This window comes from Hyperolius riggenbachi, chromosome 5 (assembly GCF_040937935.1).
Source record: "Hyperolius riggenbachi isolate aHypRig1 chromosome 5, aHypRig1.pri, whole genome shotgun sequence".
Classification (NCBI taxonomy): domain Eukaryota; kingdom Metazoa; phylum Chordata; class Amphibia; order Anura; family Hyperoliidae; genus Hyperolius; species Hyperolius riggenbachi.
Window position 1 is genome coordinate 369,730,898 of NC_090650.1, and position 120,868 is coordinate 369,851,765.

Here is a 120,868-nt window from a genome sequence, read left to right on the forward strand (position 1 = left end):
TTCTGTATACCCAGCACAGGAGAGGTGTATACTGACATACGGCCCATGAGAGGTGTATACTGACATACTGCCCATGAGAGGTGTATTCTGACACAGCAAAGAAGATGTGTATACTGACACACTGCACAGGGGATTTATATATACAGGAGAGCTGTATACTGACACACTGCACATGAGAGCTGTATACTGACACACTGCACATGAGAGGTGTATACTGACACGCAGCACAGGAGTATACTGACAGCACAAAAGAGGTGTATACTGACACGCTACACATGAAAGGTGTATACTGATACACAGCAAAGAAGAGGTGTATACTGACACCACACAGTGTGGAGTATACTGACAACACAGGAGAGGTGTATACTGACACAGGAATGATGAGGTGTATACTGACACAGCGCAAGTGAGGTGTAAACTGACACACCGCACAGGAGTATAGTGACACAGCACAAGAGAGGTGTATACTGACACAGCGCAAGTGAGGTGTAAACTGACACACCGCACAGGAGTATAGTGACACAGCACAAGAGAGGTGTATACTGACACACTGCACAGGGAAAGTATGTACACAACACAGGAAAAGTATATACTGACATGCTGTCGAGGGGTTGTGTATGCACAGAAGAAGTGTATAGTGACACAGCACAGGGGATCTGTATACACAGCACAGGTGTATGCTGGCACATTGCACAGGGAAAGTATGTACACAACACAGGAGAGGTATATACTGACACACTGTACATAGAAAGTATGTAAACCACACAGGAGAGGTATATACTGACACATTGTATAGAGGTTGTGTATGCACAGAAGAAGTGTATACTGACACACAGCACAGGGGATCTGTATACACAGCACAGAAGAGGTGTATGCTGACACATTGCACAGGGGATCTGACAGCACAGTAGAAGTGTATACTGACACACTGCACACAGGGGATCTGTATACTGACACACTGAACGAGATTTGTGCAGCACAGCGGAATATGTTGACGCTTTTTAAATCAATAATAATATGCATAGCACAGGAGAGGTGTGCATTGACACATTGCACATGGGATGTATATACACTGCACAGGAGATATGTATACTGAAACACTGCATAAGTAATGTGTAAACTTACATAATTCTAGAGGGATCTGCATAGGGGTTGTGTGTCCAGGCAGGCAGCACAGTGGATGTCTATTCCAATGGTGGCCATACATGGTACAATTTTTTCATCCAATCTTACCAATTCTATGTAGTATAAGAGAACTGCCTAAATTATCCTTTCAGTATATTCACTTAATTTACCCTTAAGCTGGCCATACACTAGGCCGATTACCCGCCGATCGACAGCAGATTCGATCACCGGGATCGAATCTGCTGTCACATCGTTCACGCTAAATGCTAAATTTCGATCTATTTCGGGACAGAATAGATCGATCCCGTCGATCGCTCCATGCGGGAAATTACTGTCGATCGCCCGCAGGTAGGGAGCGCATCGCTAGCGGCGTACGATCGACGCAGGTATACATTACCTGAAGCTGGCTCCCGGCATCTTCTCCGCATCACCTCCCGGCTCCCGACTGGCATCTTCTCCGCATCACCTCCCGGCTCCCGGCTGGCATCTTCTCCTCATCGCCTTCCGCATCACAGCATCTGTCGGCATCCGTGTATAAATTCCTGTGTCACTGCAGTGACAGCGGAAGTACAAATACAGGGCGCTCTATTTGAACTTCCCCTGTTACTGGAGTGACAGAAAGTTATACGCGGATGCCGGATGTCGTGATGCGGAAGGTGATGCAGAGAAGATGCCAGCCGGGAGGATGTGCATACTGACACACTGCACGGGATGTGAATACTGACACACTGCATAGGGAATATGTAAACTGACACTACATATGAGATATGTATAGTGACATACTGGACAGGAAATGTATATACTGTCACTACACAGAGCATGTGTACACACTGCACATGGGATATGTAAACTGACACTACATAGATGTGTATAGTGACACACTACACAGAGGATGTGCATACTGACACACTGCATGGGATTTGAATACTGACACACTGCATAGGGAATATGTAAACTGACACTACATAGGAGATGTGTATAGCGACACACTGCAAAGTGGATGGGTCTACTGACACATTACAACACAAAGGATGGCAAGTGCTGGGTGTACTGACACACTACCAGCAGTTTCTTGAACGAAACAAAACATACAGGGAGCCAGACCTGGTATATTATCCCGGGGGACAGATATACACTTATTGTTAATAGGTAATACACGTTTCAGTTTGTCTGCTGGTAAAATCGCCTTATAGACTTCACAGGTATTTATCTGGATACCAACTCCCTACTAACTTGCGGTATTGTTGACTGGTCACTTGTTTTTGCATGACTTTCTACTTCTTGGTTTGTGCAGGTAAGCAGGACAGTCACCAATCACTTGTCTCTTAATAGAGTAATACTAGGTAGGAGGTGCCCTATATTGAGATAGACTAGCTTACCTTAATAAATCATAACAACATTGGTATTGGACATATACCTTTTGAGGGCTGGAACTCACTAGAGCGGTTTTTTGAGCATCAATCGCTAGTGATTTCCCTAAACGCTCTGCTAATGTCAATGGATGAGACAGATTCCACTAAAGCGATTGCAATTAGGCAAATCGCAATCACAGGACATGCAGTGTTTTGAAAGCATTTCCATTCTAATGTATTGTATAGGAGCAGGGAAGTTGCTTACAAAATTGCTTGCAAAGCGTTATCATAAATCGCTAGTCATTGCAGTAGCGCTTTGCACTTTGTACTGGGTCCCAGGCCTTATTGACAATCACGTTTGAATTGCACCAGAGAGTCATGCAACTCCATTAAAAGATTTCTGTTGTAAATGGTCTAAAAATAGGTCTTATTCAAGTTTATACATTTTTAGAAATTGAGATAACTGTACAGCTAATGTGGAGATCGGAACAAGAATTGCTATTTGTTATGTATTTTAATGAACATTGTATCACACTGTAAAATTTACTATGGAATGTAACAAGAGAGTGCTGTACAAAGTGACGCTTTGTATTTTTTTATGTGGTAGCTTTATACAAATTACCTGAAGAAGTTGGCAACATCCGGTAAAACGTGTTGCGTTAAAGGACAACTGAAGTGAGAGAGATATAGAGGCTGCCTAGCTGTCATGCTGATCCTTTGTCTCTAATACTTTTAGCCGTAGACCCTGAACAAGCATGCAGCAGATCAGGTGTTACTGACAATATTGACAGATCTGACAAGACTAGCTGCATGCGTGTTATTCAGATACTACTGCAGCCAAACAGGTCAGTAGGGCTGCCAGGCAACTGGTATTGTTTAACCTCCCTGGCGGTGCGCAGTTTCAGAGGCTGCGTCCACGGGAGCATTTTTTTTTCCATTTTTTAGCCTCCTTGCCGGTTATCCCGAGCTCAGCTCGGGGTAACCTGCACAGGAGGATTTCTCAGGCCCCGCTGGGCCAATTTGCATAATTTGTTTTTTGTTACAAGCAGCTAGCACTTTGCTAGCTGCTTGTAACTTCTGATTGCCGCCGCAATCCGCCGCGCCAAACCGCCTCCCCCCCTCCCAGACCCCTGCGCAGTCTGGCCAATCAGGGCCAGGCAGCGCTGAGGGGTGGATCGGGATTCCCTATGACGTCCCAACGTCGATGACGTCGGTGATGTCATCCCGCCCCGTCGCCATGGCGACCGGGGAAGCCCAGCAGGAAATCCCGTTTTGAACGGGATTTCCTGCTTACTCCGATCGGCGGAAGCGATCGGAGTGGCTGCAGAGCTGCCGCTGCTCAGCGGCTATCATGTAGCGAGCCCTAGGCTCGCTACATGATTTAAAAAAAATTTTTTTAAAAAAAGTGCTGCGCTGCCTCCTTGCCGGGGGAATTAGACCGGCAAGGAGGTTAATAAAATGTAATTTATTTGCTTAAGCCAGCACTTCGCTAGCTAACTATTCCCCCAAGCCCCGCCGGACCTAACTAAACCCCCCAATCGCCGCCGGAAATATTTACCCCTCCGCGATTCATGCGCAGTCCCGATCCTGATTGGGAGGCTGCGCCATTGTGGGATCCCTGGGAGGTACATATTACGGTGAAGATCGGTGGCGAGTGGAGGGACTTGGTTAGCTAGCCAAGTGCTAGTTTAAGGATATAGAGCACATTTTATTTAAAAAAAAATCCTCCCGGGCCATGTGATCCTCTGCAGCGGCTATCCCGAGCGTAGGTCGGGCTTACCGCCAGGGAGGGTAAAGTGACCCCGAACTGAAGCTCAGGATCAAAATTGCCTAAAGGGAGGGAAGCCTCAGGATCCTATTGAGGCTTCCCTCGCTACTCTGATGTCCCCCGTTGCTGATCGTGGCCCTCCTCCACATCGGGGCTGCTCTCCTCCTCTGTTACGAACATGGCCATGCAGTAGCTGCGCGAGTCTGCCTGCACATGCGCAATAGCACGGAGCTGCTCATGGCTCTGGCTTACTGCGCATACGCAAGCAAAAGCAGGCTTGTGCGGCCACGCTGCAGGAAGAGGAGCTGCACGGCCCCCATATGATTAGCGTTAATGTCTTGTCACTTATCTTCCAGGGGTCTCGCTCAGTGACGGGGGGCATCAGAAAATAGAGGGAAGCCTCAATAGGATCCTGAGGCTTCCCTCTCTTTAGGTAAGTATCTTTTTTTGTACTTGAGCTTCTGCTCGGGTAGCGGGTACTCTTTGAAAGGAAATAAATATGGCAGCCTCCATATCCCTCTCACTTCAGTTGTCAGTCCATTACTAGTGTTGTCATTATTAGCCCAGATAGAACTACTTTAGCTTACTTTATGCCCTCCTCTACATAGTATGCACAGGGATACAGTATGAATACTGACATTCTATAGCAACGTACAGTACATAAGCATGCACTGACATAACATAGCAGCCTGTGCAGGCAGATGTTACAATCTTCTGCCAGGCACAAATGTTTTACTAGATCTGTGTAGGCAGTCAGCCGCAGAGCTTGTTTTTGTCTTTATAAAAGCTCCTCGATTAGCTTTCTGCATCACAGACTGTCTGTACTAAAGACTGCAATCATCGCAGTCAGATTCAGCCTATGCCTTGCCCCTTGTAGTCTGAACAGTGTAATTGATGCAGCTAAGGCATTAGTAACAACTACACAAGCGCTGGGCAAACTACAGCCCGCAAGCCAGATCCGGCCCACATGCGCTGTCACAACGGCCCGCCGACAGGCGGCCGGATTCCCCTCCTTCCCCCCTCCCTCCCGGTAAAATTGTGCTCGGGTAGCGGGGAATTTGAAACTCACCATGCTAATGGAAGTCCCACGTTGCGTCTCCATAGCAACAGGACGTCACATGACATGACGTCAGGAAGCGACAGCGTATTACACTGTAATACTCTGGCACGTTCTGACATCACATCATGTGACGTCCTGTTGCCATGGAGACGCAATGTGGGACTTCTGTGAGCGAGGTGAGTTTTAAATTCCCCGCTGCAAATTACCCCGCTTTGCTGCCCCTCCCCTCCAGAGCTTCCCCATACCATGCACCATGCGAGGTGGTATAGCTCAGGGTGCGAAGCCCCACACGGTCAGGGCTCAGCATGCTGGCTATCCCAGCCTGCATGGGGGACAAGGGGTTAAAGAGGCTGTGGAGGGGGGACCCCACATCATTTTTTTTTCACATTTCCCACACACAGAACATTGAAAAAAAAAAAAAGTTTAAAAAATGGGTAAAGTTGCCAGGGGTATTGCGGCTATAAGGCTGTTGCCATATTGCGGCTGTATAATGATTGCTTGCCAAAGTGTTGCCACTTCCACAGGGTTTCCAGGTGGTCCCTACGCACTGCGTATGGACCCCCTGGAAACCCCATCATGAAATTCATTGCTCTTTCTTTTGTTATATGTAAATTTACACTACCCATTAGGTTTGCTACATTATCTGTCATTTAACGCAATTAAATGTATTCTTTTTTCCTATGGAACTTTAAAATCGATTTTCTCAAAAACCATAAGATCTTTTTGAAAATTAAAAAAAAAAAATGTCCTTGTACCCACCGTCCCCTTCTACATTCACTGCAAATTTGGTGTTTGTAGCACGTAAGGGGGCTTTGCTAATAACCGCTAAGGTCGGCAGCCGTTCCCCTGCCACATAAGTCTATGGAGCCCGCTGCGAATAGCAGATTCGCTCATTTTTGTGGAAATTCGCATTCGAAATTCGCCAACCTTTAATTTGATGTTCGGCCCACCTCTGGTCAGTGATTGATAAAAAGGAGACACAGAGAGCCCAATATAGTGTATTATGTACTGGAATTGGTGAATATGAAGAGGTAAGTATAGTGTTATACTCACAAGTCTGGGTTACCGTCCAGGCAACCACTTTATAAGCAGGTGGGGAGTATTAGATCTGCCCCCACTCAGGATGAAGAAGTCGCTCTTTGTAGATCGGGAAAAAAGGAACCAAGTCCCCTCCACCAGGGGTGGACACAATTATTGTACAGTTGTACAGAGGTGCCAGAAGTATAAAAGGAGGTAAAATATTATTAAGAAAGAACACTGGGGGGTTAGTGGTGGACTTACCTCCCCAAAGTAGACACAAAATGTTGTTGATTATTTCAACAATTAAATGGTTTATTTACATACTCCGGGTGGGAGCAACGCGTTTCGTGGGCATATCCCACTTCATCAGGCACTACATTGGAGTACAATCAACTCATGCGTTCTCAATGAAAGCTTAGCGCCTAGTCAGTGATTGGCCAATCATAATTGAAAGTGTGTTCAGGCTTAAAGCCTGGTGCACACATCAAATTTTTATTGGTTAATGACTGATTCTCCCCTTCATCGGATTCATCTTCAGTGTCACAATATCTTTGTCACAACAGCTTCATCCTCCAGATAACTTTGTTATTGGGCACCACAAAATAGACGCCTGTCGGTAACACATAGATTGTGTAAGACGACCAGTCCAAGCAAAGTATGATGATATGTTGGAGTACACGGCGGTTAGCTTCACCAAATCCATCTGCTTCACATAAAAAATAAACACAAGCAGTTAGCAGCAGATGTTAGGAGGCAGTAGTATGAAATAGCTATGACTATACCGTCCATACAAATGAACTCAACACTCTAACAGGATACACCACCTATGTGCTAGTCATGTATTACATCACAGTACGCCCTGCAGCGATGAATATCTCAGTCTCCTCTTACTGACTATTTTTTCAGTAAGCACTGAATGAGACATGCCAAATATTATTTCTCATCTCCCGAGAGCAAATCATATTAAATGACACAGAACACCTGCTCTATGCAGTCTGCGCTTACAGACCATACTCATGGTTGCTGGCCTTAAAGGGAAATTCCATATTCATTGACAAAATGCCAATAACATAGGTTGGTGCTGCACGAGTCTATCTGCAATTTAGCGTTATTAAAAATGAATTTTCCATTGCCATCTGCAGCCAGCAAAGAATTTCCAAAACTAGCTGTGAGCTGAAACGGCTCTCCTCCCAGTACTGTGTGTGCTCTGTTGGGAATACAGTAGACATGAGACTGTCCAGAAACTCCAGCCTTGCTGCACGAATAATTAGCTGCATGGGGTAGGGGCCATTGTTTCAGCTTTCATTCTTGAGGGCGAAGAAACAAAGAGCTAATTCACTTCTATGGTTTCAGGCTAGGAGGACACTAGTCAGTGCAGGAAACTATGCGTTTTCTGCATTGTGCGTTTTTTATTTTTTTCTGGAGCGTTTTTGTATGCGTTTGCATTTTTTTCAGTATTTTCCCTTTATCAATGGAGTAAGGCCCCATTCACATCTAAAATCACAAAGTTATTTTAACGCGATTAGTGCGACAAAATCACTGGGCACTTCCATGATTCAGAGTGATCGTGATCAGTGCTTTACTAAGCACTGTACTGCAATCGCTCCAGAATTGTGGCAAAAATGTTGCAGGTAACGCATTTTGCGATTGGCACTAATCGCAAAACGCCCCTGATCGGTGCCTATTGCGGCAGTGTGAACACTGCCGTAGGTTAGGATAGCACTAGCACTTTAAAAAACGCTAGCACTTTGTAGATTAGCGGGAATCGCCTGCTAATCGCCCTAGTGTGAATGGGCCCTAAAATACCATGAAGAAGGTATTCTCCTGCCTCTCAGCCATCTCATCCTGGATGTTAGCCAGGTTCCTAAAGTTAAACCTGGATAAAACAGATCTCCTAATCTTCCTGCCCTGTGTAGTCTCACACCCCACAGACATCTTTGTCGCTGTCAACAGTGCAATCATCCACTGAACCACACAAGCCCGCTGCCTGGGTGACACCCTGGACTCGGCCCTTTCCTTCACTCCACACTTCCAAACCATTGTTAGGGCCTGCAGCTTCTATTTACGCAACATCTCCAAGATCCAGCCCTTCCTGACCCCAGACACTGCCAAACTCCTTGTCCATGCCCTCATCATCTCCCGCCTGGACTACTGCAACACCCTCCTGTCAGGCCTCCCTCAGAACCGCATTTACCCCCTACAAGCCATCATGAACACAGCAGCTAGACTAATCTACTCTTCCCACTGCTCCGTCTCCATGGCTCCCCTATGCAAATCCCTTCACTGGCTTCCAAGTCGCTTCAGAATCAGCTTCAAGATCCTATGTTTGGCCTACAAATCTATACACAAGTCCTGCTCGACCTACATGTCTAACCTGGTCAGCAGCAGATATACTGTACACCTGGCTGCCCACTTCGCTCCTCCAACAACCTCCTCCTAACCACCCACGCATCTCGCACTCCCACCTCTTCAAGGAGGCTTACTCCACCTCAATGCTGAACTAAAGGTAGCCACACATCTAGCGATGATGGGCAGATTCGACCAAGAGACAAATATTTCTCTAATCAAATCTGATTAGAGAGAGATCTGTCAGCTGCCCATGCACCACAGGCCGATTCACAATCAATTTCAGCATGAAAATGATCAGAAATTGGCCTTGTGACACTGCATCTGACCACCCCGAGGCTGTCCGCCCCAATGTAAAATATCCGCCCTGATGCCCCAGTGCAAGCTATACATTACCTGTTTGCAGCCTCCACTTGCTCCGGGCTCCCTACGGTGTCCATACATGCACGCCCCACGTGGTTGCCTAGTAAGGGCACGTGTGTGACGTCACACACGTGCCCACGTTACTAGGCAACCACGTATGGACAGAGAGAAATGTCAGAACAAGCGGAGGGTGTGGACTGGTAATGTATAGCTTGAACTGGGCAACGAGGGGGAGGGAATTTTACATTAGGGGGACAGCGCCGGGGCTTTGTTGCATTCATTGCGCAAAAGGTGGATCAGCGCATCACCAGGCCGCCTCCGAATGGCCTACAATCAGAGGTGCGCTGAGCCCCCCAGAAACTCCAAACACACCTTGAACCCAAACAGAAGCTCTGCATATACACCAAAAGCAAGGCTGCTAAGTGGGAGCAGCTGACTAAAAATGAATTAAATTAGTACATAGCAAAGAAATGAACAGCGCTACTTAAAAACAGATAAGTGCCTACCTCATTTCTTTGCTATGTACTAATTTAATTCATTTTTGGTCAGCTGCTCCCACTTAGCAGCCTTGCTTTTAGTGTATATGCAGAGCTTCTGTTTGGGTTCAAGGTGAGTTTGTAGTTCCTGGGGGGGCTCAGCGCACCTCTGATTGTAGGCCATTCGGAGGCGGCCTGGTGATACGCTGATCCACCTTTTGCGCAATTTTCAATTTTCGATTTTACTTGGTAGCGCACCCAGGCTATGCATATGCATAGGTTAGGATTTAGTTAGTGTTAGGTCCCCTCCCATAGGGGGATGACTTCTCTGCAGTGGGAGGGACGAGTACTTAACAAGTTGCATGCAAGCTGTTACAGGAAACCAACATCCTCCAGTGGTAGACAGGTTATGTGTATGCTAGGTGTGTATTTTATCCCACAAGTGGGGCTTGCACTCTCTTGCAGGTAGGCACTTATCTGTTTTTAAGTAGCGCTGTTCATTTCTTTGCTTTGTTGCATTCATTGCTCGTCCCAATATCCCTCACCGTTACCGCTGCGCACTGATTGAGTAAGTTGACCCTACATCTTGCAGCATGTCTGATCGATTAATGTGACCAATTTTGACAATTTTGTCTTAAAGGGACACTTAAGCCAACTGAAATAAATGAGTTTTACTCACCTGGGCCTTCTGCCACCCCCCTGCAGCTGTCCGGTGCCCACGCAGACTCGCTCCGATGCTCCTGGCCCCGCCGCCAGCCACTTCCGGTTTCGGCGACAGGATGAGTGATTCTTCGCGTTCCTGGCCGTAATAGCGCCCTCTATGGTGCTATAGCAGCATAGAGGGCGCTATTATGGCCAGGAACGCGAAGAATCACTCGCGTTCCCGGCCTGTCGACTCCTGTCCGCGAAACCGATCGGAGCGAGTCTGCGTGGGCACCGGACAGCTGCAGGGGGCTGGTAGAAGCCCCAGGTGAGTAAAACTCATTTTTTTCAGTTGGCTGAAGTGACCCTTTAACCACCTATTTTTTTGTTATCACTTACAAGTACATGGTGATATTGTTCACTTCTCATTAAACTAAATGGAGTCTAGAGCCTTTAGCGCTGTGTTTGCTGGACTTTGAAACATTTTTTTTAGAACTTTATTCCGCATGTTTGCTGCCTGTTTACACGTTTCCGCACTTTTGTTTACGCAATATACCTGCAGGCGGAAAAATTTTTGTGAATGTGGAAAAAATGCAAAAATTACCGGTGACAGTCATTTTGTGGTAAAAATCCCTTTACCGCATGTGTAATTGTGAATAGAGCCCATAGTCTGAAGCATGGCAAAGTGCCAGTGTGAAAGTAGACTAATGTACAATTCAACTTTTCAACACCATTGGGTTGTGATCACATTTTCTAGGATATGCAAAGCAGCGTGAATAGTGTTAAAGTACTTAGTTCTCTGTAAAGGGAAATACCACTTTTATTGAGAAAGCAAAACAACAGATTCAGTTTAGTTTATATTGCGAGGATTATTGAGAAACCTTGTATGTACAGTGGTGTGAAAAACTATTTGCCCCCTTCCTGATTTCTTATTCTTTTGCATGTTTGTCACACTTAAATGTTTCTGCTCATCAAAAAACGTTAACTATTAGTCAAAGATACCATAATTGAACACAAAATGCAGTTTTAAATGATGGTTTTAATTATTTAGTGAGAAAAAATAACTCAAAACCTACATGGCCCTGTGTAAAAAAGAAATTGCCCCCTGAACCTAATAACTGGTTCGGCCACCCTTAGCAGCAATAACTGCATTTAAGCATTTGCGATAACTTGCAACGAGTCTTTTACAGCGCTCTGGAGGAGTTTTGGCCCACTCATCTTTGCAGAATTGTTGTAATTCAGCTTTATTTGAGGGTTTTCTAGCATGAACTGCCTTTTTAAGGTCATGCCACAACATCTCAATAGGATTCAGGTCAGGAATGACTAGGCCACTCCAAAGTCTTCATTTTGTTTTTCTTCAGCCATTCAGAGGTGGATTTGCTGGTGTGTTTTGGGTCATTGTCCTGCTGCAGCACCCAAGATCACTTCAGCTTGAGTTGACGAACAGATGGCCGGACATTCTCCTTCAGGATTTTTTGGTAGACAGTAGAATTCATGGTTCCACCTATCACAGCAAGCCTTCCAGGTCCTGAAGCAGCAAAACAACCCCAGACCATCACACTACCACCACCATATTTTACTGTAGGTATGATGTTCTTTTGCTGAAATGCTGTGTTACTTCTACGCCAGATGTAACGGGACACGCACCTTACAAAAAGTTCAACTTTTGTCTCGTCGATCCACAAGGTATTTTCCCAAAAGTCTTGCCAATCATTGAGATGTTTATTAGAAAAATTGAGACGAGCCTTAATGTTCTTTTTGCTTAAAAGTGGTTTGCGCCTTGGATATCTGCCATGCAGGCCATTTTTGCCCAGTCTCTTTCTTATGGTGGAGTCGTGAACACTGACCTTAATTGAGGCAAGTGAGGCCTGCAGTTCTTTAGATGTTGTCCTGGTGTCTTTTGTGGCCTCTCTGATGAGTTTTCTCTGCGCTCTTGGGGTAATTTTGGTCGGCCGGCCACTCCTGGGAAGGTTCATCACTGTTCCATGTTTTTGCCATTTGTGGATAATGGCTCTCACTGTGGTTTGCTGGAGTCCCAAAGCTTTAGAAATGGCTTTATAACCTTTACCAGACTGATAGACAATTACAGTACTTTTGTTCTCATTTGTTCCTGAATTTCTTTGGATCTTGGGATGATGTTTAGCCTTTGAGGTGCTTTTGGTCTACTTCTCTGTGTCAGATAGCTCCTATGTAAGTGATTTCTTGATTGAAACAGGTGTGGCAGTAATCAGGCCTGGGGGTGACTACAGAAATTGAACTCAGGTGTGATAAACCACAGTTAAGTTATTTTTTAACAAGGGGGGCAATCACTTTTTCACACATGGCCATGCAGATTTGGAGTTTTTTTTCTCACTAAATAATAAAAACCATCATTTAAAACTGCATTTTGTGTTCAATTATGTTATCTTTGACTAATAGTTAACGGTTTTTGATGAGCAGAAACATTTAAGTGTGACAAACATGCAAAAGAATAAGAAATCAGGAAGGGGGCAAATAGTTTTTCACACCACTGTATATGTTTCTTACACTGGATGAGATCCTGCAAGTCAGTGCTATTTTTAATAACAGTAAATTACTAAAATACTTGTGCTGCATCGACCTATATTTATGGCAATTCTAAAATGACAGTGAGGGCCTATTCATACTAAAAGCACTTTTCTGAGCGTTTTGTGATTGATTAACATTTTTTAAAATCGCTCCCAGCCATCAATGGCTCCCATTCACTTTCATTAAAATAGCTGTAAAAATCGCAAACAAATTGCCACGATTTTGCGATCGCATACAAATGGGCCCTAAGTTTTACTTTTTAAAGGTGCCCATACATGGTACCATTTTTCATTTTTTTTCGATTAGATAATTTAGTTAGATTATTCCGTTAGATCGAATATAAAGATTGGTACTTATCCGTTAGCCGGGCGCATCCGGCAGGTGGCGCTGTTGTAGCGAATTTGGATGCGCTGTTGTATCTAATTTGTATCTAATTCCATTCATAGTTACTGAACGTAGTACTGTGTGAATGGAAGCGCCGCAGGTGGCGCTAATTACATTGTTGATACGCACGATACAGTGTGTTAATGGCAAGGAATATACATTGTATTTGAAGTGGCCGGAATGAAAATGAAGGCGGCGGCAATGTAACACATGAAGCCGCCGCCGCCTTCGTCTGTTCTCCCCCTTTGCCCTCTCGCTTGTATACAATGCTGCCAGCCTGCGGGGACATGCGTGTCCCCCCAGAGTCGTTCGTCGCGGCAGGGAAGCCTGCTTGTTTCCTTGCGACGAACGACTGTGGGGGGACACGCGTGTCCCCCCCAGCTGGCAGTGTTGTATAGAAGCGAGAGGGCAAAGGGGGAGAACAGACGAAGGCGGCGGCGGCTTCATGTGTTACATTGCCGCCGCCTTCATTTTCATTCCGGCCACTTCAAATACAATGTATATTCCTTGCCATTAACACACTGTATCGTGCGTATCAACAATGTAATTAGCGCCACCTGCGGCGCTTCCATTCACACAGTACTACGTTCAGTAACTATGAATGGAATTAGATACAAATTAGATACAACAGCGCATCCAAATTCGCTACAACAGCGCCACCTGCCGGATGCGCCCGGCTAACGGATAAGTACCTAAAGATTTTCCCGGCATGTCCGATCGCAAAAAACGGGATAATCGTTCGAATTTCTTGATCGAAAAAAAAATATTTTCAACTTTCATTAGATTCGATCATTTAGATTGAATAAACGGGAAAACCGAACATTTTTATTGTGTCGTGTATGGTCACCATAAGAGTGACTGACTTGTACAGGCTTGTACATCAACACAGGACATGTAATGCCTAGTACACGCCATACAATTTTCTGTTATATTTTTCAGTTAGATTTTTGTGTTAAGGGGGCCATACACTAGGCGACCAACCAACCAATCGACCATCAAATTCGATTATTATAATCGAATTGGATGAAAATTGGTGCTGCCAAGTGCATGCCCAACCGACAAAGCGACCAATTTCGGGACAGAACTTGGCCGCACAGTCGATTGTGCATGTTGGAAAATTTCAGGCTGAGGTTGGTTGGTCGGGTGCCGCCACAATCTCCGGGTTCGTCGTACACGCCGGCGGCGCGCTGACGTCACGAAGGCGCATAGCGGCTGACGCCAGACGATATGCGCCGCTAGCGTGTATGCAGCTGTTACCCGGCGAGATGGACGGACACCGTGCATAAGCTGCTACAGGACAGGTAATGTATAAATGCACTACACTACATACATTTCTACATTTTCGGGGCAGCGGCGGGGCGGACAGCGGCGGCTCAGCCGATTCCCTGATGATTTCATGCTGAAAGCGGACGAGAGTCGGCCTGTAGTGTATGGGCAGATTCGATTACAGACAAATTTATCACTAATCAGATTCGATTAGAGATAAATTTGTCTCTTGGTCGAATCTGCCCATACTCGTTCTAATGTATGGGCAACTTTACTTTTTCAGTTAAGGGGCCCATACACTCAGCCGATTTTCTGGCCGACCGATCGATCCCGATCGATCGATCGATTGATCGTTTGCAAATCGGTTGGCCAATCGACCGATCGATGGCCGATTTCGATCGATTTCAATGGATTTCCGTCAACCAGGCAGGATGGAAAATTTAGGTCGATCTGATGTGATTGCTTATCAGTTTGCATTGGCCTTAATGGAAATCTGATGGCAAAAAAATGCCATCAGATCGAATTTCAATAGATTTCAAACTGAAATCTATTGGAATTCTATCCTGGTAAAAAATGTTCTAAAAACGCATCAGATAGATCATCAGATGCATTTCTTATCTATCTGCTGCCAATCTGACGAGTGTATGGGCACCTTTAGATTTGAACTTTTTACCACTCAAGCCCACTTTCCTCAGCCGCCCACTCACCCTCCATACATATTTTATTGGTCCCAGCAATCAATGCATTTAAAGTTATCCATTAAGAATACAATTTTAATGAACGAACCTTCTGATTGAATGGATTGGACAGTATTGATGGTGGTAATCGACTATAAACTATCAATTTTGGAAGGTTGATCATTCGGTAAAATTGCATTGTTGATAGGCACCTTAAAGGACCACTGTCGTGAAAATCGGAACATTTAAAATCTATATAAAGAAATACAAATAAGAAGTACATTTCTTCCAGAATAAATGAGCCATACATTACTTTTCTCCTATGTTGCTGTCACTTACAGTAGGTAGGAGAAATCTGACATTACCGACAGGTTTTTCATCTCTCCATAGGGGATTCTCAGCATGGCCTTTATTCTTTATAAAGACATTCCCTGAAAATGATTTATACAAAAATGCTGGCCAGCCTTCCTGCTCACTGTACTCTTTTTTGGCAGTTGGACAGAGCATCTGCAATTCACTAAGTGCTTTTTAAAATAAAGAAATCCCTGAGAATAAAGAAATTCCAGAGAATCCCCCATAAGGAGATGCGCTAGTCCAAAACCAGTTGGTAATGTCAGATTTCTACTTATGGCTCATTTTACTCTGGGAGAAATGCACTTCTTATTTGTATATGCTTACATATATTTTACATTTTAAGATTTTCGCAACAGTGGTCCCTTAAAGGTGGCCATACATCAGGCGACTTGGCGTCCGATTGACCATGCGTTTCGATTTCATAATCGAATCAGATGAAAATCGATGCCGCCAAGCCATACTCGACCGACAATGCGATCAATTTTGTTTCCGAAATTGGTCACATAGTCGATTGCGCATGCTGCGAGATGTTTGGCCGACTTGCTTGATCGGGTGCACGGCGGTAACGATGTGCAATTTTGCGACAATCGATGAATGCAACAAAACCCCTGGCACTGTCTATACGAATTAAAATTGTGCCCCGTGCATGTAATCCATTACCTTTCCGCTAGTCTCTGCAGGCTCTGGGTACATTCAAGTTTGCCATACACACGCGCTCCACGTGGTTTCCTAGTAATCGGCGCACATATGACGTCAGACGTCATACACGCGGTCACGTTACTAGGCAACCACACGGCGCGTGTATAATAAGCAAAGTGCGCCCGGAGGCAGCGGAAAGGTCATGTATACCTTGCACTGGGCAGGAGGAACATTTTTCATTAGGGGGAAAGCGTTGGGGCGGCGAGGCGGATGTATGCGGCTCACAAGGCCAATTCCTGAGAGATTTCATGCTTAAATTGATCGGGAATCGGACTATGGTGTATGGGCAGCTGACAGATCTCTCTCTTATCAGATTCGATTAGAGAGATTTGTCTCTTGGTCGAATCTGCCCATCTTCGCTAGATGTATGGCTACCTTAAGACCTTGGTGGTGCTATTTCTAAATGACATAGCACACACAATCTGCAAAGTTACCTGTTTCTCCCCTCCTGCCCTGCTGTAGTTCCAATCCAAGATTTTTTCTTCAGGGAGGTCACTCTCTCTGCACCTGCACCATGGGGTTTCTCTGACCTATCCGTCAGGCCCGGTATCAATGAATAACATCCCTAGCCATCACTGAGTCTAGTATGGTTTGATGTAACAAACTTTCCCCCCCTCCACCGCTCTGAGAGGTTGGAGATGGCTGGAGGGTGGAGTCAGACTAGAGGAGTGGCCGGTGGTATTAGTGAATAACAGCTCATGTCACAAACAGTAAGCTGCCCCCATTTGCTGCCCCTTTATCCCCCGAGGCCCAGGCACTTGCCTAACCACTGCGGTTGACATGTTTGGCAGCTTTACTGCATGAGTGTGCCAGCTCATTGCCCGCCCCTTGCTTTCTGGTGCCCTAGGCCATGGCCTTTGTGGCCTTGCCTGATATCCGGACATGACTGGGAAGCCTGTTTTCAACATTCTTTAGCCTGTTAAAGCAGATTATAAACAATACATTGTAGTAACTGATACAACTGGGGGACTTTTTTTTTCATCAAACCCCTCCTTTTACGCTTTGAAAATAAATAAGGCAGCGTTGACATTTTCTTTGCTGTAATAATTATAATTAGCCTGCGGTGCTGTGTTTATCTTTGTTGCTTAATGCATATATAAAGTCAGTAATATAATGTATTAATATTCTGGAGGCATCATGTAATACCTGTAACTACACGCTGTAGATGGTATCTTGACATCGGCTGTAATTACTACTCAGGAATGGCATCCCTTCATTAGTCACCTATAAAACTACTCAGCACCTACCTCTATGCATTTTACAGTCCTTTAGATTGTAAGCCTCTGGCAGGGCCCTCCTCCCTAATGTATCCAGCTTGATTATGCAATCTTACTCACAACCACCCCTCTTGTAGACTCGAACAGTCTCTATTTTGACCTATGACACTGTATTGTTATCAAATCATTTGCATGATCTTGTTTTGTTGTGAGTTTCTGTATGTTAACCCATTTATCTATTGTGCAGCGTTGCGTAATATGTTGGCGCTTTATAAATACAATAAATAATAATAATACAGTCTAACTGCACTGACAGACTACTACTATCTGGGTATACTTGTATGTTTTGCCTTTGTCCCTGAGGGAAAGTATAATGTCTATCAGTAAAGGGCTCATAGCCTGCAGATTTATGGAATCTGTTTGTAAATTGTGTTTCTTGAACAACAGATAATGCTGCGCTACAAGGTAATACTGGGAAACACGAGACAAGCTCTACATTGAGCAGACAAAATAATCCATCATCAATATCTGCCCCCCTTGTGGTGGCCATGATCTATTACTACATTGCATACGCATGGCAAAAACTGCCCCGTTCATATTACCAAATGCAGTGGCCGTGCGATCGCAAAACAACGTGTACGAACGCACGCCATCTGCGTTTGCATGCGTTGCGTGGCTGATACCCATTTACTGTAGTGAATGGGTCAGCAGCGCGTTTGGGGAAAAAATGCATGCAGCATGCGTTCACGGACCGCGCTAGTATGGAACGCATGCAGTATGAACATCAGACAGTGCTATGCGCTTCTGATGTCATGCGTGTCTGCCTACTGCACGCGTTTCCGAAATTCAGACGGCAATGTGAACAGGGCCTAAGCCTTAGGACAAGCCACACATTTCACAGTTCTCTTCACACGGACAACTTTTTGTTGAGTTTGTCTGAGGAGGCTTGTGGCGGGCAGCTTGTAGCAGGTAGTGACAGACGGCTAGCAGTAGGCAGGTAATTACAGACAGCTACTAGCAGGACTGCAGTGACAGTAGAAGCCATCATAATTAGACAACACGTCTCTCAGATCGCATAATCGGTGAGTGATCACTTGCTTATCTGAGCAGTTATTGACCCGTGTATGGCCAGCTTAGCACTAGCAATTCTAGTAAAAGCTCTCTCTGAGGCAGTTTTTTGTCCCCTAAGTACTGTATGTGGATAGTGACATACACTGGCACAGGTGCTTTTCTGTCACATCCTTTTATGTTTTCTTTAGAATGTTTTCTTTAGCATTCTTTATGCTACATGTAAACAGATGTATATTCTACTTCTGACTTGACCTGAAAGCTATATAACAACAAAATCATAATCTGTTTTAATTTATGTATCCTAATTTACTGACAACACTTCCTCTTTATTGAGGAATTGGTGCCATAATAACCCATATGCAAGTTCTGGGCAAACATGCCCAAAACCGTGCCAGTTACACCGAAAGCAAAATCTTCTACGTCATGGCTTATAATTCACAGAGGTAACAGTGGCAGTCGTCCGATTGGCTGGGGAGTGTAATTTTACCAACTGCTGCCAGAAGACAGATAATAACGCATGCAGCAGATGGCAGATAGCAGGGCTGAGTGGTAGCAGTCTTTCAAGAGCTGTTGTGTCACATATGATTGGTAAGTCTTTGTGTTTTGTGGGGGGGGGGGGGGGGGGGAAGGATCTTGAGCTCTTGCCAACTAAGGAAATTAGTTTTTAGATTGCATGCGACTCTCCATTCTCCTGCGAAGCCTTCAGACAGCTCACTTCTCTAGACATGGTTCCTGTAGTCCTCTCTGATTTACTGTCTGGAATAAAAGAGAAGTAAATAAGCAGTAGCATGTTCCTAATTATCTCCTAAATGAGGTCATATTAGGATGGACATGAATGGGTCACGTCATGAGATAGACTGGGATAGATAGGCAGATAGGAAGAATTGGAAGCTGAATACCGACTTGTTGGCCACCCGTGTTTGTAAATTAAAGGTTAGATTTGGGGGTGATCATTATTGGGCCATAAAATTGCATTTCTAGTCTTTGTTTAGCAATAATTGACTTGCCCAATGTTCTTGTCTAATAGGAAGCAGCTGGAGTATTAAAGAGACAGGTGAGATGGAAAATCCAATCATAGCCACATCTGCAGCTGTACTGTATGTAATTATCATGCAGCTATTTCTTATTCCCCATATATCCTGTAATATAGTCTGGAAAAGGTACAGAGCAGATTGTTTAGATTAGGCCGCTTGAGAGGCAGCCAGAGCTTGGCTGGGCAGAGCAAGCTGCCAGCAGGTTCTTAGCAATGTAGGAGATATCCCTTCCAACACCAGGCTGGCTTTATTAGACCGGCAATGTGCATAATTTGCTTCCTTATCCTAGTAACGTTTTTTTGTTTTTAAGCTTACAGGGTTTTTTTGTAGGAGTAAATATTAGCTTATTGTCTAAATAGAATTATTATAGAACAAAACTTTCCCAGTAAATGTGTTCTCCAGATGGTCATGTTTATAATAATCTCTCTGTAGAAACATTTACAAAAATAAATAAAATCAATTAAAAAGTGTAGCGATAGGAAGTCAGGAACCAAATGGATCAGATAATGGGCCTGATTCTAATCCCTTTTTATCCTAAGTTTTCTCCTAGGAGATAATTTTCATCTTCTTTTTAAAATAACTTTTCAGCACTCTGCAATTGAAAAAGTACCAAAAAGTAGGTGATAAAGTACTACTAAAATTATTCTGAGTATTTTCTTGCTTGCCGGTAGCTTAAAAGGCATTTTATTGATAGGATGTGAAACATCACCTTGGAGAATACGTGGGAGAAAAAGTGAATAGAATCAGGCCCAATATCTCTTTTGTTAAAACCTATGTAGGGTTAGAGGTTAGGTTTAGGCATGGATTAGGAAAGTTAAGGTAAGGGTGGGGCAGGGGAGTTGTTGTTCTACTCACTAGGGTTAGAATGCAATGGTTTCACCATCATCAGGGAAGACCTATAGGGGGGAGATGTTCAAGGAGAGAGATTAAGGTTAGGCACCAGAAGCATTAACCTTGGGGAGGGGGGGGGGGGGGGGTTAGGTAACAGGAAACATTAACTATAGAGGGGAAGGTTAGGGTTAGGCACCAAGAGCATTAACCTTGTGGGGGGGAGAGGGATGTAGGCACCTGGAAAGAGGTTAGCGTTAGGGTAGGAAAGTGAGAATTAGTATCAGTTAGTATCAGTTAGGGTTTGGTGATCCGTAAGGGACAAGCACTGAAGTCACAGACAAAACTGCGTTGCAAAATAGACATAGTAGAGTTCTCTATTACATAAGCTTCTCCCAGTGCCAAAATGAACACGCTTCAGAACATACATACTTTCCCTTACATCCTCAGCCGCTTAACAGGAAAAACTACTTTCTTATAAAACTGCCATAAGCATAGATCAGGGATTCTTCTTCTGTGCAAGGCTCATGTATTCTAATTACATAAAAACAAAGTAAACAGGCTGACAAATGCTAGCCCTGCAATAATGACACATCCAGCCTAACCAAAAACTGTTTTTTCTCATCAAATATGGAATTTCCCTTAAAGAGAGTCTGAAGCCATTATAAAATCTTTTTTTTTTACCTTCTATTTATTTTAAGCAAGCAGTATGAGTAGAGCTGAAACGCTACGTTCCTGCAGCAGAGCAAGGGCTTTATACCCCAAAACCATTTTCAAAGTTGTGGATTTTGCTGCCCGGGGAGGCAGAGCTTAGCGCTGTAGCTCTGCCTCTACTGAAGTCAATCTGCTGCGGATCTCCGCCTCTCCCCGCCCCTCTCAGTGAAAGAAGACTGAAATGGGCAGGGAAAGAAAGCGGCGATTGGCAGAGATGGACTCCAGTAGAGGCAGAACTACAGCACAATGCTCTGCCTCTTATAGGAAGCGATCCCCGATTTTTGCCCCGGGGATTTGGGGGGTAATTAAACCTCATTCTGCTGCGGGAATGCAGCGTTTCAGCTCTACTCATATTGCTTAAGATAAATAGCTTGTAAAAAGAAGAATTTGTTTCGGCTTCACACTCTCTTTAACATGGAGTGTGCATTGGAAGACGTGGTGGACTGGAGGATATAGAGATGACTTTAATGGTGGAACTAACACTTAAATATTTTGAAAAAAACAAAACCCAGACCAAATGGACCTACACAATGGAAACCAAAAATGTTTATTTATTTTTATTTATTAATATAGTGCAAGAAGGAAGAGTTTTATGTACAACATTGATACAAATTTGCTTTTTAATACTTAGGAGCCCAAAGTTGTTCTTTAGGGCCCATTCATACTGGGGCGATTAACGGGTGATTCCTGCTAATCCCCGAAGCTCTAGCGCAATACTAACTAATGGCAGTGATCTCAGTGCTACAATTGCCGCCGTTCGCGAGCGATTTGTGATTAGCAGCAATTGCAAAACGCAGTGCCTGCACCATTTTTCCATGATTCTAGAGCAATCGCGATATAGTGCTTAAAAAGCGCTTAACGTAATTGTTCAAAAATCGTGAGCGTCTACAATGATTTTACTGTGCTAATCATGGTAAAATCACCCTCGCAAAGCTTCAAGTGTGAATTAGCCCTTAAACAAAACATTATCACCACTATCAACGCTGCCCTAATTCTCTCTGCCGAGAACCACTTGATGCAGCCCCCCTGCTTTCGTGTCACCACTCCTCCCTTCAGATCATACAAGTCAAACTTGGCCCGTGGGCCAAATCTGGCCCTCAGAGCCATTAAATTTGTCTTTCAAGGGGTTTCCCCACATTGTAAGATGTTTGGCCCACTCTAGAACAACATGGAAGCTATACTGGAGGTGAAGCCCTAGAACACCAGGGAAGCCATACGGGAGAGATGGGGGAAAGTACTAAACACCAGGCAACTGTATAGGGGAGGGTGGGGGCCACTAGACACCAAGGATCTGTGTATGGGAGGGAGGACCACTAGACACCAGATAACTGTATAGGGGAGAGAGGAGGACCACTAGACACCAGGGAGCTATATAGGAGTTGGAGGGGAGTAATTGGACACCAGGGAACTTTATAGGGTGGCCAGTAGACATTAACCTCCTTGGCGGTAATCCCGAGCTGAGCTCGGGGTATGCCGCCGGAGGTCGCCGCTCAGGCCCTGCTGGGCCGATTTTGTTTCTGAAAAAAGCAGCACACGCAGCTGGCACTTTGCCAGCCGCGTGTGCTGCCCGATCGCCGCCGCTCCGCGGCGATCCGCCGCGTGCAGCGATCCGCCGCGTGCAGCGGCGAAAGAGGGTCCCTGCAGCTGCCCGAGCCCAGCGCAGCCGGAACAAACAGTTCCGGCCGGCGCTAGGGGCTGGATCGGGCGGCTCTGACGTCAGGACGTCGACTGACGTCCATGACGTCACTCCGCTCATCGCCATGGCGACGAGGAAAGCGAAACAAGATAGGCCGCTCATTGCGGCCTATCTTGTTACTTTCGATTGCCGGAGGCGATCGAAAGTACGCTTCCGGAGCGCCCTCTAGTGGGCTTTCATGCAGCCAACTTTCAGTTGGCTGCATGAAATATTTTTTTTTTAATTTAAAAAAAAACACATTGCAGCCTCCCTGGCAAAATAAATAAACCGCCAGGGAGGTTAAGGTTGGCCCGCGGCTTGGTCCCAGTGTTCAATGTCGGCCCACTTTGTATTTGAGTTTGACACCCCTGCTCTATATTGCAAGCCTCTGGTAATGCCCTCCCTCCTTGTGTATCATATTTGATTGTGCACTCTGCCCAGAGTAATGTGAACTTGTATTATTGGGACTACCACTCCAGTGTATGATCTGCCATTGAATTACTACCTGTATAGTGTTGTTGTATCTTATTGCTTACTACCTGTCTTGTGTGGTCGGTCACCGCTGTTATCATTGTCTGCAATCTTATAGATTGTACAGCATTGCATAATATGTTGGCGCTATATAAATCCAAGAAATAATAATAATGCCACCACTATCACCTTGCTGTATGCTTGAATTGTTTATTTTGTTCAGTGGCTTTGGGGGCTGATTGTTTTGACATAACGCTGTGAGGACGGGTATAGGACCACTCTGACTGCATACATAAAACAGGAAGGGAAACTGTGTGACAGATGGGAGCACCGAGTGACCTTCACACCCAGCCATTGCCACAGCAGTCTCCAGTCCCCCTGTTTATATCATTAGTAAGCAACCAAATCATTAGTAACCAACCAATCAATATCTTAACGGTGGCCTGCTTAGCTGCTAATGACTGAAACCCTGAATCCTTATCTCTGCTGAACTGTGGCTCTTGAGCTGGTCAGTCCCACTGTCCATTATGTTCTTCAGATATTGGACAATGCTAGACAACAGGTGGCAGTGAGCAGTGCCATTGTCCCCCCACCCCCACCAGACTGACAATGCAGGCTGCTGGTCTGTCCTCCACCTAGTTCAAGAACGTGCCAGCCATTATTACTATGTACACAGGCAGGATGGCGGTAAGGACAAAGCAGCTGTGCATCTCATGTTGTGCATGTCCACCAGCAGGCATACACTGCAAGATTTGGTATAAATGATCGTCATTAACACTTTGCCATCACGCCACACTTGATATCAGTTCCAGGCCACGTTTATTTTCCAAAGAACATCCCTTTCCAGTTTTCCAGTCTTTGTTTAGTTGGTGAAGGGGAGCCTTTGTATCTAAACCAATACTGAAGGCTCTGGACATTATAGAGCTTTTCTGTTCCTCTATCGGGTTCCTCAATACTGCTTTCTTCCCTGTTCAAATGCACCGTCTTCTGGAACCCTCGGAAGCTTTTGGAAGCACTTGTGTCCATGAGTGCTTCGAATAATTTCCCACAAGTCCAATCTGATTTCCGATCGTTTTTCTGATCGATTTGCATAGAAGGGATCATAAAAATCTGAAAAACGTATGGAAATCCGATCGGATCTGTCAGAAATGATCTATTACGTTAAGGAGAGATCTCTAAAGTTAACATTTCAATCCTTAAGGTAGCCATACACAGGTCGATTTGCCATCAGATTCGACCAACAGATAGATCCCTCTCTGATCGAATCTGATCAGAGAGGGATCGTATGGCTACCTTTACTGCAAACAGATTGTGAACCGATTTTAGCCTGAAGCCGTTCACAATCTGTTGTGGTGGTGGTGCTGCCGCCGCTCCCCCCGCCCGCATGCCCGCATACATTACCTGCTCCGCCGGCGCGACTCCAGTCCCCAGGTCTCCGCTGTCTTCTCTGCTCTGGTCTCCAGGTCCAGCATGCTTTACTTCTTCCTGCCCGGCAGGAAGTACAGTAGAGCGCCCTCTACTGTTTAAACTTCCTGCCGGGCAGGAGGAACTGAAGCATGCCAGAGACCTGCGCGGACACGGAGCAGCGGTGACCGGGGGTAGTCGCGCCGGCGGAGCAGGTAATGTATGCGGCTCTATTGCGTCGGTTGTCGGGCACTCGAACGCCGCTAGCGACGCGCTCCCTACCCACGGGTAATCGACGGTAATTTTCCACACGGAGCGATCGACGGGATCGGACGAAATGGATCGAAATTCGGCGTGTAGCGCGAACGATTGGCAGCAGATTCGATCCCAGTGATCGAATCTGCTGTCGAAACGGCGGCAAATCGGGCCAGTGTATGGCCAGCTTTAAAATAACTACAGAATTCTAAAGTACAAGACAGGCTAATGATAAGATAACTCTCTCACTGTGAAAACGTATCTCTACACCTTAATAAGGCAAGCTTCTTTGGTGAATTAACACTGAACATACCATCTACTACTACTACTGGCTACATCTATCCCTGGCTACCTATACTGCGGCCACCTATTACCGACTACAGCTATCCCTGGCTACCTATGCTATGGCCACCTACTACTGGCTACACCTATCCCTGGCTACCTATGCTACGGCCACCTACTACTGGCTATACCTATCTCTGGCTACCTACACTGCGGCCACCTGCTACTGGCTACACCTATCCCTGGCTACCTATACTGTGGCCACCTATTACTGGCTACACCTATCCCTGGCTACCTATGCTACGGCCACCTACTACTGGCTATACCTATCGATGGCTACCTACACTGCAGCCACCTGCTACACCTATCCCTGGCTATCTATACTGTGGCCACCTATTACTGGCTACAGCTATCCCTGGCTACCTATACTGCGGCCACCTACTACTGGCTAGTGGCTACACCTATCTCTGGCTACCTATACTGCAGCCACCTATTACTGGCTACAGCTATCCCTGGCTACCTATGCTGTTGCCACCTACTACTGGCTACAGCTATCCCTGGCTACCTATACTGCGGCCACCTATTACCGGCTACAGCTATCCCTGGCTACCTATGCTATGGCCACCTACTACTGGCTACACCTATCCCTGGCTACCTATGCTATGGCCACCTACTACTGGCTACACCTATCCCTGGCTACCTATGCTACGGCCACCTACTACTGGCTACATCTATCCCTGGCTACCTATACTGCGGCCACCTATTACCGGCTACAGCTATCCCTGGCTACCTATGCTATGGCCACCTACTACTGGCTACACCTATCCCTGGCTACCTATGCTACGGCCACCTACTACTGCTATACCTATCTCTGGCTACCTACACTGCGGCCACCTGCTACTGGCTACACCTATCCCTGGCTACCTATACTGTGGCCACCTATTACTGGCTACACCTATCCCTGGCTACCTATGCTACGGCCACCTACTACTGGCTATACCTATCGATGGCTACCTACACTGCAGCCACCTGCTACACCTATCCCTGGCTATCTATACTGTGGCCACCTATTACTGGCTACAGCTATCCCTGGCTACCTATACTGCGGCCACCTACTACTGGCTAGTGGCTACACCTATCTCTGGCTACCTATACTGCAGCCACCTATTACTGGCTACAGCTATCCCTGGCTACCTATGCTGTTGCCACCTACTACTGGCTACAGCTATCCCTGGCTACCTATGCTGCGGCCACCTACTACTGGCTACACCTTTCCCTGGCCTGTGAAAGGTGCAGGAAAAGAGAGGAGAGAGAAGGAGTCCCAGGGAGTTTGGGCGGGGATTTGCTCCATCCTCAGGTCATATTTACAGTGTGAAGTTATTAAAAACTTTCAAGGGGAACTCCGTGGGGACTCTGAAGGGACACACCACACTGACCCCTAGAGCAATGCTATCCAAAGCTTCACCCCTGCTACATTTCACAATGCCACTCATCAGGATGGCAAGGTGCAGTGCCGCTGGACTGCAGGGAGAAGAGATTGAGGGGTAGCATTTTCCCAGTGAAGGGAGCAGATGGTAATGTGTTTGTAGCACTGCCTCTCACTGGATACATGCTGCCAGAACACAGGTGTGGAAGCCAGAGGGAAGAGCATGAGGTGGGGGAGGTGCAGGTACAAAGGGGTGGACTTTGCTCAAGGAGAAGGTGTTGGTGTATTGCTGGGAATACACCATACTATTTTCTGTTATGCCGGGCATACACGGCATAGATTATGCGCCGGATCGAGCCGCTGGCTCGATGCCGGCGAATCCCCACTCGTGCGCGCGGATCGATCCCCGCTCGTCCCCGCGGGCGGCTGCTAATCAGCCGCTCGTTTCTCCCATTGTTCTCCCCGCCGGTATCGAGCGCAGTATCGATCCGGCGGGGTATCGGACAGATTGGATCTTATCAATCGAGCCATCAGGCTCGATTGATAAGCCTCCCTCCTGTCCGTGTATGTCCAGCATTAAGTCCCAGCTACACAATACGATTCTTTGTACAATTCTATCACGATTCTATTTACGATCCGATTAAATCCGACATGTCCGGTCAGGATTCGATTCAATTGAATTCGATTTGCCATTGCAAAACGAATTGAATCGAATCCCGATCGGACATGTCAGATTTAATCGGATCGTAAATAGAATCGTAATAAAATCGTACAAAGAATCGTATCGTGTAGATGGGCTTAAGATTTACCTGCCAGATAGATAAAGTTCAACATGTTGGAAATTTATCCATCTTACCATCTATCTGCCGAGCAATTAGGCATTGTTCTACTCAGCCCGTCGATCTGTCCGTGCGGAAGATTTTTCTCGGTCGCCGGCGCGTCGGGAGTGCGTCGATAGCGGCGTTCAAATGCCCGACGACCGACACAATACAGCGGAGATATATTACCTGTTCCGACCGGTGCAACTCCCCCGGTCTCCGCTGTCTTCTTCTCCGCTCCGGGCTCCAGGGCTGCAGCTTTACTGAGCTTCCTGTCCCGGCAGGAAGTTTAAACAGTAAAGCGCCCTCTACTGTTTAAACTTCCCCTGGACAGGAAGTTCAGTGAAGCCAGCCGGACCGGAGACCAGCGCGGAGAAGAAGACAGCGGAGAACGGGTGAGTCGCGCCGGCCAGATCAGGTAATGTATAGCTGGTGGGCAGGCGGCGGCGGCAGCTCCACAGATTGTGATCGGTTTCATGCTGAAATCGATTCACAATCTGTTTGCAGTAAAGGCAGCTATATGATCCCTCTCTGATCAGATTGGATCAGAGAGAAATCTATCTGTTGGTCGAATCTGATGGCAAATCGACCAGTGTATGACTACCTTAAGACAAGTCCACTGCTCAGTGTGATATCCTTGGTTTCTTATGCCTGGCACACACCATGCATTTTCCGGATAGATGGGTCGAACTGATTATTGCCGACAGGTCTGGACTGATTATTGATAGTTTTTATGATCGATTTTTCAATCACTTCTATACAAAATTGATCAGAAAAACGACCGGAAATCAGATCGGACTTGTCAGAAATAATCGATTCGACCCATCTATCTGACCCATCTTTTGCATGGTGTGTATCAGGCATTAAATAGTTAAATTTATATTATCCCATAAAAATAAGCATCACAGAAAATACTTAGACGCACTGAAGTCTCTTAAAAATCATCTTTTTATTACAAAACCCTGTGAAACATTACTGTCCTCACTAAAATGCTGCATCCCCGCGTCTGTAATCTAACGAAATCCCCCCTAACTCCCCCTCCTCCCCCCCACAAAGCTGCAGCTCTGCCTCCATTCGCAACTATCAGCGGCGGATCTCCGCCTCTCCCCCGCCCCTCTCAGTGAAGGAAGATGAGAGGGGCAGGGGAGAGGCGGCGATCCGGACTGATAGACGCGCTGAGAGGCAGAGCTGCGGCTCATAACTCTGCCTCTCACGGAAGCGCTGCCCTGATTGCCCTCCGGGGAGTTTGGTGGGATTTAGTAAGATTACAGCGGCAGGGATGCGGCGGGTCAGGTAGGGCAGGGATGTAACACAGGTTTTTGTAATAAAAAGAGGATTTTTAAGAGACTTCTGAGTCTCTTTAACTTGGTATATATAGATACATCCAGCATACAGGAACAATCTTCACTGGCTCTAATGCTGTGAGTAAAATGTGTTCAGAATTATATAAAGCAGAAATATAGCTTCAAACGTGTGTAAATAATCATGAGCTGCAGCTGTCTGTGTGTTCTGTCTCTCTCTCTCTCTCTGCCTCACAGTGTTAAGTAACCCCCCCCCCCCCCCCATGTCAACACAAAATTTTTACAAACAGCTGGTAAACAAGGCATTTTTTTCACAAAGGCTGAGAGACCCCTGAAAAGCTTTCTAGTGTTGGTGGCTAAAAGCTCTATAGGTATGTGGGGTTTAAAGAAGAACAGTTTCTTTGATAGTTGTTCTTTAACCACTTAAGTCTATGTAGACCAGGAGTCTCAAATTCAATTTAGCTGGGGGCAGCAGAGGCAAAGTTAGGATGTGTCACACGGCTATCCCCCTGGGGGACAAGAGAGCGATCGGCTTTCATAGGCAGAAGCCTATGACAGCCGATCGCCGTAATTGGCTGGCTGTGGGGAGGGAGGAAGGGAGGGTACATAATTAAAGAAACAGGATTTTTCTTGAATAAAAACAGGAACAATAATATTTATTAAAAAAAAAATAAACATGGGGGAGCGATCAGACCCCACCAACAGAGAGCTCTGTTGGTGGGGAGAAAATGGGGGGGGGGGGGGGAATCACTTCTGTGCTGTGTTGTGCGGCCCTGCAGCTTGCCCTTAAAGCTGCAGTGGCCAATTTTACCAAAAATTGCCTGGTCACTAGGGGGGTTTAGCCCTGCAGTCCTCAAGAGGTTAATAAAGAATTACATTATTTTACATTTAAAATTATCTGTTTCCCTCCCACACCAAAAATTACCCAAATACATTTTTTAATAAAAAAATAAATACAATTACAATAAAAAAACAACAACATAAATAGTTACCTAAGGGTCTGAACTTTTTAAATATGCATGTCAAGAGAGTATCTTATTATATTTTTTAAAATTATAAGCTTGTAAATAGTGATGGACGCAAATTGAAAAAAATGTACCTTTATTCCTAAATAAAATATTGGCGCCATAAATTGTGATAGGGACATAATTTAAACGGTGCAATAACCGGGACAAATGGGCAAATAAAATACATGAGTTTTAATTACGGTAGCATGTATTAATTTTAAACTATAATGGCCAAAGAATTTTTTCCATTTCTTTCGTAATCTTCCTGTTAAAATAGATTTAGAAAAAAATAATTCTTAGCAAAATGTACCACCCAAAGAAAGCCTAATTAGTGGCGGAAAAAACAAGATATAGATCAATTAATTGTGATAAGTAGCGATAAAGTTATTGGTGAATGAATGGGAGGTGAACGTTGCTCGGATGCATACGATTTTCAACGCTGTAGGCTAATGTCCAGCCACAGGTTAGATCTATCAAGAGTACCAGTGATTACTTGTAAATGGTAAAGCACTGTATGTAAAGGTCTAGTTTATTATTGCTTCTTCCCACATCCAAGCACAATTACGGTATGTACCTGCGTAACTTGTTTTATTTAAAGAGGAACTTTATCCAAGGATTGAACCTCTTTCCAATCAGTAGCTGATACCACCTTTCCCAGTGTGATATCATGACTATGGTTCTGAAAGTTTGCTGTCTGTGAACCTCGTTGCATTGTGGGAAATAACAACTTTTTCCAACTACTAAGCAAGCAGTATCTCCCTCTGTGAATAGAACTCTCTGTAACGAACATTCCATACAGATCAACTGGCAGAACTAAAACTGTCACCACCAGTGATACATTTCAGAATGTAAATCAGGGAGAGAAGATTTAAGGCGCGTACACATCGTACTTCGTACTCCTTCAAACGACGGGTCTGCGGTGCGGTCGTTCTGTCGACAGTTCCACTTGAGTACAAGCTGTCGGCAGACTGATAAGACTGTTTTTGACTGATCCGCATTGTTATTTTGTGTTTATATTTTTATCTGTTTATATTTTTACCCTGTGGGCAGAGCTGCACATATATTGCATTTAACTGATTTATCCCAGTAGTAAGGAAAAGGTTAAAGACATTTATGTGTTTGTTTAGTATACATGTTAAAGACAAAGAGACTGCTCCGCCCAGATGCACAGAAAAGCCATTGTTCAGTTTGGATGTGAGGGGTTTATGAATGGAGAAGAGGGGGGGGGGGGGGGGGTGATCGCATTGTTAGTTCTCATTACTGGTGTGCAGAGTTCAGGTAATAAGAAATGAGGCAGTGCTTCCACATGCATACATGATAAAAAAAAAGATGTGCCTGGAAAAAAAGGTAGCAAGGTATTGCCGCTAGTAAAATATCACTTTAATTAGCAATATTCTACTGATAGAGTCCGATAGTAAAATATCAGTAATATTCACTGACACTTTACTAAGGCTAAATCTAACCCTACTCTTAAACAGATCTCTCCCTCTACCGATACCTAACCCTAAGACCCCCTCTGGTAATGTCTAACCTTAAGACCCCCACCCCCCCTTACCTCCAGTGGTTCCTAAGCCTAAGAATCCTCCCGGTGGTGCCTAACCCTAAACACCTCCCCTCTGACACAGAGCTGCGATTTGCGGCATTGCATAGCGGGCACGTCCAAATTTCTGTTCTGTGCCGCAAATCATGTATTTTATAATAGGCGCCTGTGGCGGTCCCAATTTCTTCTATAAGGGCTCCTGTGCCTTTTTTTTCCGGATAGGCTTTCAGGTCCCAATTTCTTCTATAAGGGCTCCTGTGCCTTTTTTTTCCGGATAGGCTTTCACTTACCATGTGCAGCGCTGTATGCAAATTTCTCTCTCCAAAAGGATGGCATGGCTGAGGTTTTACCTTGAAATGTTAAGATTAATTTAAGACCCCTTTTCCATGGGAGGCTGAAGGTGGTGAATTCGCTGCCTGTCAGCTGCTCCCCTGCATCGGCTGGAGGCTTGGTAGTCTAGAAAAGTCCTCCTAATCACACACAGAACTGCGAGGGGTTGGCTCTGTCTGACCATGGTGATTATGTTGTCCTCATATAGAATATACAATATGGAATCACTTTAACTTCCTCAAACTAGATACAGGAACAGACAACTTCTGTTCAGTACTTTTTTCATTAAAACCATTATTTTCACAATGCTGTGACAGCAAGCTAGCCAATGCCATTTTTATACATGATTTATATGGGATCCTGTGTTAAGATGCCCATACACTCATCAGTTTTCTCATTCGATTACTTACAGATTGATTCATCTGCTGGGAATCTATTCCCCAAAATGTCAGATCCATCCACTTTGACTACAAATCGTTTGAAAGTATCGATTGAACAGGATGGAAAAAGTAAAACAATCGGGGACCGGGCAAGAACATTGGCAGGTCGATGGCCCATAGCTTTTCCCTGCATTTAACATGCAACTCTGCAGTTTGATCAATTTTCAATAGATTCCCTGCGGGAATCTATAGCAAATTGGTGTGCAGACTATGGTAGGGACGATCGATTACTTCTGAATAGATTCCTTTCAGAAAGAAATCGATCGTTTTGGAACTTCGGAAGGAAATCTAAGAGTGAATGGCCAACTTTATACTCAAATGTTTTCTTCTTATTTCTTCCCGATAGAGCCAGACTGGGCACATTGGGAACGTTTGTAATCTGGATGCGTAAAACGCTTGCAGTTAAATATCTTATAACTGATCATTCAGAGTAAAGAAGGCACTTCTTCCTCATCAAAAAAGTCAAAAATGCATTAACAGCCTACCAGCCACAAAATAACACACACAAAAGCAATTGCTAACTCCCAGCTCTAGCAATTTCCTACCTTTATTTGCTCAGCAGGCGCTTGTCAGCCAATCAAGTGTACAGTTATACACCCTTTGCCTGCCGTACCAAATCTAGCATGAATTGCACAAATTAGGCAGCATTCAGGTGGGAGGCTTCGGTTGGACATAATCTTAGATTATGTCACTAGCAGGGACACCCTGTGCAGGCACATCTCCCACAAGGGTCCCCCACTAATCACTCAGCTATCAACCGCATCCTTGAAGCTGCAAAAAAGAAATTTAAAACCACAAACACTGGTTCACACGACAGTCGGGGGCCCCAGACTCTGCCACCAACAGTGGCCCCTAAACCACCATGCGATACCTAGCGGAAAGTGCAGGTGGGTCCCAAAACTCTCACCTCCTCTAGGTATTGCATGATGGTTTAGGGGCCCCGGCCGGTGGCAGAGTCTGGGGCCGCCGACTGTCATGGGAACCAGTGTTTGTGGTTACAAAATAACATACGACAGCAGGTAATTCCATAGTATTTATTTGTCATATATGTACAAGCTTTTAATTTACTAAACATATTTTTGGTACAGCTTTCTCTTACTTCTTGAAGAAAAGATACAATTTTTTTATGCAGCAAATGTCATTGTAAATAATGATAGCATAATGCATATATATGTATATAATTATAGTAATTAGATCTCTTTTAAGGTCCCGTTCACATCTAAAACCGCAAAACGCCGGTTTTGCGGGAGCGATTTTCCCACGATTAACGTGGAAAAATCACTGGGCACTGCGGCGGTTTTGGAGCAATCGCGATTAGCGATGCTATGCATGCTAATTGCAAACGCTAATCGCAAACAGCCGGCAAACCGCTGCAGGTAATACGTTTGCGGTTAACGCTAACCGCAAACGCGGCAGTGAGAACACAGCCATGTGTTACATGTTGTAGCATTTTTTTTAAAACCAATAATGGTTTGCCTTGAGCGGGAATCGCGCGATTCCCACTCAAATGAGAACGGGCCCACAAACATTCATTTATTAGTAGCATTATAACATTATCACTTTAAATCTTCTTTATATAACGTTCCTGTGAGTTCCAGTATGCCGCGATACCTATAAGATCACAGTAATTTTTTCAACATTTTAATTCTCTGCACAAATTAAAACTACAACACGTTTTAAATACATTTATTGAACATAAACAGTCTGTGTTTACACACAGTTTATGATTGTCTAATTATCCAATACAGGAGCCATTGCTTTTATGAGGTGCAAGTTAGCCATAAGAGCACGCCATAATGCCTGGTACACACCATGCACTTCCCAGTCAGGTAGATGAATCGAATCAATTTTTTCCAACCTTTCCGATCTGATTTAGATTGAAAATCAGATCGGACCTGCTGGGAATAATGGATTCAACCTCCTGACTAGGGTCAGTACCTATTCAGTAAGGAGTTCAAAGCAAGACTCCCTAACTCTGCAGGGTGGCCTCTTGAGTGCGCCCTTAGTGGCTGCAGCTCTTGAGTGCTTTGAGTCCAACAGGAGAAAAGCGCTATACAAATGTTCAGATTATTATTATTATTATTAACCTGCCTGACAGGAAATTGCATGGTGTGTAGAGCACACTTCCTGCGAGCCTGCACCAAATTCCTTTCATGCTCCTGGCCTAACTGGAAGGGTCAGTTTCCACTACAACGAATCTGCATGCGTTTTCTGCATGCAGATTTGCATAACCAATACAAGTGGATGGGTCTGTTTCCACTTGTGCAGGATTCTGTGCGGTCTGCTGTGCAGAAAAATTTGCATCCTGCACGCGAATCGCCGCTAATGTAATTTAATAGGAAAACCGCAAGCGTATTAGTCTTCCAGTTTTCCCGGCGTTTCCGCGTGCAATTCCGCTGAAAACCCCATGTCAATGCTTGCCGGCATTGACATGGTTAAAATCACATAGCGCAAACCGCAAGCGATTCCGTGTGAAAATTCGCATGGAAATGCGAACGAATCCGCACTCGCATGAGGATTCGTTGACGCGCTTTCCATGATGGAATTGCAACGCACAAGTGGAAACGGGCCCGAAGACTTTTTGGAGAGATCTCTTATGAAGATTAAAGCCCCTCCCCCTAAGATTGAAATTTACATTTTTAATAGCAGGTATAGTGTATACATATATATTGGAGCCTGCAATGTAACCACTATCAATATTAAGACACTAAACAGAACATGGCACAAAAGATCATGGTAAAAATAACTGACTGTGCAAAGCAAATCATGTTTTGAATATCTAAAAAATGTCATGCTTGGATTTGTTCATGCTGTGCAATTAAGTAACAAAAAAATATTTCAAGTGGTTCAATTACTTACATGCAAATACAGTATGAAGCCATTCTGTTATAAAAAAAAAATATTTTGAGAGCTTAATCGCGTCAGAGGTTCATAGGAGACAAGAGCAGCGGAATTTGCATAAATGTCAGCCCCACCCACAAAATCACCACCTGCACTGTGTGTATTAGGGCCCGTTTCCACTGCAGCCGCACACATCTGCGAGACGCGTGGTGCCACTTCCGGTTCTGCGGTTATGCTGACAAATCCCATGAGTCGTGCCATGCATGGCTATGGGATGCGCGCGGATTCGGATGGAAATGCCGGCCGAATCACTAACGCAAACGATTCAGCCGGCGGTGCCATTGTTCTCTATGGCAGAGTTTCCCCGCGCGATTTGCCTGCGGGGAAACTCTGCGGATTCGGCCCATTTCCGCGCAAGTGGAAAAGGGCCCTTAATCAGGGACACTGTGACAGAATCCAATATCACCACAAGCGACATGAGAAAACATACTTGTATGCATGTGCTGGTCTCTAACAAACAATATGCAGCAAAGGATAGGTATTGCTCTAATGCCGTTACCAGTAATACAGATGTCAATGCATTCTTAAAGAAGTAGCATTAAAAATGAAGAGGTTTATAAACTGTCCAAATGAGGTCCTTCCCCAGCTCCTGTGTGTATCCTCCTCCGCTTTCTTCCCTTATTTCAAAAACATACAAACAGGTTAAGCGCTCCCCCCTCCCCCCCAAAAAAAAACCAGTGCCATGAAATTTGAGCGAAAAACGGCTCACCCTACTCCTGCAAAAATCCAGGCAGCGTTAATTATTCCTCCTCCAAGCCACCATGGACTCAGTGGGTAAGACGTAATTTGGCTGCCAGCTCTTGCTGGTGGCAGAATTACTCTGTTTTAAGTAGTTTGGGCTGTTTTTTTCTGGGTAATCCAGTTTCCTCTCACCCCCTCAGATACGTTAATTGGTCCCCCCAAATAATTGGCCTTCGACTACAACAGGGACATAAGACAATGACTGACTATGGTAGATATCAGATTGTGAGCTCCACTGAGGGACAGTTACTGACATGATTATATATATTACAGGACTTCACCAGAGCTGCCCCCATCCTGCAGAACTCTTTCCCACTGCCCATCAGGCTTGTCCCCTCCTTCAACACCTTTAAACAAGCCCTCAAAGCTCACCTCTTCAAGGAGGCCTACCCCACCTAACAGCTGCCCTAACTCTCTCTGCCTCTAGTCACAGCCTTCCTCCTTTCATGTCACCACCCCCTCCCTCTGGATTGTAAGCCTTTGGCGGGGCCCTCTCCCCTTGTGTATCATACTTGATCGTGCATTTTACCCAGAATGACTTGAACTTGTATTATTAGGACTCCTACTGCAGTGTGTGATCTGACTGTATCTTATTGCTTATTATCTGTATTGTGTTGTCGGTCACCCCTGTTATCATTGTCTGTAATCTTATGTATTGTACTGCACTGCATAATATGTTGGCGCTATATAAATCCAATTAATAATAATGTATTATGTAAAATCACTAAATACCATGTCAGCACTATACTAATACATAATAGTGTATGTGTAGTTAAAATGTTGTAAAATCATTCTCTGATCAATAATTCCGTTACTTGCATTTGTTTTAAAATAGACTGCTACTCCTTTATTACCACACAAAAATAAATCATTAAAGCTGGTCCTTGCATACTCTGAGTTTTCTGAAGTGCTAATAACATTTGCACACAGATGATAAGGAGCGGAGAGAACAGTTGACAACTAGAATTTGAGAAGTACAAGGATGTTTCCTCAGAAACCCCTCCCCCGCTCTCTGTCCCTTCACAGCATATTGTTCACTAACAGCTCACAGGTGACCATTGTAAGAAATGCACTGAGGTCATTAATTGAGGCTCATGTCGGCTGCCAGTCCCTGCAGGTTGTGCGTGAGGCTGGAGAGCTGCTGCCAGGCTTGCTTCTCGGAAGACTGGTCCAGATCTCTGCGGAGCTTCAGGCTATTGAAATCGAGGCACAAGCTGTCCACATGACCCCGCATGCGGCGGATCTCATCACTTCTCCCTGCAATCTAGGAAGAATAAAGACGGTTGTTGTCTGGTGTCCAGAATGACTCGCATGCTGTGCAGTGTGGTGAACACAGAAGGTATGGCAGCCATGCAGAATTGTACATAAGCTGCTTGGGATCTCAAGGCCCATAAAATGGGAGCGTTTCAATGCACAGATTTGGCATATGTCCCTGTCATGTACATAATACATTCTCCCCCACACTTATAGATGTTTCATCTGCTTCACTGAGGCGTGAAGTGCGTGGCAGCTCTAAGCTATATTTATGATTTCACACCCCCCTCCCTGTCATTTCTTAAAAAAAAAAAGCAGAATGCATTAACAAAATCCCAGGTAAAGTACAAATCTTGCCTGTTTAAACTGTGCAGTCCCTGAATGCAGCCAGATATCACATTAAGGCCTGGAACCCACTAGCAGAGATTTCTAAGCACATGTGATTTGAAAAGCTCTTGCTATTGCAATGCTATGGGGGATTTTTAAAAATTACATCCCTCAAGTGGGATCACACCCACAGCATTACATTAGCAAGACCTTTTAATCACAAGCGCTTACAAAAGGCTTTGAAAAGCGCGGCTAGTGGGTTCCAGGCCTTAGGCCTCTTTCAGATGGGCAGCTGAAGGCTGTGAATTCACCGCCTGTCAGATGCTCTCCTGCACCGACCGGTTGCTTGTTAGCGCTAGCTAGCTAGCGTTAGCAATGGGATTGGACAGGCAGTCCCCCCCATCGAGTCACATCTGAGTGCAGCTGCACTCAGATGCGACATGTCGTGTTTTTCTGCTGCAGATTAACACCATCGTCTATGAAGCACTGACACACAGTGGCGGTACAAACACAGCCATTCAGATGCTTATAATTGCACCTGAATGGTGTTTGTGTGTGGTAGACGGAGGTGGACTGCTGCCTAGGCCCTAGGGTATCCTTTAAGCACGTGTATAATGGTTCTTGGCCAAGGAGTGGCTGGTGGAGGATCTAGCTTGTGTATAGCAGCCCTACTATTCTAGATGCGTCGGTGGTCGATCACCTTGGCGGATTGACTTGGCCGAGCACTGACTGTTCTTTCCCTACCTGCTTCTAGGTGTGTACCTAGCTTTAGTGTCAGCAGATCTGAACTGAAATCACCACCCTTTCTTATCAGACTCTTGACAATTATCTTCAGCTCTGCTGCCCTTGCTAACCACATGCAAAATCCATGTATTGACATCTTTTGAAGTCTATGTCCCTAAAAGGACTGGGCACGAACATGAATTCAACAGTCTGGTCAAAAGAGTTATATGGACAAAGTAAATTTGGTTTGGTTCGGTTCGAGATCTGTGATCATAAACCTGTTAAAAAAAACAGTTCTAAGACCAAAACAGTAACAATGTTTCAAAGCAGGGGAAGGAAGGCGGATTACAAGAAGAAGCTCTTGTCCCTTCCCCCTCTGGTGCTTTATAAGGACATTAGTGTTGTAATCTGTGCAGGGTCCATCTGTTGCTGAGTGAGATGTGTTCTGGTGAGAATCCACTACTACAGCAGCAAATGCACACTGAGGAGCATTCTTATGTTTTCCTTATTATTATTTGTTAGAAATACAACAAACAAGTGTGCTGCAGTGTATGCCAATTTCAAACAAAGACCATCATACACTAATCTAATCATTATCCTTAAAGGGCAACTGTAGCTAGAGCTCTGTGGAGGCTGCCATAATTAGTTCCAGCAATACCAGTTCCCTGGCTATCCTGCTGATGCTCTAAGGCTGCTTTCTCACCAAGACATTGCGTTTAGGGGACGTTATAGGGCGCATAACATGCCCCTAACGCAATGCCTGGTGGTGGTGGAGGAGGACGCTACTAAGAGCCGCGTTAAAAGCAGCTCTTGGTGCGCCTGTTCTGTCGGATAAGCTGCGGAGACCACATGAGCGGAGCTCTCCGCATCACATGGTCCCGCCAGCCAATCAGTGGCCGCTCCAGGAAGTAAACACTGCAAGTGCAGTGAATAATAAGTAGCCATGTGCCTGGCTACGTAGCGGACTCTCCTCGCCTCCTCTCCGCCCATAAAATAAAAAAAAATCACCCATACTGAGCATGTGCAAACAGTCTAGAACAGTGTTTCTCAACATTTTATCAGTATGTACCCCTTTTAAAGCCCTGTACTTACCAAGTACCCCCTAGCATAGTAAACATTATCACAAGTACCCCTTGACAAATATATATTTAATTGTAGTACACTGTAATTGGTTCAAAACTATTTCCAAGCATTTACTATTGCTTTTAATTAGTTAAAACACTAATTTGGTGTTGTTTAAATAAGATTTATCATTTTCTGAAACTCTAAATTTGTTTTTCTTGGTTAAGTATATCAAGCCCGAGTACCCCCTGGAACCATCAGAAGTACCCCCTGGGGTACGCGTACCACACGTTGAGAACCTGGGGTCTAGAACACACAGTATGCTGCACTTCAAAAGAACGTGCAGCGTTACTGTGTAACGCAACGTGGGCACTGTGAACAGCCCATTGATTTTTTCATTGCTGTGCGGTGGGGTGCGTTACAGGCTGCACTAACGTGCGCCTGTAACGACTTACTGTGAAAGCAGCCTCATACTCTTAGCCATATACCCTGAACAAGCATGCAGCAGATCAGGTGTTTCTGTCATTATTATCAGATATGACAAGATTAGCTGCATACTTGTTTCTGTTGTTATTCAGAAACTACTACAGCTAAATAGTTTAGCAGGGCTGCCAGGCAACTGGTATTGCTTAAACGGAATAAAATATGGCAGCCTCCTATCCCTCTCACTTCAGTTGTCCTTTAACAAAATAAACAGATTAGGAATGGTTGGTGAGATGCTAATAATTGATGCAGCAGGATTTGATTTGGTCTATTTTTAAGCTGCATACATTTATATGGGAGGTATAGTGGATAGCACCCTTGCCCTTGCAGCACTGGTGTACCCAGTTCAGACCTGGGCCAAGACAGTATCTGAATGGAGTTTGTATGTTCTCTCTGTGTTTGAGTGTTTCATTTGGGCACACTGGTCTCCTCTCAAAACCATACTGCCAAGTTCATTGGTCTCATTCCAAATTGGCCTTAAGGTGGACATTAACGATACAATTCTGCAGCTAATTGTTAAAATTCGCTGCGGTAATCAATCGTAACTGATCGGTCACTTTACTGGCCGAATTCCCGCCAACCAATCAGATTGCAAATGATCAATCGGCTACGGATTGTATAGTGAATGGCCATGTTTAGGCTATGAAAAGCATGGACCTGTGAGCTCCTCTTAGGGACAGTCAAGGTTCATGCACACATACAAGGACTGATGCTTGGCAAGGATCAGGACCTGTCACTCGAGCAACATTTCAGGGCTGAGTTCTGTATGGACGCATTGCTAGTGTATAGGCTAGTGATGCATTCTGTTGTTGAGGAGGAGGGCTATTTGCACGGAGCAGGCAGGTTGTGTAGAAGAACTATATTGTTGGCCTACGCTTGGCTGAGAAGATCCGCAAGTCAGTTGCCCTATATTCAATAATCCTTTACTCAAATAGACCCTATGTAAATGTACGCTCACTATAACACTTCTGTACAACAGTTAGAATATTAGTGATATATATATATATATATATATATATATATATATATATTAACTTAACTTCAGATGGGGCTTATTTTTGGCGAAGGGCTTATATTTTAAGCATACTCAAAATTCCAGCTAGGGCTTACTTTCAGGATAGGGCTTATTTTCGGGAAAAGAAAGTAGGTCAGGCATGTTCAAAGTCTGACTCGTGGGCCAAATGCGGCCTGCCAAGCCTTTTCCAGTGGCCCTGAAGCTCTTTTCTATTGTTAATTAATCGCATGCGGCCCGCAAGCCAATGCCGTGGCGCTGCATGCAGGGGCTAACTTGTGCCGCCACTCTGCCTGTCTGTAGTTCCATAGTGATTACTATAGGACTACAACAAAATGACCGCCGGCAACTGCATTTGCAGACAGATTTTTCTCTGATGGCCATCTTTTTTTAATGGTCCTATCCTATAGCAGTTGCTATGGGACTTGGCTACAGGGGTCCCGATTGAGGAGGAGGAGTGGAGGGAAAAGGCAGAATGGAGATACTGGCATGGTGAGTGAAGGGAGCCCAGGGATCGTCCTCCAAGGGGCAAAACAATCACCTGCCTGGAGGGAGGACGCCAGAACAGGTAAAGTATTTAATAGTAACAACCCCAAATCCTTAAGACAGAGCCTATCGTGACTGAGGGTTAAAACCCATTAGCAGCCTTTTCTAAGCGCCAGTGATTTAAAAAAGCTCTCGGTAATGCAATGCTATGGGAGATTTTTATAAAATCACATCACTCAAGTGGGATCACACCCATAGCATTACATTAGCAAGAGTTTTCCAAATCACAAAGGGCGCTCCTAGTGGGTTCCAGGGCTGAGTCAGGTAAAAAAGGCGATGTGCGGCCGAGGACATTTGGGCACCACCACCGTAGGCCGTAATGTGAATTTCGATATAGCGGCTCTCAGTGAGTAATTTGGGCGCAGGCAAAAGACGGAGCCTAAATTGTGATAAAACAATTCGACCATCAGCAATAGGCTGAGACACCAAAGTGCGCCCCTCCATCCTTCCCACCCCAGCCGTCACACACTAATTGCTAATAGACTAAGAGGCTCCCCAGGGCCCCCAATCCCTAACCCCTTAATCTCTAGTTAACTGGCATGCAGTCACTGCCATGTACCTTCTTTTTTTATTTCTCCCTGCTTCAAACACAATAGGGGAATGATATCTGAGTGAGTTGTGCGCTCCCCTCCTACACTGCGCCCTAAGCCTCTCTAGCCTCTGCCCGGCCCTGGCTAAATTGCATCTTAACCTCGCTGTACGGCACCTTGGAGAGGGAATAGTAATTAAAGCCTCAGAAATTTGCCACAGCAGGAGGAGACGTGTTTCGGTTCCCATTTTACATGTGTGCTTCCTGGCAGGCTCTGTCATTTTTACCTTGTGGAAGATGCTAGTGCTCTATATACAAAATAATAGCATATAGTCCGGAATTGCTACAGCTTTTCTCCCACAGCAAATATCTTTTAATATTATGACTGCGCTTGTCATCTGCAGATGTCTTGAAGCCCAGGAAAATATCTGCCATTACCTCTTCTTCTTCTTCCCCATCTTTGAGCAGACAATCACAATGGTTTCAGCGAGCTAAAATGGTGGACACATCAGGAGTCAGAGAGGAACATGAAGACAGACGGGCCCTTAGGCAAGTTGTGGCCATTCCCCCCCCCCCCCCTTTCTTTGTTCAGTAGCTGCCCATGAATGGGACTGGGGGGGGGGGACAAGAAATTCAGGTTTACAGACCACACACTCTCTCTGATGTCTGGCTCACCCCTGAGGCTCTGCAGCCATACTTGTAACCCACATTTAACTCCTGATCTACAGGTTCCTTATCTGTTTATGCCAGAGAAACAACAGACGCCAGAACATTGTACAATCTCATGATACTCTTGTGGATCTGCCTGCGATGCTGAAGATAAACTGGAGGATTCCGGATGTGCCAAATAACACTATCCACTTTTTTAGTGTAGGGTTTTCCTTGTTCATTGCACTGGTTTTCCTTGCTTATAGTTAAAAGATTGCTAAAACATCATTTTTTTGCTTATGTAAATAACATGAGATTATTTTTCAAAGGTGTTTTTTTGAAGTGGAGACCAAAAGAGTGTACAGAAGCAGGACCTAGACTTGTTCTTTTCTTTCTTCTAGATATCAGCTATTTTGTAGCAGGACAGCTTAAGCCTTTGCCTGGGTCATATTAGAATGCAATAAAAATTTCTGAAAGCTGGTTACATAGTTACATAGTTATTTTGGTTGAAAAAAGACATACGTCCATCGAGTTCAACCAGGTTGGTCTTCCCTACAGGCCAAACTCGTTAATTCAAGAGTTAAAGGACAATTGAAAGGACAACTGTAGCAAGATGGCTATGGAGGCTGCCATATTTATTTCTTTTTAAACAATACCAGTTGCCTGGCCGCCCTGCTGATGTATTTGGCTGCAGTAGTGTTTGAATAGCCCCAGTTACAAGCATGAAACTAATCGTCACATCTGACAATGTCAGAAACATGATTTGTTGCATGCTTGTTTCGAGGTCTATGGCTAAAAGTATTAGAGGATCAGTAGTATTGCTTAAAAGGAAATAAATATGGCAGTCTCCATATCACTCTTGATTCAGTTGCCCTTTAACAAGGCTTGGGATAGGGTATTAGATTGCTTTTTTAACATTTGTGTTGTCAGTTTCTTCTAATTTTGTAAACTGTTTCCATGCACACAAGTAAAAATATCAACCATAATAACTAACCTTGGCACTACAGCGCAGGATCGCGGAGAGGTAAATATTAGAGATGCCGGCGAACACCTCACTCTGTACTACTTCCGGGTCGCTATGACCTGGAGTTGAACAGCTGCGCTGGGCCGGCGGTGCGCGTCCTTGATCGCGCGCCTGTTGCCGGGCACTTTCTGCGCATGTGCATGACAAAGTCATGAGTAATGTCACGCTCATTCGCAGAGAGTGCCCGGCAACAGGCGCGCGATCAAAGATGCGCACCGCCGGCCCAGCGCAGCCGTACTACTACGGGTCATAACAACCCGGAAGTAGTAGCGGCCCATAGGGGTTCGCCGGCGAACGGTTCGCCTACATCCCTAGTAAATATAGCCCGCGCTTGCGCACCCTGTCAAGCTTGTCGGGGGAGGTTTCAGGGGATCCAGCGCTTAATTCCCTGAAGCGACGGGATGGGGACATCTCATTGGGATCCTGAAGTGTCCCCCTCCCGAGATAAGTATACCCCAGAGGGCATTTTTTTTTAGTACAGGTTCTATTTAATGAACAATATTCTGGCACCTGTAGTTGTTTAAAGAGGGAATCTTTCTCTTGCTTTGTTACATTTGAAATGCAACAAAAGGCCAAAGGTAACTCTCCCTATTGTATGCGGCCATTAAAGGAGGATTTTCTTGTAAGACTGGAAATGACCTGTTTGTGTCACCAGCAGGAGCAGCAGGAGGGCTGGCAGTTCTAACCTGTAGGGGCTGAGTCAGTAGCCTTGTAAAGAGGGAGGTGGTCTGTCCCTTTAGTAAATCACCCCCATGTATTTACAAGACCAGAGAGGCAGCGGGATCTATTGCTCCATTAACCCCTTATTAACCAGGATAGAATGCAAGAACATAAAGAGCCCCTAGCTACTATAGAGCTCAGACACACAGCCATTACCAGGAGCAGCAGACAGGATGCACAAGTACAGCGCACAGACCCAAATACATTGATTCAAGACGCAGGTCAGGGAAACCATAATCAGAAGAGCTGACTAGAGATGTAGGCGAACAAAGGGCCCTGTACTACTTCCAGGTCACAATGTCCCGGAATAGTACGCCTGCCTGTGTCTGCACACGTCCTTTAGTACGCATGCCCTGGCCCGTTGCAATCAGGGACGCGCACCGTCAGGGCAGGGCATGCGTACTAAAGGACATGTGCAGGACATGTGCAGACACGGGCAGGCGTACTACTCTGGGACATTGCGACCCGGCAGTAGTACGCGGCCAGAATGTTCATAGAGATTCGCTGGCGAGCTGTGCGCTAGCATCTCTAGAGCTGACTAAGCATGGTATATAGGCTATAAAGGCAGAACTGATACACAGGCTGTAGACGTAGGGTGGCTGCCCATTCCAGCCATTATTATGGCAAGCATATCTCCCCACTATCTCACACATGTGGTTCCCTTGCAGACACCGAGTCCTGCTAAGATGGGGGTAGAAGGAATTTGATGTAACAAGTTAAAAATTCTTGTGGTTTGTTACTATTTTTCCTACTGTGACAAGCTGTTGTCAAATATGTGTAGCTCCAATGCTTCCCCATGATATACTGGTAAGGGCAGTGGTGTAGCTAGAGATCATGAGGCCCCATAGCAAAGCATTCATGGGGCCCTCAGGTGTAGGCACTCTTCAGCAATGCCACCTACCCCTACCCTATGGATATGAGTTGATTGGGCAATTTACATTCTCATGCATTCTACACCGCATATAGTCCATGGGCACTGAGACAGTGAAAGGGTGGAGGAACACAAGAAAGTTAATAGTGAATACATTAACCAGCTGAGCGGTCTGGACGAGCTCAGCTCGTCCAACACCGCCAGCGGCTGCCGCTCAGGCCCTGCTGGGCCGATTTGAATGAAATAAAAAGCAGCACACGCAGCCGGCACTTTGCCAGCCGCGTGTGCTGCCTGATCGCCGCCGCTCTGCGGCGATTCGCCGCGAGCAGCGGCGAAAGAGGGTCCCCCCAGCCGCCTGAGCCCAGCGTAGCCGGAACAAAAAGTTCCGGCCAGCGCTAAGGGCTGGATCGGAGGCGGCTGACGTCAGGACGTCGGCTGACGTCGATGACGTCACTCCGCTCGTCGCTATGGCGACGATATAAGCAAAACAAGGAAGGCCGCTCATTGCGGCCTTCCTTGTTTATTCTGGGCGCCGGAGGCGATCGGAAGATCGCCTCCGGAGCGCCCTCTAGTGGGCTTTCATGCAGCCAACTTTCAGTTGGCTGCATGAAATAGTTTTTTTTTTATTTAAAAAAAACCCTCCCGCAGCCACCCTGGCGATTTAATCAGAACGCCAGGGTGGTTAAGTACCTCCTGGGCTCCCTCTGCTCCAAGGCCCCATAGCAGCTGCTGGGTAAGGGCCAATCTCCACTGCAGCCGAATCGCAGCTGTTTCCCGCACACAATTTCGGAAGCAGAAATGCAGCCTATTGAAATCAACAGACTGCATCCCAGCATGTTACACTTCCTGCGATACACCAGAAGAGCTCTGGCTGTCGCAGAAGCTGCAGTGTATTCACACACAGCACATGGCTCCCGGAAGCAATGAAAGTCAGTGGTAATGTGCAAAGTTAGAATTGTTGCTATGTTTGTGGCGCGCAAGCGCAGATTTTCAGATGACTTGCTAAAGGGTGAGCCTTTTGAAGACAGGTTACCTCCAATTTCCCTGTCAACTAGTGATAATCAGAAATTACGCCCAAGCGTAATTATGCATGGTAATACGCAATTACGCATCGTAATTGTAATGAGAAATTTCGGGGAATAGCGTAATTAATTTCATAGTTAATTGTTCCTAATCGTAATTACGCATGGATTTACGCATAATTTACACGTAATTTCGTACCGATTTTGGCAGTGATTAGCAAAACCCCCATACATGCCATTGCTACCAAAAGTGCTACATTAGTGAGTACAAGTTGCAAAAATAATTGTTCAAAAAGACCTTGTAATTTTTGAGGAAAATGACTTTAAAAAACAAACAAAAAAATGTAATTGGTCACTTTTTCTGGGTTTAAAAACCATTTTTCTTTGCATTTTTAAATCGATTTTCTCAAAAAGTACAAGGTCTTTTTGAAAAATGTTTTTTTTTTTTTACTTTTACTTGTACCCACCATTCTGTAGCTATTTTGGTAGCAATAGCATGTATGGGGTCTTTGCTATTCAGCCCCAAAGTCTGCACAAAATTACGCGTAAATTATGTGTAAATTAAAGAGACTCTGAAGTCTCGTTTTTACCAGCTTTTTCCTTCTAATCCTGTTCGGCATGATTGCCCCACTAGATTTGCTGCATCCCCGCGGCAGATGAATGATTTTTTGCTTTGTAATAGACCAGCAAAGTTCTACGACTTTGCTGGTCGCAGATTGTGCTGCCCTGGCTCGCAGGGCTTCTCTTCCTGGAGAGGCTGAACTTTCAGCTGTAGTTCAGCCTCTCCGCAATCAAACTCTGCTGATCTCTGCCCTCTCCCGCCCCTCTCAGTGAAAGGAAGACTTAAGCTAAGTACTCACGGGGGGACAATTGTAGCTGTCGCTGCACACGGGAGCGTGTGCGCGACAGTTCGGAGACAGTTCGGCGACAGCTCGTCGCCAAGTCCCTCTGCATACACACGGCAGCAGAGGGATTAGCGATGCGGCGGAAGCTGTCGCCGAGGTTCCTCCCCCCCGCCGGATGCTCCGTGTACTGTGTGTGGGTAGCTGTCGCTAGCCCGCATACACATGCGGGGCTAGCGACAGTTCCGGCGACGGCTGTAGCCGGCGATTGAACATGTCAATCGCCTGGCGACAGCTCTGACGGGCGACGGTTCGGGGCGCGCGCGTCATACACACGGACGAACCGTCGCCGCAACACGCGCGTGCCACGTGGTTGCGGCGACGGCCGTACCCCGTGTGTATGAGGCTTAAGGGGCGAGGAGAGGCGGCGATCAGAGGAGATTGACTGCAGAGGAGGCAAAGCTACAGCTCATAGCTCTGCCCCTCCAGGAAGAGAAGCCTGGCAAAGCCCGGAAGCTTTGCAGGGCTGTTTGTCAGCAATAAATCATTCATCTGCCGCAGGGATGCGGCAAATCTAGTGGGGCAATCATGCTGAACAGGATTATAAGGAAAAAGCAGGTAAAAAACGAGACTTCAGAGTCTCTTTAATGCGTAATTACAAATGATTATACAAAGTCAATTGAATTACGAATATGTAATTATGTATATGCATAATTGCGAAAATGTATGCGTAATTTTGCGTAATCGTAATTACGATAATCACTGCTGTCAACGCAGTCTGCCACATATACTACAGAGTGTTCAATGGTTCGGTGCGGCAGCCATTTTGCTGCACACCAATTGCATCCTACCAAGTGTAAAAGGAGCCTTATATGGGCTTTCCTTACCTTATGTGAGGGGAGTGAGGAGCTGTGCTGTGAAAGCTATAGAAATACAGTTTAATTGCTGTGATGCCATAGTAACATGCTTTCAGTTATCTCTCAGACCAGTAACTTCCTAAACTTTGCCTGGTGATGTGTAAATAAGAGGTATAAAGTGCTTGTGTATAAACCAGGCGGCATTCTACTGACCCCAATGGGTGAGCCTCCCACTACATTACTTGGGATACTCATTAACCTTGTATAAACAGGCCCCTCAGTGACTGGGAACAATGCCACCTCTGGGAATCACCACTAGCAGTTAGTTTTCTCTATAGGTATGCAGGCTGGAAGCGTTGCTTTTTATCCTAATATAAGGGTATGAGATATGGGAGGGGGATTCTGAAATGCTCTCATTTGCCTGTAATCCACACTATAACCTCTCCTGACACAGGGAGTGACATAAACAACATTCCAGGATTTGCCATTGACCCTGGATTGGTCCTGACTGGTCACACATGCTAAGCTGCACTTTCCTCCCTTTCCCTGTGCAGTCAGGATGTGGAGTTCAGGCTGCTTCGGGCACATACATACCTGTTTATGTAACTGAGAGATGTGCTCCACCAAATGGCTCTTCTCTACACGCAAGAGGGAGTTTTCCTGCTGAAGGCTGGACTGTTTATTCTGTAAATCTGTCAGTTGCTTGTGCAGTGAACTTCCACTCATCTCCACAGACTTCCTGCCTTGTTGAAGCTGCAGCACCTGTTAACAGTCACTGAATTAAAGTTGTTTACATTTTTTTTAACAATACAGGTCAAAGAATCGAGCTAGCCAATTACAGTAGATTAGTTTACAGCCTACTTTGCATGAGTCTGGATTTTAATTGGATGTTAAAGGGTTCTGTCAGGCTCTGATTTACATCACAGGAGCCTATAGGCGCATATGTTCTGGCACCCTAGATTTCGCCAGTGTACTGGCTGGCCACGCTGTCACTTCTCCCTTACTTCCCTTGCCCATTATAGGTTGCTACAGGTGCATCTTAGTATAAGGTAGCCAGAGTTACCCTCAGTATTAAGTAGCTGGTGGTGCCCTCAACTGAAGGGAGATCTCATTACTGGAATGCTGAAAACTGGGTGAGTAACCTCTCATTTACGCTCTGCTTTGGACTCTGTATAGGGAAGGAGGGAGTGAAGCACTAAGGGGAAGGGGAGTGAGCCGCCTTTCCATCATCTGGCGCCTGTAGGCACATGCCTACAGTGCCTTATGGTAAATCCTGCCCTGGTTTCTGTATATAACAATTCTGAGCAAGCAAAATTTGTTGCGTTTGTAGCTATAAGACATCTTGTTATTATTTGTGCTCAGCTAAGTGCTCTGAACTTTAAAGGATACCCGAGTCAAACATTAAGGTAGAAAATGAGGCTACTGACATATGTGGCCATGTGTAGCAGTGGCTTACGGCTAACCCTTGACCAGGAAGCTGTATCCGTGTAATTCATTTCCAGGCTCTGAGCATGCTTATGCCCATAAACAAGGCATGCACGCTCCTGTATGATGATCCGTTCACAGAGCCGAGTTAAGGGTTGCCCACTTATAAAGCTGCATTCCATGACGGAGCATTTTACTGAAGAACGGAACTTCTCGGAAGTAATCAGAAAGTGTGGTAAGCATGGGCGGCACCAGGGGGGTACATAGGGTGCTGAAGCACCCCCTAAAATTGTCCAAGCACTCCCCAGTGTGAACTGACTTTCGGCATCTAATAGACGCCGGCGCCGTGTCAGTTCACCGGCAGCAGCCCGCAGCTCACAGCGCAGCTTCGGCAGTGGCAGAGCAGGGCTATGGTAAAATGGCGTCCGAAGCTTTGCTCTGGAGACTTCGAATCTGCAGTGCAGGGCTTTGGGTGCAATTTTCCCGTAGCCCTGCTCTCAGCGCAGGAGTTTCAGCTCAGGAAGTCAGGAACGTTGCTGGCTGGCTGCAGAGGATCGTGGGAGCTCCGTGCTGGACGGAGGCCGGGACAGGAGATCTTCTGCAGGTGAGTAAATGTTGTTGTTTTTTAACAGGTGTATTTTGTGGTCAAATCTGCTGCTGGCCTGCCGACATTGTGTATGTTCTGGGCAAATCTGCCGACATGATTGTAGTGTTTTCTGGGCAGATCTGCCAACATGACTGAACATGTTTTCTGGGCAAATCTGCCAACATGATTGAATGTATTTTCTGGGCAACTCTGCTCACATTACGTATATTTTCTGGAGAAAACCTGAACTATGTGAATTTTCTGGGGAAAGGGTCACCAAATTTTTGCACCACAGGTTATAGCCACGCCCTTTTCCCGCGGCAGCTACCCTGGAAGTTGGTCCAGCACCTGCATAGCACCCCCCTCCCAAAAAAATCCTTGAGCTGCCACTGGTGATAACACTGCTAGCATGGCCACATACAGGGGTGGCCTTAGACATGTGCCATCTCTGCACGTACACAGGGCCACCACAGACGCTTTTTGAGGGAAGACTTGGTTACAGTGGCTGCACACGTCACTGTCAGTGCCTCATGTTACTGCGCAGTTCACAGTGACACTGCATGCTGTGCCGCCCCGAAGCCAGTACTCCTGACGCAAGCACGTTCCCAGAACAGCGGTGGTGAGCGAGCCCATAGTAGCGTTGGGACTTTAGGAAGCGGGACGCCACCCAGAAGCCACCTATACGCCAATGAGGGCCCTAGGAACACCGCTATGATATTAGAGATGGGAAGTTCGGATCTTTTCAATGATCCGGATGATTCGAATCGGATCATTGAAAAGATCCGGATCTTTGATCCGAATCTCTGATCATTTTACTACCGAAGCATTGGGGGGTGAAATGAATAGCAGGACAGGTCTTTCCCTGCTGTGGACAGGAGAAGGGGAGGGGGGTGGACACACAGAGAAGGGGAGAAGATGGACAGAGGGCAGGGAGTGGACAGAGAAGGGAGGAGGGACGAGCAGAGAGCAGAAATGTTTGCTTGCGCACAATAGCCACATGCTGCAATCATTATGCTTTACATGTATTTGACCTATATGTTCATCTGTATACTTTGAAAGCAAACCTCGCACAGTGAAAGAAAGCATTCCCCAAAGCATTCCCAGAAGTGAAGTGCAGCTGTTTAGAGTGAGTGCAGAAGGATCATATTGCACAGCAATCACAGTGCCTGCAAAGTTACTGAGCTGTGCTGAGCCAAAAGCTTCCAATTTCTTCACTGTGCACAACTACGGAACAGACAGCCTGTAATGAGCAGCAGGTTATAGCCAGTATGTGTGCTCTACACATATCTGGCAGTGGCACCCATGTCCCCTCTCTCTCATCTACCTGTCGGCTCCCATCCAAAAGAGCGATCCATCTCAGCTCTGCTTCCAGGACCCTGCTGCCCGCTGAGAGGGGGTGTGTCGCTCCTGGCCCCGCCCCTTTTGTGATCCGAATCACTCATTTTGATGATTCGGATGATTCGACTCACAAAATAGATTCGGATCAAAGATCCGAATCGTTCATGATCCGGACAACACTATATGATATGCCTTTACTACTGTGGAGCTTGTGAGTAGTTAGTCGGCGCGTGAAGCGTGGTTGTAAGCCATTTTTTACAGCATACTGCGCAATGAAATTCTTATTGTGTTTTTATTGAAGTTTTAACAGTATGGTTCACTGAGGCATCCTAGTAAAGCGCAATAGTAAGCGAGAGTTCCACCTGAAAAAGCGAGGTGGCTTGAATCTGGTGAGCCTCTCTGATCACGGGTGGTGGTGTCACGAGTGAAGGCACTTTGATTCACGTTGCACGGGCTTTGAAGTGTTTGAAGTGTATGTACTCTTGAATACAGTATTACATGATGTGCAGTTTGTTTTCTATTCTTAGGTCATACTGACTGGAATGAGAGCGCAGTGGATTTTTTCTATTGATTAGCAACATGTTCTTTAGCTATGGAGGGAGGGGTGGGGGAATGGAGCAGAGCATGAGGAGCATCAAGCTGTGGGTGGGGTAAGTAGGCTGTGTTCAGCTCATTCAATCCGCCTGACTGTTTGCTGGTGGAGCCATCAAGGGGGGGTTGTGGTTTGCTGTACACATGCTGGATTCTTGGCAACGGCGATCGATATCGTGTGCCTCGGCCAAGTTCAATCTAGCAGTAGGGATGATCAATGAGATGCAAATATTTCCAAGTTTATGCAAATTTTTATGCAAATATATGCAGTTTGAAAATGGACCAATCAATTTAAACCCATATTTGCATCACATTGATCATCCCTATCTAGCAGGTGTACAAGGCTTGAGTCCAGGAAAATACAAAATCATGAGACTGCAGGAGAAAAAAAACCCATTTGAGGCCTGGTGCACACCAAAAACCGCTAGCAGATCCGCAAAATGCTAGCAGATTTTGAAACGCTTTTTTAAATTTTTCTATGGCGTTTTGCTAGCGTTTTGCGGATTGCTTCTGCGGTTTTCAGTATAGTAGATTTCATATATTGTTACAGTAAAGCTGTTACTGAACAGCTTCTGTAACAAAAACGCCTGCAAAACCGCTCTGAAGTGCCGTTTTTCAGAGCGGTTTGCGTTTTTCCTATACTTAACATTGAGGCAGAAACGCATCCGAAATCCAAAAAATGCCTCACCCCGGCATTTTTCGTTTCTGCAAAACGCCTCCCGCTCTGGTGTGCACCACCCCATTGAGATACATTGACCAAGCAGATCCGCAGCCGCAAGCGGATCTGAAAACGCCCAAAAAGCCGCTCGGTGTGCACCAGGCCTAAATGAGCTTGCAGTATTTTTAAAGTGAACCTGCAAGGATCTTGGTGTTTGTAAACTGCTGCATATGAAAGAGAAGGCTGCAAGTGGGAAGCAAACACAAGGAGGAGGGGAGCTGCTGCCTAAGGAGGCTGCACATGAGAGAGGAGCTGATGCACATGGATGTTACACATGACAGAGGAGACTACCATGGAATGGGAGGGGGCAGCTGAACATGGGGAGCCACAAATGTGTTGGCTAGGGAGGGAGCACCACCCGTTAGCCCATTAGCACCACGCATGTTACCGGGGTAACACATGAGCAGTTATGGTAAAATGCATTTCCATAGTAACACGTGTGTTATCCCAGCAACACATGTGGCGCTATTAGTTTAACGAGCAGTGCTCATCCCAGGCATATGAGGGGGGTGGTTAGGGTTAGGCATTAAAAGGAGGGTGGTTAGATCTAGGCATTTGTTGAGGGAGGGCTATGTGGTTAGAATAGATTTAGGTTTAGCTGTAGTAAATATTGGTATTATTTACCAATATTTTACTTCACGCTCCTCCATAGCAACTGAATACATTGTTAGGCTTAAAGGACAACTGAAGTAAGAGGTATATGGAGGCTGCCATATTTATTTCTTTTTAAGCAATACTAGTTGCCTGTCTGTCCTGCTGACCCTCTGCTTCTAATACTTTCAGCCATAGACCCTGAACAAGCATGCAGCAGATCAGGTGTTTCTGACATTATTGTCAGATCTGACAAGATTACCTGCATGCTTGTTTCTGGTGTTATTCAGACACTACTGCAGCCAAATTGATCAGCAGGGCTGCCAGGCAACTGGTATTGTTGAAAAGGAAATAAATATGGCAGCTTCCATGTTCTTCTCACTTTAGGTCAAGGTTAGGAATAGGTGATTTGGGGGGTTAGATGGATCCTGGCAGTTCAGGGGTATCTGGATTCATTTACAGTGTGGATATCCTGTGCCACAATCATACAACAGGATCAACACATCCATATAAGATACTAAATTTAATGGATGAAACTATCTCGGCACCTTCAGGAAACCGTGTTAGGATGTACCGTACCTGTTGTTCTGCTGCAGAAACCTTCTCCTTCTCATCCTGCGCAAGTCTTCTCCAGTGTGATAGCTGTAGTTCTAACTGCCTCTCATTCTCCTTCCCTGATACCAGCTCAGAGATCCTCCTCGTACGGCTCAGGCTTTCAGTATCCCGGAGGCTTCGCTCCTAGAAGAATAAAAGATCATGGAAATATGCTACAACTGAGGAAGTGCAGCAGATAAAGGTCTGTAGAGGTGCCCCTACATGGCAAGAAACAACATTTTACATTCTGGGGGCGGCCAGGCCTCAGGTCTATCAGGAATCGGTCTGCAGTGTTTGGACAGACAAAAGGCCTTTATCTGACCAGGTAGAGGTCTGTTTCCTGGTCGATCTGCCCATACATCACTAGATGTATGGACACCTTTACCTGAAAAGATCAAGAAGGATCTTTTTGGGTGACAGTGAAGCAGAGGTTGTACACAGCTAATTCTGCATTAACTCTGAACTATCTGACGGGAAACTGAATGGTGTTTACCAGGCATTATGCCCAAAACACCCTATGCAATTTTCCATGAGCTAGATCAAATCAATTACTTCCGACAGGTCCCGGTCTGATTTCTGGTCGTTTTTCTGATCAATTTTTCAACCACTTCTATACAAAATTGATCAGAAAAACGATCCAAAATCAGACCAGACCTGTTAGAAATATTCAATTCGACCCATCTATCTGATGAGAAATTGCATGGTGTGTACCAGGCATTAAATAATGTGCCTCTAGAAAACAGACTGGTATCAGCAACAACTTGCATGCAGTCACCCAGCCACCAAGTACAGTCAGTGCACAAATGACACTGTGTCTGTTCTTTGTTCAGAAGTGGTAACAAATGACAAAATAATTCAATTCCAGCCACTATTAGCTTTTCTGAAGTGTTCTACTCAAGAGACTGGATATTACAGGTATACATGGAATACAGCACCTAATGGTGCCCATACAAGGTACAATAAAAATGGTTGATTTTACCATTTACTTGACCAAAATGATCAAATCCAATGAAAGTCAAAAATTATCTTATTTTTTACAATCAAGAAAAATGAACGATTATCATGTTTTGTTTTTTTTCATAAAAATCTAGTTGGAAAAATCTTTAAATTCGATCGAACAGAATAATCTAACTAAATGATCTAATCGAAAAAAATTGTACCATGTATGGGCAACTTAAGACATACATGTCAAACTCCGGCCTCTGGGCCAAATCTAGCCCTCAGAGCCATTAAATTTAGCCCTCAAGTGGTTTGCCTACTTTGCATTATGTTTGGCTCTAGACCATCAGGGAAGCTATATTGGAGGTGAAGTCCTAGAACACCAGGGGAGCCATAGGGGGAAGGTAGGGGGAAAGTACTAAACACTAGGGAACTGTATAGGGAACGGCAGGGGCCACTAGACACCAGGGAACTGTATCGGGGTTGGAGGGGAGCCATTAGAAACCAGGGAACTAAGGAAGGAAGATGGCCAGTAGACATTGAATTTGGTCCGTGACTGGGTCCCAGTGTACAATTTCGGCCCACTTTGTATTTGAGTTTGATAACCCTGCCTTAAGATGAGAATAAGATGAGTTTAGTAACTGAAACTGGTGAAAACTGTCTCCATTTCCATGAGTGAGAAGCTATAGCTGGGGGCTGAGGATTCAGACAAATGGATGAAAAGGTGCGAGACAGGTAAAAAGAGCGCAGCCATAGACTGTAATGTGAATTAAAGCTATAGCGTGCACGGGGTAATTTGGCCACCGGCAAAAGACGGAGCCCAAATTAAAAAAATCAGCTCAACTCAGCCACCAGCAATAGTTGGACGCCAAATTGCATCTTACTCCCAAAGTCCATGGCGGCCTGGAGAAGCAATAGTAATCTAAGCCCCCGGGAAATTTGCAACAGCAGAGTGAGATGTTTGTAGGCTTCACCCTGCGCCCCCATTTCCCAGTGCCCTCTTTAGCTGAATGCCAAAAAGTGGGTGTTTTCAGTACTGGACCAACCAAATCACCCCAGAGCCGGCCGCCAGCTCTCCTGAATAATTTCTGTACTCTACTATATGTTACAACAATGCACTTTAAGTAAATGATTGTATTGTTACTCATGGTACATCAGTATATTGCAGTACAGTATGTCACACCTGATTATCACTATAATATCTCTTTAGAACTCGGTCATCTCTCTTTGCATTACAACTGCACTCACTGCTGTTATAGCTTAGGGGGAAACTGTACAGCTTTATCTTCTCTATCTAGTGTTATACTCCCACTTTGCAAAGAGAAGTGACTGGTAGCTACAAGCAGGACATCTCTGGGTGGAGTTAATTAGCGCTAGCATAACTAATCTGTTGAGATGAGTGGAGCCACCCAAGACAAGATAAATAAACTAAGGGCGTGAGAAAGTGAGACAGCAATTGAATAAGGGAGGCATGAGAGGTCATAAACCGTTCTATGCCTTGTGGCAGCAAGCAACAGGTTTATTTGCTAATGTAGCTTTTTTTCTTCCAAGTAGAGGATGTACAGCACAGGGGATTTTTACGATGAGTCCAAGAATCGCTACTCTTAAGTTGGCTGCCGACTGACCAGATTTGATCATTATTATCGAATCTAATGAAAACCTGTGCCACCAAGTGTATGCCCGATGGATGATGCGATACATTTTGGGCTGAGCATATCAATTAGACGTGCTGCAAGATGTTGGGCTGCCGTGGTCGATCAGGTGCGCAGAGGTAATGATTAGTGATATTGGGACGAGCATTGAATGTGACGAACCTCCCAGTGCTGTCTACCCTAATGTCAAATGTGCCCCCTGGTGCCCAGTGCAGTATACCTGTCCGTGCCCGCTGCTGGTTCCGGGCTACGTCCTCGGTCCATACACGTGCACCAGGGAGCCAGTGGCGGACATGGACAGGTAAAGTATAGTGCACCGAGCAGCGGGGGGGAACATTAGATATTAGGAGGGACAGCGTCAGGCCGGCGAGGCAGCAGATGCAGCACCACAAGGCCGATTCTTGATTGACAACATCCAGAGAGATTGCTCAAACACTCCTGCCTCGCCCACTCATGTCTTGTCATTTTGTCGTACACATTATGGTGGCCATGCACTAGTCTATGGCCTGCTTGAATGACATTCTGAATGTCAGATGGACAACAGCCTTTATAAATAACCTCTTCAAGTTGTTTGGTGGTTTCCAACATCCGGGCTTGTAACCGGGCATTTTCCTTAGTGAGACGTCCACAGTCTTCTGCCAGCTTGCTCTGTAAATACTTGTCTTCATCAGCAGCCAGCTGTTTTTCCCTCAGCTGAGTCCGTAACTTTTCTGCTTCTTTGCTAAAAAGACATAAACAAGACAGTGATAAAACATCTAATACTACTTGAGTATAGAGCCCCAAACTGAAATACAAAGGTGGTTGGTTTTGCAGGTCCTATTCAGCCACCCTGGGAGCACAACAGCTAGTGAAGGCAGTGGTTACTGACTGACTATAAACAAACAGGCAGAGCTCAGTCCACTGTAAATGTTCACTGCTATGGGGGAGGAGGATGATGAAATTAAGCGTTACCGTGGGATATAGAACAGCATCTTGCTAAAGGTCATTAGCAACCCAAGTTGCCCATATGATTTTCACAAGCAGCGGTAGCTAAATCAAATACAATTCTGGGATGCATAACGTGGGAAATAAAATCTTGAGATGCTAGTGTACTACTTCTTCTGTATAAACTACTTCTGAGGCCACATCTGGGGTACGGGATACAATTTTGGTGACTGCAATCAGAGGCGGGACAAGGTCCTTCAGCACCCAAGGCAGAGACAGCAAAGTGCGCCCTCCCATCCCTCCCACCCTGGCCGTTTTTTTCCAGAGTAAAATGAGCCATAAATTACTTTTCTCCTATGTTGCTGTCACTTACAGTAGGTAGTAGAAATCTGACAGAAGTGACAGGTTTTGGACTAGTACATGTCTTCATGGGGGGATTCTCAGGGATTTGGTTATTTTCAAAAGCACTTAGTGAATGGCAGTTGCTCTGTCCAAATGCCAAAAAACTGTGTAGCGAGCAGGCAAAGCTGGTCAGCATCATTGTTTAAATCCATTTTAGAGAATATCTTTATAAAGAATAAAAGCCTTGCTGAGAATCCCCCCATGAACAGATGGACAAGTCCAAAACCTGTCGCTTCTGTCATATTTCTACTACCTACTGTAAGTGACAGCAACATAGGAGAAAAGTAATTTATGGCTCATTTTACTCCTGAAAAAACGTAATTCTTATTTGTCTGTTTAGACATATTTTTAATGTTACAATTTTTCACCATAGTGCCCCTTTAACGCTATTTCTGCATTTAAGGAGGCTTGGATACTTTCCTTGCATCGAAGGACATCAACGGCTATAATTACCAGGTAATTCCTGTCAGAGATGATCCAGGGATTTATTTAACTGCCACCTGGAGTCAGGAAGGAATTTTTCCCTTTTAAGGCTAATTGGTCTAATGCTGGGAATACACGTTACGTTTTGCGCATTCCATTCGGCGCGCAATCTATTAGCCATTCGATTTTTTGCTCGAGTCTCTTATCTTCTACTTGTTTTTTCTTACCTTTTTTCCATTCACTTCTATGAGAAATCGAGCGGAAAAGAATCGAGCGGAACATCGGACATGTCGGAATCGAAGGCATCTATCAGAACGATCCTTAGCAAAAAACGTACCGTGTATTCCCAGCGTAAGCCTGTAAAGGTTGTTCACCTTCCCATAAATCAGATGGGATATGTGTGGGTACAGGAAAGAGATTTTTTTTTTTCTGGTTGAATTTGAGGCACTGCTGTCATTTTTTTCATCCAAACTATCTATGTAACTGTTTATTTTGGGTGCCTTTTTTACTGAATGCGTGTGAAAGCTTGTTAATGATGGGGAACTCTGGAAAACATGTGTAACAACTTCTGTTATTTCCTACTATACTACTGCTAACGTCACCTCTCTGCACCCTTAGGGCCTGAGCCCACTAACGCAGTTGTGTCCGCTTTTCAGCATCTGTAACACTGAGGTGTAACTGAAAAGCGGATACAACTGTGTTAGTGGGCTTAGGCCCTTAAAGAGAAACTCCAACCAAGAATTGAACTCTATCCCAATCAGTAGCTGATAACACCTTTTACATGAGAAATCTGTTCCTTTTCACAAACAGACCATCAGGGGGCGCTGTATGACTGATATTGTGGTAAAAGCCCTCCCACAAGAAACTCTGAGGACCGTGGTACTCCTGGCAGTTTCCTGTCTGTGAACCTTGTTGCATTGTGGGAAATAGCTGTTTACAGCTGTTTCCAACTGCCTTAAAAAGCATGCAGCAGCTACATCACCTGACAACAGTAAGAATGTCACCATGTAATAAATGTCAGAATGTAAATCAGGGATTTAAAAGATTTTACAATGGGCAAACACTGACTAAATCATTTATACATAATTATTGTAAAAATTAAGTATTTTTTTTATTACATTATTTTCATTGGAGCTCCTCTTTAAGCCCCATCTACACCATACAATTTTTTGCCCGATTTGATTCATTGATTAGATTAGATTCAATCCAACATGTCTGATTGGGATTTTATTCAATACAATTTGCCATTGCAAAACAATGGCAAATTGAATCGAATCCCGATCGGATATGTCGGATTGAATGGAATTGAATAGTACAAAAAAATGGTATGGTGTAGATGGGACTTTAAAGTCTAATTCAAGCCCATGATGTGATGTTGTCAGGGAAGAAAGTGAGTGACAGCAGTACAACCTTAACAAATTTTGAATCAGTACAACAATCTGTACTAAAGTTTTCCTAAAGGCTCCTTTTTGAAGACATTTATACATTTCCTAAAGCAGACAGCAGTAAAAACAAGTACCGGTCTGTAGCAAATAAAATTGTAGCATGTAAATAACAGACCAAGAAAGAATACTTGTCTCCTCAAAACTAGAGTTTATCATTAGAGTTAAAGGGATACTGTAGGGGGTCGGGGGAAAATGAGTTGAACTTACCCGGGGCTTCTAATGGTCCCCCGCAGACATCCTGCGCCCGCACAGCCACTCACCGAAGCCCCGGGTAAGTTCAGCTCATTTCCCCCCGCCCCCCCCCTACAGTATCCCTTTAACTTAAAGGACACATGAGGTGATATGATGAGATGTACAGTGCCAAGCGCATGAATAACTATGCTGTGTTCCTTTTTTTTTCTTTCTCTGCCTGAAAGGGTTAAAAATAAGGTATGCAAGCAACAGTTTCTGTCTGGGTCGGACTATAGGGTAACCTTTACTGATAATTACAGCCATAAAACACCTTGCTTGGAAAAAAATGGCTTCAATGTATGTGCTAATGAGCAGAGCCAATGAAACGGTAAAAGCTTAAAAAGTAGCTTTTAAAACAAAATAAAACTGTGGGATATCTAAAAAAAATCATTTTAGGAGAAGGAGGACAGACCCAATGCTTTATCTCATCAGTTTATTTTAACCTCGTGTTTCCTTTAAGTGAAAATCCAGTGATGTAAAGTGTGAAATGTACGGTAATGTTATAATCACTTTATGTCTGACTTCAATGTACTCAAATATCCTTTTTTATATGTGTATTATTATTATTATTATTTAGTATTTATATAGCGCTGACATCTTCCACAGCGTTGTACAGAGTATATTGTCTTGTCACTAAACTGTCCCTCAGAGGAGCTCACAATCTATTCCCTACCATAGTTCTATGTCTATGTATGTATTGTGTAGTGTATGTGTTGCAGTCTAAGGCGAATTTTAGGGGGGGAACCAATTAACCTATCCGTATGTTTTTGGGATGTGGGAGGAAACCGGAGTGCCCGGAGGAAACCCACGCAGACACAGGGAGAACATATAAACTCCTAGCAGATGTTGACCTGGCTGTGATTCGAACCGCGGACCCAGCGATGCAAGGCGAGAGCGCAAAGCACTACGCCACCGTGCTGCCCACTACGCCACCGTGCTGCCGTGTGTATGAATTAAGACTGAGGTTTGAGTTGTAAACTATGCACAACTCTTCCTGCCACCCTAAAAGTGCGTACACACGCACTACAGCCGGCAACGACAGGTCCACCGTTCAGCCGACAATAGTACGTGTGTACGCGCTGTCGGCGCGATCGTTCAGCGGATCATTCAGAAACAGCCTTATCAGTCTGCCTGACAGACTGTACACATGCACTACTGTCGCTGGAATGCCCGGAGGGTTGCCGGTGGTAGTACGTGTGCACGCACCTTAAATGTGATATTGGGGACAGAACCAGTGGGCGCTGGTCATTAACTACCCTAGAACATATTTTCCTGAGAAAGAATTAAAACTACAAACCAAGGCTTAGGAAATATTTGTGCTTGTTGCCAATAGCAACCAGTCATAGTTCTTGTTTTATTTGCAAACGACAGGAAGCAGAACAAATATTTTAGAGGAACCAACAGACATTCTTACATGCACTGAGGAAGTCAAATGCAGGGCACACACTTTCCTGTGCTTCCTCCTCCCCATGAGTGACTGAAAGCATGAGTTGGAAAGTCTACAGACCACAAATAAGAAAACAGGTAGCAGACATGTCCTTATTGTGACCTATTAAATCAGTACTGTACACATATTCAGGTTATTAAAGGACACCCGAATCCGAAAATAAACGAATGAAATAAAAGATTGTATTTATCTTCCTTCTCCTAAAAATGACTTTTTAAGATATTCCAGTTTTATTTTATGTTTAAATCTACTTTTTAAGTTTTAACTGTTTATTGTTTTTGCTCAATGACACATTCATTGAAGTATGCCAGAGAAAAAAATCTATGAACTATTGACCCTTTTTATCCCTTTCCTGCTCTCAAGCCATTTTCTGCTAGGAAAGGGTTTTATAGTTGTAATTTCTTATCAGTGAGGGTTATACTGTAGTCACTTCCTATCTGAGTCAGGACTGAGTCAGCCACTTACATACCTGATATTTAACTATTTCAGGCAGAGAAAGAAAAAAAGGAACACAGCATAGTTATTAGTAGAGTTGGGCCGAACCTCCGATTTTAGGTTCGCGAACCGGGTTCGCGAACTTCCGTGGAACGTTCGGTTCGCGGAAAAGTTCGCGAACCGCAATAGACTTCAATGGGGAGGCGAACTTTGGAAAAAAAAATTCTGCTGGCCACAAAAGTGATGGAAAAGATGTTTCAAGGGGTCTAACACCTGGAGGGGGGCATGGCGGAGTGGGATACACGCCAAAAGTCCCCGGGAAAAATCTGGATTTGACGCAAAGCAGCGTTTTAAGGGCAGAAATCACATTGAATGCTAAATGACAGGCCTAAAGTGCTTTAAAACATCTTGCATGTGTATACATCAATCAGGTAGTGTAATTAAGGTTTAGTAAACAAACACACTACCAGTATATGCCGTTCAACCACCTGATATTTATTGAGAATCAAAGGTTATTTTTTACCTTGATTGATAATAATGAGTCTGTAAAAAAGTTTTTTTGTAGCACACCATATTAATGCACAATTTATCATTAAACGGGGTGTTACCCCACAATGTCTCAAACAGAAAGTCTCAGGGGACTGCACACAGACCAGAATATAGCCAGTTGACCATATCACTCCCCCAACATGGGGAGAGGCGGACACGGACACCTACAATGCCAAAAGATTATATGCTAATTGCCCGTCAAACGTGTCCGCATCACCCCATGCGCCAATATCACAGTGGTCAACAGCAATAAAAAAATATTTTTTATTGCTGTTGACCACTGTGATATTGGCGCATGGGGTGATGCGGACACGTTTGACGGGCAATTAGCATATTAGATGCTTTAATCTTTTGGCATTGTAGGTGTCCGTGTCCGCCTCTCCCCATGTTGGGGGAGTGATATGGTCAACTGGCTATATTCTGGTCTGTGTGCAGTCCCCTGAGACTTTCTGTTTGAGACATTGTGGGGTAACACCCCGTTTAATGATAAATTGTGCATTAATATGGTGTGCTACAAAAAAACTTTTTTACAGACTCATTATTATCAATCAAGGTAAAAAATAACCTTTGATTCTCAATAAATATCAGGTGGTTGAACGGCATATACTGGTAGTGTGTTTGTTTACTAATTCTTGTTTTTTGACCAGTGCATGTACCCACTTGTTTAGCACACCCTAGCATGTACACTTTTTGCGTAGTAGGTTTTTGTAGTGTAATTAAGGTACTGCTTCACACTGACACACCAAACTCACCGTGTAACGCACCGCAAACAGCTGTTTGTGTAGTGACGGCCGTGCTGGACTGGTGCGCACCATGGCGAGAGTGCAGGTTTTGGTGGCTTTACAGCCTATATGGTTGCCTGGCTGATGTAGCTGAATGACAGAACAGTGACTGTCCAGCTGATCAAATTTGGTCTGACCACAATGAAGCAACGACCTTATTATCTTTTGTGTGCCCCCCGAGACACTCATCTAGGCGCCGGTCATTGCTTCATTGTGATACGCAAGCCCCTTCACCACGGCAAGGTAATGATCATGAAGGGGAATGGGCGCATGTACATGCCTTTTTTTTGTTGTTGCAGCTGCCCGCAGTGCAGCCAGAAAAATTAGGCAGTCATGTACACGCACCAGAAAAATTATTACAGCGGCCTAAAAAATTCAGCAATCCGCCTGAAGTCCCGGACCCTGTTGGTGGTGGCGGAGAAGGTAGTCAAGCGGCCTGCAGGCAGACATGCTGTGTGGAGGGACTGGGAGCGACTTAGTCTTCTTGGGGCAGGCCAGGCAGCCAGTCACACAGCGTGCAGGCAGAGATGCTGTGTGTGCGGGGACTGACTTAGTCTTGGGGCGGGCAGCAGCCCTCCGGGATCCATGCCTCATTCATTTTGATAAAGGTGAGGTACTTAACACTTTTGTGACTTAGGCGACTTCTCTTCTCAGTGACAATGCCTCTAGCTGTGCTGAAGGTCCTTTCTGACAGGACGCTTGCGGCAGGGCAGGAGAGAAGTTGGATGGCAAATTGGGACAGCTCTGGCCACAGGTCAAGCCTGCGCACCCAGTAGTTCAAGGGTTCCTCATCACTGTTCACAGCAGTGTCTACATCCACACTTAAGGCCAGGTAGTCGGCTACCTGCCGTTCCAGGCGTTGGTGGAGGGTGGATCCAGAAGGGCTACGGCGAGGCGTTGGACTAAAGAACGTCCGCATGTCCGACATCACCATGAGATCGCTGGAGCGTCCTGTCTTTGACTGCGTGGACACGGGAGGAGGATTAGTGGCAGTGGTACCTTGCTGGCGTTGTGCTGTCACATTACCCTTAAAGGCATTGCTGGTTCTGCATGTGCTGCATCCTTTCCACCTTCAGGTGAGTTGGTAACAGGTCCGCCACTTTGTGCCTGTACCGAGGGTCTAGTAGTGTGGCCACCCAGTACAGCTCATTCCCCTTGAGGTTTTTTATACGGGGGTCCCTCAACAGGCAGGACAGCATAAAAGATGACATCTGCACAAAGTCGGATCCAGTACCCTCCATCTCCTCTTGCTCTTCCTCAGTGACGTCACGTAAGTCAACCTCCTCCCCCCAGCCGCGAACAATACCACGGGAAGGTTGAGCAGCACAAGCCCCCTGCGACGCCTGCTGCGGTTGTTCTCCTGCCGCCATCCCCTCCTCCTCCTCCCCCAAAGAAACACCTTGCTCATCATCCTCTGAGTCTGACTCGTCTTCTGCACACGACTTCTCTTCTTCCTCCTCCTCCCCCCTCTGTGCTGCCGCAGGTGTTGAGGAAACAGCTGGGTCTGATGAAAATTGGTCCCATGCCTGTTCCTGCCGTAACGGTTCCTGGTCACGCTCATTCGCAGCTTCATCCGCCACTCTACGCACAGCACGCTCCAAGAAGTAAGCGTAGGGAATTAAGTCGCTGATGGTGCCCTCACTGCGGCTCACCAGGTTGGTCACCTCCTCAAACGGCCGCATGAGCCTGCATGCATTTTTCATCAGTGTCCAGTTGTCGGGCCAGAACATCCCCATCTTCCCAGACTGTTTCATTCTACTGTAGTTGTAGAGGTACTGGGTGACGACTTTCTTCTGTTCTAGCAGGCGGGAGAACATGAGCAGGGTCGAATTCCAGCGAGTCGGGCTATCGCAAATCAGGCGTCTCACCGGCAAGTTGTTTTTCCGCTGAATTTCCGCAAAGCGTGCCATGGCTGTGTAAGACCGCCTCAAATGCCCACAGAACTTCCTGGCCTGCTTCAGGACATCCGCTAAGCCAGGGTACTTTGCCACAAATCTTTGAACAACTAGATTCATGACATGTGCCATGCAGGGTATGTGTGTCAACTTCCCCATATGCAAAGCGGCAAGCAGATTGCTGCCGTTGTCGCACACCACGTTGCCTATCTCCAGGTGGTGCGGGGTCAGCCACTCATCCACCTGTTTCTTAAGAGCAGCCAGGAGAGCTGCTCCAGTGTGACTCTCCGCTTTGAGACAAGACATGTCTAAGATGGCGTGACACCGTCGTACCTGGCATGCAGCATAGGCCCTGCGAAGCTGGGGCTGTGTAGCTGGAGAGGAGAACTGCGACTCAGCCAAGGAGGAGGAGGACAGCGAAGAGCATGTAGCAGGAGGAGAGGAGGTGGCAGGAGGCCTGCCTGCAAGCCATGGATGTGTCACAATTTGGTCCGCTGCGCCCTGCTTGCCATCGTTCACCACCAGGTTCACCCAATGGGCTGTGTACGTAATGTAGCGGCCCTGCCCGTGCTTGGCAGACCAGGCATCCGTGGTCAGGTGGACCCTTGACCCAACGCTCTTCGCAAGAGATGACACCACTTGCCTCTCAACTTCACGGTGCAGTTGGGGTATGGCCTTTCTTGAAAAATAAGTGCGGCCTGGCATCTTCCACTGCGGTGTTCCGATGGCCACAAATTTACGGAAGGCCTCAGAGTCCACCAGCCGGTATGGTAACAGCTGGCGAGCTAACAGTTCCGCCACGCCAGCTGTCAGACGCTGGGCAAGGGGATGACTGGCCGAAATTGGCTTCTTCCGCTCAAACATTTCCTTCACGGACACCTGACTGCTGCTGTGGGCAGAGGAGCAGGAAGCGCTCAAGGGCAGAGGCGGAGTGGAGGAGGGTGCCTGTGAAGGTGGTAGGGAGAAAGCGGCAGAAGCAGATGATGCACCTGAAGGAGGAAGAGGAGAAGGAGGGTGACTTTTCTTTTGTGTGCTGCTGCTGCTTTTGCTCAGGTGGCCATCCCATTGCTGTTTGTGCCTTTTCTCCAGGTGCCTTCGTAAAGCACTTGTCCCTACGTGAGTGTTGGCCTTTCCACGGCTCAATTTTTGTTGGCAGAGCGAACAGATGGCTTTGGTCTGATCTGAGGCACACACATTAAAAAATTTCCACACCGCTGAGCCACCCTGGGATGTGGGCACTATGGGGACCTCAGCAGCTGATGCTGAAGGGCAAGTTGGCTGGCTGTACATAGGTGGCGATACATGGTGCCGGACACTGCCACCAGCTGTTTCTGACGAAGAGCTGCCGCAGCTTCTTTCAGCAACTTCTCTCCTCCTACTACTCTCTGACTCCACCTCTGAACTGTCCCCCTCTTCATCTCCTCTATTGGGAACATACAGAGGATCCCTATCATCGTAATCATCCTGCCCAGCTTCGCTTGCCTCAGAAAAATCCAAACATGCACCATCAGTAGGTCCTTCATCCTCCTTACACGTTACATCCATAGTGTTGCCGCGTAACTCAGACATATGAGCTGGTGAAAATTCATCTGGCTGTAACAACAATGGCTGTGCATCAGTGATTTCAACACTAAATAATTCTTGCGAAGTGTCAAATGCAGCGGAAGTGGTGCTAGTAGTAGCGCTGGTGGCTGAGCAAGATGAGGTGTTCTGTGTCGCTAAATACTCAACCACGTCCTGACAATCTTGGGAGGTGATGGGACGTGCCTTCTTCCGAGCACTGTACTGTGGGCCAGGTCCACACGAAATTACATTTACACGACCTCGCGCAGACCTGCCGGGTGGCCTTCCTCTGGCTCTGGCACTACCTCTTCCTCTACCTGTTTTGTCCATATCGGGTATGCACGGAGTGGTATATCACACTGCGTGCACTCACGTAGGTAGGTGGGTTCACTTAACTGCACAGGTATGCGCACTGATGCGGTGGGTTCACTGAACAGAACAGGTATACAGTGGCGGGTTCACTGAACACAACAGGTATGCAGTGGCGGGTTCACTGAACAGGTATACAGTGGCGGGTTCACTGAACAGAACAGGTATACAGTGGCGGGTTCACTGAACACAACAGGTATGCAGTGGCAGGTTCACTGAACAGAACAGGTATACAGTGGCGGGTTCACTGAACAGTACAGGTATACAGTGGCGGGTTCACTGAACACAACAGGTATACAGTGGCGGGTTCACTGAACACAACAGGTATGCAGTGGCGGGTTCACTGAACACGTATACAGTGGCGGGTTCACAGAACAGGTATGCAGTGGCGGGTTCACAGAACAGGTATGCAGTGGCAGGTTCACTGAACAGGTATGCAGTGGCGGGTTCACTGAACAGGTATGCAGTGGTGGGTTCACTGAACAGGTATGCAGTGGTGGGTTCACAGTACAGGTATGCAGTGGTGGGTTCACAGAACAGGTATGCAGTGGCGGGTTCACAGAACAGGTATGCAGTGGCAGGTTCACTGAACACAACAGGTATGCAGTGGCGGGTTCACTGAACAGGTATACAGTGGCGGGTCCACTGAACAGAACAGGTATGCAGTGGCGGGTTCACTGAACACAACAGGTATGCAGTGGTGGGTTCACTGAACAGGTATGCAGTGGTGGGTTCACTGAACAGGTATGCAGTGGTGGGTTCACAGAACAGGTATGCAGTGGTGGGTTCACAGAACAGGTATGCAGTGGTGGGTTCACAGAACAGGTATGCAGTGGCAGGTTCACTGAACAGTACAGGTATACAGTGGCGGGTTCACTGAACACAACAGGTATACAGTGGCGGGTTCACTGAACACAACAGGTATGCAGTGGCGGGTTCACTGAACACGTATACAGTGGCGGGTTCACAGAACAGGTATGCAGTGGTGGGTTCACAGAACAGGTATGCAGTGGCAGGTTCACTGAACAGGTATGCAGTGGCGGGTTCACTGAACAGGTATGCAGTGGTGGGTTCACTGAACAGGTATGCAGTGGTGGGTTCACAGTACAGGTATGCAGTGGTGGGTTCACAGAACAGGTATGCAGTGGCGGGTTCACAGAACAGGTATGCAGTGGCAGGTTCACTGAACACAACAGGTATGCAGTGGCGGGTTCACTGAACAGGTATACAGTGGCGGGTCCACTGAACAGAACAGGTATGCAGTGGCGGGTTCACTGAACACAACAGGTATGCAGTGGTGGGTTCACTGAACAGGTATGCAGTGGTGGGTTCACAGAACAGGTATGCAGTGGTGGGTTCACAGAACAGGTATGCAGTGGTGGGTTCACAGAACAGGTATGCAGTGGCAGGTTCACTGAACAGGTATGCAGTGGTGGGTTCACTGAACAGGTATGCAGTGGTGGGTTCACTGAACAGGTATGCAGTGGTGGGTTCAATGAACAGGTATGCAGTGGTGGGTTCACAGAACAGGTATGCAGCCAGGAACAAGCTAAGCCTAACTAATCTTTCCCTATGAGAGACAGTCTGCAGCAGCTCGCCCTACTCTCACTAATGCAGGCACACGAGTGACCGTAATGGCCGCCGCTGCCTGCCTTATATAAGGGGGGTGGGGCTCCAGGGGCTAGTGTAGCCTAATTGGCTACACTGGGCCTGCTGACTGGGATGTAGAGGGTCAAAGTTGACCCTCCATGGTGCATTATGGGGCGAACCGAACTTCCGCAAACGTTCGCCTGCGGGACGCGAACGCGAACCACGGAAGTTCGCATGGAACCGTTCGCAGGCGAACCGTTCGGCCCAACTCTAGTTATTAGTGTGCTTGGCACTGTACATACCTATGTCTATCTCATCATGTCACATGTCACTTCAGGTATCCCTTAAGAACAAGTTTGACGCAGGTCTGCCCTCATTATGTACTTTGATGGTACATACCGCAGCTGTAAGGCAATGCGTTCCTGCACAGACTGGGCTGTGGTTGTGTACTGCTCCTCCAACTGACGTACCGCAGCTTGCATCATGAGACATTCCGACCTCTTCTCAGCTAGCTGAGCCTCCACAGCTTCATTCTGCTGTATCTGCTCCTGGAGCTGAACATACAGAGAGCTAATCAGGACGTATAGATTGCACTGCTACTAGTCTACCACTACTGTCTATTCTTGTGTTACGGAAATAACATTTTATTAAAAAAAGGTTTAGATGCAATTCAATATATTTATCTGCACATAATTAAATTTAAGAAAGCACTACAGATATGACATCCGACACTGACTGGTTTCGACAAAAGAACAAACAAAAGCAATGCTGTAGTCCATAATAAAGGCAGATGATCTCAGGTGGGGCCTCATCTCACCCTAGAAATTCTTGCCTGGACCTCACCTTCTTGTTAAGGTGCATACGCATGGACAATAATTCTAACCCACAGGTTTAGTTTTTTTTATTGATTGAACAAGCTTTATGTAGACATTTCACTTAGCTACAGCTGGACAGGGGAGAAGGGATGATGGTATGGCACATGATGGACTGGCTTCTGATAAATAATAGCAATAAATTGTTCCTCCTTAAGCAGGGGGCGTAACTAGAAATCATTGGGCCCCCCTGCAAAACTTTGGATGGGGGCCCCCTCCCCCTGCACACGGAATAGGGACTGTCTACAAATCTTTGTCTACAAAACTTTGTATGATTTGTTATCAGTTGCTGAGCAGATGCAGTCATTAGAACAATTGTGCAGAGAGTAGGAAAGTTGTTTCTCTCCATGCCCTTAGTTGTCATTCTCTCAGGACAGGACACCCTATGGCTTCTGGGCCCCCCTGCGGCTGCATTGCTTGCAGGGTCTATTGTTACGCCCCTGTTAGGCGCGTACACATGCCTGATTTCTTCAAACAACCGGTCTGTCGTGTGTACAGTATTTTGGCAGGCTGATAAGGCTGGTGTTGATTGATCTGCTTAGTGGATCAGTCAAAACCAGCCTTATCAGCCTGCCGACAGACTGTACATACAGGGATACTGTAGTCAGAGCGGCCGCCCCGTCGGCGGGTCTGACAACCGACCCGTCGTTTGAAGAAATCAGGCATGTGTGCGCACCTTAACCTATTATGGTTCCTGGACGTAGTTTCTACGTCTAGGATCCATGTGCGCTACCGTGCGCTCCCGCAGCCGATCGTGCGCATGCACTCCTGGACGCGGATTCGGTAGCCAAGGAATCAATGTATCGGGCTATGGTGCCCGATCACTGATTCCTCTCCCCCGCTGAAAAAGCGACAGCTTCCCTCGGAAGCTGTGCTTTTTCTGGCTGTCTCCTTCCCGATGCGTCACTCTAAGCGCGTGCTACGCTTAGAGTGACGTCATGTAAACAAACTCATGGCCGCCATCTTGTGGCCAAAAAGTAATACTACACCTGAAAAAAAAAATAAAAAAAAATTAACACACATTTACATTATAAATCTATTGTTTACCTCCCACCCTCCCAAAACTACCCAAATAAAATGTTTACTATAAAAAAAACCCATTACAATAAAAAAAAATGTAAATATTTACCTAAGGGTCTAAACTTTTTAAATATCAATGTAAAGATGAAATATTTCTATATTTTTTTTATTTTAAACTTGTAAATAGTGATAGATGCAAAATGGAAAAAATGCACCTTTATTTCCAAATAAAATATTGTCGCCATACATTGTGATAGGGACATAATTTTAACGGTGTAACAACCGGGACATATGGGCAAATACAATACGTGAGTTTTAATTATGGAGGCATGTATTATTTTAAAACTATAATGGCTGAAAACTGAGAAATAATGAATTTTTCCATTTTTTTCTTATTTTTCCTGTTAAAATGCATTTACAGTAAAGTGGCTCTTAGCAAAATGTACCCCCCAAAGAAAGCCTAATTGGTGGCGGAAAAAACAAGATATAGATCAGTGCATTGTGATAAGTAGTGATAAAGTTATAGGCTAATGAATGGGAGGTGAACATTTCTCACGTGAAAACGACGGAACGCGAATGGGTTAAGGAGGAACAATTTATTGCTATCATTTAAAGATCTGGTTAGGTGAGATAAAGATGGTTAGGGGTACACCACTCTGTGAAACAGTGCAGGCAAAAACAATTGCGATTTAAAGCAAACCTGCGGACAAAAACGTTAGATACTTACCAAGCATGATCCAGAGGCTTCCCATGTTCTCTTTGACCCCACCAATTCTCACCGGGACCCTCTTCATCTCCGTGGCCACGCCTCCCTCTGTGTACCAGCCGGCCCCCAGAGCAAGTCCTGTGTGCACCTTCGGAGTGGCATGGAGCTGCTTGTGCTTTTACTTCCATGTATGAGTTGCTTCGTGCTACTGTGCAGGTGCAGACAGGTCTCATGCAGCCACATTGTGGCCAGTCCACACTTGTACACGGAGGGAAGCTCGTCTGCAAGAGAAAATCCGAAAAGCTCTAGTCAGATTTGCTCAAGGGCTCCCAATGCCAGATTAGTGGGGTTGAGGGTAATGGGTAAGCCTCAGGACTATGCAGAGGCTTCCCTCTTCTAAGTAAGTACCGGTACTTAACTTTTGATGACATTTTCACTTCTGGTTCACTTTAAGAATCACATTTCTCAATCTACAAATGCTAAGAATTTGGGGATTTTATTATCTACTGTACAAAATGTTATTAAAAGATTCACCGAATCCAGAGATGTCTCTGTATGTACGGGGCAAGGCCAAAAGCCAATATTGGATTTGAAAAACAATTCCGAAATGGAAATTGCTGCATATGCTCAGTACACATACCATGCAAAGAAGAAACAATAAACATACATACTGTATATTCTGGCGTATAAGACTACTTTTTAACCCAGGAAAATCTTGTCAAAAGTCGGGTGTCGTCTTATAGGGCAGGTGCTGAAACTTACGAGCCGGACTGGAGAATCTGCGGTTGCCAGATATGATGGGGGGGTCGTGGGAAGAGCACAACAACATCCGTGGCCACATCCCCGCCGTATGCAGCGACCGTATGAAAGCAGCAAGGGTGGTGCTGTACAAGTAGTCTTGTAGACAGGGATTGCTGACCAATCCAAGCAGGCTTTGTATACAACAATCAGCCAATCACCGGTAAGGTACATCGCTTGCCATGATTGGCTGGTTGTTGTATACTGGGTAGCACACACAGTACAGAACCAGTATCTGTACCTGTTTATACAGTATAGCCCCAGTACATACAGTACAGTATACAAATGTCCAAATGTTTAATTTTAACTGGAAAAGTATACGCCGGAATATACGGGTAATTCAGAAACACATCTGCCTTGTCCGAGTCCAAGCTCATACAAGATAGACTGATGCAGACAAATCACATTTTTTTTGCCACATCAGATGTCACATTATCTAGTCTATAAAGGAGTAGAACCATCTGGAAAATTATCATCCCACCACTGAAAAGCCAGCATCTGTGATGGTATGGAGGTGCATTAGTGCATCTGGCATGGGTAGCTTGCACCTCTGCAAAGGCATTATTAGTGTTGAATAATATGTATGGGTTTTGGAGTAACATACTGAGCCATTTTCGTGACTTTTTTTTTTTTTTTTTACAGTAGACTTTGCTTGTTATCCCCTTGTTACCATTGTATGTATCCCTTTTTATTGTACAGTGCTGCATAATATGGCAGCGATTTATAAATACAATGAATAATAATTGCTTATTTCAGCAAGACCAAACCAATTTAAAACATATTACAGCAAAGCAAAGCTCTGTTGTAAAATAGTCCAGATGACTGACTGACCCACCTGCAATCCAAATCTGTCACTGAAAACATCAGGACAAGGATTCAATTCACTTTTTCTTCTAGGTGATATTTTTACACCTTATCAATAAGCCACCAGCAAGCAAAAAAAAATCCTCATAATTGTTGACAGTACTTTTTCACCTACTTTTTGATACTCTTTCAATTGTATTGTGCTGATGAGTTATTTTTAACATTAGATGAAAAATGATCTCCTAGGAGAAAACATGAATTGAATAAGGGCCCTGAGTCAGGAGAAAAAGTGCATTGAGTATGACCGGCTTCTAAACTATTCAAATCATGAATGGTAATATTCTTTGCGCAAATTTAAAAGAAGTTTGTTCTTCAAATAATTTGTTCTGTCTGTATTGAGGAGGCCATTAACAATACAATCGTTTCCATTTCTCACGATAATCAATCTGAAACAATTGGTCATGTTCATAAACGGCCAAATTTCCACAAACTGATTTGATGAGATGGATTGTATCAATATATTTTTTTTGCATGGATCCCATTGATTTAATCAGATTGGTTAGTGGGAATTCGGCCATTAATAGGCACAACTGATCGTTTGCTGTCGATTACTGCGGCTATCAGAAACGATCGATTGGCAGCAGGATTGTATCATTAATGGCCAACTTTAGAATTAAAATAAATAGTTCAAAAGTAATAATGTAATATAAATATGTGAATTTATAATGTACGGTAGAATGTTCCATCTGGTAGGCAGCCTGTATTATGAAAACTCCTCCAGCATCCTCTGCAGTCATCCTCTGCTCTCTGGTGCTCTACAGGCCATGAGATATTTCTGGTTCAGTGCCTGGAGGCCACGTTACCCTCCCCCTCTCTCTTCCCCAACACCCTACCCTTGTGGTTTGGGGCTTCACTTGGAAACGTATATTACATCAGCACTGATTTTCCTTTTCTCATTGATTTTCAAAGAGGAGGAAAGAGAAGCATTTTCACTTCATAGCTGAAAGCAGAAGAGTATTGTAGCTGCTTATCTGCTGGGGTATGTGTGCCACTGATGGGAAATCACATACACATTACTGAGACTACTCATTCACATGCCTGATACTCCCCACTGCTAGATTGTTTAGAGAGGAACTCTAGTGAAAATAACATCAGGAATACAATTGCTTTTTGTAAAGGGGATCTGAGATGAAAAAGTAACTATAAGAAGTAACTTATCTATATATGTTACCTAAAGTTTAGATGGTTTACACAGCAAATCTAGCTGCAAACAGTTTTAATAGAATATGATTATTTATTCCTGTGATACAATGACAGCGGCCATGTTGTTTGTAAACATTACACAGAGGCAGGCTTATCTGTATCTTGAGCCATCAGCCTAATCCCTCTCTCCTCCTCCCTCTGAAATCAATGGCTAGTAACACCTCCCCCTCCTCCTGCTCAGACTGAGCTCCCATGAGCCCTTGCTACTGCCAAGGCTCTCTGAAAACCTGTGGGTGTGGCTTTTTTAGTTTATAGGGAATTAGAGTATTAAAACAAAGCCAAAAAAGTATTTGGCTTGAGGAATGCCCTATAAACAATAGGAAAGGAACACAATTATGCAATGTGTAAAAGTTCACCTCGGATCCACTTTAAATTAATTTAAAAATGATCTTGTCAATGTTTGCCCATTATAAAACATTTCCTCACCTTTATTTACATTCTGAAATGTATCACAGTGGTGACATCTTCAGTCCTGTACAAGCCAGTACAAAATATACCTGGTCTCACAGCCATACATTGATAGATGCATGGCCACCTTAAGGGGAAGCCAATTAACCTATATGTATATCTTTAGGTTGTGGGAGGAATCTGAAGTATCGGAGGAAACCCACACAGATACAGCATACCTCCCAACTTTTTGACATGAGAAAGAGGGACACTTAAGCCACGCCCCTGCCACACCCCTGATCACGACCCTTCAAACGCATGCCCTAAAGATTTCATAATAAAAATATGTTTTATAATTCAGACCACACTGGTCCTTCTAGCCTGGATCATTTTCATTCATATTAACATTTTAAAATTAGTAATATATCAATTTAAAGGATGGAAATAAAGTTTAGAGTCAATCAAACACATTTTTAGTAGAGAAATATAGGGCATATATTTACATAGAAAGAGGGACAAAGTCCTAAAAGTGGGACAAATGAAGAGGAAAGAGGGACAAAGGGACAGGGCTCCCAAAGAGGGACTGTCCCTCCAAAAGAGGGACAGTTGGGAGCTATGGTACAGGTAGAGCACACAAACTCTGTGCAGACAGTGCGAAGCAGGTTGTTTCTGTTGGATGACTGAACTCTAAAGGGGCCCATACACTGGTCGATTTCAGCCATCGATCGATTTGATCGAATCGATCGGAAGCAAATCGATGCACGATCGGTCGGCCGATGGATTTGCAACTGATTTTAATCTATTTGATCTATCTGAGAGAATGGAAAATTTAGGTTGACCTGCTGCTGGCAGCAGATCGATGGCCCATAGAATTGCATTGGATCTAATGGGGCAATAATGCATTTAGATAGATTTTCAATAGATTTCATTCGGAAATCTATTGGAAATCTGTTCCTAGTGTGTGGCACACATCGGATAGATTCCTGTCAGGTTGATAGTATTTTACAGTGATGCTCACTTAGGCAAACTACACTGAGCATTGCTTATTTGTAGGAGGGCTTTTTGGTCTCTTAAGGCAGCCATACACTGGTCGATGTGCCATCAGATCGACCAGCTGACAGATCCCTATCTGATCGAATCTGATCAGATAGGGATCGTATGGCTGCCTTTACTGCAAACAGATTGTGAATCGATTTCAGCCTGAAACCGATCACAATCTGTTGAGCTGCTCCTGCCGCCTGTCCTCCCCCCGCGCATACATTACCTGAGGCTGGCTCCCGGGCATCTTCTCCACGCTGCACCGCTCTGTTCTTGCTCCATCTCGGCGCTTCCTGTGTCACTCCGTGACCAGGAAGTTCAAATAGAGCGCCCTCTATTTGAACTTCCTGGGTCACTGCAGTGACCCAGGAAGCGCCGGGATGGAGCGGGTGCAGCGCTGAGAAGATGCGGAGAAGACGCCCGGGAGCCCGCATCAGGTAATGTATTTTTCATCGGATCGGCCGCCGCTAGCGACGCGCACTTTACCCGCGGGCGATCGAGGGTAATTTCCCGCACGGCGCGATCGACGGACCGATCCGATTTCGGGAGGAAATCGCATCGTCGGCGGCGTTTACCGCGAAAGATTGGCAGCAGATTCGATCCCAGGATCGAATCTGCTGTCGAAACGGCCGGGAATCGGGCCAGTGTATGGCCACCTTTATAGTCCCCTATACTTTCCTAGTGACTTTAGGTTAGCTTGAGCTGCTTAGGTATTCTAAAGTAAGGGAGGTAATTCTCAGCTGGAAAGGCTCTGTAATACACATATACACAGCTGCTGCACACTGAATGCTATACAGTACTTGTGTTCTTCTACATACCCTGATTTGTGCTGCTTGCTAGCTGAGTATGTGTAAGACCCTATTCTGCTTCATTAATATTTCATACTTGGGCAAATCAAAACTGATGTACTGTACAAAGCATTTACGTGGAACTAAACTCAGCATTTCAACTCTGGCCTACCCACTTCCTACCACTGCTAAATACTTATTCTATAGCCCCACCCAGTGATTGTAAGCCTTTGGTAGGGTCCTCCCTTCCCTAGTGTATTCTACATGAGCGTGTGCCCCCATCATTGCACTACTTTCCTGTGATCACCACATACTTGAATTACTGGACCTACCTACCCAGCCCCTAATCACATTATCATATACCTTGTCCCGTTTGCCTTGTATAACTTTGTACTAAGTTGTATAATCTTGTGAAGCTGCACCTGCCATCCTTTGTATCATTGTATGTATTTATTGTCCTGTGCTGCATAATATGATGGTACTGTATAAATACAATAAAAATGATCAAATATCTGGTCTGAAATATTAGCCACAGCCCGATAACCTTTATGGAAAAAATTTCTTCATTAAAATGTGTGAAAATCCTAAAAAAAAAACTTTTACTAGGCTACTCTTTTGCAGGGAGCACTGAAAAGGCTAAAGTGTTTACTGTATGGGGAGAACTGCTTCAGAAGAGCTCTCCTGCAGTCTATTCACAGCTGCTGATGAGAGCTAAATAGACACTTTGACCTAATTTTTGAAATACAGAACACAGAGAAGTGAATTTCTTCAGCAACTATATGTGGAATAAAGTCTTTTCATTGTGTGCTGTGCAAGAGTTCAGCGGATCAGTGAATAATGGCGCACAGTGCCTATGCATACAAATGGCGCGGCATTAAAAAGATACGCTTAGGGCCCTTTTACACTTAATCAGTTGCTCTCAGTTAAAACAGAAAGAAAACTGATTTTCAAAGTAATGCCCATGTTTTCCTATGGCACATTTCACACTTAACGCGTTTTAACTGAAATCTTCTTCCCAATGCACTGCTATGGAAAAAACGCATACCAACACATACTAACGCACACCAACTGATTAAGTGTAAAAGGGCCCTTATCGCTATTCATCGTTAGTACTGCATGATAATGGCGCACAGGGAAAAAAGAAGAAAAACGGCACACACTAACGTTATTTATCAATAGTGGCCCACACTAACGTTATTTATCAATAGTGCCGTTCATTTGCCAAACAGCAGACGTTATTGCCCACAGTAACGTTATTTATTAATAGCGTCCTACATAAGCCAAACTGCAGAAGTTATTTAACTGCAAAACGGTGAATGGATTTAATGTAACACTGTCAAGGTTAGGGTTAGGCACCACTGGGGGGGAGTCTTAGGGTTAGGCACCCCCAGGGGGTGGTTAGGGTTAGGCACCACCAGGGGGGGTTTAGGGGTTAGGGATAGGTACAGAGAGGGTTCTGTGTGTTAACGCTAAATAACAATAAGGCTTTAACGTTAAATAACAATAAGGCTTTAACGTTAAATAGCGATAAGCGGCAAACGGATTAGCGGCAACACCGTGCGCCATTATTCTCAGGCGCCATTTTCAGATGGATCCAGAGTTCAGGTCTGCTTTAAAGATATGTTATTCATGTTTCACACCACTGTGTAACGTACTACAACTCGGCCCGTTTGTCTTCCTAGTCTATAAAACACCAAAAGTGGTAAAGACAGGTTTACATATCACCAGCTACATGTGCCTGGATATCTAAAATTCAGTCACAGTTCTCAATAAATGTTCTATAATGGCAAGTACTTTCCAGGAGTGTTTGGAGGCCTTTGTGCCTTGCCCTGACACAGAGTGAAGCATTGTGGTAAGGAGACAGAAGTCATTACTTGTGACTGTAGGAGGCGGAGGTCCCTCTCCTTCTCCTTGGCACTGTGAATGGTGGCGTGCAGTTCTTGAAGAATGCTCTTGTGTTCCCCCTCTTTATGCGCCAGATCTTGTGTAGCAACATCTGCTAGCTTCTTCAGTTGTGTGACATCTTCCACCAGAAGTCTCTTCTCCCGCATCTTATTATCTGAGACAGAATGGAAATTGTGCCATTTATCTGCCAAGCACTTCCACAGCAACATCCATAGATCACTCTGCCCAATTCATTCCAGGCCTTGGAACAGCACATGACATTCGTATGGTACATCTGACATACTGGGGTGGTTTCACTAAACATATATGTAAGAAGTGATAAATCGTGAGTTGATTCAGACAAGGGGGTTGATTTATTATGCCTGGTAAATGTGCCATGCATAGATAGGCGCACAACGATCTTACAGGAATTTTTACAAGTAACTTAAGGTACCCAAACATCTAGCGTCTTGGTGGCCGATCAACCATCCAATCAATAATTATCAAATCAGACGAAAATTGTCACCAAGTGCATGCCCAATAGACCATGCGACCAATTTCAGGCCGAGCATGTCGACTGGACATGCTGAAAGATGTCAGGCTGTCGTGGTCAATCATGTGCGCGGCGGTAACAGCAAATGATATTGGGATGAGCAACAAAACCGCCGGCACTGTTTCCTCATTGTGTAAATGTACATGTAGATGTGTGCATTTATACATTACCTGTCCTGTGTCGCAGTGCCCATCCATCTTCAGAATCCGCTGCTCTTCCATTAGCCCTACACACACCGCCAGCACATAGCACACGGTACGTGTGTGACATCAAACACGCACCATGCCGGGGGCATGTATAGGGCTAATGGAAAAGAGGTGGATTAGGAAGATGGATGGGCACTGCAACTCAGGACAGGTAATTAGAGTTGAGCCGAAATTTTCGTAATTTCGCATTACTATAATTACGCATGCGAAATTTGCGATTACGATGCGAAATTAGCGTAGCGAAATTGCCATTAAAATCGTAATTGAAAATACCGTAAGCGTAATTTTCAATGCGAAATTTCGCGTTTCGTTCATGCCGTAATTTCGCATTAAACGCTACCGTAATTTCGCATTAAACCGTAACGCTCCGTATAATATAAAAAAGCCGCCGACTTTAAGGGTTAATAGCAAAGCCCCCTTAAATGCTAAGAGCCTCAAATTTGGAGAATATATTAAGGAGATCAGGAGGAATAAGAGGAAAAAATTTTTTTTCAAAAAGACCTTATAGTTTTTGAGAAAATCGATGTTAAAGTTTCAAAGTAAAAATCTATACATTTAAAAACCCGCCGACTTTAACGGTTAATAGCAAAGCCTGCTTAAAGTTTAGGAACACCAAATTCCTAGGGTATATTAAGGGGATCAGTGGGAATAAGAGGAAAAATTTTTTTTTCAAAAAGACCTTATAGTTTTTGAGAAAATCGATTTTTAAGTTTCAAGGGCAAAAATGTCTTTTAAATGCGGAAAATGTCAGTTTTTTTTGCACAGGTAACAATAGTGTATTATTTTCATAGATTCCCCCAAGTGGGAAGAGTTTTACTTACTTCATTCTGAGTGTGGGAAATATAAAAAAAAAACGACGTGGGGTCCCCCCTCCCAGACCTCTTTAACTCCTTGTCCCCCATGCAGGCTGGGATAGCCAGAATGCGGAGCACCGGCCGCGTGGGGCTCCGCACCCTGACTATACCAGCCCGCATGGTCCATGGATTGGGGGGTCTCGGAAGGGGAGGGGCAGCCAAGCTTTCCCCTCCCCCTCCGAGCCCTTGTCCAATCCAAGGACAAGGGGCTCTTCTCCACCTCCGATGGGCGGTGGAGGTGGAGGCCGCGATTTCCTGGGTGGGGGGTTCATGGTGGAATCTGGGAGTCCCCTTTAAAAAGGGGTCCCCCAGATGCCCACCCCCCCTCCCAGGAGAAATGAGTATAGAGGTACTTGTACCCCTTACCCATTTCCTTTAAGAGTTAAAAGTAAATAAACACACAAACACACAGAAAAAGTATTTTAATTGAACAAAAAACATAACCACGAAAAAAGTCCTTTAATATTCTTAATTAACCATTAATACTTACCTGTCCCTTTAAATAAATGATCCCACGCAATATCCTTGGACATGTTCTATCAGTTACAATGTAACAAAGTTATTACAATGTAACAACTTTGTTACATTGTAACTACGCCGCACCCGACGTCACTCGCCGCTCAGCCGCCGCATACACTTACGCGTCCTTGCAGGACGCTAAGTCCCCGCCGGCTCCCGCTGTCCACCCTGCCCACATCTGTCACCCACATGTCACCCACATGTGGGTGACATGTGGGAGAGGCGGGGAGGGCAGCGGAGCCGGCGGGGACTTAGCGTCCTGCACGGACCCGACAGAGCTCTGAGCTATATAGCTCAGAGCTCTGAGAAGCATCTTTGTATTTTGGCTCCAAGGAGCCCCATTGGTCCTTAGCAGACCAATGGGGTTCCTTCAAATCAGAAGGAACCCCATTGGTCTGCTAAGGACCAATGGGGCTCCTTGGAGCCCAAATACAAAGATGCTTAGAGAGCTCTGAGCTATATAGCTCAGAGCTCTGTCGGGTCCGTGCGGCGGGTGAGCGGCGAGTGACGTCGGGTGCGGCGTAGTTACAATGTAACAAAGTTGTTACATTGTAATAACTTTGTTACATTGTAACTGATAGAACATGTCCGAGGATATTGCGTGGGATCATTTATTTAAAGGGACAGGTAAGTATTAATGGTTAATTAAGAATATTAAAGGACTTTTTTCGTGGTTATGTTTTTTGTTCAATTAAAATACTTTTTCTATGTGTTTGTGTGTTTATTTACTTTTAACTCTTAAAGGAAATGGGTAAGGGGTACAAGTACCTCTATACTCATTTCTCCTGGGAGGGGGGGTGGGCATCTGGGGGACCCATTTTTAAAGGGGACTCCCAGATTCCACCATGAACCCCCCACCCAGGAAATCGCGGCCTCCACCTCCACCGCCCATCGGAGGTGGAGAAGAGCCCCTTGTCCTTGGATTGGACAAGGGCTCGGAGGGGGAGGGGAAAGCTTGGCTGCCCCTCCCCTTCCGAGACCCCCCAATCCATGGACCATGCGGGCTGGTATAGTCAGGGTGCGGAGCCCCACGCGGCCGGTGCTCCGCATTCTGGCTATCCCAGCCTGCATGGGGGACAAGGGGTTAAAGAGGTCTGGGAGGGGGGACCCCACGTCGTTTTTTTTTTATATTTCCCACACTCAGAACGAAGTAAGTAAAACTCTTCCCACTTGGGGGAATCTATGAAAATAATACACTATTGTTACCTGTGCAAAAAAAACTGTCATTTTCCGCATTTAAAAGACATTTTTGCCCTTGAAACTTAAAAATCGATTTTCTCAAAAACTATAAGGTCTTTTTGAAAAAAAAATGTTTCCTCTTATTCCCACTGATCCCCTTAATATACCCTAGGAATTTGGTGTTCCTAAACTTTAAGCAGGCTTTGCTATTAACCGTTAAAGTCGGCGGGTTTTTAAATGTATACATTTTTACTTTGAAACTTTAACATCGATTTTCTTAAAAACTATAAGGTCTTTTTGAAAAAAAAATTTTTTCCTCTTATTCCTCCTGATCTCCTTAATATATTCTCCAAATTTGAGGCTCTTAGCATTTAAGGGGGCTTTGCTATTAACCCTTAAAGTCGGCGGCTTTTTTATATTATACGGAGCGTTACGGATTAACGCGAAATTACGGTAGCGTTTAATGCGAAATTACGGCATGAACAAATACCCATTGTAATGCGAAAATTACGCTTACGCGAAATTTCGCGAAATCCTTCTTCATTACGATTATGTACTTATGGCCATAATCGTAATTACACTAATTACGCGAAATTTCGCGAAATCGTAATTAGGTCATTACGCTCATCTCTACAGGTAATGTATAAAATGCACACATATACATGTACATTTACACAATTGGGTAAAAGCAGCAAGACGGTGGATGCGGCAGACTTGGCCAATTCCTGAGAGATTTCATGCTGAAGTCAATTGATAATCGGCCTGCAGTGAATGGGTGGCCGACAGATCTCTCTCTAATCAGATTGGATCAGAAAGAGATTTGTCTCTTGGTCAAATCTACCCATCATCGCTAGATGCATGGCTACGCTGAGAGCGTGCTGGGCACATACCGCGTCTCGCATTATGTACACACAACACGTCACTTCTATAATGCTCCTTACGCAATTTGCATAACATGCGTTATACTAGCACCGTGCACGGTGTGTACATAAGGCAAGTTGGGCTATGTGTGCAATGCACACTACACTACATGTGAAAATACTGGTAAACGTGCTGTGTTCTGTTTGCACAGGTCAATTTCACCAGGGTTTGGTGAATCAACCCTAATGAGAGATAAACCATGAGTTAACCTCCCTGGCGTTCAATTTCCCCAGGATTTCTGTGCAAAAAGTTCAGCTCCACAAGACACCCTTGAAGGCCTTGACCCATGATGCACCAGGTTTAGTATACATTTTCCCTGTTTTCTGGCCTCTAAACTTAGGTGCGTCTTATGGTCATTAGCGTCTTATGGACTGAAAAATATGGAGCTACAGAATTTAGGCAATACAATTAACAACAAATTTAATTTTATCAAGAACGATGTTTTTGAATAATTTTGTTTGCTTGGAAATTGCTGAAAAATTATTCTGTAAATTAAGTAAGAAGAGATAAATCATGAGATAAGTTTCAGGAATCAATTCCAAAGGGACCATGAGCTGGGACAGATGATGAATGATAATTCATGTGTTAAGACAGATATGAGAGATAAATCATTAAATAAAACGTTAGGGACCGCAGGGCCGGGCCGAGGCATAGGCTGGAGAGGCTGCAGCCTCAGGGTGCAGTGTAGGAGGGGGCGCATAATTCATTCAGCTGTCATTCCTAATTGTGTTTGAAGCAGAAAGAAATTAGAAAATGGGATACATGGCAGTGAATGCAAGCCAGATAACTAAATATTAGGGTGTTGGGGAGGTTGTGGGCCCTGTGGCCCTCTTAGTCTAATAGCAGTCAGTGTGTGACGGCTGGGGTGGCAGGGATGGAGGAGTGCACTTTGGTGTCTCAGCCTTGGGTGCTGGAGGACCTTGTCCCGGCTCTGAGGGGCCGTATTCAATTAAGTTTTCCCCCGGGAGATATTTTAGCACTGTCTTATAATAAAATAACTTTTAATCCTTTAGCTACCAAGAAAATACTTAAAATAATTCTGATATTTGTTTTATCTGCTTTGTATCTCAGTTGGTAAGTGCTGAAAAGTTATTTTGAAGGAAAGAAAGATGAAAAATAGGAGAAATATCAGGAAAGACATTCACAGAAATCAGGACGAAGGAGAAATAAATGATGGGCATTCAATAACTGGAAAAAGTATGAGTGACGGCATAAACTTCAGACATGAAAGTATGGTAACAGCTAGGTTAAAATGGTCATCAACCTGTTCTCTCGATACTACAAATATTGGGGTGGCGTGTATGATTTGGCTAATAGCTCACATGTGGGTCCATGGAATACCCAGGCAGATCAGGGTGACCCAAAACCACTAGGAAAGTACAGGGAACTTGTGTATGTGTTTATAGAGTTTAGCCTGTTTAATTCCCCCTCATTTGTGTCAAATCACAAGTTGTAATTTGATCTTCCACTGTGTCACATGACTGCCTAGGGCAGATAAGCCCATTTGAAAGTACAGGCTGTAAACAATATGTCTGCTTCCATGAATCAGGAAGTAGAAACTCTGCAAATTTATTTTTAGGATTTGTATCAGCAGTAACAAAGAAATGTTTTTTATTTAAAGGTTATTATGCTGTTGTGTATCTTTTAGAGCAGAGAGAAGTTCTGAGTTCAGGTCCACTTTAAGGGACCAAAAAACCCGCTACTTTGTCCATTGCCAAACCTGAAAAAGGCTGCACTGAAAAAAAAAATCAGAACTTCTTATTTCATTGCCTACTGTTTCCTCAAATAAACATAAACAAGAAAATTGCACAACACGACCCTATAAATCTAAGCTGCACTCAAACTGTAATGGCTGCATAAGTCTGATAAAATGTCCACCAACACTTCAGATTATAACGGGCTTTTGAAAGTTTCGAATACACTTGTTTGGAGAAAGTACAGATTGTTCTCAGACCTAATCTTAAGTGCGGATATTTACTTCTGCAGTTCTCAGAAGTACCGTAACCTCATAATGAGATCCTAGAATTATCCCTAATGTAATAATTTCCATGCCAGCAGCAACGGAAACAACTGCTGCTGCTCCTCCTTGCGTTTTTAAATCGCAAGGTCTTGTAAAGAAAATCATGAAAATCGTGATGACCTGTACACAGTGGTGAGATGCGTTTTTAGAAAAACGCAATCACAGTGCCTGCTGCGCTTTTTCAGATCTGCGTCTAAAAAATGCATGAAAAAACACAATGCATGCGATTTTCATGGCGTGTTTTAAGTAAACGATCAGGAACGCAGGAAAAGATAGCCTCAGCAAAATCACAATCGCATCGCAAACACACAAAAATTGCAAGTAGAATTTTGATTAAAAATGCAATCGCACTGCATTTGGCAATTTTTTGTGTGTACAGGCCCTTACTCTAGTGGGAACACAGCACCGCGATTCAAATGCTAATCGCAGTGCTGTTGTGATTGGCAAATTGGCCACGATCCATTTTGTGAAGCGGCCCTCACAGATTAGAGGAGATAGTGTAATTGGTTCAGCCCCATGCTATATCTGGTACTACAGGTTAGGCACACATTGCTTTAGGGCTGGTACACACTATGTAATTTTCCCATCAGATCAACTGAAAATTTCCCATAACTCGATAATTTTCAGCACGTCCAATCTGTTTCTGATCGAGAGAGAAATAGAAATGAGATCAGTACTGCACAAAATCGATCCCTTTCTCAATCAAAAGCAGATTAGACATGCTGGAAATTTGCATGGTGGGTAGCAGGCATTTCATTTGCTGATAGGCTTCCCTGCAGACCATTTTAAAATACAGGTGCTGCTTGGAACTGAGCTCTTGTTTTTTGAATGTCTGTGGTGGGAAGTTTTGTGGGTAATCCCCTCAGTGGTGGGGTCAGTTGTGGGTTGTTTCCCCCCCCCCCCTCCCGTGTGGTGAGAGCATTTGGGTGGGCTGCCTGTACTGCTCCAAGAAGCCCCCTGGCGTGTAGCTTGCAGATGGTGGTCCAAGTTGGTGTGAGCGCTTGGGACCCCCACCTGTACTACACACCCTAGTTTGTAAGTTAAATACACATAAATACTTGTAAACTTTTAAACAAAGTTGACCAAAAGCCACAATACTGGAAAAGTGTTGGAGCGGTTATCTTCCTGTATAGAAAAACCACACAGCAAGGACTGAGCCAGGTGGCTGCTGAGCCCCCCAGACAGGTGGTGCTTTGTTTCCTTTGTGCTCCAGACACACCCTCCATTGAAGAAGGAGACAGAGGAGGAGAAACAAAGAAAGCAGCATTTACATAATGTGAATACCTGAGACACTACGCAGGTGTCTGTTCTCTGCCTCCAGCTCTGTTTTCACAGCAGCGATACTGCGCTCCTTCATGGTCAGCTCCAGCTGCATGCTGTGTATCGGAGACTGCAGCTCCTGGAAGGCACATATACACACATTATTCACACTACATGTCCACACAAGCACCTTCAGCATATACAACATGCTCTGCTGGTCATCAGCAGCACTGAGCTTAGAGATATGGGGTCAGGACGTCTTGTGCACTCTGAAAATTATCACATGTAATAATAACAAACACAACCTGCTATGCTTTTCTCCTATATAAATATCAATGATAAATCTTGTGCCCATAATTAGAGATAATGATGCTGGGTGTACTGTAATGTGTGGCCACTGGATGGCCCATATTCACCTTTAGTGTCTACCCATACACCACTGCTGCTACCCAAAGTGTCACCTGCAGGACTGAGCTTGATCCTGATGTGTGAACTTTATGTATACGTATGTACCTTTTACTGTACAGAGAAGTTTACCAAATAGGTATAAAGTCTCATTTCCTCCATATGCAGTTCATACTTTATTGTGATTTGTGAGTACAGAGTACATTACAACAGAGACAGTAGTATACTAGAGTCAAATGTATTATCCCAACTCACCATTACGTGGCCCACCCAAACTCCCCACACTGCTCAATTTTAACTGGGTTAGACCTCGTTCAGACAAATGACTGAACAGCAAGCTTTTGTTGGGTGTCCTCTGTCATCAACACCAAGCGCGAACCTGGCTGGTGCATGAGAGCAGCTAAGAGGCAGTGAATTACAATTCTTATTTACTAGTTATATAGTGCCGATATCTTCCGCAGCACTTTATGAGTATATATAGTCTTGTCACTTATCACTTATCCCTACCATAGTTATATGTCTGTATGTACTGTATAGTGTATGCATCATAGTCTAGCGCCAATTTAGGGGAAAGCCAACAGTGGTTAACACTCCCACCTTGCAGCGCTGGGTCCCTGGTTTGAATCCCAGCCCTAATCCCATCCCAGGCACTATCAGCATAGAGTTTGTATGTTCTACCCGTGTCTGTGTGGGTTTCCTCTGGGAACTCTGGGTTCCTCCCACATCCCAAAAACATAAATAAAGTACAGATAAGTAAATTAGCTTCCCCCTAAATTGGCTCTAGACTACAATACATAGACATATGACTATGGCAGGGATTAGACTGTGAGCCCCCCTGAGAGACAGTTAAGTGACAAGACAATATACTCTGCACAGCGCTACGGAAGATGTTGGCGCTATACAAATACTAAATAATAATAATAACTTGTCTGTATGTTTTGGGATGTGGGAAGAAACCAAGGTCATTGGGGGAAACCCCTGCAGACACGGGAAGAACATACACCCTCTTTGCAGATAACGGCCTGGCTGGGATTTGAACCGGGGACCTACCACTGAAGGTGAGAGTGCTAACCACTATGCCACCATGCTGCCCAATTCACCACCTTCAGCTGCCCATCTGAAAGAGGTCTAACTGCAAACACATCCAGTTACCACTTCCTTTCAGGTGCTCAGCCATGTAACACGATTTACACAGCAGCTCACTCACATGTATGTCTCCACAACAGACACAGGTCATAGTTCACAACTGTCCCTCTGGAGGGACAGTCCCTCTTTGGGAGTCCTGTCCCTCTTTCCTCCTTATTTGTCCCACTTTCAGGACAAGAACAGATTTTCTGATTATTGGTGATCTGCAGTATCACCAATAATACAGATGCTATACCTGATTATGTAGTGATCTGCAGAATCACCAATAATGCAAGTATAGAGAGACACAGGACAACCAGATGTAAAGATCGGTGTTAATACAACGTATATTGATCACCCGAGGAGCGGGTGATTCAAACTGCACTGCAGCCGGTGATCACCTGAGGAGCAGGTGATTAACACTGTACTGCAGCTCCTAATCACATGAGGAGCCGGTGACTAAGAGCGTACTGTAGCTACTGGTCACCTGAGGAGCAGGTGATTCAGACTGTACTGCAGCTACTGGTCACCTGAGGAGCAGGTGATTCAGACTGTACTGCAGCTACTGGTCACCTGAGGAGCAGGTAATTAAGCTGTACAGAAAATCCCTCACCATGGACAAGGATCACTGGTGAGGGCAGGAGAGTCAGACAGGCAGATTCGGCAACACACGGACAGATACGGTACAAAGACAGAAGGCTAAATCAGAGTAGTGTTCAGACTGAGTCGGCAACAGGATCAGATAGGCAGAAGCACAGAATCAGTAAGCAGAAGAGTAGTCAAGGCTAGCAGAAGGTCATAAGAAATAATACAATTCAATTAGTACTTTAGCTATCAACAGAAACTGACTAAGTGTGGATCCCCAGCTCCTGCTGGTTCTAGGCACACTTTGAGATCTGACTAAGGTCTGAGTGCTAACACGTAGCATATGCAACAGCAGACGAGGAGCCACTGACAGGCAGGTCCTATATATACTGAGAGCGGCCCACAGCGCCGCCCCAGTCACTCAGCCAATCAGGAGCACTGCTGGAGTCAGCTGACCAACCGATCAGCTGACTCCCTTTCTATGCGCATAAAGGTCCTGTAGCCTGGCACGCGCGCGCGCGTAGCCCTCAGTCTATGTGCGACTGAAGGATCAGGCAAAACTCCACCATGTAACAGCGTGGCGGAATCCGCCGGCTGAGACGCGGAGACCGCCGCCATGCCGCTCACCGCTGCGGCGGCATTTCCGCTATCCCTTACAAGAGTGCAGTAAAGAGTGCACTGTGTATGTTCATAGCTGCCCCAGAGTTTCCATCCTCCATCAATGTTTTCTTTTTACTTGAACAGAGTCCACCTGCATATCCAACCACCCTCTGAGGTTTATAGAAACCTAATGAGATGAGAAATCTGCTTGTTGGACCCTTTGATCTTTGGCCGCCCACTCTCTGAAGTCTAGAGGTAGCCTAACAGAATGACTAGCCTACAAGCATGCTATGAAGGAAGCTACAATACTTCCTATGGAAACTCATGCGTTACGTTTGGCAGTGTGGAAGACTGCGAAGCACCCCACCTTCTATAACACACCATATAAGGTTAGGCTGTGCTGTATAAGCAGTGTTTCACTTTGTTATTGTCCTACTCTCCTAATAGAGGATTTTAGTGTTTATATAACTCTGTTTAGGCTCCAGACTGAAATACCTCTACAGAAGTCATTACAGTGTTATCTGGCCCAGTGAACAGAGTGCAGTATAGTAATGTGACTGTGCATTAGGTGCAGCCCCCATTCACAAGAAAGATTACTAATCTTACACCAGACACGCCTTTGCTTTTAAAAAGATGTTGGAAAGTGTAAACAGATCGCAGAGACAAGACTGTAAAATGGGAGAGGACTGGATTCTAGATTCAAATCAAGCAAAATGCCTAAATCCAGAATACAAGAAGATGCAAAAAGGGCTTCAGACAGTTGTTATGATAACCGTTTATAGACACATGGGGGTGATTTACTAAAAGCAGTCATTTTTCACTTTGCTTCAATCAAAGGATATGTCTATAATCCCCAGATCTGTACAACAGGAGAACATGGCTAGGAAAATATAGTACAGTGAATTATACTTAAAGCGGTATCGTCACCATAAAAATCAAATTTCTGGTCTGAGTGTATTAAGTGATAAAGATGCTAATCCTGCATTCAAAACTTTCAAAACTTTTTCTGCTGTTATGGTTTGGAGTTTTCACATACTTAACGAACACTGGCCCTTTAGTAGTCGTGCCAAAGAATTGCATGCTGGGGGTTCTTTTTATCTATAATCTATTTCTCCTCTTCCCTTTATTTCCCTGCCAGCTTCTAATCTGAAACCTAATCCCCTACTCACTTGTGTTTACAAGCAAGGCTGAGGCGACTCAGCAATTGGAGGCGACAAGAAAAAAAGTAAAGGGCAGAAATGACATCATGAGTTAGCCTTAACTGTGGGCAAAAGACATGGCCCCCACCAGGAACAGAATTCTCGTAATTTACTATATAACATTCACTGAAATCAAAACCTGGAAAAAAATGTGTTTTTTTCCCCTGGCATAGTATGGCTGATCCTACTGCTTTAAAGAGTAACTGTCGGGCAAAATTCAATTCTTTATTTTTATTTGGTAAACAAGTAATAAGGATGCTAACCAGGCAATCCTAAAGTTAAAATCACTGTTACTTTTCTTGTGATAAATGATCATTCCCCAGTTTACCCAACTCTTATTTGGTACACACAAAATTTAGTACGCAAAAAGGAAGTTGCAGGGCATGCTGGGTTGTCCTTTTTTGCTTCTCTATTTCCCCTCAGACTTAACTAATGCAGCCTGATTGACTGAAGCCTCTTTCCCTCCTGTTTTCTCCTCCCACACCTCTGTTCCTCTCTGACTGGCCAATATTTCTCATGCTGAGACAATGCACTTTCTATAGTGAAGGGCGGGCAAATCAGGCAGAGGAGAGTAAGGGAGGAAATGATATCAGGATTGGCTTCAAAATAGCCACACTTAAAATGGGAACTACTAAGAAGGATTTTCTCTTTTTTTTTACTGTAGAAAAATCACTAAAATCAAATGTGGACAGTGCAATACATATCTTATGTAAGTAGCGCAAGTATTTATCTATTTATATATGTGGTTTTTTCTGAGATAGTATGGCTGACAGCTCCTCTTTAAAGTGAACCCAAGGTGAGAAGAAACTGATTAGATAAACAATTGGATCTGTCCTGCTACTCCTAAAAATTCTTTTTTTTTTTAAAATATCCCATGGTTTTATTTTATATTTAAACATTTACAAAGTAGATTGAATGTATTATCGTCTCTGCTCTATTTCAGTCTATTAAGATTCCCAGAGCTAAAATACATAAACTGTTGACTTTTTCTATCTCTCCCTGCTCTCAGAAGTTGTATTCTGCCAGGAAAACGTTTATGGCTGTAATTTGCTTATCAGTGAGGTTTACTATATTCCCGACTTTCAGGCAGCAAAATAAAAAAAAGATAAAAAGCCTGTTTATTAATATGTTACTTACTGTACATACATGTTTATGTCATTATGTCACACGTCAGCTCAGGTACACTTTAAAGTCCTAGGTCAGAAATACTTCTTTTCGTTTATAATCTACTTAGCTAGTTTTCTCCTGATGTGAGGGGCGGTAAGCAGTTGCATGATGGGAGGAGTCAGTGGGGGAGATTTATCAAAGCATTACCGATAGTTTTTTCTTCTTAATCTGTTCTAACCAGCAGAGAGAACAGTTCTGCATGACAAGAACCTTCTTAAATCCTAGGAAATAGTGGCAATTTAGCATGAGTTTCTAGAGCTGCACTACAGTTAAAGGAGGCCGCAATAGCAGCATAGGGGGCGATATACAGGCTGGGAACGCAAAGAATCACTCGCGTTCCCATGCCTGTCGGCCGGTGACGGCCAAACCGGAAGTGTTCGCCGGCGGGTCCTGGAGCGTCAGAGCGGAGCTGCGAGGGCACCGATCGGGTGCTGGGGGCTGAGGGAAGCCCCAGGTGAGTAAATCTTATTTTTTATAGTTGACTTAAGGATCACTTTAACCCCCTTGGCGGTATGAAAAATACCGCCAGAGGGAAGCGGAGCAGTTTTTTTTTTTTAATTTTTTTTTTTAATCATGTAGCGAGCCGAGGGCTCGCTACATGATAGCCGCCCCCGCCCGCTTCGATCGCCTTCGGCGATCACCGATCAGGAAATCCCGTTCAAAGAACGGGATTTCCTGGAGGGCTTCCCCTGTCGCCATGGCGACGGGGCGGGATGACGTCACCGACGTCAGCGACGTCGGGACGTCATTGGGAGACCCGATCCACCCCTCGGCGCTGCCTGGCACTGATTGGCCAGGCAGCGCTCGGGGTCTGGGGGGGGGGGGGGCGTGCGCCGCACCGGATAGCGGCGATCGGGCGCGCGGCGGCGGCGATCGGGGTGCTGGCGCAGCTAGCAAAGTGCTAGCTGCGTCCAGCAAAAAAAAAATTAAGTAAATCGGCCCAGCAGGGCCTGAGCGGCACCCTCCGGCGGCTTACCCCGTGTCACACACTGGGTTACCGCCAAGGAGGTTAAGAAAAGTGCAAATCCATCCCTAAACTGGCGCATATTAAGAAGTGCTAGATCGCAGTTCTACAGATGTAGAACTGCAGGCTAGACATGATTGCAGAGTTAGAAGGCTTGAAATGATTTGTGTGGTGCTCCTTCCCCCTGCTGAATTCCTCCTCAGAGCTTGCTGCTATCAATACAGCAGGCAGAGCCGGGCTGAGGCATAGGCTGGAGAAGCTCCAGCCTCAGGGCGCAGCGTAGGAGGGGGCGCACAATTCATTCAGCTATCATTCCTAATTGTGTTTGAAGCAGAAAGAAATAAGAAAAGGAGATACATGGATGTGACTACAAGCCAAATAACTAGAGATTAAGGTGTTGGGGGCCCTGGGGTGCCTCTTAGTCTAATAGCAATCAGTGTGGAGTGGAGGGATGGAGGGGCGCACTTTAGTGTCTCAGCCTTGGGTGCTGGAGGACCTTGTCCCGGCTCTGACAGCAGGTGTGTTGGTTACCTCAGCAACAGCAATTCCCCTCACACACTGCACTGTCTGAGAGCCCTTCCTAACTCCTCCTATTTTACAACAGTTTTAGAAGGAATCTGCACTGTTTAGTGATTTCTTAGGCTGTCTGAGACAATTATGCATGGATTTCTAAAAACCTACTAATATTTTGTCTCAGACACTCTTGATAAATGTCCCCCACAGGGTGGTGTAAGCAATCTTCAGCATTTATTGAACTAAATGTGTATTTCATGTTTCAAAGTCAGGTTATTAGACTGCTACCACTGTTTACACCCAGGGGTCCCAGGCTCGTGTGTGTGTGTGTGTGTGTGTGTGTGTGTGTGTGTGTGTGTGTGTGTGTGTGTGTGTGTGTGTGTGTGTGTGTGTGTGGTGTGTATGGTGTGTGTGTGTGGTGTGTATGGTGTATGTGTGTGTGCGTGTGTGTGTGGTGTGTGTGTGTGTGGTGTGTATGGTGTATGTGTATGGTGTGTGTGTGTGTGTGTGTATGTGGTATATGGTGTGTGTGTGGTGTGTATGGTGTGTGTGTGTATTGTGTGTGTGTGTGGTGTATGGTGTGTGTGTGTGTGGTGTGTGTGTGTGTGTGGTGTGTGTGTATGGTGTGTGTGTGTGTGGTGTGTATGGTGTGTGTGTGTGTATTGTGTGTGTGTGTGTGGTGTGTGTGTGTGTGTGGTGTGTGTGTGTGGTGTGTGTGTGTGGTGTGTGTGTATGGTGTGTGTGTGTGTGTGGTGTATGGTGTGTGTGTGTGTGTGTGTGTGTGTGGTGTATGGTGTGTGTATGGTGTGTGTGTGTGGTGTATGGTGTGTGTGTGTGTGTGGTGTGTGTGTATGTGTGTGTGTGTGGTGGGGTGAAGAGGGGGGGGGGGCATTTCTAAGCTCAACTCAAGCAGTAAAACGTTAAGAACTGATTTTGCATTGAGACCATCTTGTGTGAAACTCCTCACATTCCTTGCTTATACTCACCTATTGGGATAGCCATCTTGGACTGTGATATCACCCCCAAATGTAATTTTAAAATAGCATGTACCCTTTATTAATGACTGCATTGGCCTAAGTAACCCCTATTGAGGGTGACATCAGCCTTGACGCTTATATATTTGTTAGGAGTCCTCCATATTTCTGTATAGATGCTTTTCAACATTCCTTTATGTTTTAGTCATGTTGGTTTATATATGAGTTACTATTTTTTTTGTTTTTTTACTCAAAACTTACTATAATGGATTCACTGTGACAAACTCAAGTTCCCCCTGAGATCAGCTAAACTAACCCCACATTTAGAAACTAGGATTTAGTACAGCAAACACTTCAGCCCCTTATTTAGAGTTCTTGGCCAGATTCTCTATAGCTAGGCACATACATTAATGGCTTAAACTATTACAGGCATACTAGAGTAACATCCTGCACCACCAAAATGTATCAAACATATACAGGTAGTATTGCCTTCAAGGGTAAAGCTGATAAGATTGCATTGCGGTGGAAAATCAGTGTTGGAAAAATGACAGGTTGGTCCGCAGGGAAGTGGTTTTATAGTTCATGGAGCAGTGCATAGCCGCGCACTGTAACAGGTAGGTAGGTTACATACAATTAGATTCCTAGCAGATTTTAATATAGAGTGTAGCGCATACATGCAATGAGCATTGTAATATGAACAAATGTACACCTGCTCATTCATGCAAGTATCTAATTATCCGACCATGTGGAAGCAGTGCAATGAATACAATCCTGTAGAAAGAGGGTAGAAGCTTCAGTGAATGGTAACATCTGAAAAGGATAAAAACATGATCTTGGTGATTTTGACCATAGTATGATCCTCGGTTTCATACAAAATGAGTATCTCTGTGGCTGCTGATCTCCTGGGAATTTCACACACAATAGTCTCTAGAGTTTACTCATAATGGTATGAAAAGCAGACACCATCCATTAAGTGGCATTTCTGTACACTGAAATTCCTTGTTGATGACAGATGTTACAGTGACTCAGATAACCACTTTACAACCATGGTGACCAGAATGGCATCTTAGGAACGACAATACGTCTAACAATGTTGGTTTATGTTCCTCTGAAGCGAGAGCAGGCAGGTGAGGCAGCAGTGGGCACAGGCTCACCTATGCGTGACATTTGAAGATTAGAAAAACAGACTGGCATGACCAATCTGAATTTTCTGTGAGGCACACAGATCTTATGGTCAGAATAAAGCATCAGCATGAATTCATAGACCCTGCTTTGCATAACAGACCAGGCTGGCTGGTGGTTTGAGATGTGATAGAACAGAAGATTCATGGCCTGACTGTGAAGATGATGACAAATCTGTGGAAATAGTGTATTGCAACAATGCCAGCATATAATCTGAAAGGAAGGTATATACCATCTTGTGGAATTCATGCCATGAAGACATGAGGCTGTCCTGAGGGCAAAGCAAGGTCAGTAGCATGGTGTTCTTAATGCTAGGTACACACAATGCGATTTCCTGTCCAATCCACGGGTAATCTGACAGGAAGTTGCCTCATGTGTCCAAACTGCTCCCCATCGAACGGGATCGATTTTCCAGTCATAACTTCAGAAAATCGATCAGGAGCAGATTGGACACAACGGAAATATGCCAATTGTCTGATTCCTGTAGAAATAGCATCATATGTACCCAGCATAATAAAGTGCTCAGTAAATCTATATTGATACTCCCTGTTTAACATTTCAATCAGGAAGCATCAATAATGGGTGGGATTAGCCCTTTTCACCACATTTGTGGCCACCTTGACCTCCTAATTGTTTGTTCTCTTAGAAAAGAAGTCAAAGGCTTCACATTTCTCCAATACGATAAAGTCATTGTAGATAAACTGCCATAGATATATCATTTTACATATTCCTATTTCTGGAAAGGTTTTGCACAGGCCATTTAGTAGCCATCCATATATTACTGTGAGTTAAGACAGCGTCGTTTGATGCCCACCTGCCAGTTGGTTTCAACCTAAGATTCCTGCAGTCTTTATTCATGCAGCATTCAGTCAATGGAATGTTTAGGAAAATTTCTCGACCTGTTAGAAATTCTCTTTATTTCTTGGTCTATACTGTCAGGGACCCACAATCTGTACATTCTGCCTCTGTCTCCCTTCCTCTGATGGCCACAGAGCCCCAGTTAGCTCAGTATGTAGCTATTATTCAAAGCTGTAGACTCCAGTTGCCTACCCCCCAAACTATGACAGGTGGATTTATACTTTTTCCACTCCTAGGCCAACTGTTTGGTGGCTTCCTTTCCATGACCCGCAGCCCCCTCCCCTTCCAGGTACAGCTCTTATTCCATGAGTGATACTTCTGTATAGCATTATTAGGCAGAAACTACCCTCTTCCATCTGTTGCTTCCAATTTACAGCCTCCACTTCGATTTGTAGCAATCCCTCTTTCACGTTCAGCCACCCCTTTCTAAAGCAGCCACCCTAGACCGGGGCCTTCGTGGCCTTTCCAGGAATCCAGACCTGCCAATCTCATTAGTTATTATCATTGCTTATCAGTAGGAATTTGCCAGATAGAATATGCGCTTTTTGTCTATGAAATCATATCTGCGCACAATGCACACCAATGTCTCTATGCAATCAAAGATTTACAGATTCTGATACTTCAGCTATGAGAGCCTCAGCATTATGTCTCTTCTTCCATTATCCCTCTGATCCTGCACGCCGCACAATGTACCGCTGCAATAATGCAAGTTATTTCTTTGAGACATAAAAAGACCGTAAGAATCGGATGAAACATGAGCACTGCACAATGATTTTGCCTAAGTACCATGGATAGCAGCAAAATAACCTCAATGGCTTTTCCCCTTTGGCACTTGAATAATAAGAGAAGAGTATTGAAGTGCAGACACTCAATCAGTGGAATGTTTCTGGCTGAATGAAATTGTCTGCACTGTAATGACTCCTTATGATAACTTCTACTGCTGGAGACAAGCTCACAATTTCATTTACCGTTTGTAAATATAAGATATTACAGAGGAGTGAGGAGGAAATTTAACAGATTGACCTAAAAAAAAAGTAAAAGCAGGCAAGAGATGGAAGCAGCTCATTTAGTGAAACGGCTCTGAGAATGTCTATAGGCTTTGTTATACTGGAGAGGGAAGCCTGTTCTGTTTCTATGAGTTCTCCAACAAAATTGTTTCATGATTACATCCAATGATCATAGGATGGAGTATCATATTACAATATGTTTCTTCTCTCTCCCTCTGTTATGCCAGGTCAAGATGCAAGTCTATAAAATGCATAAGTGCTTTAAATAAAATAGTTATCTTGCAAGAAGTGCAAGTCTATAGGCCAGATGAAGCCCATATCTGCTCTGTAGGGCATTCAGTAAGTGTGCCTACTTCAGACCAGTTTTACACCTGGCCATTGTGTTTGCCGTGCTATGCCCTGCCCCCATCGCATTGCACCGCATAAAACGTCATTCATATGACCATGCGGCAGAGTGCGCAACAAGGTCATATGCATAGCGCCACCCCCCGCACGCCCTTTCCCGCCCCTCTTCTAGTGACATACTCTCTGCTAAGCAGGAAATACGTCACTGGTATTCCCAGATTTCCCCATCGTATTCCCCTTGTCCCCCCGCATGTGCGCAACTCCACCACCGCCAACTTATTTAAAATTTCTGCGTTGCCCATTGACTTTCATTATTTCTGCTGCTGCTGTGTCGCCGGGGAAGTCAGACGGTAACACATTGTTGACTTTGTGGCGGCTCAGCGGCTGATCAGACACTTCCGGGGCAAGAATGTTTTTGTTTTTTTAATTCAGTGCACTTCCTATTTATGCTGAAATCTAGCTAGATGGGAGAAGTTCTGGTTTGAACTTTAGATCCATTTTAAAAGAAACAAAACAAAGCGGAAGTAGTTGACCACAATACCTGGCATCACTTAGAAAGCCCTGTCTTCATAGAAGGCGTGCCTAAAATTACGATTACCAAATATAACGCTAAGGTCACGTCTTTAGCATGGTACTGCTAACCCAACATCTGGAAATCAGAGTATGGCTGATCATAAAGTCTCTAGCGACAGATACACACTGCTCTTGACTGTAAAATACAGATTAGCAACAAAGAGCAGCAATCCAGAAGGTTACTCTAATGTAGCCGTGTTATACATCCGTGCATGGTTCTATAATGATAAAGAGCCATTAGCTCCATCTAGATTGCCCAAGAGAATTCCTGTACATGAGAGTGCTGTATACACTCAGGGAATTCAATCGTCCATTAGACGGGCATTACCATAAATGACTGATAATGGGTAAGGGCTTGGGTTTCAAGCCAGCCTGGTACAACATCCCACAGGAACAGATGCCCATGCTAAAAGATGAATTCCTAAAATTAAACACAACACATCAAGCCATAGATCCCCCCTTACATCACAAAGCACCTTCTTAAGGTGTGGGGCAAAGTGGTTTATCTAATCGGTCCCAAAAATCATAATTAGTGATGGCCATGTCTAGAAGAACTCAGAGAGAAGCATGTGATTTGTTTGATCAGCTGATATATTTGCAAAGGTCTGATTTGCTGTGATCTCATCTTGCTTTAGCACATGATTACAACTAGCAAATCAGAGACTTGCATATCTTATCACCTGACCAAACTGATGCCATTATTATTTAGTATTTATATAGCACTATCATACTTTGTCCATTCGGACCTGACCTATAATGTACTATAGTGACTTAGGAAATCACTTATGTCACTTTGATCTAAATAGGTGAATAGGACCAGTGTGGGCATATAGTAGGAGGTATATCATGCAAGTATAGTGTGAACCCTTACATCTGAATCCAATGCTATGTGTCACCGGTTCAGATCAATAGTCAATACACAAGGTGAAAGAAACAAATAAAATACACCCTAGAGGTCAAAGGTCTTTGCTAATCCCACCAACAGCAAACCACACAGGTGTCTCTGAGTGAGCCGTAGGTTGTAGCTATTCTCACTGTGGAGGTGTAAACAACAATATGAGCTAAATATGTAAGAACCTCTATCTAGCAGGTGCAATATGGCTAACAGAGCGCACATAAGAGTATCAGTACAGTTGATGAAGTGAGCAAGTCACATGGGCCACTGCTACCACTAAACACCCATAGTACGTGTAATGAGCCATGCACTACCTTCATAGAAGGTATAAAATAAGGGGTTGCTGAAGGTAGAGAGTGCAAATATGTCTTCTTGCTTCCTTCTTCTGTCTAGATCTTCTCTTTCATTTCTTGCTCTTAATAATGCTTTTTTTTCTTTTTCACGCTCTATCATTGTCCTACTTTCCCTTCTTTCCCCCTCCCTCCATACCTGCCCCCTTCTTCCCCAGCCTCTACTCCAAACTACCCCCCAACTAAACTACCACCACTTACCCTCCCTTTGGTCTTTTCTATTTTTCACTGGAGGATCCCTTCATCACTTTCTTTATTGCCATTATTTATATCAATTGATATTATTATATTTGCTGAATTTTTATAGTGCAATTAATTAAATAGTTTTTACATTATAAATAAAATACCTTTTAATCCACCAACAAGCAAGACAATACTCTTTTTGGTACTTTTTCAATTGCAACAAGTGCAACAATTTTTTAAACACCACAACCCTGGTGGCTCCACCCCCTAAATGTTAACCCATTGTTCATAGTCCAACGTTTGGTTGCGCGCGGGGGTTCGCGGGGGGGGGGGGGGGGGGGGGCTGGCCGTGCTGGCAGTTGGTGCTTTTTTTGTGAATCAGGCCCTTTGTACTTTTACACTGTTACAATTTTATGCAGTTGTATTTCTATGCGGTTGATGCTTATATGTTATTGTTTATGTATTCTTTTTTAGGTGGGTCAGTGGCAGTCCATTGTTGGAAGTGCCTCAAGCACGGTCAGTTATTTAATACTAATCTTTGGTAGCCGAAAAGGAGTGCCATATGACCTGGTATTAATTGAGTGGTTTTAATGCACATGCTGGACTATGGACAATGGGTTAACATTTAGGGGGTGGAGCCACCAGGGGTGTGGTGCCCTCTCATGAGCACATATATTGGTGTTTGTATGTTCATTCACTGTTTAACACCTGAGGAAGAATGTAATATTCGTAATATGTAGTGTACTTGTTCATCCAATACAGCAAAATCTTTGCAGCCAGTGGTGTGCCGTCTCTTATTGCTAATCGGACGTTCATCTGTAGCCATTGGGCAATCCGGCTGAGACAAGGCACCGGCAAGCATACTGGTCTCATAAGACTAGATACACTTGTTCCCCGTGCAACAGTTGATGCGATTATAAAAAAAAAGTCCCTGGCGGGAGAACACAGTGACTGAGCACCACAGCGGCACCCCTAGCCATGGCTACACTCGGTGCTGTGAGCACTTGCAGCCTTTTGGTAGGAACGCCACTGCTAACCTAAATTGTTTGCTTTGGCTATACCATGACCAGGATAAAGGAGAAACTTGACAGGGATATTTTAACATGCAGTTTTCACTGAAGGTAATCTCTGAGGCCCAGTGCACACCAAAACCGCTAGCAGATCCACAAAACTCTAGCGATTTTTGGAGCGGATTTCAGAGTGAATCTAGGCATGTTTAGAGTCATTTTCTAAACATACCTAGCTGTTTTGGGTACGTTTTTGTGTAGCAGATTACACATATTTTTACAGTAAAAGCTGTTGCTGAACAGCTTCTGTAACAAAAACGCCTGGCAAACCGCTTTGTTGTAGCATTTTTTCAGAGCGGTTTGCGTTTTTCCTATACTTTACATTGAGGCAGAAACGCTTCTGAAAACCGCAAACGTGCAGCAGGAAGCACACTTTGCGGTTTGCTACAAACCTCAAACCGCCGGTGTGCTCCAAGCCATTGAAATACATTAGCCAAGCGGATTTACAGGCCGATGCGGCCGGCGGATCGCATCCAAAACCGCTCGGTGTGCACTGGGCCTGAATGTGTATTTTTCATTATATGCCCTGTTCCAGCATATGTGATACAGTATAGTAAATCACTCTGCCAGCATCTTCTCTCTAACAATAAAGCTGAAGAGATACCAACCTTTAATTCTGCCACCATCTGTTCAGCTTCCGTGGTCTGTCTGGGTTGGTCACGCGAAACTTTTCTTGCCTGATTTCTTGTGCAGTCTTGTTAAGGCAAATGTTTTCCAATTCAATTACAATTCTCTAGTCTGTGTCTACACAGTGGAATAATATGATAGCTGCCTCTGTATAACTACTAGTAAGTCAGAGGGGATCGGTATAAGTAGAAAGTGCTGCTGTATGTGAGCCGCAGATAGGAAAATGGTGTAAAAAGGCAATACTGTATGTCAGAGTTACGCTATAACCGCCACACCTGGCAAACCCTTTCTCCTAGTTAACCATTTATATTTTGGATTAAAGGTCTAATCACTCCCCCTTCCCCGCATGGTTGCTAGATGATGCCATGCTGCAAATAATCTCAACCTTGCACAGGTTAGGCCTCTTTCACAGGGGAGGCTGAAGGCAGTGAGTTCACAACCCCTGTCAGCTGCTCCCGTGCACCAGCCAAGAGCTTGCTAGCAGCACTCAAGATAGGTGATGGAGCGATAGGCCCCCCCCCCCCCCCACACACACACACACACTCAGTTACATCGGTTTTCTGTCACTGCGTAATGACACCACATGCCAATGAAACACGTGGGGTTACAAATTCTGCTGTTGCTGGGTTCTATGCTAATATGTAAACACTGAAGCTTAACCCTTTCTTTGCTCTCAGGAAGTAAACGCTGCAGGTTTTTTTGTAGGATTTCTATAAGTTGTAACAAACAGATGTTTTTCTTTAAAGGCTATTATGCTGTTGCTTATCTTTTACATCAGAGAGGAAGTTCTAAATTTAGGTCCGTTTTAAAATGGCAACATATTGTAGAGCACTGACTGAAGGAAATACCTGGAAAACTGAGGACCTTCACAGAAACGTTATAGTTTGGCCTAATGTATCATGACAAATGTAAAGAACATTGAAGCAGAAGTGGAGAGGTTGCCCAAGACAAACAGAATCTTTGGTTCATTTTACAGCTAAGATCTGCTGGTTGTTATGGGCAACTGCTCCAATTTTGCTCTGAACCATCTTGGTAAGAGGCATTCTTTCTATAAAGGATTCTCACTTTTTAAGTAAAGATCCCAGGTGGAACAAGTCTCAGCAAGCAGGGTGTAAACACAGTTCACCAAGGCTTGATTAGTCCAAACTAGCAGCTCTATGCGCCTCGTTACCTCTGATCTAAGGCTCATTAACCAGGTAATTGCAGTTCTCTCTGCTCACTACATGGAGTCTCTCTGCATACAACTCTTGGCAAGCGTTCCTTATCTCCAGTTGAGCAAAACAAAAGTTTGCCTTCTTAACCTCCCTGGCGGTTAATTTATTTTGCCAAATGGGCAAAAATCCTTTTTAAAAAAAATAAAAAATTTTTTTTGTTTCATGTAAAGCTAAGTGGTAGCTACATGAAACACCACTAGAGAGTGCATGTGGCCCTCTAGTGCGATCGTCGCCGGCATCAATAGCAAACAGGGGAGCGCGTATATAACGCGTTCCCCTGTTTGGCTTCTCCTGTCGCCATGGCGACGATCGGCATGACGTCATGGACGTCAGCCGACGTCCTGCGCACTCGATCCAGCCCATAGCGCTGCCCAGAACTCATTGGTCCGGGCAGCGCAGGGCTCTGGCGGGGGGGCCCTCTTCCGCCGCTGCGTGCAGGCGATCACTGCAGAGCGGCGGCGATCGAGCTGTGTGCGCGGCTAGCAAAGTGCTGGCTGCGTGCACAGCACTTTAAATGGGGCGAATCGCCCCAACAGACCCTGAGAAATCCTCCTACGCGGCATAGCCCGAGCTCAGCTCGGGCTTACCGCCAGGGAGGTTAAAACAGAAGGTATTTGCGATTATTCAGATTGGAGTGAGCATACAATGTCTCCCACGATGCATCACTGGTGAATTTGCAAATCGTCCTTTGCTGTCCCTGTAAGCTAAACACACCTCCTGAATCAAAGTGTGTTTAGCTTTCAGAGACAACAAAGGATGATTTGCACATTCAGCCGTGGTGCATTGTGGGACACATCATATGCTCACACCAATCTGAATAATCGCGAATTCCTTCATTTTTAAGAATGCTAACGTCTGTTTTGTATAGCATCTTAGTAAGGAGGCTTTTTGGACTCTTTCAGCCCCTTACACACTCTTAGGAGTTCTGGTTCAGCATGAGCTTGCTTCAGTTCCATTTCAGTGCTGGTGTGACCCAGGAGAGGTGGTCACCACATCACAGCTTTCATAGCCACCACAAGAGATGCTTTCTTGTGAAGAAAGACCTCCAACTCTTTATGTACAGTGCTTATACAGACAATGATCTGTACTAGTCTAGACATTAGCATGAAAGCTCCAGTCACACAAATGTTAATATATATATATATGCTAAAGATGCAGGAGAGAGCTGCAGAACTGGAGGGGAGAGGGATTAGGTGCTGCGTGAAGTGAACCAGTACTGGCAGGATAAGCGAACTCTTAGTGCTACCCTTGATGTAGAAAATGCATCCCGGATCTTTAGGCAATTTTGAGAAGCCATTGTACCAATACTAGGTTCTCAGTCAAGGGGTTCGTAATCTTCTGTCCCAGCTGAGTTTAATCTAGCATGTGTACATAGCTTACACTTTTGGCCAATAGGCCTTCCCTATTCATGTAGACTCAAGTTAAAGTACACCTGAATTGAGAGGGATATGGAGGCTGCCATATTTATTTCCTTTTAAACAATACCTGTTGCCTGGCTATCCTGCTGGTCTCTTTGGCTGCAGTCACACACATGAAACAAACATGCAGCTGATCCCAGTCAGAAACATCTGATCTGCATGCTTGTTCAAGGTCTATGGTAAAAAGTATTATGCTGGGTAAACACGTTATGATTTTTTCGTGCGATTTTGCGACCCGATCGTTTTTTCGGCACGATTCCGCACTCGATTCTGCGCTCGATTCTCTTATCTTCATTTGTTTTTCTTATCTTTTTCCATTCAACGCTATAAGAAATTGAGCACGGAAACGATCGGGAGCAATATCGGACATGACGGATTTTATCTATCTGATCCATTAGAGGCAGAGGATCAGCAGGACAGCCAGGCAATGTGCATTGGTTAAAACATTGTCAGCTTTCATATCTTTCTCATTTTAGGTGCACTTTAGCCAATAAAGGGTATCCTTCTGATATAAAATTTTCTGATTTTAATGATGCAGACCAAAAGACTATATGCTTGGGCCACTTTGCAAGTCACATGCACTGAAATCCTCAGTCAGGCCTTGTTCACATCTAAAATGGGACACTGCTGTCCCCAGTACAGCGCTGCCTTAGATCGCAGCGCGGTACAGTCCTATTAGACGGCAGTTTCGCCGTCTTAACAGTCTCTGAGAATGATAATAGAGCGCAGCTCTATTATTGCAGCGGATGCCTTGCAATCCCCGCCCCTAGCACTTCACGCCGATTGTGGAATGGTCCTGGGGGCGTGGAGTGGTCCTGGGGGCGTGGAGTGGTCCTGGGGGCTTAGAGTGGTCCTGGGGGCTTAGAGTGGTCCTGGGGGAGCGGAGTGGTCCTGGGGCTGCCGCCGGTTTCACGCCACTTGGTGTGGAATGGTCGTCAGGTAGTTAAGGAATGCATGACTAGGGGTCTGACAGGGGCGTGGTTAGGGGCGTGACAGGGATATGGCTTAAGTGTCCCTCTTTCTTATGTCAAAAAGTTGGGAGGTATGCACATGGCTTCTTGTTAACTTCTTCAAGTCCTGTGATCAAGTTTAAAAAACATGGCTTTTAGCTGCAGAAACCTCATCTGACACAAAAAATAACATACCAGGTGATATATATTTAGCAGTGTGTCTGAAGCTTGGTTTTAATTTAAGTAAACTTAAAGAGAACCTGAAGCGAGGGAAATTATTTAAAATAAACACATGACGTAGCTGCAAATGAATATTACATACTAAACTCACCATCAGTTCCTCTCAGAAGCTCACCATTTTCTTCTTGCAGTGATACCTTCCAGTTCTGACAATATTTTGTCAGAACTGAAATATACCAGTTGCTGTAAATTATATATCAGCAGCTGTCAGTTACAACTGAATGTGCAAGGTAATGTCCATGTTTTCCCTATGGCTCAAGTGGGTGATATTACAGTTTAACAGTGTGCTGACCAGGAAACTGATTTGGGGTAATGGCCATTCTTAAAATGGAGGATGGAGAATTCCATTGATCACAGTGGACAAATGTGACACAGGAGAGGAGAAATAGATTGATGAGTAGACTACACAGGAGGTAAGTATGACATGTATATGTTTGTTTTGACTTTTTATTTTCAATTCAGGTTCTCTTTAACCCCCTCCTGACCGCCTAACACCAATTGGCGTCAGGAGGGTGGCAGCCCCAGGACCGCATAATGCCGCAAGGCGTCAAGTCTTTGGGACGGGGTTTTGCAAGATATCGTGCGCGCATCTCCGCTTGAATGACGGAGTTCCTCTCCGTCATCAGTCTCCCAACGGCAATCCCTGCGATCTACATTAGCGATGTACTGGAGACAGAAGTGTCACTCAGCTGTCCCCTAGGAGCGATCGGCTCTCATAGGCTGATGCTGATAAATAAATAAAAAAAATAGGCATATTTATGTAAAAAAAATATATAATTAAATAAAAAAAACAAACGAATGGCACGAGCGATCAGAGCCCACCAACAGAAAGCTGTAGGTGGGCAGAAAGGGGGGGGGGGATCACTTGTGTGCTGAGTTGTACAGCCCTGCAGCGAGCCCTTAAAGCTGCAGTGGCCTGAATTGTAAAAAATAGCCTGGTCACTAGAGGGGTGTACGCCTATGGTCCTGAAGTGGTTAAATGAAACATTTTATTTTATATTTGGGCTTTGTTTTGTTTTTCAAGCAGAGGAAACGCAAGAGAATATAACAGCTTCTGTATCCTACCTATAATAAGGGAGATATTACGCTCTTGTTCATTCTCTGCTTTATTTGTGAAGCCAGATCCCTGGAGATGGAGGATGCTAGGTTTCCAGGCCTCTGTGGTAGATGCCATGAAGCCTTCTCCCAAGTGATGCCTCCTGGGTGCTCCAGAGATACAGCAACAACAGCGCCACCTGCTGACAGTCAGAAGAAAAGGATGTTTCCTTTTCCATAAATAAGTAATGAAAATGATTTTAAATAAATAATTAAGCATTAACAATTTGAATCTTTCAAAAAGGATTCAAACATCAAGAAAATAAATAAGTAAACAATATAAAAGCCATTTTATAATAGAAAGGATATAGGAAAGATGTTTCCAGTTCCAGGAGATAGACTTGTTTCTGGAGATTCTTTATGTATTCACTTTCTATCGATGCAAATACTTCAGAATTCCTGGGAATTGTAATAATGGAGACAATGTTGACAATAACATGACACATTAATTACACCTTTTCCTTTGTCTGTCACACTATTTGTCTCACACACACCACAATGCAGCTATGTAAGACACGTATACCTAATGCAGTCATGCCAGAAACATTGTCTAATCTCGCTGCACTTTTCTTCAGTTATTCTTCATCCCAATCATATCAACAGGGAAATGCATTTCAAACCTGTTCAAACATTTAGACACCAATGAGCATCTCCCCAGAGGATCTGCCAACAATATTTTATGCCGTCCTTCATTACATCACGACTGGACTATTGTAATGCTCTCTACACCGGCCTTCCAAAATGAGGTCTTGTACCGCCAATAGCTTTTACAGAATACTGCTACCAGACTGATAACCAACCAACCCGGTCACTGCCACATAACACCAGTCCTGCACTCCCCTCACTGGCTACCTATAAAATGGAGGGTTCTATTCAAGATTGGCCTACTGACATTTAAATTGCTACATAATCTGGGCCCTCGATACATGAAAAAAATGTTGCAGATGCATAGCAATCCCTGCAATCTCAGATCCACAGGTTCTAATAATCTAATCATAACCAGAGTCCACCTGAAAACGTTTGGTCCCAGAGCCTTCTGTCATGCTGCTCCTACGTTATGGAACTCCTTACCTCAGCAGATCAGGACAGCTCCACCCCTGGATGTGTTTAAATCCATAATGAAAACTCACCAGTTCAGATTAGCATTTGCATAAACATAATTTAATCCTGTCAATAAGTCATCCTTCTACCAATTTCTTCCAGAGTAAAATGAATTACTTTTTTTCTCCAATGTCACTGTTACATACATTAGGCACTGAAAATCTGACAGATCTGTCAGGTTTTGGACTAGTCCATCTCTTCATTAGGGATTCTCAGTTATTTCCTTATTCACAAAATCACTTACCGAACTGCAGTTGGTCAGTCCAACTGATAAAATAATGTGCAAACAGGTAGGGAAGCTGGCTGTCATGTTTGTATAGATTATTTCCAGGAAGTACCTTTGTAAAGAATAAATACTTAGAATCTCATATGGGGAAGGGCTAGTCCATACATGTCAAACTCCGACACACGGGCTAAATCTGGCCCATTAAATTTAGCCCACAAGTGGTTTGTACACTTTGCATTATGTTTGGCCCACTCTAGACCACCAGGGAAGCTGTATTGGCGGTGAAGCCCTAGATCACCAGGGAAGCCAAATGGGGGGAGGGAGGAGGAAAGCACTAGACACCAGCGAACTGTAAAGGGCAGGTAGAAAGGACACTAGCCACCAGGAAACTGTATAGAAGAGGGAGGAGGTTGTGTCACTAGACACCAGGGAACTGTATAAGGGAGGGAGGAGGCCACTAGACACTAGGAAACTGTATAAGGGAGGGAGGGGGCCACTAGACACCAGGGAACTGTGTAGGGGATGGAGTGAGCCACTAGACACCAGGGAACTGTATAGAGGAGGAAGGGGGCCACTAAACACCAGGGAACTGTATAAGGGAGGAAGGGGGCCACTAGACACCAGGGAACTGTGTAGGGGAACTGTGTAGGGGATGGAGTGGGCCACTAGACACCAGGGAACTGTATAGAGGAGGAAGGGGGCCACTAAACACCAGGGAACTGTATAAGGGAGGGAGGGGGCCACTAGACACCAGGGAACAGTGTAGGGGATGGAGTGGGCCACTAGACACCAGGGAACTGTATAGAGAAGGAAGGGGGCCACTAAACACCAGGGAACTGTATAAGGGAGGAAGGGGGCCACTAGACACCAGGGAACTGTGTAGGGGATGGAGTGGGCCACTAGACACCAGGGAACTGTATAGAGGAGGAAGGGGGCCACTAAACACCAGGGAACTGTATAAGGGAGGGAGGGGGCCACTAGACACCAGGGAACTGTGTAGGGGATGGAGTGGGCCACTAGACACCAGGGAACTGTATAGAGGAGGAAGGGGGCCACTAAACACCAGGGAACTGTATAAGGGAGGGAGGGGACCACTAGACACCAGAGAACTGTGTAGGGGATGGAGTGGGCCACTAGACATCAGGGAACTGTATAGTGGAGAGAGGGGGCCATTAGACACCAGGGAACTTTATAAGGGAGGGAGGTGGCCACTAGACATTGAGGTTGGTGTGTGACTTCGTCCCAGTATTCAATTTTGGCCCACTTTGTGTTTCAGTTTGACACCCCTGTACTAGTTTAAAATCAGTCCGATCTTTCAGCCTTTTACTACCTCCTGTAAGTGACAACAACAAAGGAAAAAAGTAATTTTATAGTGCATTTTACTCTAGGAGAATTGTACATTTTATATTTTATAATTTCTCGGGATAGTGCTCATCTAAGGCAGGGTCCACATTTGTCAAATTCACATGTGTTTTCATACAACTGCGAAATCCATATTGCTGGACACATAATGCATTGCTATGGGCCTACTGCAATTTTGAAAAACATTAGTGATTTCTGCAATGACATTATTCTGCATTTAAAGTAAAACTCAAGTAAAAAGAAAAGACAGATGTAATGGATTGCGGAGACACCGCCGCGCGGTCTGGCAGCGGGGCGGCTGTCTCCGCATTCAGACCGGCGGTTTCCGCACAGCAGCATGCGTCTGGTGTGTCTGAGCCTAGTAGTGCTCACAGATAGAGAGCTACGCGCGCGCGCTAGGAGGCAGGACCTTTATGCCAATAGGAGAGGGATCAGCTGATCAGGACGATCAGTTGATCCCAGCGCAGTAGGTGATTGGCTGAGTGGGGCTGGGCGGCGCTGAGGAGCGCTGCACTATATATACTTCTTGCCTGTCAGTTGCTGGTTGTCTGCCGTTGCGAATACTAACGTGTGAGCACTCAGACCAGTCAGATCCCACAGTGTGTTAGAACCAGGAGGACCTGGGAATTCACACTTAGCCAGATTCCGTTTGTGTTATATGTTAGACCAGTTCCAGGGTGTTGTGACCAAGGACCTCACACCCAAGCTTAGGGATACTGTGTCATTGATGTGTTATACTTTAGACCAGTTCCAGGGTGCTGTGACCAAGGACCACACACTCAAGTTTAGGAACACTGTACCATTACTGTGTTATACTCTAGACTAGTTCCAGGGTGTCGAGACCAAGGAACTCACACCCCAGCCTAGGACTTTGTTTACTTATATGTTATGACTATTTGCTCTGTCGACCTTTCTCTTGCCTTCTGATTCGGTACCTCTGCATATCTGCCTACCTGTTGCCAGACCCTGCCTGTACCTGGTTACCGAATCAGCCTCTCTCTCTGTACCTAATCTGCTCGTGTGTTGCCGACCTGGCCTGCCCGACCACTCCAGCTCTCACTCTCCGTCAGTGCTCAGTCTATCCAGGGCCGGATTACCGACCAGGCAACAAAAGCAGTCGCTTGGGGCCCCATTCAGAGTCAAAGGGGCCCCATCAGCACATAAACCAGCCCTCGCCATCCTGTCAGCGGTGGCTGGATGGAATAATGGTTAAAGGGACTCTGAGCAGTGCAGTAACTATGAAAAGATGCATATCATTTTAAAGCTCTCTTTCTCCTCTTTCCAATGATATATAAACCGCCGCCCTATGCCTTTTAGTTTTCGCTATTTTCGCGATCGAAATCGCGGCCATGGCCATTTTGATCGTGAAAATAGCGAAAACTAAAAGGCGTAGGGCGGCGGTTTATATATCATTGAAAAGAGGAGAAAGAGAGCTTCAAAATGATATGCATCTTTCTATAGTTACATTGTATTACACAGGACGACTTTTCTCCAAAGTCGGCAGCTCGATTCAGCACAATGCAATGAAATATAAGGAACCCAGGGGGATATAATTACAAACATCATGCTGGTAGGTGTGAGGATGTAATTAATTAGTTGTGGGTATGCTTACAGGCATACCCACAGGCACTGCTCGGAGTAGGGCTCTGCCTCTGACACAGGAGACCAGGGTTCGAATCTCAGCTCTGCCTTTTCAATAAGCCAGCACCTATTCAGTAGGAGACCTTAAGCAAGTCTCTCTAACACTGCTACTGCCTATAGGGCGCGTCCTAGTAGCTGCAGCTCTGGCGCTTTGAGTCCGCCAGGAGAAAAGCGCGATATAAATGTTATTTGTCTTGTCTTATCAAATGATGCCATGTGCTGCTGATTGTCTTCAGAGCCAGGCTCTCCTCCTAGGTCCCCCTCCTGCTACTGTGCGCTCCGCCCGCCCCCTTCCTCCCTTCCCACAGAGAACCACAGCTGCAGCAAGAATGATAGCAGCAGATGGCAAACGCTCACTCACCTATCCATGATCCAAGCGATATAGATCCCGTCATCTGAAACCCATCTATCTCTTCTACAGTGCAGCCGCTCGCTCTGAACTTCCTGATTCTCAGATCAGACAGGAAGTAGTAATAGCAGTAGTAACAGAGCGGCAGCACTCTAGAGGAGACAGATGGGCTCTGGATGATGGGACCAATATTGCTTGGATTGCAATAGGTCAATGTGAGTCATCTGGTGCTGTCATTCTCCCCCGCTGCTGGACTATCGTATTCACTGGGATAGAGGCTGCATGGTGGCTGTCTAGTTTGAGAGGAAATCAGTTGTTCAATGGTGGGGGTGGTTATGTAATTCTGTCTGGGGAACGGCTTCCGGTTTGGCGGTGTCCAGAGCTTTCTGCTATTGCCAGGCTGGAGATGCAGGCGGAAAGTGCTGCTGTTGTGATATCTGGCGCCCTCTTCACAGGGTGGCCCCAGCCCCTGAGTGCAAATGTCCCAGCCATTCATCTCTCACTCTGCATTTTGCCGCTGCTATTCCCTGCATTGTGCACCCACAGAGGAAAGCGGGCTGTTGCCCATAGCAACCAGTAGCTCGGCTGCCTCGGTGTGTGCGGTATGTTGCTGTGCAGCTGCATCTTCTGATTCTATTACGACATGATGGGGGGCCCAAATCAGTTACTTTGCTTAGGGCCCCATTTAGCCTCAATCCGGCTCTGCGTCTATCTGTACTAGCAGTAACACCATTCCACCAGGTGTCAGCTGCATCCAGGACTCCCGCTCCTCAGAGAGTCTGGCCTGTTAGCAGCCAGTGGTCTCTTCCTCTGGCTGCAGTACAGATTACCATCTGATCCCTGGTTACCAGGCCCTCGCTATCTAGGAGATAGTCTCTGCACTGCCCAGGGCCACCTGCCCCTCAGGTGGCTCTTGGCCGAGTCATTTATATCTCCGGCTCCTCGGGAGAAAGCCTTCAGTTCATCTAGTACTTTACTCATTTGGTGTCAAGAGGTTAGCCATACTTGTATTATTGGTGATTCTGCAGATCATCCATAATCAAGTATACATCTGTATTGTTGATGATTCTGCAGATCATCCACAATCAGATTCTCTCTGTGTGCTGACACCAATCGTTACAACAGATAGCTTAGTAGTGGAAAGTCCAGCAGCTTCCCGTATCATCATACACCGTACTGTTCCAGCACTGGGTCCCTTTAAATAAATTCGGCCCAGTGAGTTGATTATGTTTCTTCACTGTGCAAGTGCAGCCATGGATGAAGTGTACAACAACAGTACAACAAAGGCACTCATGTATGGCTTTTTTCGTCCGTGGACGAGTGCCTTCATTCTACTGGGTCTGCACAGCTGTACTCCATTATGCACAGCAAAGCCAGGTTTACACTCTGAGGCCGGTTTCACACCAGCAACCAGCGTTATAGGGTCGGTGCAATTGGAGGAGCGCATCACACTATTAAAAATAGGCTTTGGAGATTACTGTAGCAATGCGCTGTAATTTCACTTCTGGCTGCAAGCCAAACTATAAGTGTGGCTCTCTAATGTTCTTTTCCTGTGGCTGAAATAAAAATTGCACGGAAGTGTACAGAAAAAATACGCCTCTGCACATGCGCACCGCGAAAATGTTAAAATACGTCACCATTGACTTTCATGACTTCCGGGTTAATGCACATTAATTAATGCACATTGAATGTTGCCCCGTAACGCCCTGTTGCTTTTGCATCAGATGCGATGCTTCCGACACATTGCATCACACCGCATCAGGTATGAAATGTTCCACAGACTTTCATTGCTTTAGCGTTATCCTGGGGTAAAATAGGGTAACACATTGCAATGAAAACGTCCAAGTGTGAAAGGGGCCTCAAGAAACAGAAGGAACCAGGGATGGAACAGTATAGTGTACAGATACGGAAAGCCTCAGGATTATCTAGATTCCTTGTACTAACAAGGTAAGTATCTATCTTCTCTTTTCTTCATATCAGCATTGCTTTAAAAAAAAATCTGACGTGTAAGAATCCATTATATTTTTGCAATGCTGTGCTGAAGGAACTAGTTTCAGAGAAGACCTGTAATCCAGAACTCCCCTTTAAATCTAGCTATTACTCATAAGTTAATACTTAGAGTCGGTAAGTTTTACATGTCCCCAGTGGAATTTGACCTCCACGCAGTCAGACGAGACTGTATGATCTCATCTCAGTTTTGGCAAGATGTAATAGTATCATCCTGATTTAAAACTTCTTGCTTTTACTGATGGCTAACACGGTACAACACTCTACTGCAATCAACGTTTCGGGGTGACTTGTGATACTGACAAGTAAACAGCTGGCTGGCCATCTAAACTGAGTGATCGGGGGAGAAGAGCCTTAGTCAGGGAGGTGACCCAGAACCCGATGGTCACTGTCAGAGCTCCAGAGGACCTCTGTGGAGAGAGTAGAACCTTCCAGAAGGACAACCACGCTTGAGAAGTCACAATGGTCACATTGGTGTGACCAAATCAGCGAGACATACTTTCCTTTGAATGTATGCTTCACTTCCAGGGTTACCTGGCAAGTTGGCCGGTGACGTACTGTGCTGCACCATGATGCACCGTATTTAATGTGATAGCCCAATAGGGCTATGACTACTTCTGCAATGTGTTTTTTTTTCGGCGATGCTACGGACCGTGTATAGTGTAAAAGTGGCCTCACCCAAAGTCACATTACTTTTTTAGTCATAAAAACTTCACTCTGCGTTGCGCTAAATTTCAGCAAAGCCAGCCCAGGGTTTTCCTCTCCCTGCATGAGTAATCCGCTACCCAGTTACTTAGTTTCCACACCTGCACAAAACAGCAAGTTTCGACACCTTAAATCTTGACAGAGTTGGTCACCATCAGCATAAAACCACTGAATTCAAATGTACAAGGTTAGCAATCCAAAATAATATGTGCCATAAATCCTAGAGATGGACTCTGGGGATTGTTTATTTCTTGAAAAAGGTGGCACTTTAATAAGAACAAAGTCTTGATGCAGCACTTGCAGTTATAGACAAGGGAGACAATTATGCGTATTCAGTTGTGGCCATTTAGACAGTGGTTACAGCTGGTCAAGCAGACTAATGGCTGCTACTTACTACATCTTGTACAGAGTCACCATTATTATCCGTAATCACATGCACTGCCATGTTATACTCCGCACTGATGTCCCCATGTAGAAACATAGTGCTTTACATCTAAAAGGCGACAGATAACAGAGAGTGCGGATGAAGCCTGTGTTACTTCTCTATATTTTGTGCTGTAGCAAAAAATAAATGTTCAAAGTAAAATGAAAAAAAAAGTCATCTTTACTAGATTTCTGTGCTCTCGTCAGTGATGTGACGATCACTTCACGGGTCTGTAGCGCCTTCATCAAGGGAAAACAGCCACTGTCCTGCTCAGAAACATTGGCGGCCCTCTTCTTCCAATTAGTTGGACTGATCATAGCATAACTGAAGCGTTGGCAATCTCTACCAATCTCTTGAATTATGGATGGAGCCATATGACCCTTCATTAAAGAACTCATATCCCAAGGCTTCTGCAGTACACTCTTTGGAATACAGCTAGGCTTTTTGCCCAGTAGAGGGAAACCACTCATATATGGCTTTTTCCTCTGGCGTTTTGTTCCACTAGGCATGAGTGAGTTCCATTTCGCTCAGATCTCAATCCAATCGATTATATGTAGAATATGTTAGAAACACAAGTACAACCCATGGAGGCCCCACTTTGCAGCTCGCAAGACTAAAGCTCCACCCCCCGCCTGCATAGCATTACTACACATTGCTAGCCTGCAAGCTAGTGACGGATCCCTCAGCTTCAGCCCAGCAATATAGCCTGAGGGATTAGCTGCCAATCCCAATGTGCAAAATTGATTTTGCATGTGTAGGAGCCTTTAACCTCTTAACCCTATCTGGACGGAAATACAGTGGGTTGCAAAAGTATTCGGCCCCCTTGAAGATTTCTACATTTTGTCATATTACTGCCACAAACATGAATCAATTTTATTGGAATTCCGCGTGAAAGACCAACACAAAGTGGTGTACACATGAGAAGTAGAACAAAAATCATACATGATTCCAAACATTTTTTACAAATAAATAACTGCAAAGTGGTGTGTGCATAATTATTCGGCCCCCTTTGATCTGAGTGCAGTCAGTTGCCTATAGACATTGCCTGATGAGTGCTAATGACTAAATAGAGTGCACCTGTGTGTAATCTAATTTCAGTACAAATACAGCTGCTCTGTGAGGGCCTCAGAGGTTGTCTAAGAGAATATTGGGAGCAACAACACCGTGAAGTCCAAAGAACACACAAGACAGGTCAGGGATCAAGTTATTGAGAAATTTAAAACAGGCTTAGGCTACAAAAAGATTTCCAAAGCCTTGAACATCCCACGGAGCACTGTTCAAGCGATCATTCAGAAATGGAAGGAGTATGGCACAACTGTAAACCTACCAAGACAAGGCCATCCACCTAAACTCACAGGCCGAACAAGGAGAGCGCTGATCAGAAATGCAGTCAAGAGGCCCATGGTGACTCTGGACGAGCTGCAGAGATCTACAGCTCAGGTGGGAGACTCTGTCCATAGGACAACTATTAGTCATGCACTGTACAAAGTTGGCCTTTATGGAAGAGTGGCAAGAAGAAAGGCATTGTTAACAGAAAGCATAAGAAGTCCCGTTTGCAGTTTGCCACAAGCCATGTGTGGGACACAGCAACCATGTGGAAGAAGGTGCTCTGGTCAGATGAGACCAAAATGGAACTTTTTGGCCAAAATGCAAAACGCTCTGTGTGGCAGAAAACTAACACTGTACATCACTCTGAACACACCATCTCCACTGTCAAATATGGTGGTGGCAGCATCATGCTCGGGGGGTGCATCTCTTTAGCAGGGACAGGGAAGCTGGTCAGAGTTGATGGGAAGATGGATGGAGCCAAATACAGGGCAAACTGGGAAGAAAACCTCTTGGAGACTGCAAAAGACTTGAGACTGGGGCGGAGGTTCACCTTCCAGCAGTACAACAACCCTAAACATAAAGCCAGGGCAACAATGGAATGGTTTAAAACAAAACATATCTATGTGTTAGAATGGCCCAGTCAAAGTCCAGATCTAAATCCAATCGAGAATCTGTGGCAAGATCTGAAAACTGCTGTTCACAAATGCTGTCCATCTATTCTGACTGAGCTGGAGCTGTTTTGCAAAGAAGAATGGGCAAGGATTTCAGTCTCTAGATGTGCAAAGCTGGTAGAGACATACCCTAAAAGACTGGCAGCTGTAATTGCAGCAAAAGGTGGTTCTACAAAGTATTGACTCAGGGGGCCGAATAGTTACGCACACCCCATTTTGCAGTTATTTATTTGTAAAAAAATGTTTGGAATGATGTATGGTGTTCGATCCACTTCTCACATGTATAGCACTTTGTATTGGTCTTTCACGTGGAATTCCAATAAAATTGATGCATGTTTGTGGCAGTAATGTGACAAAATGTGGAAAACTTCAAGGGGGCCGAATACTTTTGCAACCCACTGTATCCTTCCAGATAGGCTACCCTGCTGCCACTGCCTGGGGTGCGCGCTCCCACCGCCTTCCGTTAGCCCGGAGATCAATGAATGGGAACAAAGTTCCCTTTCATTGATCTAAGTCCCCGTATGTAAGACCGACACCGTCAAAGAGATGGCTCCGTCTTTCACAAAGTCCCTACTTAAGCCATGCACCCTTCAACCTTGCGTCTAGATTTACTTCTCACTAAATAACCTAATCACGCACTGCCTGTACATATACTGTATATTTCCCCCACCTCTTGTTTCCACCCCACTCCTTGAGATTGTAAGCTCGCAAGGGCAGGGCTCTCATCCTTATGTGTCTTGGAATGTTATTCATTTAATAGCTTGCACTCTGTTATACATTTTAGTCATCATGTTAAATTTGCTATTGTATTTACCAGTTCTGTGTTTTGTACCAGTGTCCATGTTTGATGTATATTATTGTCTGTATCATTGTGTATCCCTTGTTTTCTTACATTGTACAGCGCCACGGAATATGTTGGCGCTTTATAAATAAATAATAATAATAACACTATCTCACTTCCATATTATGTAGTAATACTACGCATTTAGAAGTGAGCTACATTTTGTGACCAAATAGTTAAAATACATCTGGAAATACAAATTTCCAGATAATGACTTTTTTTTTTTTTTTGTAAAAAAATAAAATAAAAAATATACAATAAAAAAATTACATAAATAGTTACCTTAGGGACTGAACTTTTTTAATATGTATGTAGTAAAGTATATTACTGTTATTTTTTAAATTATGGGCTTGTAATAAGTGATGGACGCAAAAGAGAAAAAATGCACTTTTATTTCCAAATAAAATATCGGTGCCATACATTGTGATAGGGACATAATTTCAACAGTGTAATAACCGGGACAAATGGGAAAAAAATACATGGGTTTTAATTACGGTAGCATATATTATTATAAAGCTGTAATGGCTGAAAACTGAGAAATAATTAATTGTTTCAATTTTTTTCTTAATCTTCCTGTTAAAATGGATTTATGATAAAATAATTCTTAGCAAAATGTACCACCCAAAGAAAGCCTAAATGATGGTGAAAAATACAAGATATAGATCATTAAATTGTGATAAGTAGTGATAAAGTTATTGGGGAATGAATGGGAGGTGAAAGTTGCTCGGATGCATAATGTGACACGACACTGAAGACTGAAGTGGTTAAAAGAGTTATCAGGCTCCCCCCCCCCATCTACTTACCCGAGACTTCCTCCAGCTCGTTGCCGGCGAGATGTCCCACGACGCAGCTCTGCTCGCAGCCCGTGGCCTGGAATCCCCACCGGTACTGCGCTGTCAATCACCGACACGTTGTCCGCGCTGTACTGCACAGGCGCAGAACTACTGCGCTTACTTGTATATGTAGAAACAATGCAGATTTATTTTAGGATTTGTATCAGCTGTAACAAAGAAATGTTTTTTGTTTAAGGTTTAGTATGCTGTTGTGCATCTTTTAGAGCAGAGAGGACATTCTGAGGACATTCTGAGTTCAGGTCCACTTTAACCCCCCTGGCGGTATGACTCACGCGGCTGCGCCGCCGCGGGAGGGTTTTTTTCACCTTTTTTTTTTAGCATGTAGCTAGCCTAGCGCTAGCTACATGCTTCCCCCCTCCCTGCGACGTCCCCCCGTGTGCCCCGATCGCCGCCAGCGCCGAACGGGATTTCCTTGAGGGCTTCCCCCGTCGATATGGCGACGAACGGAGTGACGTCACCGACGTCATGGACGTCGTGACGTCACAGGGAGTCCCGATCCACCTCATAGCGCAGCCTGGTGCCGATTGGCCAGGCTGCGCAAGGGGTATGCGGGGGGGGGCCTGTATCCGCGGCGGGTAGCGGCGCATCGGCGGCGGGCGGCGACGATCAGACCAAACACGTAGCTAGCAAAGTGCTAGCTGCGTGTTTGAAAAAAAAAATTATGTAAATCGGCCCAGCAGGGACTGAGCGGCACCCTCCGGCGGCTTAACCCGTGTCACACAGCCAAGGAGGTTAAAGGAACTCCTGCTAACACCGTAGTGCCAGAACACCTTTGGAGGTCTTGTGGAGTCCATGCCTCATAGAGTTGGAGCTGTTAAGGCAGCCCAGGGGTACCTACACAACATTAGTCATGTGGATTTACGGTTTTGGCTGATACACCATGCTTTTTGTTTGTTTGTCTTTAATTTGCACGGAGTTCCACTTTTATGTATGAAATCAGCATCTAACCTGGCAATTGTAGTGTCCATCTTAGATTTTAGATCTTTAGAAGTAAGGGATTTTCTTAGCATTCCTAAAGGGAAAAAATGAAAATGACCAAATTAATATGAATAATGTCAATCCGCATAGAAATAATAACATAATTTCACAAAATGATCTTTTAAGCCACAATGGGCTATCATTCATGAAAGTGTTGTCGGTAACAAAAGTTCGTGCGGGAAAACACCGCTGTCGGTATTTTACACTTCTGGGTGGTCATTCATAAAAATGTTGCCTGTTGCGGTACAAGTGCGGAGTTTTTCTGGAACAGGCTGTCGGTAGGCATGCGGAAACAGGAGAAGCTGTCCGAGTCCCTCCATGCGGTGTTCTCTCTGCTGCTGCTTGGGAGGTCTGTCCCATTCACTTACATGTACTCCGCATGCCTATCGCTACATCCAGGGGAGCGGTAATCCCCGTCCGCATACCGCCTGCGTTCGTTTTTATGAATTGACATTTTGTTACATTTCCGCATAGAATCACCGCACAATGCGGTAATTCATCGCTCTGCTCGGGAAAGTCAGCTTCGCATGCGGAAACAGCCTTTATGAATGCACATTTTGCTCAGTGGTCGGTAAAGTCGGCTGTTTTTAGCATTTCCGCATGCGGGAACGCTTTATGAATGATAGCCAATGAACAAGAAAACATAAAAACACGTTTATTTATCCATATACAGGTATAAAACTCCATAACGGCAAACAGCATCCAGTCACAAGACTAGTGATGACAAGACAGCTGTGGCTTTAAAAGAGGAGTCACATTCAGGCTGAATATATCATTTTTATAATACAGTATACTAGAAGTATGCCTAGCTTGCAGGGTGTCATCGGAAAAAAAAGTTACTTTGCCTTAATTCAGACATTGCAGCTATGTGGGAGGTATTGTGGTAACTGATGTGCTAAGGTTAGTCATGGAGGCGCTCATGCTTGCTACACAGCCATAGTAGTTAAGGCACTTGTATTTTCACTGTCCTGAGGAAGTGGGCATGCACCCGGCCGCGAAACATGTTGTGAATTTTATGTGCTCAAACTAAATATTTTTTTTTCAATAAACTGGTCCAAATTCTGGCGAGGTAGGATGACCTCTCTGTTTATAAGAACAACCACTTATTAGTCTATCTTTAATGCACTGGGCACTTCCACCCCATCTCGCTAAAGTTAGTGTTAGTCAGAGAAGAAGGGTGATGGTTAGTATTGGGCCAAGGAAAGCTGCAAAGGTTGAAGGACAACTGAAGTGAGAGGGATATGGAGGCTGCCATATTTATTTCCTTTTAAACAATACCAGTTCCCTGGTTAACCTCCCATGGCAATGAGAAATTAAAATAAAGTTAACAGTGCATTGGTGACCAAACCACTAGAGGAAACAGTACAGTATATGTCACTTGCTATACATGTAGTGCCACTGAGATATTGAATACTGGCAGTGGCGTAGCTAATGAGCTGTGGGCCCCGATTCAAGTTTTACATTGGGGCCCCCAAGCACTCTATACATAACAATTGATACGGCGCACCAAAACCAAAGATGGCAAGTACAGTGTCAGAGGTGTAAGAAGGGGATGGGGAGCAGTTTGTTAATGATTACTACTATTCAAAATATCTATAGAAGTGATTATTATGAGCACAGGACCAATAGAGAGCAAATACTGAAGTTGAGCGAGGGCCCCTCTGGCCCAAGGGCCCCGATGCGGTCACTACCTCTACACCCCCTATTGCTACGCCCCTGAATACTGGCTCATCATGGTAAAAAAAAAACTAAAAAAAAACAGAGAGAGAGCGAAAAGGGCATTTTAGAGATTTTTTTTTCCATGCTTCTCATGCAAAGTGGAGATTTGCAATGTGGCTAGGCTGAGAGGGAATGCATGTCTATCAATTATGAATTTATCTATACAAGTAGGAAGAAGTAGTTCAAGGAAGAAACTGTCCGAAAAAACGAGGGGTATTGTCCGCAATGAGAATGCAGCATGTAGTGGAATAATTCACTTTGAGACCACAGTTACATCACATTATGAATAGGGCACGTGTATGAAGAGCACGACGCGTGTGGGCTGCAGCTATGGAAGGGAAGTTGTGAGAAATCTCTCCTCTGTGCAGCAAGCGGGTTCACTTGTCAGACCATAAACCCAACTCACCCGACATCATGACTTCCAGCAGCACCTGCCGTAACCCCGGCCGTTGGCATGGCAATAGTACACAAACTCCTTCGGCTCTGCTGTACAGGAGGAGTCTGATGTATTAGCCGCCATTTTTGAAATGGGCAAACTTGCCACACGGAGGAGACTCTTCAAGTAGTTTTTTCCGGTTTTTTTTTTTTTGTTTTTTTTTTATATATTGGTTTATTTTTACCCGGGTTGAATATACCCCTCATGTAATGAAAAGAAAACAGCCACAAGACAAGTTTCAAGAGTCGTTTGTGTGAGGGATCTTTACCAGATGCAGCGCACACGTTATCCCACATCCCCCACCTATTCTGCCATTATCCTGCACAGATCTTAGGTAACAGTATTACATCAAAACTATAAACGGGCTGCAAGTGATTTGTTCATAGCTCCCAACTGCATAGCTCCCAACTGTCCCTCTTTCGCAGGGACAGTCCCTTTTTGGGAGCCCTGTCCTTCTGTCCCACTTTCCCCCTCATCTGTCCCTCTTTCAGGACTTTGTCCCTCTTTCTATATAAATATATATATTTCTATACTAAAAATGTGTTTGATTGACTCTAAACTTTATTCCCATCCTTTAAATTGATATATTACTAATTTTAAAATGTTACTATGAAGGAAAATTAACCAGGATAGAAAGGACCAGTGTGGTTTGAATTATAAAACAACATATTTTTCTTATGAAATCTTTATGGTATGCGTGACTAGGGGGTGTGGTGGGGCGTGATCAGGGGTGTGGCAGGGGCGTGGCTTGCGTGTCCCTTTTTCTCATCTCAAAAAGTTGGGAGGTATGCAACTGTCCCCCTTTTGGAGGGACAGTCCCTCTTTGGGAGCCCTGTCCCTCTTTCCTCCTCATTTGTATCTCTTTCAGGACTTATATATATTTAAATAAATATATATATTTTTCTGTTAATATGAAGGAAAATGAACCAGGATAGAAAGGACCAGAGTGGTTTAAATTATAAAACAACATATTTTTCTTATGAAATCTTTATGGTATGTGTGACTAGGAGTGTGATGGGACAGAGGGCAGGGGTGTGGCTTAAGTGTCCCTCTTTCTCATCTCAAAAAGTTGGGTGGTATGTTTGTTTGTAAACCAAAAGTCAAAAACTTTGAGCACTAATTCATTAAAGGTCAATAAATCTATTGCGCACACACAGTGCAAATTAATATTAGCGTGCCGTCCTCTCAGCATAGCGTGCAACTTAACTTTAAGAAAACCTGAACTGAAAATTAAAAGTCAAAATAAACATACACAAGTCATTCTTACCTCTCGTGTAGTGTATTCCTCAATCTCTTTTGCTCTCCCGCATCCTGTTTGTACACTGTGATCGACGGAATCCTCCGTCCTCCATTTTGAAAATGGCCATTACCCCATAACAGCTTTCTGGTCAGCACACAGTTAAACTGTAACATCGCCCACTTGAGCCATAGGGAAACATAGACATTACCGGGCACATCAGTTGTCCACTCAATAACTGTGACAGTAACTGATATATAACTGACAACAACTGATATATTTCAGATCTGACAAAATGTTGTCAGAACTGGAAGGGATTATTGTCAGAAGAAAATGGTGAGCTTCTGAGAGGAACTGATGGCAAGGTAACTATTTAATGTTCATTTGAAGTTACCTCATGTGTTTATTTTAAATAATTTTACTCAGTACAGGTTCCC

The 120,868-nt window shown here is 44.9% G+C and overlaps 1 protein-coding gene and 1 long non-coding RNA gene across 3 annotated transcripts; both read right to left on the reverse strand.

Moving 5' to 3' along the window:
* Positions 1-19,026: 19,026 nt before the first annotated feature.
* LOC137518997 (uncharacterized) lies at positions 19,027-99,792 on the reverse strand. 2 transcript variants are annotated; one of them, XM_068237558.1, is made up of 8 exons: positions 99,616-99,792; positions 85,040-85,154; positions 77,494-77,678; positions 68,343-68,497; positions 56,447-56,609; positions 53,283-53,441; positions 48,049-48,216; positions 19,027-19,123 (listed from the first exon to the last, which is right to left on the reverse strand). In XM_068237558.1, the coding sequence occupies exons 1-8, from the start codon at positions 99,631-99,633 to the stop codon at positions 19,079-19,081; spliced, it is 1,008 nt and encodes a 335-aa protein (XP_068093659.1). In that variant the 5' UTR covers positions 99,634-99,792; the 3' UTR covers positions 19,027-19,078. The 2 variants fall into 2 exon arrangements, with proteins under 2 accessions (XP_068093659.1, XP_068093658.1); XM_068237557.1 differs by lacking the exon at positions 19,027-19,123 and adding an exon at positions 36,355-36,798 and having other exon boundaries at positions 99,616-99,787.
* Positions 99,793-104,865: 5,073 nt separating this feature from the next.
* Positions 104,866-119,258, reverse strand: LOC137517801 (uncharacterized). Its single transcript, XR_011020672.1, has 3 exons — positions 119,165-119,258; positions 117,010-117,073; positions 104,866-104,950 (listed from the first exon to the last, which is right to left on the reverse strand). It is a non-coding gene; the product is annotated as an uncharacterized lncRNA (long non-coding RNA).
* Between the last annotated feature and the right edge of the window lie 1,610 nt (positions 119,259-120,868).

Bases quoted from the DNA above. Each gene is read 5' to 3' on its own strand.
- LOC137518997 (XM_068237557.1), bottom strand. The intron at 56,610-68,342 runs GTATGTACCATC...ATGTCTTTTTAG, and splicing joins CGCATTGCCTTACAGCTGCG to CAAAGAAGCAGAAAAGTTAC. The intron at 48,217-53,282 runs GTACGGTACATC...GACTGTTAACAG, and splicing joins TTTCTGCAGCAGAACAACAG to GTGCTGCAGCTTCAACAAGG.